General features: G+C 41.7%; 3 protein-coding genes across 3 annotated transcripts in view; 1 reads left to right on the top strand and 2 right to left on the bottom strand.

The window, feature by feature from the left end:
* LOC104926570 (formin) overlaps positions 1–18,690 on the bottom strand; it is a 48,393-nt gene extending 29,703 nt beyond the window's left edge. Inside the window, exons 1-9 of the mRNA XM_019273191.2 lie at positions 16,395–18,690; positions 16,126–16,246; positions 14,422–14,483; positions 12,000–12,703; positions 9,513–9,654; positions 4,198–4,285; positions 1,066–1,127; positions 790–878; positions 1–39 (exon numbers count right to left, since the gene is read on the bottom strand). The exon at positions 1–39 is cut by the window's left edge and continues 91 nt beyond it. Of these exons, the coding sequence (XP_019128736.2) occupies positions 1–39; positions 790–878; positions 1,066–1,127; positions 4,198–4,285; positions 9,513–9,654; positions 12,000–12,703; positions 14,422–14,483; positions 16,126–16,246; positions 16,395–18,035 (2,948 nt within the window). The 5' untranslated portion in view covers positions 18,036–18,690. The remainder of the gene's footprint in view (positions 40–789; positions 879–1,065; positions 1,128–4,197; positions 4,286–9,512; positions 9,655–11,999; positions 12,704–14,421; positions 14,484–16,125; positions 16,247–16,394) is intronic.
* Positions 18,691–26,430: 7,740 nt separating this feature from the next.
* On the bottom strand, positions 26,431–29,849 carry LOC113744603 (formin-1-like). Its single transcript, XM_027275072.1, has 3 exons — positions 29,741–29,849; positions 27,177–28,860; positions 26,431–26,495 (listed from the first exon to the last, which is right to left on the bottom strand). The coding sequence occupies exons 2-3, from the start codon at positions 28,774–28,776 to the stop codon at positions 26,431–26,433; spliced, it is 1,665 nt and encodes a 554-aa protein (XP_027130873.1). The 5' UTR covers positions 28,777–28,860; positions 29,741–29,849.
* Positions 29,850–31,480: 1,631 nt separating this feature from the next.
* On the top strand, positions 31,481–139,842 carry LOC104937379 (ryanodine receptor 3). The gene is made up of 108 exons (XM_027274894.1): positions 31,481–31,523; positions 31,613–31,933; positions 56,356–56,475; positions 61,587–61,691; positions 62,367–62,387; positions 66,028–66,042; positions 66,558–66,632; positions 66,775–66,853; positions 67,377–67,489; positions 68,615–68,714; positions 69,110–69,203; positions 70,071–70,145; positions 70,658–70,814; positions 71,442–71,606; positions 72,062–72,183; positions 73,034–73,214; positions 74,123–74,258; positions 75,637–75,732; positions 76,069–76,187; positions 78,046–78,179; positions 79,329–79,570; positions 79,867–80,059; positions 82,936–83,152; positions 83,233–83,337; positions 83,570–83,572; positions 85,162–85,265; positions 86,351–86,434; positions 86,654–86,813; positions 88,501–88,648; positions 88,918–89,120; positions 89,323–89,497; positions 89,824–90,032; positions 90,122–90,321; positions 90,559–90,625; positions 90,712–90,872; positions 90,987–91,152; positions 91,802–91,888; positions 92,446–92,672; positions 93,337–94,144; positions 94,539–94,739; positions 96,213–96,315; positions 96,832–96,963; positions 101,773–102,046; positions 102,202–102,316; positions 102,906–103,038; positions 103,693–103,796; positions 103,891–104,026; positions 104,277–104,463; positions 104,625–104,733; positions 104,816–104,936; positions 105,458–105,627; positions 107,086–107,306; positions 107,582–107,672; positions 108,406–108,546; positions 109,057–109,220; positions 109,365–109,443; positions 110,270–110,359; positions 110,458–110,604; positions 111,665–111,727; positions 111,882–111,957; positions 112,246–112,369; positions 113,721–113,836; positions 113,930–113,997; positions 114,588–114,709; positions 114,882–114,931; positions 115,666–115,726; positions 116,606–116,844; positions 117,768–117,849; positions 117,941–118,071; positions 118,323–118,646; positions 119,430–119,670; positions 119,773–119,860; positions 119,968–120,060; positions 120,508–120,522; positions 121,365–121,535; positions 121,625–121,684; positions 121,774–121,908; positions 122,308–122,420; positions 123,155–123,254; positions 125,099–125,208; positions 125,521–125,572; positions 125,658–125,714; positions 125,804–125,903; positions 125,986–126,065; positions 126,151–126,227; positions 127,234–127,307; positions 128,358–128,375; positions 129,034–129,114; positions 129,230–129,318; positions 129,406–129,534; positions 129,623–129,727; positions 130,790–130,871; positions 131,078–132,393; positions 132,546–132,604; positions 132,794–132,968; positions 133,074–133,172; positions 133,258–133,452; positions 133,724–133,854; positions 133,943–133,985; positions 134,094–134,221; positions 134,327–134,387; positions 134,491–134,637; positions 135,872–136,006; positions 136,102–136,258; positions 136,517–136,581; positions 137,150–137,250; positions 138,323–138,374; positions 138,739–139,842. Exons 2-108 carry the CDS (start codon positions 31,886–31,888, stop codon positions 138,832–138,834), a joined length of 14,718 nt encoding a protein of 4,905 aa, XP_027130695.1. The 5' UTR covers positions 31,481–31,523; positions 31,613–31,885; the 3' UTR covers positions 138,835–139,842.
* Positions 139,843–144,179: the final 4,337 nt, after the last annotated feature.

Genomic DNA, 144,179 nt, shown 5'->3' with positions numbered 1-144,179 from the left:
CCTTCGAAGTTAGGAATCTGGGAGAGCTCATAGAGAAACCTGGAAAACAAAAGGGGAGGTGGAACGGGGGGGGAGGAGGTGGAGGTAAGAGAGAATGGGGTGTGATGTGTTATGACAGAATTAAACAAAATGTCTAACAGGAAGAACTATTTCGGGGGCCTTGGCAGGCCGTGCTTTCCCCATGCAGGCCGGCTCAGTCAATGTTGCTGTTCACAGGCAGGCAGCTGATAGTCATGAGCGGTGCTGCTCGGCTGGGTTTGAAAGGTCCACGGGGTCGGGTGGAGGAAAAGCAGCGAGCGGCGCACAGGGATTGATCAAAGGTAGCTCTGGCCTGATGCAGGACGACTTATGTAAACAGTGCCGTGTCAGAGGGGAGCAGAGCGGTAACATCCTGTGTGATTAGGCTTTGCTGATGGAGGGAGACACTGAGTAGGGATGACCCGGGCAGCTGTAGTGACAGCTCTGGTCAAACATGGAAATAGGAAGGCCGAGCCGAGCGGCACCGCTGGGTCCGGGCCTCATTAACTGGCCCAGACTACTTAACCCTGACAGGAACTGCCAAACTACTGAAGCAATGTCTATTAATGCATATTAATAACACACGAGGCTGTAGAAGACTAACTGAATTTTTTTTTAGGGACGGACAAATGACGTTGGACATGTTTATGGTACATCTTCAGTGACCTACAAGTCCAAATAAACTAATAAATAATTAATACTGAAATAATGTCATGTCATACACAAACCCATGTCATTCAATAAAGCTAAAATAATGGATTAATGTCTTACTGTTCAGGTTTGTCGAGTAATTTGACTTCATCTTCTTTAGACGTCTCATAATGTCTCATTATCCTGTCCATCTCATCACTGCTGGCCCTCTGTAAAAGATACACACATGCACAGAAAGGGTGAATAGGTTACTGCAGTCGCTGCAGTGCAAGCTGCAACTTGTAGCAATAAAAACAATAGGGTTTTCTCGATTCTCTTTAAAGCTGTCAGAAGATTTTACAGGCTTATGTTTCTCCATTTTTTATTACCTTAGACAGACCGCTCCTTCATACTTACATTTTCATATAAAGCCTCAATGGTCTCCAAATCCACCACAGAGTTGTCCACAGTAAGAACAGCTGGAACAGTAAAGATATTCATTGTAAGAAGCCAGTGTTATAAATGGATAAGATTGAGGCCAAAGCATGCTGCCTTTTAAGTGCTGCCATTGCATGACGAACAAACTTTTTTTTTTTTTTCTGACAACAGACGTAAACTTACTCGATAGCCCTGTAATTCCGATAAACTTTGGTTAACAGAACATTATATTTGTGGTACACTATATGTAAGACATACTATATATTGTGGTAGAATGAAAAACTTATGTTAAAACAGAGAAATATTTGACCAAAACCACTTGCATCTACACCGCACCAACAACCAAAACATTCAGTTCATTCAATTACCATGTAGTTGAATTATACACCTAATTTAGAATATCAGCTTGAGGTGGTGAAGCTGCAAGTGTGGCCAGGCTGTTGGGGCAGATATATGTGTGGCAGACTAGGTCTGAGACCACAGACTTCCTCTCCTCTGAAGAAAGCAGACTGTAGGATGAAGCCCCTCACTTCAGCTCGAAAGTCTGAAACTGCTCTGAGCTCACAGCTTTTGGAGCGAGGCAGGAGAAGGTGAGCTGGCAGAAATCATGACACCATTCCTCGACCTTCTTCACCTGGCTGGCTGCATGTTTGTTTAACCCGACTCATGCGGTGAAAAATAAAGCGAGCAGGGAAGGCAGGATGCAGAGGACGGCACGAAAGGAGAAAGTGACTCCTGTTCTGTGTCTGAGAGGTGTCACAGGTTTATGACTTGGCGAAGGAGGAGGGAAAGAGGGCACGTTGGGAGGCATGGCTCCAGCGCTGCTAGGTGATCAGTTGACAGTTGTCTGGTTGGTGTCAGCCGAGGAGTGCCGCACGACACTTACTGCTCCCAAATCAGTCAATCAATGCAACAAAAGACCAAGCACACTTTAGGATTTTAAGCCCAAGAGGAAAAAAAGATACAGCCACAACTACACAGTAAACTTAGTCAGTGTCAGCCACAGTGTAACCAAGTGACAAATATGTGATGACTGCAAGTGTTAAAATGTTTTATAATAGTAGAGTATGATATTATGCCTGTTACACAGCAAATCCTAGCCACCGTAAACATTACCGGTCATACCAGAACAAGTCAGACTCTGAGAACGGATGTATCTTATTGCTTATGAATTAAACGTTTTATTTATAAGAGGAACAATGTTGTTATGTCATGTTTAAAAGTATAGCCCTGCTTTAATAATTCTCTTAATTTTGTTAATTTTATAATACAAATTCACAAATTTTATTTTTCTTACATTTCATATATTAACATTAAGAAAAAGATTCAGTTTCAGAAAAACATATTTATAGCAATGCAAAAAAGTACTGTACTGTTGTGTGCTGTGCTCGCACAGTAAATGTAATAATCTTAACAACACCCTGGTCTTTTCAATCACACACCGCTTCCAGCTAACAAGGTAATACTTTGCATTCTGGTTCCCAGCTGTTCCTGTTGCAGAGAAGCTGTCAATGTGGTCCCAATGTCTGGATCAGAGAGAACGCTGGAGGTCCATTTCCTACATCTTATTAGAGTGGATTATTCAGTCCCTCAGCCATGCAGCCGTCAATCACACACCAAAGGGGGGCCTGCTCCAGTGTGCACAGAAGCACTCTGATCCGAGGGGAGCCGGATATCTCTCCACACCGGCAGATCAAAGCCTGCCCTGCCAACCGCCTCACACCCTCTCCTTCCACTTTTCACTCATCGGCTTTGGTGTGGAAGGGCAATGTGTGGTGTGTGAACATGTGTATGTATGTTTGTGTGCGTGTGGTGAGGTGGTGTGTGGGGGAGAGCCTCCCTTTGCCCTTGAACCATGGTGGCCCTTGAGGTCCCCCAGTCACTCCGGCGGGTGCAGTTGACCCCTCTCTCCTTTAACCGGAGTGCTACCTTCTCTCCTCTCCTCCCTCTCTCTCCCTCCCTCCCTCCCTAGTAGCTCTAATTACATTACATGTCCCATGTCCTTTTAATTTGGCAACAAAGGGGAGGCAAGCAGGCGAGGCCAGGGACCGGAGCCCTTAGAAGTGCTTATTAAGGCGCTGTCCTTCATTGTCAGATTCAAATTGTTAATTTCACATACACCTCCCATTAAAGCACAAGGAAGCAGCCTCACGCTGGGTGTGAGCAGGCCTTTTTAACCAAACCACCTCTGCAAACTGACACTGGAACAGAGGCAAGGATTGAAGAAAAAGGGGGGAGAAAAAAAAAAAATCTAAACAAAATGGGCGTCCTGGTGCTCTGTGCTGTTTGGCTTGTGTTTGAGGTGGTTTTATGTGGTAGCGCAGTGTCTGCTAACTGTGGAAGGTGGTTTTGTACATGCTTAGGTCATTAGTGGGGTGTCAGTCCCATTAGGCTTGTGGAAACCGTCACTGGCTACAATAAACAGATCTGCTGGCCGCATGCTCAGACTAGTAGGCGGCAGGCACTCTCCGCCACAGTCCCAGGACAGGACCAATTCCTGGCCCATCTACGCCTGTCCCCAACACACATATTATGTGTTTACACACACATACAGCCACTTCAACACACACAAACACACCCGCCTGCATTTTTCCATAACCAAACATGTAATCAATTCACGCAGCTCTTAAATCGAAGGAGATGGCTATTTGATTTTAACCAGTGCACGAGGGTTTTCAAGCAGCCTGACAGAAAAACTGAAAGGTTGCTTTCATCACAGTGTTGCCGTCTTCACATTTTTGACAAATCGAGGCATTTTCTTTCCCACCATAGTAACTGGAAAAATCATCCGCGTTCCACTTGGAACACAAATGAATCCAACATAAAAAAAAGAAAAAAAAAAAGAAGTGTCTCTGGTTACAAATTAGTAGCTGTCAAGAGGTTGGAAATTATTCTGTGCTGCAGGGCTCGCTATCTCATCTCTAAAAATAACTCCATCTGCATTTCATCAGGAGTCATCCTCAATTTATAGTTAAATGGGAGTGTAAATTCAGTTTATTACTGTTAAATCTAAATAAGCGTCCCTTCCTTGAAAGAGGTTTAAATGATATCGGAGTGTGTGTGAGCTTTCCAGACATGTTGAATGGGCTGACATTAGAAAATAATTGTCACCTTGCTGAATGTCCTTCATCTCCAGATGCAGGCTTGATATGAGTATGCCAACTGCTTGTGAACGCTTCCCATCCAGCAGCTTGATAATCTGGAAGAACAGAAATGAATTCATAAGGTTAATATGAAAGAAATTAGAGCAAAAACCACTGTTTGCATTATGGCTTAAACAGGCTTTTCTCACATCATTTACAAAGTTTTGGGTTTCCAGTTTCAATGAATATTACTATTACAAATCGTTCTAACATGGCTCCATATCTACAACAAACTGAGGAACAGATGGTGAATAAAAAGCTAATTTCTGCAATGAGAGGCTGGGTAAAAATCACTCCTGTGGCAGCAGATGATAGATGATGAGCGAGGCAGAACGCCAGAAGCCCCAGTAAGTCTAGGTAGCCTGGGACTCATCTGGATGGTCCCAAATGACCAGACTAATCAACACACATTGTCATAAGCAATCATGACGCAAACGACTGGGAAACGCGTGGACCGCAGAACACATATTCGAGACAGACTTTGTCAAGTTGCGTCAACGAGGGGAGCAAAGTCAAACAGAGAGGCACCTCCTCCAGTTTACCGAAGAACATGTGTGAGATATAATCAAAAAATATCAAGTCGCAGTGAAAGTACAAAGGCAAAAGTGGCACCATAAAAGGACAGTCTAGAAGAGCAAAGCTAAGAGAAGCAGGGCTTTTTTATAACAAACTATAAATTCACAGGATTTTTATTTGTGCCTACACATGGTCACAATTACTTATGACTGAATTAGCCGTAAAGCCAGAGAGAGTTTTGGCAAGGTAAAGCCCCGCTCTAAAAGTTAATGTGTCAGGCTTCTTCATTAGGTATTATGGCGTTGTCGGCTACTGGGCTGTCCAGTGGGAGCTGCAGAGCAGAAGCCTTAGAAGTGGGTATTGCATTACAGGGCGTTAGTGGGTGCCATGCTGCTTCCAGCTCTATTACCTGGATCACTGGGGATCTCCCAGTCTAAGGACTTGAGACGGCTGAGTACCAGGCTTTCCCAACACCTCTAATTAACCACTTTGGACGGGCCACACTAAAAGCAGCCCAGGAACCCTTCCCCGCTCACTGTGGCTGCAGAACTCGCCAATTAGCCTAAACAGTTACGTTAATGGGAAAAGACAACTGATGCTGGATGCTTGGTTTCAGACACGCAAACAGCTTGGCTAAGCGGATGGAGCCGCGTGATGCTGATGCTGAGACAGGTAGGTATGAATAGCTAACGGCTCCCTCCTGTGGCTTTCTTTTGAAACTGCCGTGGACGCCTGAAGAACACAGGCGGGTCAAAAACGAAAAGAGAAGAAGAAGAAAGAAGAGAGAAGAAGAAGCAAGCAGCCTATAAAAATAAACAAAATGATGGGAGTGTTTGAGCTGAAGCAGGTGGCTGATGTTAGGTGCGGTGGGCAGGGTGATGCAGGTTCAGAGCTGAGCGGATAGTTTACACAGCCACGGCTGAGCAGCCAGCCTGCTCCGAGGTGACTGTCTGTCTGACTATCTGTCTGGAATCACCCAGGCAGATGTTACAATAACAACTGGATCAAGACTTCCCATCAATAACCACCTACAATACACTCAACAACCCCAGTCTCACCCAGCAGTGTTAGTCTTACACCCACTCTCCCACGTCATAGCCAGAGCTTCAAATATGCTTTTAATAAACGCACGATGGTTGCTCATAAGTTATTCTCCTAAACCAGTTAAAGCTGCTGTTTGTTTAAGGAGATCCACTATGTATAAACTTGATACTTGTTTTGATTTATGTGGCTAGCCATTTTTGTGTTTACTGATGTGCATATTTGCACACGTACAAACTCAACAGCACATGTGCCTCTATTGATTTCTTCATCTTCATCCATCTCTCCCTCCCCTTCTAATCCCTCAAATCAAGAATGCCCATCCTTCTCCACTCCCCCACTCCTATAGGTGCCCTGTCTCCATCGCCTCCTCTAGCCAGTGGAGTGGAGCCACATGCCTGCAATTATACCCCTGGTCCAGTCGGGTCCGGTCTGCTCTGGTCTGCTCGGGTGGGAGAGCACTCTTCCATGTCATCTCCTCTGCTTTGATATGCTAATCAGCAGAGAAAGAAGGGCTTGAGAGTAAACAAGAGCTTTGATTTTTCTATGGCACACATGATAAAGATTAACTCACTCATGTAGGCATCGGCTGCATCCCCCGAGTTTCAACTTTTGGCGTGTGGAGTTGTTGGAAAAAACGGGGAAGTGGCTCATATGCATAATGTACACACACATTCCATTCCCTCCCACTCATCTCCTCTCGCCGCACAGAGCCCCCCGGGGGCTGTGGTGTTAGCATGATCTGGCAACACTTTCTGAGCAAGTGCATAATGACTCGTGAGGACGTGCCGTCATCACACACGTGCGATCAAGCGCGCAGACGTGCACGCACACACACACACACACACGGAAGCAAACAAACAACAGTGGACTCAGAGAAGGAGACAGGTAGTCTGCACGAGTGTCCACAGGTATTGTTAGTCACGCAGAGGGAAGGGAAATCACTGTCAGAGCAAGGAAGCCATGCCAAGGCAATCCCAGACTCTAGCCTGGGCTAAAATGTGAAGAGATATTTATCAAGACTCTACTTACAGTGAAGTGTATAAGAGGCTCTCAAGTGATTATTTACATAGATGCTTAGAGTTGAATATCTAATCTTAAATGAATCTGATCTTATTTTAGATTATTTGATTTATTTTTCTATTGCCTTTTTTTGGTAGTAGCAGCTCAGTGGCAGACATGTGTAGGGGGGAGAAAGGGGGGATGACATGCAGCAAAGGCCCACAGGTTGGAATCAAACCAAGACTGCATTAACTGAGCCTTGTACATGAGGCAGACACTCTATCAGGTATGTGCACCCCATTTGAATCTCCATTAACACTAGAAATTGACTAGATGATTACTCAACGTGTGACATAACTTTTTGGTTTTGGACTGTTGGCAACAAAACTAGATTTTAACTACTTTTCAAGGTCACCATGGGCTCTGGGAACTTGTGATGGAAAGTCTTTTGCTATTTGCTGACATTCTATGGAGCAAATGATAAATTGATTCGCTGAGAAAATAACCTGCAGATTAGATCGACAGTGAAAATAATTGTTAGCTGCAGCAGTTAACCAGCAGCTGGAAAAGTCTCTTAGTGGAATAATACAATAAGAATAATATAGTAGCACAGTGACAGAAAGATGCATGGAAAGAGACTTTTGCATGCCTCAAAAATGCAAAAAAGTAGCATGACACTTTGAAAAAGCATGCCAGGAAATGATAGCCTGACTGATTTTGATTTAGATTTTGAAGAATTACTTAAATTTGCTTTTATGGCCAAGATATACAGAGCAGGTTAGTTTGTAGTTGGAATATAAAGAGAAAAAATAAACGGGGGAACTGTTTTTAAATTACCTCAAACATCTCTTTGGCATTTGTATACTGAAACTATTTGGTACTTGTTTCTGCAATAGCATTGGCCAATATAGTGACCTGGCCAATTCATTAGTGAAAATAACATCTTACAAGAAAGCAGTAGCTGCAATTTGTAAACTAGAACTATTTTTTAATGAAAAAACCTGTACGATAAATAGATTTATTCTGAAATGTATGAACTGGAGTAAAAGTGAAGGAGTTTTACATCATCTTTCATTACAAAATTTCCATTTTAGCAGTTTTCTAAGCACTGCCAGGCATCTGCTTTGTGGCTTTCCCTACAAATATTCCCCATTTTCACCATCCAATTTGCCTTTATTGACTTTTTATCCCCTATTCAGTCCAACACTATGATCCATTCTTCCTCAGCTCAGTAGCACAGAGTCTTCATCCCCGCTCTGATCCCTTCTCTTCCTCTCCACAAAAAGATCCATTTCTCTTTCTTTTCCTTTCCTTTCTTTCTTTCCCCACCATTAACCAGCTGAACTTCTTGGAAGTCATCATCAGCTGGTGATTCAGATGATTTCTTGCTCAAATGATTTCTCTCTCTTTAACTCGGAGTATAAACTTTCAAGTGATAAAAAATGATTGCGTAAACAAGCTTTTATTTTGACGACCTTTCCAACCAGTTGGACTCCTAAGTGGGCTGAAAACAACCATGCCTTGGCATATTCACTTTCACTCTTTAATCGCAGAGTTGGACTCTGAATGATCTCGCTGGCTCTAAACACAGACCTTTATATTAAATACAAGTCTCCTGTATAATCACAGTACTGGGGACAAAACGTCTAAACAAAAAGATATCAAGCCCCAACCAGTGTATCATACATGTCCTTCCCTTAAATGCTGTAAAAAGCATCTTGGACATGGAGTTTTTTGATTGATATGAATTTTGTTTCAGCTGTGTTTCCATTAGTGGGGTCAAACCTTTTCCACGCTGATGTAAGCCCAGACAGTAGACAGTTGGCAGGATTTGTGTCTGGATGTGGCTGTCTGAGTTGGATCAAATGTTGGACAGTTTGCCGCTTTAAAGTGACCAGACTGAATGGAGAGATCTAAGGATGGCAATCAAGGACAGAAGACACACACACACACACACACACACACACACACACACACACACACACACACACACACACACAGTGGCCCTCTGGAGCAGAGTGGAGCCTTGACAAATTGATCAGAATAGGGCATGTGTATGGATTTAGAGGGGACAGTCTGGGGCAGTGGCCGATTTTTAACTGCTTGGACGCCACGGTGAGGACCACTAGGCAGCCAGGATGCTGACGTGGCGTTGGCTTTGGCAGAGGTGCAGAGTTGCAGGATTTGACAAGATATCAACAAGTGTGTCTTTGGTGGGTAGGGGGAACTGTAGATCAATCTGGCACAAAAGCATCTTTTTCCTTGAACTTGTTTCATCTATAAAAACTAAAAAACGTCTGCGCAGATGGAGAAAAACAACCTAATTCTTAACACCCACCTCCATTACAAACCAGCACAGTTAGCTTGGCTTACCCAGGAAAAACAAGGGAGTGAACTCATAAACTGATAGCCTGTGTTGGCCCTGGTGCAACACCTGGCAACTGCAGGCGGTAGTCTGGAGGGAGACCTGATGAGATTCACAATCCATTTCTTCATGCTTCACCTTTTGTTATTCCTTTCTTTGATTTATGATTGAACATGACAGCAGACAAAAAGCCCTTTTCAAACAAAGCTCGCTAAGGACCTAACAAATAACAATGCCCGCAGGTCTCTGCAGCAAGATCAGATAGAAAAATAAGCAGTGAAATACACAGTCGAAGAAAAACTAAGACGATGAGACGATATAAACCAAACTGGAGGAATGAGTACAGCAACTGAATTTACCTTCTTAGTTTTGGCTTTTTTCTCATAGGTGTCCGACAGGGGCTTCTTCTTTGGCTGTAACGTGGCCTTGGAGAAAAGATCCTCAAACTCATTGGTGTTGACGATGTTTGGCTCCTCCAGAGAACCCCACAGTGTGTTGTTGCTGGAAAAACAAAGTTAAGATTTTAAGTCTGTGACTTATTTCATGTTGTTGTAACTGTTGTTTAAATCTATGCATCAAAACTGAGGTTATAAAAAGGTGCTGCAGATTTGATCAAAGTTGTGATGACAGTGGCCCACAGGACAGGCCTAGAAACATCCAAGTTACTTTCCTTGAGCTAAACAAATAGTGTGTTCTATTTGTGGAAGCTTATTTGATGTTTATTCAATCTGCCCATTGTTTTTCTTTTTCCATTTCGCTGTCGGGCAAAAACTTTGCAGGAATGACTGCCAAGTTGACTGATCTTGACTTTAAAAAAAGCACTATTTATGAACGAGGTGATAAAAATAACAAAAGTTTCGATAAAAAAAAGACATTTCCAGCAAATGAGCAGAATATAGGGGGCAATGTTTTGTCTCAGAAGTTGCTGAGTAACATGGAAAATACAAACAGAGGCAGAAATAGGAACAAGAGGTGTCTAAAGTCAAGAGGATGTTCAGGATGTAAACACATCTTCTTTTCTGTTCACTAAAACTCAACACTTCTGTCTCTGCTTCGCCTCTCTAACGCTGTTGATCAAATGGACATTAACAGCAAAATAAAAAGTCTTACAAAACACATTTCACACATCACAGTTGTCCTCGCAGGTCCTAGTTTACTCATATTAAATCTCATCTGTGTGCTTATGAGCCTGGCAGGCTAACCTCCCCAGAGTAAAAAGGTGCATTTACAATGAGGAAAAAGAACCTGGACACAACACACTGACACAGACACCGGCAGGCTTATCGTGGCTTAAATATGAGAACAATCAACCGCAATGCCAGTGACTCAATTAGGGTCGAGTAAGTCCAATTGTTTCTGCATGCAGTTGGCTTCCTACTGCAGTGGTGAGAGTATTTATCTGGGGCAGCCAAGAGGTTTTCTGTTGAGGACATAATGATACTGTCCCAAAATCCTCCTCCTTTGATTTTGTGCTCCTCTCTCAAAGACTAAGGAAAATAAGTCCAATGAACAGCCTCAGACTCTGAACCCAAATGTGCAGGAATTTAGCTCGGAAAAGAAAATTACATCCAAACCCAGAGAAATATTTCCATGCAAGACAACTTTCTAATTGACTGGATTATGACTCTAATTGAATTCAAATCCCTTCTCAAGCTCTGTTCTCTGTTTCTTTATGCTCTTTGTCCCACGCACTGCCAACTGTACTTTGTGTTTGGGCTTACATTTAGACACCTGGCATCATTTCAAACCTTACACTGTTCCCCCTCATAACTCAGAACCTCACACCATTAACAGAGATCACACAGCTGATCCAGCTATAGTTAAACATCTGACCCATTTAATGCTCCTTAACGTGGCCCTTTACAGTTAAATTTATAGCTGACATGAAACTGCTGTAGTGTAGTCAGTCAGTCCTCCAGGGCTGGCCAGGACCAGAGAGAGTGAGTGCGAACCACAACTCAGCTTCCCCCATTAATCCAGCCATGGAAATACAAGGCCATAAAGCTGGAAGCCTGGCACTCCGAGGCAACAACCACAGCCACTGTAAATGGGCTGGATAATCCACTTACAATTACAGAGTATCTGGTGCAGCAACCATATCTATGGTATCTCTCTGAACAGGGGCATTCAGGGCAAGACCCCATTAGACCAGGGCCAACGAAACATAGCTGTTCATCAGCCCTGAGATAACACAACGTCACTCTGATGACCTTCTGCAGAATGCCAGAATTAAATAATAACTAATAAACTAATGACACTCAATGAAATGTTAACAAGTCATACTGGATTTAGAGAGACCGATACAGATATTTTGACATTTGGGAGTTAAAAAATGTTTTTCACATTTTTTGACCAAGATTCATGATGAGTGACATTTTATAGTTGAAAAATAAACTTGTCAGTGTCCCCTGGTGGGAAAACTATGTTGACACTGATTCTCCGTCTGGACTGACTGGTCTGACTTTTAGTCATTGATGAGAGCTTTGAAAAATAAAAGTCTGACAGACGGACACTGAGCTTGGCCTCTTACTGTTGGACTAGTAAGTGATATTAGCTGGCTGCTGTGTCTTGTGTTGATGCAAAGTTGTTGACTCTCTAGTTTTTGATCAAAAGAAATATAACCATGACAAATAAACCTTGCGCAGCTGTCCATATTTATGACTGGGAGCAAAAATACAGATTTCTCAATGATGTCACTTTAACTCAGTGTCACCGTAATAATAAAAAGAAGCCATTTTTTGTGTCTAATGATTTTGCGTTGCATAATTAACATGGTGGGTAGAATGTTATTCTTATCAACTGAGAATAAAAGAGTAAGAGTGAATTATAAGCAGTGTTCCACATACTTATTGTCCTGTATCTGTATCCTGGTCCAGTACAGAGGTTTCATGGGACAGGCCGGCTCAATGGCAGGTTTCCGTGGAGCTTTATCCACGATCTTGCTGAAACTGAAGCCCCCGAATGGAGGAGGAGGTGGTGGGCCACAGCCTGGAGGAGGAGGAGGAGGAGGTGGACCGGCTCCAGGTAGACCAGGGGGAGGAGGTGGAGGTGGTGGGGGTGGCGGACCACCACCACCAGGGAGTGGAGGCGGTGGTGGGGGTGGTGGAGGTGCTCCCATGTTGCCTGGCAAAGGGGGAGGAGGAGGAGGAGGAGGAGGGGGTGGTGGTCCTGAGAAGCCTGGTGGAGGAGGGGGAGGTGGTGGTGGTGGTGGTCCAGCAGATCCTGTGGCTGTTTCAGCTTTTCGATTTAGTCCGATAGAGTCCAAGTTGAGTTTTTTCGGCACGGTCTGGTTTGGGCTTTGAGAAAGTCCACTTCCCTCACCCTCAGGGCTCTTGATGAAGGTCTCCCTGTCTGTCTGGATACCCACAGTGCGGCAGGTCTTGGGGATCGGGTCATCTGCAGTGGACACAGCAACGTTGCAGACCTCACCCCGCTCCTGGCCTGTATTGTACGACCTGTCTCTTTGCATCTTGGCAATGACTCCTTCCAGTTGTGACACTGAGACGGCATTCTCACCTCGCAACTGGAAGATCTGGAGCTCGAAGTCAGACTGTAGAGGAACAGAAACTTCCGTCATTTTCAATCACATAATAAAATAAAACCATATTGGTGGTAGACAATGTGTTTCCTTGAATGAACTAACATTTAAGTGTCTATAATTCTTCCAGAAAGAAAGATTTACTTTATTTATCCCCAATGGAGAAATTCTCGGGAAGTACATGAACGTGATTTTTTGTTGAATAACAATGATATTAATTTTTTTCAGCTTTGTTTTTAACCTCATTCCAATTACACTCTTTCCCAATCTGAGTGTGACTTGTATAGTGAAAACCTGGTAACCAGTTTGCATTTGACATTTCAAAGAATAAAGAATAATCCAACCAAAGCGAAGTATTGATTTGATACAGAAAGGAAATTGTTTTGCAATAAATCTTACACATGTTCCTTGTTAACTCATGTCAGTTTAGAAATAGAATTAGGCACGTTCCCACCCTTTCATGTGGGCTGACTGTGGTGCATGATTCTCAGTGTCAGCATCAGTCCTTTAAAAGGTCGATGTCAAATTAAAGGCTTTAAGCAGACAGGCTGAGAAACCAATTCTGAGGTCGGACTTTTCAAGGAAACAGCCCATAAAGCAATTTATCAGTGGTAGAAATGATGTAACATGGCCATAACTATGTTCTTTTGGTTTTTCCAGGGGTATACAGTAAGTTTGACTCTTGATTAAGTTGGCAGACGAGAAGGAAACACTGCTCCTAACCTCTGATTTTGATGAATGAAACAGACACCTTTAAAATGAAGTTAGACTGAGCCGTCATGTTGGACGCAAAAGAGGTGTCCATCACAGAGTCTGTGTGTGGCACAGACAGTTGGAAATAATACATAAAATACCTGCAACTCTGATCTTTTGATCAACAAAGAGCAGTTTTAACTAAAACATGAACTAAACGTGTAAGATTTTGCCTCTATTTTGATCAATATATTTTATATCACTGAAATAAGAAATGTATTACAGATGAGCTTTGGGCTATTATTACATTTACTGACTACATGCTCACAATCTGGTCTAATTTAATTAATTTTGCTAAGAAAAAAAAAATTGTACTGAAAGCATGCAGCTAAATTCCACAAACAGTATCTGTCTACTATAAAGACACACTACAACTATACATGACATTATATAGAGATTTTAATTTGATTTGAGGTTTGTTTTCATTTTAACCCATCCTTACTGTTTCCCTGAGAATGTAAATGTACAAAATTAACTTTAAAATTGAAAAGAGACAAACGTTTAATGGACAGGTTGACTACCATTTCACAGTGAAAACACATTTTATACACAATACTGTGCACCTTCCAACCTGTGACATCTTAACGCTTCAGTAAATACTCCAGCAGCAGCTCAGCTGCTGCTCTTGAACATTTCATGCTTGCTTAGTGCCATCTTGTGTTCGGGAGAGTCAACTGCTATAACAAACCAACTATTGCACAAGTGCCTTCAACATTTCCTGTCCATGCATATCTCACACACATGACTTATTGTCACAAATGTAATGCTAAACTTTTTAAAGTTTATATTCATTATTTCTATGTAATCTTCTACACTAGAAGGTCTTTACTTAACTTTCTTTAAACCTCTTTGAATTGCCCATTTGTTGACAGGTACCATACAAATAAATTTGCCTTGACTACTCCACGCAGAGATGCCTGGGCTCATTTTTTGAACATTAATTTTAACACTTCTGCTAAAGTCATATGACAACTTACGTGCATCCTCTCAAGCTCTTCTTTGCACTCTCTCTTCAGCTGCAAGAGGGCAGCCTGGTGCTCTGAAAAGAGGCAAAACAAGAACACTTGAATAAAAACACAAACTAATTCTGCGATTAATTATTAAATATACATTTTTATAACAGTTTATAAGTCACAGCACATGTTGGTGTTTCTCTAAAGATTAGGAGAAAGGGTTGGGTTAGAGTTATGTTTTTTGTGAGCTACTGGTTGAAAGATTAAAATTGTTCAATCACTATCAAGCTAATCTGCGAGATGAGACATCCCAACAAGATGACAACTTCAGTTAGCGATTAACTCTTGGGCGGGTCACTTTGACTGTAAAGAGCCATATCTACAGCTCAACCAACCAGTTTTAAATGATCATGAAGTGAAAACCCAAACAAAATATTTCATAAGGTCAAAACACAAATCAGATATGCTGATCTGTTATATAAGATGAAAGCAGGGTAGTAGAAAAGGTCACCTACGATATAATTCACCTAATATCCAGAGTATTTGGAGACATGTCAAACTTGAGGCTACAGCAGAAATCATACAATAGGGACTAAATTTAACAATTAGAAAATATATTGATCTTCAGAATATTTTTATTGAACTGCAATATTATATCTTGGTGTCCTGCTCTACCAAGTGTACAATAAAACATCTAGTCTTCATAAAGCTGTTTGACACCTGCTTTAATTTCAGTTTATTTGATGAGTACATTTTTACATTTGTAAGTCATTATTCTGATTCATAATTAAATCAAAACCACATAAAGAATGATGACCCTGTTCAAGACTGATACGTTTCTATCTATAAAGCTACACGTCAGCAATTAGATCAATAAATCAATGATTAGAATGAGGATTAAAAATTAACTATTAATACTTAATAAACTGAGGACTGCTTAGTCATTATTTATGCCAGTTAATAAGTACTCTAATCACGGACCATACATGTGTTTTTTTGTTTTAACAAACGCATGAGATATAATTGTAGGCATGTGTACAGCTCAGGCTGGACTCTGCTTCTTACACGTCTTTATCTGTTCTCAGGGATGAAGTTGCACCACACAGAACATCCAACAGGTGTTGCTCTACTGTTGCTTTGCACCGTAAGCTTTTAGTCAATCGTTTCACTGTGCCCAGAACATGAAAGGAAAGCTTTTTACTTTGTAATACAATCAGCCAATGGACAATCAGTGTGTGCTTCTAACCTGTCTCTGTGTTATTACACCTTTAGAGTACAAGGTGGGCCAAACATGGCACACTGCCCGGAGTATACTTGATTCCATGAAATGTTTTTACTCCACTAACACCCACACATGCTATCCTGTGGTGCAGCCACACAAACAGCGGCATTAATGTGCAGACACAGCCTCACTGTGTTCTTAAATGGATTTAAAAAGGTGTCTTACGCCCTCCCGCTGACACTTAACTAGCTCTGCATTTCAGAGTTTTAGAGTAAAGTGTGAGTGTTCCAGAGTGTCACTTGTGGCTCTACTTTTATTTCAGTGTTTTAACCTTTAAAAGAGATTCATTCAAAAACACCGTGATATAAATATGATATCTTATCCACGAAGCCCATCAGCGTGAGGTGTGTCAGTGGAAGCTTGACTGGCGTGATACTGTCAGCATTCCTGGTCTTAGATGTAAATACAGACAACAGTGTCGAAAGCAACAACCCTGAGGTACTCACCTGCCTCGGTGTATTTGAGCCCCACCTTTTCTTCCTCATCTTTAGGCTTGGGTGGGGGCCACACAGCCTGCAGACGTCCTGGAGTCCGGTCCTCGCTGTCTGTAGGGGACGTGACCTCTGTCTGCGGGGAGAGAAAGACACACACAGGAACATCAGTGTGTACCCTGGAAATTCAAGGATTCAGCAACAGTCTGACTTCGTAATGTTGCCCTATTTTCATACAAAGCTAAACTCAGATGAAATAACGGTGTGGTGTTGTGATTTCGTACATTAGCCTCTGTGGGACTTTTGCCAGGGGATTTGGAGGCTCTCTCAAAAATAGACCTCAGATTTTCCTTTTCATTCTTGATTTTCTTTTTCACTGCCTCCAGGTCCACGTCTTCTGTTTTTTCCTTTTTGACAGTTTTAGGGCCAAAGAAGCTCCTAAAGGTTTCATAGGCAATGTCTGAGGTTTTCTTTTTTTCCGGCGAGGATGTGGGGGTTTCTGGGCCTGTAATTTTCTCTCCCTCAACCTCTTCTCCATTCTCAGACTCTTTTTTGCTGTTTGGATCAGCTTCCTGCCTGTCATCAGACTTTTGTTCGTCTAGGTTGAGCAGCTGACTGAGCTGTCCCATTACATTGCTTTTAGTTTCCGTAACAGGTTTAGGCTCTGCATGTTTTTTGACCGCAGTGGCTGTTTTCTGCTCAGGGCTCAAGAGCTTGGCTTTGTTTACTGACTTCTTTAGGCTGAGCAGGGCCAAGTCAGCATCCTTCTCTCTCTGCTTTATCTCTGACATCGTCTCCCTGTCTTCCCCCACAGCTCCTTTCTTCAACACCCGCAAACCACTGAAGAGAGCCGGCATCTGGAAGGAAGGGGGCGAAGACAGTGTCGTGCCTCTGGATGGGGATGAGGTCCATGAGGATGAAGCTGGAGGTGGTGTGCTTGTTTCCGGTGTCTTTGGACCAGTTGTGTGTGCATTAGGGCTGAAGGGAGGTTTCTCAGTCCCCTCTTCAGCCTCGGCACTTTCCTCATGGGTCTTCTCCTTTTTTGAGCTATTTAAGTCGTCTGCTTGCTTCAACACAGAGTCTGTAGCAGTGCTACGACCTGTACCCTCCAAAGCTAGATCTCCGGAAACGATGGAGGGAACAGGTTGAGAACAATCTATGCCAGTATACTCGTTACTCTCATCTGTTCCCACATTGTCACTACTATTCTCTGTAGCACCAGATGTTTCTACATCCACATACAACGTGGTGGTGGTGGTGGTGCTCTTCTTTGGACTGCAGTCATCTCCCTTTTTGGAAACTGAAGAGACTGGAACTGATCTGGAGTCAGTTCTGCTGACAAACCTGCCTGAATATAGAATATTTTCTATCAACGATCTATCTGTAAACTTGTGTGTTCTAAACACAGGCACTTCACAGGCTTGTGCCTTGCTGGCATCTTTTGGCTCATCTCCACCACCATGGTGCACTGTATTTTTGTCCTCCACAGGCTTCTTGGTCCCGGCAAGCCTCTCTGACAGAGTGGTGCTGCTGCGGGCCACCTCGTCATCCTCATTTTCTGTGTCACTACATATTTCAACCCTAGTGACCATGACCAAATCTGGATCAGCTGTTGTTGTTTCAACCTGGCGGCCATCCTCCTTGCAGGTTTCCAATGATTCAGCCTGTTGCCCTGCAGTACAGGAAGTAGTCACATCTTTCTCATGCATATCTTGTAACTTGTCCTCATTGTTAGTAGTTTGACCGCTTTCAGCAAGCGGACTCTTCCCATTTGACAACTCCTTGAAAGACGTCAACACAGCCGACTCCGCGTCCAAAGAGGCAGATCTATCCCGGCTGAAGAAAGTGTTAAAGTTAAAGACACTCAGGATGGAACTAGCAGGCTGCTTCCCTGGTCCTTCTGGATTATTACTTGCACTGTCCATTTTCGTTTAAAGTGTTTAAACTGAGAGCAAAGAGAGGCAAACCAAACCAGGCAGCAACTTGAGGAAAATGTCCAACGAAAATGTCAGAAAAGGTTCATCTCCCCCACCTCCAGTTATCCAAGCTGCTCCTACCGTTTTGCCGGGAACAAAAGGCCTTTGTATGGACAAATCTCCCCAGCTCCGCTTACCTCCTCCAGGAGAGCGCCAAATCTAACAATACTACCTGTATTCCTGTTTAGTTAGTGACACAGAAACAAGCTGCCTATAGTAGACTTTCATAACATCACATAAAGACTACTACTGACTGCATGTTGTCAGTAGTACAGTTCCATCTCTGTGCGAGCAAGATTCCCATGACGCTGCGAGTAAAGTCGAGTTGTTCAGTGGCTGGAAGCATGTCCTGCTGTAATCTCCCTGGGAGAACAGGAGAGCAGAGTTCACCTGCTTTTCACAGAAGCATTTCAAACTGTTCCGACAAGTCGAGCGGTGTTATCCATAAAGTCTAAAGTCATAGGGGTTATCCTTCTCTAAGTGCCGGTGTAAAGTCCATGGCTAAAACAGTCCCTCTAGTTTAGGTCTGTCTTTAACTTGTTTTTCAGTTAACAGGAAAACCCTGTGTGCTGTTGTGTGAGAAAAAAACCCTCAGGTTGGAAAAAAAAAATAAAAAAAATGTGCGTCTCACTGGTCTACCCAGTCTGGGGACGCCTCCCTTCAGGTTCCTCCCTTCCTGGGAGGGGATTTGCAGAGCTCGGCACCGCAGGTGTCTGATTACCTCTGCTCACTTCCGTAAAATGGCTGCAGAGGTAACAGAGCAAACACAGAGAGGGAGTCGCTCTGTGGTCAGGTGGACAGCAACAAGAGGTCCATTAACCCAGCACTGTGGTGGGTTAGAGAGACTAGAGACAGCTCTAGTTAACATGCTAAGATGGCAATATGAAAGCACAGCACTGAATTCAAGAAGGAAAATATCACTTACCTTATCCTTAAATCTCTCTGAGCACTGGTAGTTTTAATTTAACTTGTTTAAATAGTTTTAATTTAAACTGGAAGTTTAGTTTGTCTCCTTGTTTCCAAAAGAAAAAAAACACTTTAAAATCTTAGCAAGATAACGTTAAAGTTTCCAATCTATCAAAGTTTTTCATTAAACGGCACAGAGAAACAACTTCTCTGGTGTTTACTACTGACTTTTTTTTGGTATTTTGCTGGTTAGGCAAACACACAGCATTCCTCAAACTGTGGTTGCCCATAGCAACCAAAGGTCACACTTCCTTGAATGCATTCAGACGGGCCTGTTGGAGCACTGTCTGAGCTGGACCGCTCTCAGTTTTAAACACTAATCCCTGACCAGTGACTAGTTAGTTGTTTTTTTTTTATTAAGAAATCTTTTTAAAGGGCGGATAACTTTTTTCAAGGTTCAAAATCATGACGTTGAAAATGAAACTAATAAACCCAGCAAAATAACTGCTGAATTATAGGAATGATGTTATGAAAGTACATCTTAAACTAATATTTCTTTGTTGCTGTTGAACAATCTCAGTGAAAAAACATCCAAATATCTATATTTAACTGCATGCTCTAGGTTTAGTGATTTTTTCCCCCCTTATCTGAAAAAAAGTAAAAAAGAAGTAAGAAAGTGGGTTTCTGGAGCCAAGGAATTAAGTTATGTCAGAGCAGTGGTATTTCAAACACACAGTAATTTCCTCCCAGAGGTTGCACTAGAAAGAGGCACCACTGATAGACAAAACTGTGAGCTCAAAATAGGGGTGAAATTATTCATTTACAAGTTGCGGATCACGCAGACATTACAGATGTAAAGAAAAGTATCAGCTCACAGGATTGGATTCAATCATCATCACAGCTCTCCCTTTGTGTATTCAGCTGTTACAACACAATGTCAATAGAGACAATGACATATAACAGAGGTGTGTGTGTTTGTAATGACGGTGACAATGAAGTCAAGTATGTGAGATGGCTGTCACTTTCAGCACAATATAGAGTGTCTAATTCTGTACAGCATGGCCTTTGTATTTGTATGTTGACTGATTATGCTGGCAGTCAGTGTGAGCTGAGTTATTGTGTTGTGAGAAAACAATGTGTGGCTTGCACTGATACACTACCCACATTAAACCACACCTAGATAATCGGCCTCATCTGCCCAAGGAATGAATGCTCGACAGCATGATGGACAGACTTGGAGATGGAAACACCTTTTATATCATTCTAACAGATGATTAAGACGTGCAGTTGTGTACTACTTATTTGCATAACACCTGGAAACATTGTTTGCTGCAGGTTTACTGTAGAAGACACACACTGAACAGTAGGATTACATCTTGCCAGTCACATGCTCTGTGAAAAACAAAACATTCTGTGTTGCAACTTCTGTTTGACGACAGGAGAAGGAAATCACACTAATTAGTCCTAAAAGCCAACACCGCTGAAAATATGGGAAATATTTTCCTGTCTTTGCTCTGAACAAAAGAAGTTTGACTGAAGTCAGTTTTGGCTTAATACCCCAGTCTACAGATTAAAATCCATGACTGGTTAATCCACTTCTAAGAATCCATGATCAGGTGGTTAAATGCCCAAACAGTGAGAGAGAGAGAGAAATCCTACGAGGGTGGGAAAAAGTGTTTGTGCTGCTCATGTTTGACGGCACTCACCGTGCACTCCAGCTTGGGGCGGTAGGGTGTGTCACCGATGATGTCATCCTCGGGCGGTGTGATGCGTAGGAAGTCAAGGTGATCGGGGCGCTGAACGCGGGAAAGGGGCTCCTGAGGATCATCGCCATCCAGCATCCAAATATCATCCTGACGCAAGAGGGAATCCTCTACAAACAAACACACACACACACACACACACGACCACAGGATTACAAACACTCTGTGTGTTGCAAGGAGTAGCCTGGAAAAACAACACAACAGGTGTAATCATGTGTGACAGGGATGAGCAGCACTGGGTGAGGCAAGTTGTTTGTAACCTGCACATGTAATAAAAGTAGAAAGAACCTTTTAGTATCAAAGAGGCCGTGACAGAGACCCCTGTTTTGCTGCAGGCTTGAGGCCACGCAGCTATTTTTATCTGCCGGCCATGTTCTCATCATCAACACAGCGGAAAACCACAATGATCCAATGAGGGAAAACCAGCTGCAGAGCACCGGCCATTGATTTGCATTTAGGATGTGTTTACTGTAAAAGAGCTGCAGCATGGTGTTACTCAGCACTACCACTGTGCTACAATAACGTCAGTTTCAGGTGTGTGTGTGTGATTTGTACAAACCTGTGTGTTCAATTATCTAAAAAGGCCCTGAAGGAGGACATAGACTTTATTTCTACTGGGAAACACTGCCCTCTCCTGACCTGGCAGTGACACCGAGGGTGATGAGTGCTTAGAAAACAGCTAAAACAAGGTAAAAGTATGTTTCAAAATTCAATAAAAAATTCTCTCTGTGCTGTTTTTAACGCACTACGATTTGGAGTTGCATTTCAGAACACCTGACCTTTTATATATTTACAGCTCAGAGAGACTGCAGATATTGCAGACGCAGCCACAATCTGCAGAACCCTCCTCATGTACTATGCTCTGAACAAATCACATGGTATTACCTTCATGTACCAGGCTTGTGCTAAGTGACGAGGGGCACTCACTGTGTGCCTCCCCTGTGCATGGAAATATAGCTATATCTTGCCTTGATACATGCATTTACTGTCTCAAGAGAGTCAGTCATGCACATCGTACAAGTTAAGAAATATGGGGCAGGGACAGTGAGGTGAGAGAATGAGGAGGCAGAAAAGTAGGTGAGGAGAAAGGAGAGAACAGAGGGGGAAGGGTATAGATCTTGAAGCTCGGTGACCTCAATTTCCCCCGGCTGTAAGACAATACCTCGACCTGGGCAGAATTATGAGCTGAAAGCAGAGAAAATCGTATCACTTTTCCGTTCAATAAGCTGCTAAAATATCCCATCACCTCCCTTTGTAATGAGTATCCTTAAAGAGGGCATACAGTAGTACTGTATTGCTGTCCAGCAGCCCCTTCTAAGGACTTAGAAGTCCCCTTGTGTAACACCCCAGAGGCTGAATATCAGCCAAATGCTTTAAATTCAGTTATGTGAGCACCCCTCCACTCACACACACATACAAAACTAAGTGGGGGGGCTTGATTAATAAATGGAAGCACTGAAATTAAGCTTTAGTATTCCACCACAATCAGTCATTATGAGACAGCAGTCGTCCCCTCAGTTATCTGTGATTCAGACAGCAGCAAAAAAAAAAGAAGTAGGATTAGATTAATAACTTTTCATTATGATAATGCTGCGCTGCATGGTCCCACAGCAGGAACTGCTGACTGTAGGTTGGGCCAATTCCAAATGCAGAGTTAAGCCCAGTCAGGGCCAAGGAAAGAAACTACTGATCAGAAACAGACCTCTCCACAATTCCTGCTTCTAACTAAATGGCAAACAGCTCTTTGTTTGCTGTGTTCCTTCATGATGCCCATAAAGTATTTACTGGAAACAATCTTAAAAGGTATGCATGCCTATGCTTCCCTAGATAGATGGCCAATGGGTTACTTCATTAACTATGCATAAGGTGGCCCACACTGCCACCATCTGGACAGGAAGAGGAAAACACATGCCTTTCTAGCTGTGGTCAAACACACTGCAGTGAGGCTCTGATGTCAGAGCTGTACGCGAGAAATAAGACAGAGTGAAGAAACGCACAACACTGCAGTGTAATGCAGAGAAGCAACTTTGATGGTTGATTTATCACTACATGCCCACACACATACACACACACACACACACACACACACACACACACACACACACACACACACACACACACACACACAGTGAGCTTAAATTTACTGGCTCTGGGGAAAACTCTGCACTTATTGCCATTTAATCCGTCACTGCTGCTCTAAATGCAGAGACCGAATCACAGTGTCCATAACAGAGGGGACACGGGGCACAGATGGGATTGTGTTTTTTAGTCTGACAGCAGTAAACTAACCCAACACAACAGCAATTCATCAAATACTGTCAGAGTCTGTGCACTTTAGCAAAAGTCAATGTCCTTTAATAGAGACTTTCAGACATCTACGGTACATGTGCAGGTGTTTCCTGAGAGCAAACCTGCAGGTGCTGAATGACGGCACAGTAATTTGACAGTGAAAATCACAGTGTGTGAGTGAGAAGCTGTCAGACAGCGTGGGTGCTATAGTAAGCATTATCGTTTTTAATAAAGTATCTGTCTTTGGGTCAAAGCCCATCTGATGTCTGATCCTGACAGGTGGGTATTGTCAGCGGTGATGGATTAAACCACCTGTCACTCTGTCGACTGGTCATCACTCATCCTGTGGTTAGAGAAAGCTTTGTGGAGGCTGTGCTGAACACAAAGAAGCAGTGAAATGAAACCACAGTTATTCTCCTGAAAGCACACACTGTCTCATTTTGTTCAGAAGCTGCAGTTAGCAAATCCGATCATTTGCTTGCCATTAATAGCAGCAGGCCAGAAAAAGGCAGAAATATCTATTTATGTATAAATACAGAGCTTCCATAAATGAACAACAGTCTGAGACCTCCCATGCAACTGTCTCTAATTCTTATCACAGATGCAATAGCCCAATGTGCCCTATTTTATCCACTAAAAATCTATAACCTCATCATTCAAAGTAAAAGAACTGGGCCATGTGGCATGTTAAGTGCATCTGCAGCCTCCACCCTGCCCCCTCCATCACTTTTAGCCAGGAAGGAGGATCACAGACTTTAATATAAATCATGGAAACTGCAGGATTTGTAAATCACCCGGTTTCTTTTGCGGCTGTCACGGCCGTTTCTCCACGCAGGCTTGTTGGCTGTGCATGGCTGTCAGGCTGGCTGATTGACTGACTTGACTGGTTTGAATGTAAGGAGTAGCTACAAGTGGACACTCAGAGGAGAGTGGTGTGGTGCTCTGTGGGCCAGAGCAGTAATGTAGCATGACATGATGCTCAGAGAGTCATCATTACTAATTTGAAATGCAGCACTGGAGGCTGATGGGTACATACAGAACAGGGGAAGAGGGAAGAGTGTGTTCATTGGGCCTGGCAGGCCATTGACTGGTAGACAGGAAATTTGGTTAAGTCCGCTTCAATCCACCAGTGAGTGTATGATAAAAACAGTGGGAGACTGAGGAGAAAGCTGCTCATACTAAAACACATGAGATGGAACACATTTAACATTTGTCAGGGCGGTAGTGTAGCAGTCATTTATTAAAGAAAAGAAGTTACAGGTTATACGAGAAGGTCTTTTGTGCCCTGTTTGTCTGTAAGTAGTATGCAGCTCAGAGCGACAGCGTGAGACGGACTGAAACAGCCTGTTTTGGCAGAATCCACTTCATTATCTGAATAGAGCTGGTCCTTGTCCTCACTGGGTGGAACAATGTTGCATGGCTGGACACTTTGTATTGAATGACAGCTAGCACGGAGAGCAGGGTGATACACTCCTGCTTTGCACTGATCAGTTTCATATGACCTTGCAGGAACGCATTGGGTAATCTGATTATGGTATTGCCTGCCATATGTTAGACAATAAAATGAGTAGGGAACTGAGGGAGGGGTTGGGTAAATAAAGTGAAAGAGCCCTCTCTTTCAGAGGGAGATACTGATGGCCTGAAAAGTCATTTTTTAGATTAATATTTTGGTCACAAGACAGTATAATGTGAAAAATGTCACTTTTAGTGAAGAACCCACAGACAGAACACTCGACAGACTGACTTTTAGCTTATTGTTTTTGTATTCTGGCGCATAACTTTATTGTTTTGGTTCATCTCACCACTCGCATCATCAAAAAACCCTAAATGTTGTTTCCACAGCCCTGAATTGGCCAAAAATGATTATTTAAATTATTATTGCAAATATAAAAGAACGTGCAACACAAATGCTAACATAAAGAGAAACAGACAAACATTATATCCTGTAGACATAGACAACAGATGAAGTATATGTGTATGTCTTCTGTTACACAGACTGCAGTGCCAGAGAATTAGCACATGAAGCAAACAAAAGAATGTTACATTCTCATCTGCATAATAATCAAACTCATTATTAAGCACGGAGCTTTAATAAGTGAGCACAGATTAAAGAGTCTGGATCATAATTAGTTCGACATTTGCAAACCATGAAGGGCCGGGCTTCATCCTGACCTACTTAGCACTTTTGGCTGAACCCTGTGATGTTCATTTATCTGTGTTAACATCTGATGTATAGTCAGTTATCAAGCGATATCATTGATCTGGTAAACAGCTGAGATGCAGCAAAATCGACAAAGAGGAATTAGATTAAAGGTTTAAGCCTTCACTGTGAAGGAAGCAACGAAAGTGCATCTTGCTCCATTAGAGTTTCATACAGACAGCTTATAGCTTACAGCTAGTATCACACAGTTACACTTAATGAGGACTTTATTTTTGTCCATGCTCATGCTCAAGAAATCAAAACAACAACACTGGATTTAATAAGAAAACAGGGTGGAGGTGGAGTACAATGCCAGACAATGTGGATTCTATGTGTACATGTGTAAATATTAATGGAGGCATCGGTGTGTGTGTGGTTTCCGTGCACGGCTTGATGAGAACACACAGGCACAGTGTCATTTGTGTGGGAATTGATCCAAATCATCTCCACATGAGTAAAGCCGGCAACAGTTAGTTCAGCTCCACACAGCTCAGCTCTCTTCTCCCTCTGGCTGTTACTAAGCTGAGCATTGCTGGATGTATTGGTTGAACTAGCGCTGCTCTGTGATGTAACAATTCAAACACTCTACGCTTTGCTTCCTTTAAAATGCAGCATAGTTCTTAAAGTGGGCAGTCTACACTGACATGAAAAATAGATCCAACCATGATCCACAGTGTATTAGTAAATTACATAATCAGTGCAAGGCCTTCTGTTTGCTTTAGCAGATTAAGGCAAAGATTGTGTTACACTAACCAAAAGGGATGATTGATCACGTTAAGAAGTAGCTAATGCAATAATAAGACAAAAACATCAGACCAACAGCAACAGCATCAATCACTTGGATTGTGCAGTTTGGAGTGATTCCAGTGAAGTGTAAGTGTAAACTTTAAAACAACACTGACACCGCTTCACTGAACAAAGAGCGAAAGGGCACAGAATGGCATGCTAAATAAAAACGGGTTAGAAAGGTGAGACTTGTGCCTGCAGAGTGGAACACAGTGAACAAAGTGACCAAAGGTCATTAATGAAAAATTACACTGACAAGCTCTGAGCTACAATGAGATATTATTACGACTTATGGCAAAGATTTTGTGAGTGTTAAAACCAGTTATTCTGTCATTGTAAACATACGTTATAATGATACGGATTATTAAAAGAGGAGAAGAGCTCTGCAAACAAGGAAATTCTAATCCTTTCTCCTGTACACCTTGTGCCCGCTGGGTCCCTGATCCTTTGTCAGTTTCCTGTGAACTGGATAGGATGTGGGTTTAGGGGAGGGATAGCAGATCTCTCAAAGTCTAAATTGGCAATGCTTCAGTTAACACTGTGCTCATGAGAACCCTGGTCAGGTTGAACCCTGTGTCAACTTTGAGCCTTTGATCTGGGACACTCCCACTAATCTCTGACTTCCCAGCAGCACTGAGAGAGTTAAAATGGATCATCAGCCAAACTATTCTCAGGCCCTGCTTGCCCCTTGTACAACTCTGTTGGGTAGTTTTTAATTTGTGGTCACACGTCTAAGCCAAGACAAGAACAAAGCACTCAAACACTAAAAGTACTAGCAGATACATTTTAGAAAACAATGCTTATTTATTGCTCTAGCTGGTTTATTAGATAACAGCCAGAGTGACAAAGTAAAATTCCCTAGGCGTAAAATGTTTGTCAGTTCCAATGTTGCAGAGTAATTGCTAGAGCATTTCAACAACAACCTCAGGCAAAAGGTCTTACACACACACACATAGGGAGATACACACTCACACAGTTGAATCACTCTCAAGGTATCTTTTTTTCCTTGTTCTGTTCTTTGAAAGCCAGCAACAGCACATCAAGGACATTTTCTGACAAACCTTTCATGCTACTGAGATGATAAAAGCAGATTGAACATGAATCAGTGTGTTCAAAGTAGGAGCAGTGTGGCTTCTAATAACTCACCTGTTGTTGTGGAGTTGCTGGATGAGTTCCACTTGGAGTTACTGGGCCGCCTGCTGAGGTTCAGATCCAGACGAGTGACAGTTCGCTTGTTGCCGTTCTTGTCAATGACTTCAGTAAAGATTTTGGACTCATCTGTGTTACTTGTGCTGTCCCGCTCATGGTCCACATCTTTATCTGAGAGGAGAACAATGCGGTGGTTGAGCAGTGGACTCGCCTGCTTGGAGGACAGAGGAGACAGGACTGGGGACATGCTCTGGAGACTGTTGGAGGCAGGGAAAGATGTGTTGAAGACCCCTGCCAGAGAAGGTGAAGTGGGGCTCTTTGTGTGGGATTTGGTTTGGGGGTATGGTTCAGTGACATGAGACAGGGGCAGGCGCAGCCCCTCAGAAAGCTTCTTGCTCGTCTTTTCTCCATTGACTTCCAGCAGGTGATCTCTGTTTGGCCCTCTCCACTTTCCATACTCCTGCTGGCAGCTGCTAGTTCCTGGATGTAGCATGGCTGGCCCTGCCTTGTCTGGGCTTGTATGGCTGACACGTTGCACTTTCCCTTCCACATCCTGCACTTTAGCCACCACCCTGACCCCTGTATTACTCTGTCTGGGTTCGTCATAGAGCTGCTGAGCAGACTTGACTGTTGATGCATCCTCAGATAATGTCACAGCCAAGGAATCAAATCTTTTAAGCGGTCGAAGGTTGCTGCCACTTTCTCGTCGGGTGAGACCCTCCATCAGGTTGCAAAAGGACGACTCATAACCCAGCTCACTGTCAAACTCTGATAAATCACTGCAGAAATCCATGTCAGGGTCAAATGTCCGAGTATCCTCCATAAATTCCCAATCCTCACGAACAATCTGGAAAGGTTCCTCCATAGGCAGGATGGGATTACTGACTGCACTGACGTAAGAGCCGGTGACTGGGCTGTCAGAGACATGGGCAGAAGGTGGGATACCTGGGAGATGTTCCACTACTGAGGCTGAAGATATGGACACATTGTTGTGATCAGGAAGCTCAGGAAGCTCAGTAGTCCAATTAGTAACTTTCTTCTTCATATTACGTTGCAGGAAATCCTCAGCACTGTCAAGCTTCTTACCTCCCAACTTCTTCAGCTTTTTGTTCTTGGATGTAGCTCTCTTATGTTCTAGAGGCACAGTGAGAGAACAGTTGTTGCTGCTGCTGAGAACCTGACCTCCAAGGTGAACTTCCTCACCCTCCATGTAATCCTGGAGTTTCCCATCCTGGTTACCCATCCTGACTTTGTTGGCGCAAACCCTACACAGCGATAAGAGATCCGCCAGCAACTGGTGGTGCTCCGCTGCCAGCCAGCAGAGCTCTGCAACAGCCTCCTTTGTTGCCTGCTGGGAGTTGAAGAGTCCGCCTGAGGAGTTGGAAGACTGGCCTCTTTGTTCGGACACTGCGAGATCCTCCTTTCCCCAGTCATGGTCATTACCGGCCCTTTCTGAATGAGGGGCGCGGCTCTTGTACTTGAAGCTCGGGGCCCGCCTCTTTGGGAAATACAGGCTGATGTTGCTTAGCTCACGGATGGGTGCATATAGGACCAACACAGTGTGTGTGCCCTCCATGATGGGTGCCATGTTAATCATTCTGAGTAAGTGGTCAGGCCAAGTGATTGAGGTTGAACTGCAGCATAGGATCTCTGGCTATTCATCACCAGGCCTGTTCAGAAACTGTCAGAGAGAAAGCAACACACAGCTATAAATTTTAAAGATCAATGTCCAATAACATGTTAGCCCTCGCAGTAACTTTAATGCACTCCTGGTGCTGTTTATATTCTAGTGAGAGTTCAAGCTTAAATTTTCAACATAGAATAGACATTTTCTCAGCAAAAGCACTGAGAAACTATATGGATGTTAATGCAGAGCTTACAATACAAACTCCTTTGGGCTCTCCATATTTCACTGCCAAACCCATTTCTTAATTAAAAACTAAATAAAATCCAACACTGCATAAATTAAACTAAACAGTGACACTAGTATGCACTTACCCTCCTAACACTGTCTTATCTTCGTCCTCCTCTTCGGCCTTGTTGTATAAGTGGATGAAACCTTTCTAAGCCGCATTTCATCAACATTTCACAAGCTGCCGCATAAAAGCTCAGAGTGTCACACAAGGTGACGACATACGCAGAAGAAGTCAAAGCTACCGCTGCCATTTGAGGTGTTTACAATCCAAACAGACACGTATTTTACATGTGCTTCAATGGATGCCCACAACATTTCGCCAACCTCTCTGGACTGTTTACATCATAACACGGTCCCGTGGGTTACTGTCACCTTGCAACAAGAACGCGTGTTAACAGTAAATGTTAGGATGGCATCATAAATTACACTCCCTGCGGGTTACTGCTGTTCACTACAACTCAAATCTATAAACATGCAGCTGAATTTATTATAAATTAAATTATAATGCATAAACTCCGCTTCAGCTTTATAACATCTTCGTTTTGCAGACATTTATTAAATTAGAAGCTGAAGAAAGTGCGTCCCTGTTAATTGCACCTGCAGCAGGTAAAAGCACAGGAGCAGTTTAAAAGATATAAATACTTACCCGATTCAGTGGCATGGCAAATATTTCTTCACATCTCTCTGTACTGCGGCCAGCCAACGCTCACCGCTGCTTCACTGGGACTCATTCACCGTGATTGACAGGATTTTAGTCCAATAGACAAACTCAGCGCCGGATCACTTCCCTTTGATTGGTTATATAGCATCAAATCCACATCCCACATTTTGAGCCAGTGCAGCTGCAGCTTGCAGGTAGGCCATGTGATGTGTTCAGTCTGTGTGCAGCGAGCAGAGAGGAAGCGAAGTGTGGCTGAAATTCATGTATCAGTCGGTGCAATGGTTCCAGTAATGCCAGGTTAACATTAGTATTTTGTTGTACACGCAGAAAGATGAGTGTATCTTACAGTACCTGCTCTTTGAAGGACGAGGTGGCGCCATTTCTTGGGAAACAGCGACACCTACTGGATGATATGTGCATCACTGTTGCACGACCAACTTGTTTCAATTCTAAACACACAATTCTGTATTCATCTCAGCCAGTCCAGTTATATTTGTGTTTCAGGGAGCATGAATCATGAATAATAATTTTATTGAATGTGTCCTTTACATTTCATGGCGATCACAATACAAAAACTGTATATCCATATATAAACTGTAAGACATCCATTTGATGGAGAGTTACGCATGGAAATTGGGGTTATATCAGGGAATAACAGAGCTTGGCATAAAGTTTAAGAAGTTATGACACACATGGTAAAGTTTGTGAACTTATGGGGAGATAAGAAGTGATAATGAGCCACTTATTTCACCTCAGGTGGCCCACATCCAGAAGACTCATGCTTTAACTCGTGTTTACTAATAAAATTTATATACCAGTGACACGCAACTAAAAAGGAAAAGAATATTCCAAATATTAATGTTATTATTAAATTCATTTAAATCTTTTTTTTTTTTTTTACATTTTAATGAATTTTATTTATTTGTATTAGATTTGTTTGTTTTATTATATAGTAAGGTTTGTGTTTTTGATTATAAAGGGGGGTGCCGTTTTATTGTTTGAAAAACTTTGTGTTACATTTTGTTTGTATGAAAAAAGCTAAAGAAATGAAGTCTTATTGATTGATTCATTGAGCAGAGAGCAGAAGGAAACATGCACCGCGAGGAGGACAGGTGTTAGGTCACAGCATCGACACTAGAGGGCGGCATCGCATCGTGATAAAAGTGCATACGGGTTCGTTAATTTAGTTGTACAGCTGGGTTGGCTTTATTATAATTAGGCTGGGGGGGTCAACTGTGATTCAGCTGTGGTGGGGAGCAGACTGATCACTGCTGTTTACAGTCCACAGAAAAAGCTAAAGGAATTTACGTTACGTTCATTAATATTTCATTAATCATTTGCTCATGTAAATAATTTAAACAGTTTAACACATGTGCATGTAATTAAATGCAGGCTGGGATATATTCTGTAGCTTCTACATCATAGCAAACACAAAGTGCAGCTCGGCCTGTAAAATAAGCTTTTATACAGTTTATAGTATATATAGTTTTATAAATAGTTTTCAGTGTACACCTGTTGTATACATTTTATAGATGCATATATATATATACAGTGTGGAGCTGTTATAGAGTTTACAGTTTTTAGTGTTATATAGAGTTTATATAGACTTCATAGTGTTCTGTAGAGGTCTGCTGTGCTGTGTGGTGCTGACCATGGTGCTGATCTGGACCAACACTGGAAAGAGCATGTACCATGAATCTCCTGCATACTGCACAATCACACTCTTCATCACACATTGGCATGTTTTCTGTGTATCCTCAGACATGAGGTGAGGTGTGAGAACAAAATGGTGATTAATCAGCCGCGTTTAACGCTCTTATGTTTGAATATTCGCGCTTTCGCCGTTGTATTCATAAGGTCTGCCGGTGACGTCGAAGATAAAGACCCCGCTGCTGTATCGCGGCTTCACGACTTGGCTTCTCCCTGTTTCACCGCCACACCGTCCCCAGTTGCTCCAGCCCACCGATGCTGACACACACTCCTCCTCCGGGCGGTGAGCACAGGGGCTTGAGTGACACATGCTGCGGTAGTCTCCTCCGCTGTATGGCCGTGGATTAGCTATATGCTAATATCGATAGGGGAGAGGAGCCAGCGGAGGCTTCCCGAGTCTGAACAGGCTCCTTTGCAGCCATGGCTGAAGGTGGAGAAGGAGAGGATGAAATCCAGTTCCTCAGGACTGTAAGTACATTTCCTGCCGCTTGGACTTGAAGCGCTGCTGAAATAATGTGTAGCTCTCTTTTTAATGGTACCTTGTGTGTGGGATCATGACAGGTCGATGTATATCACAGCTTGCCTCACAGATGTTATTTCATCCTTTGAGCCTTTGACAACCCTCCGCTCTTCTTGCACATCTTAGAGGCGGTGATAGTGATCCATTGTTTTGCGCATCGCTCACTGACAGCTATTGTCTTTTTCTGCAGTCTGTGTCTCAAGAAGTTGACAGCACATTTTTCTTCCCATGGCATGTCAAACTTACATATGCACCAAGTAACTTAAAAAAATGCAATGCATGCAATAAGACAGAGCGACAGTACAAACACTGTGATTTGACTTAATAGAATAATAAGAAAAAAGAAAGGCTCCTCGAGGATACATGGAGTTGTGAGCCAGTGTGCATGCTCTATAATATATTCAAACGTGCTCGCCTGGTGATGTAGGCTGCCAGTCCAGACAGTCACCCCAGGGTTCCTGTGCAGCAGCAATGGTCTATGCAAATTGAGTACAACAGTTTGTCATAAACACAGTATTGCTGCACCCGAGCCTGAGCAGTAATGCTGTCTTACTTGTTGGACATGAAACAAACGTAGACCGTAACGGTAGTGTATGCTCTTAAAATGATACTATGATTTAGACTGTAGACTATTTGCTCCTCTTGCTGCTCTACATTGAATATATATATATATCGCTTAGGGAAGGCTGAAAATGTGTGGCAGCGGTTGTACAGAGAGGAACACTTTCCACAGTTGACATAGATAGATGATGACATGATCTGCTCGTGTATGGTAAAATGCATTGAGAGGCAGATCATGTCTGAAAATACACGCTCGTCTAAGATAGATGAAGGAACAGAGCGCTGGAGGTCTTCCAGATAGACCCCGAGACAGTAGGAGGTGTTTGGTTGCACATATCTCTGGCACTGCTGCGTGTGGTTTCCCTTTATTAAACTGCTCACACTTTGAGGTAACCGGAGCAGGGATGGTCTTGTTTTTATGTAAATGATCATAACCGGGTCAGTTGAAATTTTTCATTCCTGTCTATTTTTTGAGGCTCGATTGACACGTTTCTAAAGACGTTGTCTTTTAGTGATCAGCCATCATATTTCACCCAACAAATAACAGTGTCAACATGTCAGCTTAGATCTAACAGTCCAGCTTCATAACAGTCCCCTTAGAGGCATAAACAACATACAGTAAATGGTTTATTGACAGAATTCAGCGTTTTTCTTGCACTGAAAGGCTCACCTATCCCCTGTGATCTTTAAAGTATCCACTCCTCATACTCTCACTTAGAAAAAGCTGATACCCCATCCCAACCTTTTAACCACAGCACATAGAGGTCACCACATCAGCATGCCTGCCACTCCAAAAAAAGGGCTGACATTTCAGCACTGTTTCTCTTCTTTTCTGGGCCTGAACTTAAATGCCATCAGAATTTTTAGAAACAGGCTTCATAAGAGTTCTGGATTGAATCTTTTTTGCTTACTTGACACTTCTAGTCCCATTTGTTGGATTCACAGGGAACACCCCCCTCCCTGACTGATGGAGACACCGACTAATAGAAAACTGCTGTTGCTTTAAAATAAAAAATAAAAAAGGGGAGGCTTAGCAGCTTGTTGCATCCCTTCACACAGGGAAGCAGCTGACAGGCTGGATGGTGTTGGGATGGGGACGCAGTGAGCAGGCTTGGTGTCCATGAGTGTAAAAGAGTGTGTGTGTCTGTGTGTGTGAGTGTGTGTGTGTTGAATGCAAATGCGGGAGCTGTAGCTGTGTGGTGCAGTCAGGCTGCACCAGACGTGCCACAGCAGAGCACAGTGCAGAAATTATTCATCAGTCCAAGCAAGGCACAGCAGAACTACTCAGTGTGGGGGAACAGAACAGATACACACACATGTATGTACATGCACATATGCATATATTTATCTAGAACATGAATAAAGTCAATCCTGCAGAAACAATTGCTCACATATGCGTTCTCGAACACAGCGCCTGACTCTAAACCGGCTTTGACATCAGTAGCACTACTGAAGGCAACAGACAATGTATGATGACGTGTAAAGGATATTGCAGGCATCCAAATGTTGCTTGTTATTGGAGTTTGAGGATCTTGATAAAGCAGTTCACAAACTGCCTTTTCTCTAACAATGCAAAGTAATTTCCCTGGAGTGGTAGCAGAAATTACCCCTGCCGGACTGCTGCCTATAAAGCCAACTCAGTGGGAGGAAAGGAAAGAAAGAGAGGGTAAGAGCGAGGATATCTCAGCAACGGTTAATTTGATTTTACAGGAAGAAGGACAGTGTTGATTGTGAGTCAGGAGATTCAGAGGAAAGCCCCCCCGCCCCAAACTGCTCTTTCATGTCAAAGTGGGCAACGGGCTGCACAGAAAGGTTAATAATGCTGAATATTTGACAGGAACTTTATTTGTCCTGTTTGGAAATTGGATACATCCTCAGATGCACCGGTTTTAACAGCACAGGCTTCATTATAAGCAGTACAGTGAATAAAATATTAGCTTATGGTTACATAGCTGAGGCAGCTCATTATGTAAGAGCAGTTTTCTAAATGAATTGCCTACTGTGCGTTGTGTCATTAGAGGAGACAGAGAGTGGAGGAGGCAGAGGGAATCACAACAAACTTTTGTACTTGTTTCACTCTGCTTTCTTTTTTTTCTTTTGTCTTAATTTGTACCACCAACCTGACTGAAAACTACTTATTAGTAAAAACATGTTACAGCATGCGGTGTGGCCATGCACGCACACAGCTTCTCTGTTGTTAGGATCCCTGCTAGGCGTATATCAAATTCTGGCGATCTATTAGCAGTTGGAGTGGGAGTAGTGACTTTGAAAAGGCCAGACTGTGGCTTTGACTAATGCACTGTGGCAGCGCTTGGCTTGTTTATGTGAAGGCAAGGGTCTCACTTTGCATCCAGGCGATGGCTGTTAACGCCGCAACACAGATATAATGCAAAAAGCCATACCAGAGACAGAGAAATCAACCACATTAAAGTGTTTTCTTGGCTATAAGCGATGTGCCCGTGACATCAGTGCCACATCCAGTCTCTGTGAACTCTCTGCTGGGTTCTTCCTTTGCTGTTGCTGCTCCTTTTTGCTCTGCGTTGCTCTTTTCTTCTTTCCCTTTCGTCATTTTCCGTCTCCCTTTTTTTCCTTTTTTTTAATCTCACATCTCCCTTTTGCTCTTCTCTACTCCACTGCGATATCCTCTGGCTTTGCGTGTTATTAACAGGTGTGTCTGTATGCTCTGCTGTATGTTTTCTGGATGCAGTATGAAATGGTGACGTGAGACAGCCTCTGAACTGCTACCCGCTGGTCTAGAAGCAACTGAAGGTGCCCTTGATCTGAGTATTCTTACTATGAAACATATAGACGCATCTTTAGTTCACTTTAGCAGAGACTGTGAAGACCAAAATGTCCAGGTTATCGCTGCTGTTTTATCACACGCCTTCCTACATCTAAGTTAATGGGCTGCTTGTTTGTGCATGATCTTAGCGCCACAAGTATGCCTGACATACTTCATATCTGGCTCACACGCTCTGTGTATAATTATTAGAGATTACCATGAAATTATTGCCACTGATGGGAATTTAGTCCAGCACATCATCGCATTCTACTTGACACTAAGGAGGGGAGTTTTAATGCTATTATGATGAGGTCTGCTGTCATTTCATGCTTGAATTAAGAGAAGTAATAGCTCAGTTTCATTAGCGACCGAAAGGCATTTTGAGCATAATGGTGGAAGATTTGAACGCAGAGATTCACTCCGAGATAGCTTTGTGATTTCCTGAAAGCTAGAAAAATCCTTTGTTTCAGGCAAATTGTCACTGGGAATATTGACTCATCTTTTGTTTTTTTGGCATATGTTTTTACCAGCTGTTAGTGGGTGGTTGTTGACATGAAGAAAACTTGCAAATGCTCGACTTTCCTTATTGCTATATGATTTATTTATTTCTAAAATACTGCCTTGGGAAATGTGTGAAATAAAATTGATTGACTGCGGTTCTTTTCCTGGACGAGTTGCATTTAAACTACACAAAGTGCAAAGTTGTGCCACGTATAAGGCATGGAAATGCTGTTTTTCTGCACTGCATACATACAGTACATACATATTCAACCCCCATCCCTGCTGTAGTATTGATTTCCCTCGTATGTCCCTTTAGCATTGCCTCATTCACAGTTCTCCACTTTCAAAAACTCAACTTGCAGAAAAGTAAGTTGGTGTAAGGTTTAATGTGGAAGCGTCGTGCAGCAGAAGGCTGTTTCCCTGTGTTGCTTGATGAAGATGGACAGTTAAGATAGGCCTGTGATGTAGAGGGAATTAAGCGAGTAGTCCTGCCCAGAGACAACCCAGTGTAAAGCCGCTGTAATGAGCTATTGATCGTGCCACCAAATGAAGAAATTTCCACAGTAATGTCAGTGGCATGCGGTAAGCGGGCCTGATTGATCTGGTGTTTCCGAGCATGAATATTTAATAAGGCAGTATAGGATGCTTCCTCCTAAAGAAGACCCTGTTGTTATTTTCTCTTTGGTTGTTGACTTCTAACATGCCCAAAATTATAAGGCTTAAGCTCTCACAGAAATGTAATACTGCAACAAGTTATTATTTTAATTATTCATAAGTCTGTTATTTTTCAATTAATTGACTGCTTTTAAATGACTAACGAACAAACCAGTATTTAAAGGCATTCAGTGAAACAATGATGCGAAACAAAAGCAGCAAATCCTCATGCAGGAAAGGATGAAATGTTATGTATTTTAACTTGAAAACGGATGTCAACATTTACCAGATAATGTAAATTGTCATTGAATATATAAGTTGAATAGATTTCTTTGACAAAAAGACAATTTCTGTAGGCAAGTGTGTACATATCATGTAAAAATACACACACAAAGCCAGCATCTAAATTAATATTTAATTATTGGAAGATACTGAAGGACCTGTATCCTTCCTTTCTCACATACACATGAACACCTCTGCTGTGCAAATCATCAGTGATAGTCCGTGTAAGGAGTTTAGTTTTTTGTAGTTTGAACCTGAATGAAAACAATAACCAGATTTACTGAAGTGAATTATATTAAATGGTTCATGTCTGTCTGCGTGTAATCAGAAGTAAAAACTTAAAACACAACGTATTTGAGTTGTAATTTCAAAAAAAATTTAAACAACAATAACTTTAACTTCCACACCTCATCAACTCATGAAAGTTTAAAGCCAAAGCCAAATTTGAATGATTAAAAATATCAATACGTTTATGAAATTGGGTGTCAAAATCGGGTAAAAATGAGCATTTTCAGTTCTCAGAGACTAATTAATCTCCATCTCTCTGCTAGGGGTGCAGGGGTATGCTCAGGGTGGCCTCAGCGTGTCATCGAGCCACCCTTTAGGACTGCCCAAAAAATCCTGGACTGAAAAACAGTTTAAACCTCTAACTCCACATTTCAGTAACATATTGTTCAAAGTCTTTTCTCATGTTTTCAGCAACTATTTTCCAACATATTTAATGTGTTTTGAAAGAAATCTCAGAATTGCCTTTACATGGACTAATATCATGTCAGCATTTGCATAGAGAAAGGGTTCTTGTAATGATACCTGTTCAAATGCATTGTGTTTCTTCATTCAAATAAATAAATACCTATTTGATTCCCTCATTGTTGTCTTCGTGTATAACAAGTTAATTATTATTCACACCGGGGACAAAGTAGCTATTGTACGTAGACCAGTTCTTCCCTGGCGCAGTTTACTTTATTCAGAGACAAACTGATTTTTCTCCCTTATCTTTACAAATAGCACTGATGTCGATGAGTCATAGCCCTTTTGGTTTCCCGTAACTTCTTTTGTGCTTCATCCACCTCCTGATGTCCACGGCCGGTTGCTTTGGACCAACAACAATGCAGTGCAATTAATCCTGCAAGCTTCACTGACAGCATACAGAAAACATGGAAACATAAGATGGTTGCACACCATTTCTGTTGCTTTCAACCAGCGCTGCTCATCTCATTGTTAGATTAGAAAGCTGTTTTTGGTATGGGTAGTAGTAGTAGTAGTCTGTGTAATATCTCACTGCCCACTTTCATGTCTGAAACCTATGTTGAGCACAATATCTACACATTTACTTAGAAGATCCTGTCTTAGCCAGTTAGTATTATGTATCCTGCAGTACACTAACACTATTTCTCTGTGGTGCTATTTCATTTCACCTCTTGGCATCTTGTTTAATTCCAAACCAAAAAACACCATAAGGCTAAGTGAACACTTGCCACGTTGGCTCCACCACCACCAGCCACTGTTAGTGGTTGGTAGCTTCTGCCTCCTCCATAGCTAGCAGGGCCATCTCTCGTCTCTGCTTCTCTTTGCCATCGCTTCTTCTTGGCAGTTCATGTTGGCTCACACATACAAGGCTGTGTTTCTGAATCTGTGGCTATCCATTAGTCATTGGTTGTAGTAAATCTGTGCCCTCCACAAATTTTTACTGGTGTGTGTGGTTGCTTTCTCACCTTTTAAAGCAATCTTTTCTTTTCCGAATTGCTTTGTCTCAAAGGAGTTGAGTTTCAGGTACATTCATAAAACCTAGCATTGCATTGGCTGTTGTTTTAGTTAGTTGGTTTACCTGAGTGATGTCACATCTTTTGATCAAAATATAGTATACCTTTATACCCTTTGTGATCCACGCCTTTGTGACCACTCGGCTTGATTACTGCAATGCACTTTATTTGGGGGTTAGTGGGTCGTTAGTTAGTCGTCTTCAGCTGGTACAAAATGCTGCTGCACGTCTTTTAACTGGCACAAGCAAATTTGAGCACATTTCACCGATTTTAGCTTCACTCCACTGGCTGCCTGTCCATTTAAGATTCATTTTAAAGTTCTTTTATTTGCTTTTAAGGCCTTGAATGGCCTTGCCCCACCCTACGTCTCTGAGCTGCTGCACCCCTACATGCCTAGCTGTTCTCTCAGGTCAGCTGACCAGCTGCTCCTGACTGTCCCTAAAGCCAGACTTAAGCTCAGAGGGGATCGAGCATTTGCCGTTGCAGCCCCGAAGCTATGGAACGAATTGCCGCTGCACGTGAGACAGGCCTCTTCTGTCTCATTTTAAAACCCTGGTTGATTTTATGTGCATACATGCATTTTGTTATTTACGTATTTATTTTTGTCTGTTTTTATCCATTTTATCTAGTGCCTTTTATTCATTTTATTTTTATTGTTTTCTATCTTCCTATTATCTACTTGATGTTTTGTTGTGTTTCTATATTGTTATTCATTGTGTTCTATCGTATTGTGCAGCACTTTGGAAACCCTGTGTTTGCTAAAATCGTGCTATATAAATAAAGTGGATTGGATTACCCTTTCAGTAGACCACATGTTTGAGGTTTGATTCTGTGAGTGAGTCTACAGCTTTTTACAGTCTACAATCTACTGTTTTTTTTTGCTGCACTGCATCAATTATGTCTTCCTCCAGGAAGTCATTGTTTGCTGCCATTTTACCCAAAACAAACCAAAGAATCACCTCTGATATTATAATTAACTGCAAGGATGGCACCAAATGCAGCCAAGAAGAAACGTCTGGCTCTTTTAAAACTTTCTGCCAGATAAAACAGATTCAAATCTGAATCCTTGACCAAAGAGTATACAGCTTTCAGACTCAGGTAGTAGAGTGGATGTCTGGTCATGGAACAGCTACAAGGTGGGCTTAACAAAGAGGAAGCACCCCATGTATTAGGTCACTTCCTGAGAATAATACTCTTTTTAAGTAACAGTGAATGCTGTGTAAGTGAGACGTTTTAGGATTTCTACCTGTGCAACAGACAGCCCTGTTACCACAGAAACAAGATCAGTGTTTCTAACATTTTACCATGGATAGAAATCATTAAAACTCTCACTACTTTGGCTGTGCTTGTGAATCATTCTCCTCCTACATAAAGCAGCTTTGGTATCTGCCGTAATTATGTCCAATGTTCTGTCTCCCCACTGTGCTCCTAATAGGCTATTTAGAGGAGTGTTTACTGCTGCAATCTGCTGCTTTTGAGCTGCACTTTATAGGAGAAAGTTGAGTGTCTTTCTCTGAGTTTTTAAGCAAACCTTCACAGTCTTCTGAAAATCTAACGCTGAATTGTTATGCTGCCGGCAAGGAAGTCCCAATGCCACCAGTGCATGTTACTGAAGAATCTTATTGACTTGACAGAGGGTGTGTAATTGAGTAATTTGCAGGATCTTCACACATAGATGCATCCGGCGCTACAGCAATTGCTATGTCGAGAAAATCCAGTGATGTTCCCCCTCTAGGCAAGTGCCAAAGTCTCGGCCTTTTCATCTGATATTGACAATGGTGGCGTTTCCCAGCTCATAAAAGATTCATACCTTTTTAACAACCTCTGCGTCGCATCACACCAGCGCAGACAAGGAGGTATCACCCTCTTTATTGGACCTTGTTGCTGCAGTCAACAATGTGTGTTATGAAGGAATGCACTATGCTGCCTTGCCAACGAGCAGAGTTGGAGATCCATGGGGGGTTGCACATTCACCAAGGACTGTTGATACTCATAACAACACACACATGCATGCCAATACATATTCAACTAACCTTACTTAGTTAGGGTACATATTTGCACCTTTCGAGAGCATTCTCTGCTAACATGGCATCATAATGTAGCTCTTTTTGTAGTTTCTACTTTTTTCAGGGACTCTGCAGCGCTTCTGTGGAGAGCTTTTATATCTCCGTCTGTGTCTAGCCCTGCAGGTGAGAGAGCATATAGAGATACTGGAGCATTTTTTTTATCCCTCCACTGGGCTGAGTGTCTCTGCAGCATTGCTCAGTTTTTCTCAGCCTCCGGTAGCACTCCCTCCCAACTTAGTGTTTCTGGAGCAGTATAGCTGACGAGCTGACACTTCAAAAGTACCTCACAGAGTTCTTAATGGCTTCTTCCTGAAACGTATGACAAATCAGAGTGCTTCAGGTTGATATTTGATGCAGTAAAAATTGCCCTACAAGAGGTTGTGTTCAGACTCTGAGCTTGGAAGAGGTGAGATGTCTGTTTTTCACCTTTATTCTTTTTATGGCATGTTGCTCAGGGTGATATGTCCCTAAATTTGTCACCAAGTCAAACTATTTCAGCAATTGCTCAGCGCTTACATCTGCCTTCTCTTCTCTTCTGTGTGATCCTCTCCTCTGAGTCTCAGCTGTGCTTTAGCTTTGACACTGGAACCCTTCACTGGGGCATCATCACCAGTACTTGAACAAATAGAGTTTGACACAGCGGTGTCTCAGCTGCAGTTCAATCTGGGATCTCTTCTGAGCTGTAGGCCCAGTGAAGCTACACTCGCGAGCATGTGAAAGAACGCTCTGAAGAATTTTAGTCAGGTCAGGTCTTAAAGGACAATGGATATTTTTATCCCTGAGAAGCTGACACTGCGATCACTGTTATTGCATATATAAGGAATAAGTGTAATGCTGCAGGTTTCTGCAGAACAGAGTGAAAGAGCATTTATTTCTCCAATTTGTGAACATATAATTGAGTTAGAATAGAAATCTTTCTTGGCAAAAGCCAAGTGTTAGGGGGCAATATTCCTTTTAGAGGTTTTTAAGTGTGGTACGCATGATAAGTGGATTACATCTCCATTTCCCACCATGGCCTAAATATGAACATCCTTGGACTTGATGAGTGTGTTTAAAGGAATAATTTTACATTGTGCATATTTGCATGTGTGCTTGAGTTAGATAAAAGGATCAGATCTAGTCTCACGCAAAGTTTCATGTACATATGCTACATGTAAATGTTATTGAAGAATCTTATTGAGCACATGTACACATAGCGTAGCTAAGCAGCTGGCTTGGTTGTGTTCAGAGGTAAAATAAATCCTCCTGCCAACATCTTTACTAAATAACATGTTATATCTCATTTGCAGAGATTTCAGTAACTTACAGTTGCGAACCTAGTAATACTTCAAGCACATAACACCCTTTAAATTCATAAACTATGATTCTTGCTTTGGATTTTGTGTGGATTGGCAGCTTGCATTCGGACAGAGTTGTCAGGCCTGGACTCAAGGAGGACTCGGATGCAGAGATTTCACCAATAGGATGGGACTTTATTTTAGGAATAATCCACACTGAGCGACACAAAAAGACTATGAAAATTACTCTAAAGAAACTATTCTAGAATAAACTCTACAAAACCAAAAACCACTCCGAAGAGGGAAAAACGTAAAAGCAAAGAGGAAAAAAGGTAACAAAAAAATCACTCCACAGGGTAGGACAAAAAGCTAACCGCTATCTAACTGAACAGAAATCAATCACCTAATTCTATGAAATTTACAACTAAAAATCACTCACGTGGAGGCAAAACAACAACACTTGTTACGTGGCAAGGGAAGGAAGATCAAGGTCTGTGGAAATGACGGGCTGGGGTGAACGAAAGGACGAAACACTCTGGCACAAGGCAAAGGGAGACGCAGACAATATATACACAGGGTAATGGGAAATAGGTGGAAACGATCAGGGCGGGGAAGACAATCAGACCGGTGACACATGAGGAAGGGCAAGTGACCCGAAACGAGAGGAGAGTTATCTTTCAAAATAAAACAGGAAATGACAAGACAGGACAAAAACCCAACTTGACCTCGCCGCGTGACAAGAGTCAGGCTAATTATTTCCTCCTTCTTTGAGAAATATGCTTATCGAGAGTTAATCTAGCAGCTTAGCATAAACACTTGAAATGGCAGCTCCTAGCCTGGCTCTTTCCAACAACAAAAAAATCCATTAATCATTGAATCTAGCTAAATCTAGCTGAATCTAGCTGACATGTAGTTTGTTTAATGTGTACAAAAAGTGTGTGGTGTCCTGCAAGATGCCTTGTCTCCTGGAAATCAGCGGCCAAGAAATAACTTTGCTAATAGCCCCAACTGCTAGTTGTCATTTTAAAAATGTTTTTGCATGTCAAACATGGCTAGCTGTTTCCCCTGTTTCCAATGTATGCTGAACTCCAGCTTCAAATTTAATGAACAGACATGAGAGTGGTATTGATCATCTCTCAGCATGAAGTGAATAGGCATATTTTGAAAATGTCAAACTATTTCTTAAAACACTGACATTACAGATATCGGACTTCTGTAGTTTGATATACAGTAAATGACACGACACCCTTTCCCTGTCGGGTAGGCATGGGCTGTGACATTGTTGAAATACCTGCGGTCACTGCTCCCTTTGCTATTCTAGTTCACATACCCCTACTTTCTTGACCCACAAGTAAAGTGTAATTTCAAACTCCACGTGACTACAGTCTTTTTTCTAGGGCCACACAGTTGGAGAGTCAAAATTCATGCTTTGCTTCCTGGATGTAGGATGGTTACAAATGCACCTGTTAGTGCTGCTCTCCCTTTGGACCTCCAACAAGGCTCTTCCTCTAAAAATACAACACATTGCTTGTCAAAAAGTAGAAACAGCCTATTTTCCCTTTTCTGTGTTCTGCCACAAAAAGTCTCAATTCCCCCGGTAGATATGGCTACTTTGAGAAGAGGAAGCAGAGAGAGAGAAAGAGAGAGATAGTTGTTCCTTTTGTTCCCCGGTGCAAGCCCTAGCCATAGTGCTGTCACATATTGCCCTGGAGCATCCCCAGTGCCATCATGTAGTCAGGGGAAAAATGCAATACAACCCCAATATTCTTTCATAGTCTCTCAAAGCACTTAAAGCAATATGGCTTAGAAATTGGAATTTCTATGATTTAGTGACCTCAATTTCAGAGTGCAATACCACTGTTGTAATTATGTACAGCTATACATGTGTGTTTGCTATGATTGCATTAAAACTAGCAAGTCCACAACTAACAGCCAAACATCAGACAAGTGCAACAACCCTGGTCACATTGCCCATTACTCACTCAGCTCCAGTTCTGGCACGACATCGACTCTGCTCCTTGTGAGTGTTTGGCAAAAAAACTGAGCTAACATAACCTAACAGCAACTATAGTTCACAGTTTACATTATGGTCCATCAGGATTTTCTCCATAAAATATAATCCAGTTTCACTAAAATCAGTGAACTATTTGGTGGCGTGTGACATACTTGTTGCGGGTGATCGTAGCCGCAGAGTGGAAATTAGTGATGTGTCGGTCGCGAACGAGCCGGTTCAAAGAGCCGGCTCTTTTAAGTGAACGATGGGAGCCGGCTCCGTCCGTCCGCGAGCCGTTCTTTTTTCCTTTTTAACTGACAAGGAGGGAGACACGCTGAAGGAGAGAGAGGAGTGTGGTGCAAAAATATATTATTTTTTACACTATACCAAAAACATTTTGGTTTTATTTGTCCAGATGTCAGTGGTCGGCAATAACAAAGCGCATTTACTTTAATGCTGTTATTTAATTTCTCTTTTTTCTCTTCAGTACTGTGTGTGTGTGTGTGTTTATGTAAATATAAAAAAATAAAATGTCAATAGCTGGCCTTTTTTTAAATTTCTATGCTTAGGTTTTTATAGGCGTTTCTATCTGCTTTGTGTAGCAGAGTGGTTCTTCAAGCAAGTTAGTGCATTCATTGGGTGGTTTCAGGGAGTTACAAGGGATTTTACAACTGTAAATGCAGTTGGCTAGAGCAAATTATTGAAATTCAAGTAATATATGCGTTCAAATACAAATCACAAGTAAAAACAGCGCTAAATTTATGCGTTCAAATACAAATCACAAGTAAAAACAGCGCTAAATTTGTCTGAATTATAAAAGGTATAAGTTGTAAAATGAAGAGCCACTCGGGAGCCGAAAGAGCCGGCTCTTCTTGGTGAGCTGAGCCAAATGATCCGGCTCACTAAAAAGAGCCGGAATTCCCATCACTAGTGGGAATGACTGAGGCACCATTCGACTGATTACATGTCAGTGTCGTGTCAAAATGATTTAAAGCATTCCAGGTTTGGGTTAACAGTATGGACAGTGGAAGCCTAAAGTAAGGAAGTGATGAAAATGCTTACTTAGTCTTTCACATTAAAGTCACGGGTGGGGAGGAGAAGCAGTGCTGCAAGGTGCAATGAAACACTTTACAGCTTCCCTCCTCTGCTCCCTCGGTACTGAAGCATGCAGACAGGCTTAATACCTCCAGACCTGGGGGTGGGGGTGTGTTTTGATCCGCCTGCAGAGCTCACTTAGTAACACTTGTTTTATAAACTTTCTCCTCATATGACCCGTAATGGTCCTTTTTTTTTTTTTTTTTTTGTCTTCGCTCTAATGTACTCACATTCTGCAAAGCTAACAGCAGCTAACAAACATTCTCTGTCATTCAAGATGTAGACATTTTTTTCCACCCTGAGCTATTTGGTACCCAGTGATCACCATACCTGTCCAATCTTTGAGATGGATTGCCTTGGTCCATATGGTGGCTGCTGTTCACAGCTGTATACTGTGAATATAAGGTGACTGGGTAATTTGATTGCCTACAGTGTTTAGACAGTCCAGGTTCTGAAGTGCAATATGCAGCAGATGACTGTTCCACACACAGAGAAACAACCTGAGAGGATCAAATATGGATGGGACTGTTGAACCACCACAGATTAGATTATCTTCTAGTCATGCTATTTTTCTGTTTTATTTATTCTTTGAACTGGGCATCACTTTTGAGTTTTCAGCCAATTATCTGCTAAAATAAAAATAAAAAGCTAAAATAGACAGATACAATATAGTAGTTTTATCTTTAACTATCATTGCTTTCCATTTTTATCCATTTCAGAGAAATTAAGATTAAAATCTGTTAATACTAAGAGCTTCTGTAGGTGCTGGTGTAAAGCAGTTGTACTGGTTCAGGAATTGTTGCTGGTCTGTGAATGTAACATCCATTCAAACATTGCAAATGGTACACAGTATATATAGCATATAAACTTGATGTACTTGACCTGATTTTGCAGATTTAAATCCTAGATGTAGAACACCTGAAAAAATGGGAAATGTGTTAAATGATTCTCCAAACGTCATGTTGTGTCCATGCCAGTGCAGTCTGCTGTGCAGCTGCATTCATTTTGTGCCAGCGACTGGCCACTGACACTGTTCAATAACAAGCTGTAAAGCTGTCATCCTCAGCACCCTTAGCAAAGGCTTTAAAGGAGGCTGGGATTTTAGCAGATGTTGATATTAATTTATGGTGTCACCCTGGCCCGGGCATTTTAATGATGTGTGTGAGTTCCTTGTGCTTTCTCTAGCTCTGTTTGCCTTTCGTTCTGTCTCTTTCTCTCTCTCTATCATTCTGTCTGTGCTCCGGGGGCAGCATGTTCAGCAGTGTGCCTCAAGATGAGCATTAGCACTCCCATTTATACAGCAACACTGAGTCATGAGAACAAAGCATCACTCCTCTAGTCCAACATTTTTTTTTCTTTCTCTTTCCATCTCTGCTGGTGTCACACCACAGTATGAGAGAGAACATTAAGTCCATGAATCACTCTGACAGTAAACCAGCAGATAGCATGTGTAATCTCCACTAGAATATTCTGGAACAAACATGTCTTATCATAGAGTTTCTTTTGATACTAGAGGACCATTATAAGAATAATTAATAATTATTGTATTGCAAGTAGCTTCAGTAAAATCATTGGTGTCAATATAGTGACCTTTATTTGGTCCTCATTAACAAATACTGTATAAATAGTAACTTTAGTAACTAGTAGACGTTTTCTAAGATTTTACTATTTAAAATGTAAGAAATGTCTAAGTAAAGACATAAGTATGTTTAAATTAGTTGCTATGAAACCTCTGTAGCGCCATTCCAATCAAAATCTTATCAACTATATAAACAGGAAGTCACTGAAGCGTCACAAACTCTAGTATAAAAGCCAAAAATGCATTTTCATTGCCATGCAATAGAATGGAGTTAACTTCAGGAATCACTTTGTTTTATTTATGTGTGTATCCATGAAGAAATATGTTTCAAAGTTAGCAGCACTCGTGCAGTTTAGTAAGAGTGGAAAATATCCAATCGTACTAAGCTAACTGGTGTTATTTTGTCATTCAGCAAAACGTTATTGGCAACAGTTGTTGTGTAATTTGAGGTATCTTGTGTTAGTTTCATGAAATGTGATTCAAATCAGTATTTTGCCAAGTGTGGGGAGTATAGTGTTTCATATTTTCTTTCACTCCAACCAAGTCATTAGTAAGCTGATGTCGGTCTTGACAGTTGGGTCAGTTAGCAGCAATGTGATGCACAAATCTTTATTTATTATTATTAGTATGATTATTATTATTATTATTATTATTATTATTATTATTATTTAGTAAACATCATAATGAAGCTAAGTTTGAATTTAGAAAAAGGTGGTGCAACGGGCTACAGAGGCTTAATCTTTATCTTAATCTTAGAGTGCAATTTGAACAGCTGTACGTGTTCATTTGCCATCGTAACTACTTATGATAAAAAAAACTAGCAAGTCAACAATTTTGTGAACACATTAGCTAGAAGAAACTTTCCTCCAGCACTCGCCTGGCTCTTGGCAGTCCAAAGCCAAATGGCAACACTCCCCGGGTGCTTCGAGCACCAAGTCCTGGGCAGTAACATTACGGCTAACTGAGTTAAGTAACATTTGCCAACAGCAGCTACAACTCACAGCTTTACTGTCCATCAGTAAACTCTGTAAATAATGTGTGACTCAGTGCCATAAGGCGTTACACACTTCTTTTGACCTGTGCAAGAACAGGCATACAGGGTGCAGAGTGTGAATGTCAGAGGCAACATTCTCTCTATGACATGTTGGTGCATCAGAATGATACTGAAGCTGTTATTTTAAGGTCATAATATTGCTTTAAGTCACCTTGAGTTCTCCCTTAGTAACAAACACAGTTTGACCAGCTCCTAAATCGTTTTGGATTCTGATGACTCAGAGGTGAATGATGTCTCTCTTTAAAGAAACATGAAACATTGCATCACGTTTAATACGTTTAATCTACAGCTAACATGACCAGAAGGCATTAACAGATGGTTCATGCTTTAATAGTGCGTCATTATAGACTGCAGTCCTCTGCTCTCCTGTTACTGCTGTGGAAAGCCTTCTAATAGGTCTGGGAAACACCTGGTCTTTTTCTGTACCTGTCCTATGTGAATGGGTGTGAGAGGAGAAAGGCAAGCCGGTAGAGAAAGCTTGTAGGGGGTTGCAACTACAGCCCAGCTGTATTTTGTTCTGCAGTACCGGACCAGCTGCATCAATCTGTCCAGAACAAAGTCTCCATGTGTGTGCAAGCCTCTGTTCAGTGTTGACTGGCAGCAGCAGGTCCCTGGTGATGATGGAGACTTATTACCCAGTACACTGTTGAACCGTGTCACACAGGGACAAAGGCAAGTGTAGGCAAGTGCTGTGGTCTGCTGTGTATGTGTGTGTGTGTGTGTATGCGTGTGTGGTGCATCAGCTTTTCTTCTAAGATATTTTCCATTACTGCTCTACATGCTTCTTTGCTTCCCTTTTTCTTTTCCTCTCGCCTGTGGCTCTATACGCTTCAACCTCTTCCCAGGGGAACGCTCAGTGGCACCATCCGATCAGTTTATCGTCGATTCACCAGATTCTTTGGCACGGGATCAAGCTGAAGGAGACAGAACAAATCTGAGCTCAAAGAGTGATGCAGAGAGCAGAAAGCTGCTGCAGCTGCAGGAGTGGAGTCTGGATTTTATTGCCACAAGTCTTTACTTTGATGGGGTATACTTAGCAATGGTAATTTCTTCTTAACGGGAGGTGTAATTGCCTTTTCTTTATGAACTCCTTTAGATATTTACACACCCTCGTGCACCAATGCATTTTTATGTACACAGACAATTGGTAGTTCGGGTTGATGCAATTTTTGCAGTTTAGCTTCACGTGCAAGTTTTTTAGACCGCAATTTAGGAGGGGAACTGGATATGTTGTTGTCATGGATGCACGGCTCTGTCAAGCGTTGAGGCATCCAAAACATCTGGAGAGAAATTAATGATGACACTGCTTGTCATGTTGTTGCTCTCCTATAGGAGTTATAAGACAGAACTCTCATAGTCCTCACTATGCAGGGTTTGTTATTTCTTATGCAACACTGATGCTTTAAACTTGATGTAGAGTACCTCGTGTGAGGCATGGTAATGCCATGAGAAAAGAGTGCTCGATGTAACATGGTGCAAGCCGTGGTAACGAAAGCCTTATGGGAGGCACTGGAGCAGCACATGAAATACTGGAGCAATTCAGTTGCCATCACACCCAGACTCACAGTGCTTAAAAACAGCAAACAGTCTGTTTTCCTGCAGTAAGATACTTCTGAGGTTCTTTTCCACTCTTGCTCCAGCTTTTTTTTTGTGTTTGTAAGACATTTTGTGACTCCAGCTTTTACAGTAGTGCCTCCAGGATACACTTGAGAATACATTACCAAAGCAGTGCAGTGCATGATAAGGTGGTAAGAGTCTGTTTCCATGAGCACAACACTGCACTGTCTGCTAAAATGTCTTCGGACCAAAGGCGTAGATATTCCAGACTTCATCATTTTGGTTTAGGTACTAATAAGAGGAAGTCTTCATTAGATTAACTCCAGAAACTCTGGTATTCTCATCATTGTGGAGGACTGGGATCAAAAACTACATATGCACATAAAAAACAGGAGGAGAGAAAAAGAGATGCTTTTTGATGCTTGCAAATTAAAGTGCACACTTGTAAGAACACTGATGCCAGGATTATTTTTTTCATGGGCCATAACAACCCATTACTTGCCTTTAAACTCTGTAATCACTCCTTACTATCATCAATAATGATAATTTATTTAGAAGTAGTACTGTCAGTGTATAAGTGTGGTCCATGCCTTCAACACTACAAGGTCAGGCCCGTTTACACTCCCAGGACTCTGTTGTTTTACAGGAGAAAGTGTCTTTTATCTCAGCCTGAATTCATATACAGTTCATAACAGTGATTGGCTCCTTGCAGTCTTGGTGAGAAGACATTTGATATGCCTTACCTGTCACTATGCAAAAATCTCCACCAATGTCATTATTCGCCCTGTGCATCGGAAGAACGTGATTGGTTGAAACCGAGAGTATAACGTAAGTTGTCATCATTGCCTGCTCATTGATATGCTCCAGCGTTACTCACACAAGTCTCAGAGGAGTTTTACGCTATTGTTGTGCGTGCACACACACACACACTCTCACACACACACACACATATATATATGCACATACAGTGGAGATGACAAATGCACAGATTTACATAGAACAAAGGAATAACAGTGGGAGAGTGGGAGTATTACGATAGAGTGAAATTCAATCTCAAGGTGCCCTTGGAGATTCAACTCACTTCTCACTTTAAGGACAGAAGAATTAAATATTGTTTTTTTTTTTGTAATCCACTGAGAGCTGAAGCCCTGCTGGCACAGTTGGGTTAGCCGTTTTTTTTCCGTTATCTTCTGTACTTTAATGCAATCTCACTGAAGATTTTTTTTAGCCAGTCTGAAACTACTGAATGTTCACAGGATGAATTGTAATGATTTAGTCGATCCCCTCACATTTCATTTCAGCGCCACCAGCAGGTTTTTGTAGTGAAATGTCACTCTAACTATTCTATACTGTAGATTGCTATGAAATGTGGTCCACACATTCATGTTCCCCACAGGATGACTTGTAATCATTTTAGTAATCCCCTTAATTTTCTTCTGGTGCCTTTTTTATGTCAAAGTTTGAATTTGTCCAATATTCAATTTATGACCAAATACCTGCCAAAGTAATGACAGTCCTATCAGCCACATCTGTGCTATAAAGTATCACAGAGTTCATAGAGTTGCTACTGTAGCATGAAATTGTCTTGTTCTAACAAGCTTTCTGAAAATGTGACATGTATCTACCAATGTAATAGTTGGTACAATGTGTAAGATTTATTGGCAAGTAGTGGTGAGATTACAGATTACAGATTGCAATCAATTCAGCCATCCCCCACTTACCGCTCCCATTCCAAGTACGTAGTAGGAAGAAGCCTGTTGAGGCTCGTTCTTTTTGATACATATATTCAGAAATTGTATTTAGTTAGATATTCTGTTAAACTATAGGTCATAGCAAATGTCATTGTTACTTGTTCTGCATTGTGTTGGTGTACTTGTTGACTTTAGCTAGCTGTTCTGCTATCTATCTATTGCTTCTTCATATTTACGCTTCTTTGATGCAAAGATTCACGCTCCCATGGCTTTTCTTGTGCTAAATAATGCGATCCTCCATTTTCTAGATTTAACTTCTCAAACTTCTAACAAAGCACATTTCAGTTAAATAGAACCAGCAAACACCTCTTCTTTTCCTAATACACGGTCTTTAAAACGCTTTGACTATTCTGCGTTACTGTAACAAACATGGCAGCACAAGATGGCGGACTCCGTGTAAGAGGACCCACTCCATATAAAAGACTAATTTTAAGATTAAAAAAATAATATATATAACGATTTGTTTTTTAAGGTGTTTATGTATTACTGAAAACCTAGTGATTCCATTTCTGCCAATAGATTACCTTAAAAGTTACACACCGAATGATTCCATTTCTGCCAATAGATTACCTTAAAAGTTACACACCGAACTATTAAGCAATGAGTAGCATTCACATGTAATTAATCTTTGTTTTGAAAAGTGTACTTGATTTGGCCCTTTATTCTCATTGTTAAAGTAAAGCTGGAGATCTTTAACCTGTGATGGTCTTGAACTTGTGGAAAACTGTTTCTGTTGTACTATCCTTAGAAAAAATTATTAAACGTACTGTTGAGCAAGGTCATGCTGAAGGGCTGTATTTTTGCTAATACAAAAGTCAATGTGACTATTTGAATTAGATTTTCTTACCTTCCTTTCTTTTTGGCTCTTTGTACAGCACTTTGATTTTGCTTGACCTTTCTAATAGTTGCTATAAAAACCTTTGCGTACAGTCAGCCAAATGTAGCAGAATCTCCTCAGGTCTGATGTATTCTGCAGATTTTGTAATCTGACCCATCCCAAGTTGAGGAGGGCATCTTCTTTTCCTTCAGTCTGGCTGACATCGCTTAGTGCTTGACTTTATGAATGATTGATAGGAGTGAGCGCCTCCTGCTCGGGAGCAGTCAGGTGCGATAGAAGATGAGTGAGTAAGAGGGGCTGATGACGGAGGGAGACGGAGGCAACGTCAGAAACTTAACTGTAACTGCGTGGGGGTGAGAGACAGGGGAAAGGTCTAGTTGTGGGCTGGACGCAGACAGAGACATGAGAGTTAGCCAGTTTGTTTAAAGAGATGCAGTGTGTGTGTGTGTGTGTGTGTGTGTGTGTGTGTGTGTGTGCGCGCGCCTCCCTATGTGTGTGTGGATCTTGGCACTCAGACAGGCAGGATCAATACTGTCCTTATAGGGTCCAAATCAACCCTGTGCTTGCTCCCTCAATAGGGAGACTGATTGCATGTTTCAACCCAGCCAAGTGTTGATTTACCATAGAAGGCTATTCATTTCAGTCTGGATTTGAGTTGAATAACATTTTCATATTGATCCAAGACTGTTAGCATTATCCAAAGTCTTTCCCATAACAGTCCCATGAATGGCACAATCAATTCCAGCAGTCATTATTATTATCTTAATTATATCTGCCTCCTACTGTACAAATAGTATACTATCTATCTATCTATCTATCTATCTATCTATCTATCTATCTATCTATCTATCTATCTATCTATCTATCTATCTATCTATCTATCTATCTATCTATACATATGCCGCACTGTATATTATAATGAAGGCCTGTATTTATCGATGTGAGCGATGTGCCTAAAGATAATATTAAATATTGAAAATGACTTTTACTTTTTTATTTAAACAGCTGTGTGGTGATTCATCCTGCGTCTTGATATACAGTCAATTGTTGTTACGACATGACAAATTGAATTTGGCCATGTGATAACAGGTTGTCATTTAGCTGGCAAAATTTGCCTGTTGTGGTTTTTTAGATGTCACATCAGCTGTTGCACTCTCCTCACATGATTTCTGGCTTCATGCCTGCTCAACCGCATGCTGCTTGAGATAGTGATGAAATAAACTGTTGTTCCTTTTTACTGTTAAGATCTTCTTACACACAATTGTGGTTTATCTGACTTTGTAAAACCTAACCACCTCTGCATTTCCCCCCCATATTTTGGAATAAATTCCTCCAAAATCTCCATCAGTTTGTGTTTCCTGTTATCTCAACCCAAATATTAGCCCTAATGCTACTTTTATGTCATATGGAATAAATGGTAGAAGGGAGTAAAAATGATGATCATAATAATGTAGTGGACGTCAAGCAGGACCACAGCAGCAGGCTTGACCAATCGCTCATCTAGGTGTAGTCATGATCCATCATCCATCATCCTACAATGCTACATAACTTCTAAGCTCTAGCCCCATTAGGGGAGAGGTACAGGACACCTAAAAGGTACTGAAAGGTAAACAGACTTTAAAGTAACATTGTGTTGAAATCAGTGATTCAAATACATTTAAATAAGATCAGTTGTACATGTGTATTTGTTATAATTATATTACTTATGATAAGAAACTAGCAAATTGAACTTTTCTACCAGCCAAACATCAAACAGGTTTCACAATGTTACTTTAAAGTGTTTAAAGTAAGAAATATGTGTTCTGAGTTTGTCAGACCAAAGAAGGAAGTGTTATTAACCACCCAGCCAAATTTGAATGATTAAAAATATCGACAAGTTTATGAAATTAGGTGTCAAAATCAGGTAAAAATGAGCAGCATTCTCAGCTCCAGGACTGTGAGGGAGCGTCTGCTGAAAGTGACTAAAACATGTTGGATGAGTTCAGAAAATGACATGACTAACTTTGAAACACTCTAAGCGAAATTAATTTATCTCTGTCTCTCTGCTCGGGGTGCAGGGGTATGCTCAAGGTGACCTCAGTGTGTCATCGAGCCACCCTTTAGGACCACGCAAAAAATCCTGGACTAAAAAACTGGTGGAAAACTGTTTTAACCTCTGACTCCACTTTTCAGTAATATATCTTTTCACAATAATATAAGTCTTTCCACATGTTTAACTATAACTATTAATATGATATGGTACTAGGGATCGGCGATATGGACTAAAAGATTTATCCCGATAATTTCTGGAATTTATCACAGTAACGATAAAAATGACGATAAATAAACACCAATTCAGCCTAATCTATCAAGACTATAAATCTATCACCAAAATAATAATAAAGGCTAGGGGGAGCTGGTGGTGTGCTGCTGTGGGCGTTTCTATACCTGCTGAATGTAACCGCTGTGAAACAATCAGGAAATTACTTTTTATTTCTCTGATTGATAACAGCTTTATCGAGGTTGACACTCTCTCTCTGTTATTGTTCTCTCTCTCTCTCTCTCTCTAATCATCGGACAGAAATCAAATTAAACTTCTTCGTGTCACTATAGTTTGCGGCGTAAATTGCGAGTCAGACTCAGATTAAGAAGCTGGTACATGAAATAAACAAAGTGAGAACACACACGTAGGTAGAAGATCAGAGTTCAGTCCGTGAATCCACCTGGATAGTCTCTGCTTCACGGGCATTTCAGGCTGTCTGTGGAGGTATGACTGATCTGAGCGTCTGATTGGCAGCCAGAGTGTGAGGAAAGAGCTCCTCGCTGCCCGGCGTATCTGCTCGTCATCCTTGGGAATTTATCGTTTTTATCGCGGGATGACAAATTCGTACCGTGGGGAATATTTCTGTCGATATATCGTAAACGACGATATATCGGACATTCCTATATGGTACACCCTTTACGTCACAACAAATAGCTATGGTTTTCTTCATAAACAAATACTCACACTGTGCTTAGCTTTAAAATCTCTTAGGAACACGTCAGCATCCACTGGAAAATAGTGTGTCATGTGTGTTTTGAGAGCCCCGGGGCTCGTCATATTGATCGTCACGCAATGCAACACAAATGTTAAAAAAAGCTGTATACACACATGCTCTCAGAGAGACACGCACATGACATCTTTAGTCCCTCGTGCACCACGCTGCACTGTAATATAGAGCTTTACTGTTACTATTACTACTGCTGCACTCTGCTCTCAGCACAATCCCCCTTACATTAAATAATGCAGCCAGCCATTGTGCAGAAGCCCCTCCCCCCGCTTTCCCAGTCCCATAACAGCCCATATCAGCAGATTTCCGCTCACTCTGCTATCGTGAAGAGTAACTATGTCCAGTTCAGCGTTTACGGGGCCAACACTATAAACACAATCGGCCCATTAACACAACAGTGGCATCAGATGTTTGCTTTCAGCTGTAGTTCTCCCAAAAGAATGCATATTGAGGGAACTACACCTGCCTTTGCTGATGTATGTAATTGCTACAGTACAACTGATACATGTTCACAAAGACAGAAAGTAAAGGCTTAATATCTGCATGGCTCATCTGAATTAAAGGTTTTAATCTTTAATGGCTCTTCTTTATGCCTTTTTTGTATATAAATACAGTGTTGAATGTGTATTCTATAATGTAGTCATTTCATCAATTATTCCTCGGCTGATGGATGTTTGTGTAACTAATGCTGATATTGTATTTAAATAGCTTGTCCAATAGTCACTTACTGTAATTCTCAAATGCAAATATCAGCATATAACATTCAAAATTAATACAAAATGTGTTTATATAATCCTTTTTTCTGTGTTAGAATCTCTGTATTTAGGTTTACCGTGCAAAGAGTGCTGGTTCAACAAGATATTGAGCTCAATATATCCAGAAATATAACAAATAAAAGCATACATGCTCAAATATAATGCACAGATTAGTACGTATGTAATTATTAATGCAGTATCAAAGCCATGCAGTGCCTCTCTTTTACATACATAAATGCATTAATTTACTCCATTAGCCCATTAATGTCTTTTTAATCACGTAACTAAGCAAACAGCCTATAGGAGACTCAAAGGGATGAGCGTGCATTGCTCTGTTTGATCGTCATATTTATAGGGCAAAATCCCCCAATTAGCTGAGAAAAAATGATAACTTGTGAAGAAGGGGAAATTATGGAAATGGAAGTTAGTTATTAGAATGAACTCTGTGTGGTGGATGCTACTTGAATATTAAAAATGTACAGTGTGTGTGCAAAGAAATTCCCAAGTGTGTTGCTCAAGGGTAATTCAGAAAAGACACGAGAAATTCAATGTCAAACTATACAAAATGCAATACAATAAAAATGATTCAAGTCATTGTTTTGTATGAGATACACAAACCACTGTTTCCATCGCCCGTCCTTCCTCTCAACACTGTGGCAGTGAATGACCAGAGATTAAACACTTTCAAGGCCGACGGAGTGATGCGAGAGTCTCCCTTGATCGGTGGACTGCGATGGGCATGCATGTGAATGGGCGAATTTGGGTTCTCTGGGGACACGGCGCACGGCGTCTACACTCGCACACACAGACTGAAGTCCGTTTTGTCTTGACAGGATGATGAAGTGGTGCTCCAGTGCGTGGCCTGCATCCAGAAGGAGAATCGCAAATTCTGCCTGGCTGCTGAGGGGCTGGGCAATCGGCTGTGTTACCTGGAGCCCACATCTGAGGCAAAGGTAGGCACAGTAACTCCACTGTTGCAAGGTCTGATCCTCCATGATCTGAAAACAATTAAGGGGAACACAGGGATGCATGTGTTGGTGTGGTTATGTTTGCTCAGAGTCATCTATGTCTGTTTTCTCTGCAGTGATCAACTACATGTTCATATGCAGAAACTAATATTTTCAGCAAATGTCACATTAAAGCAGTATTCAGGAAAGAGTGGGTTTACCTAGGCAAAAGCTCCATGGAAACCAGACATCCATTTAGTTCATCCGTCTTTAGGTCCAGCAAAGATTCAGCGAAACCAAGCGGCGATGTCTAGAGAGGCAGCACAGCGTGCCATCAAAGCCGGAACAACAGCTCCTTGATGAGCTTTTCTTCCAAGGGTTCAGGGATAACGGCACATCTCTGTGGGCCCGTCGTCAGATGATAATTCCCTGAAATTACGCCCCTGGACGTGTTTGATGGATTGTTTCATAAACAGTGCTGTCGTTGGCTTTAATTGCCTACAGCTTTATTGTAGCTGAGCAGCACGATTGTAGCTGCTGACGCATTTGTTGGGTGTGTGTGACTAAGTGCGAAGTTTTAATTACGACGGTTGAGATAAATTTAATTGTTTGCCTTTGTAATCAGCTGGTTTCTACCTAAATGCATTTTTGTGTTATGAAAATTCTTAAAATTATGACGCACATCCTCATCGTTTTGGCTGTTGGAGAGAATCGTAACAATCCCGAGATACTCTCACCTTTCGCTGGCCTCTGTCGCTTTGCTGCTTATCTCACATTAAAGTTTTCCTAAAGCAAAGCCTGTTGACAGCAGACCTAATGGATCTTTTCCACATTGATTATCTTTTAATCTTGATCCATTAGTATTGTTTGAGATTAATTTTGCTCACACCAATCATCATCATACATAATCATACAGTGTGTAAGAGATACAAGATGGACAATCCGAGGAGGGTGAAAGAAGAATAAATGAAAGATCCACATACTCGTGGGATTCAATATCTTCTCTCCTTTCAACACCCAATCACCACCAACAGCTCTCACAAAGAGCATGTGTGTGTATGTTTGGGGGGTTATTGTGCGCAGAGGAAGACGAGGCATTCACCCCATATTGGATGGTAATTATACCTGACAAGTGTGATGGATGTTCTTCCTATCTTGCACTTTGTCTTCATTGCCTGCCATTTTTATAAAAAAAAGCCATCACCCCACCTTTGGGATCAACGACTCAGAGGTGAAAAAACCCCAAGATGCCAATTTAGAAGTGGACCTGGACGACTGAATAGGATGCCTCCTTTCTTTGGTGAACTGGTCTAGTAATGGGGCACAGAACCAGGATGACGGGATGTGGTTGATTTAAAGTGTGCACAGTTTAAATGGCAACATCAATCAGCCTGTGAGAAGCTGGTTGATTGTGATATACGACCAGCAGCTCCTGCCTGTTGGCGACTCAAGACAGGACACACAGGAGGGTAGATGCCCACATACTATACTGGAAGAGATGCTGTGTCTTTGTTGTGTGTACGGCATTTGAATAAAGAAAACTAGCAGTGGCAAATTGATATTTCGTTTGTTTTAGTTCCTTTCTTTACCCCGTAAGTAACAGCTGCCCCAATTAAGATGAAAAGGAATGGCAGACCAAGAGGTCACCACCTCAAGGCAATCAGGTTTAACCCTATTTGACCCTCTCTCTGGAGACAGAAATGAAGACCTTGCCCACCGTCTAGCTATGCTGTTTTTCTCTCATTACACTATTGGTCATAAACCAAACGTCAGGGCATGGCCGGGCTGCTGTAAAGCTGTCTCCTTGCTCTGCCTTGTGAGAGGACATCCTGACAGGGCTGGACACTCATCATCCCCCCCCTCGGCTCTTCTAGACCTTCATTTCACTGCCTGCCTAGCTCACTCACGGCAATCCTCTCCCCACCAACTGTTACAGTCCTGCGCCTGGAGAGAGCAAAGGTCGGCTGTTAGTCATCCATAGAGATGAGGGTGGGGCTGGTTTGCTTCCTACCAAACCTTTTATTATGATTTCTCTGCAGTGACACTGCTAAAAAGAAGGCTGCCAAGTGCAGATGCCTGCATGTTGAAAATACATTATATTGTATACAGATTGAAGATACTAATCTCATATCTGTATGTTGAATATGGAGGTGAACATGAAGGAGCTTAGTATAAAGTTTGGAAATGGAAAAACAACAAGCCTGGTTCTGTGCAAAGGTTAAAACAAATCTGCTAAAACGTGTTTAACATGTTAGATCTTATTTGCGTAATCCGTATGAAAAGCGAAATATAAGTTGTGATTTTATGAGACGTTATGCACCAGACTATTTGAGTCTCAGTGAGGTTGTCAGTCAAACAGCATAAATAATGTTGTAGTAGGGATGTAACGATGCATCGTGACACGATTAAAATCGGTACAAATGCGTGACGACTCGCACCGGTTGACAGAAAAAATTAATCGCAATTCTTCGCGAATGCAAGAGAAGTAGGATATGTTCTTTTTCTTCTTTTTTAAAATTAGAAATAGGTTACGTTATCTTAAAAAAAGTCACTGTTTGGTGATTCATTTGTTCAACGTCAGACGTCAAGTCACGTGACTTACGTTACTACGTAGGTACGGAGCAAAGAACGAGTGAAGACATGGCGACGGTAGAAAATGGCTTTAAAATAAGGATGCACCGAGCAGTTTTAAATCACCTGTGTGGCGGCATTTTGAATTCCCTATATACACAAATACAACCGTCAGAAATGGACAGACAAAACCAAAACAGCATGTAAATATTGCAAGAGACTGCTGAAGTATAGTGGCAACACAAGGAACATGCAGCAGCATATTAGTCACCAGCGAAAACTGCACATTACAGCAGTTAACACCAGTGTACTTGTGAGATTGTTTCACAAACTGTTTGAGAGTTCTGTAAGGAAAGTGCCTAAAGATTTTTTCCTACAAATAAAAAGAACATTTTATTTGGTCATAATTATTATAATCATTTTGATTTAAAAAATCGTGAAAAAATTGTATCATGAACAAAAAATCGTGAACCGAATCGAGTCGTGAGTTGAGTGTATCGTTACATCCCTACATGTTAGTGATCGTGTTAGGGGTTATTCTTTGTTACCTTTGGATCGAGACTGTTTTCCTAGCCTTTGTGCTAAGATAAGCTAACTGTCTCCTGGATGTAGCTCATATTTAAACCTATAAAACATAAATATAAAGCTAACTATTTATGCCCCTAGAAGATACCGAGAAACATCAGCTTGTTTCTGGAAATCTGATGATTTTAATTGACAGATATGAGAGAGGCACTGAGTATCTTCTCATCAAACTCTCAGCAAGAAGGCAAATAAATGTATTCCCTAAAACTATTCCTTTGATTGCATTTATGGAAATGTTGATTGTTTTCTGCATGTCTGGACAATAATAGCATAAGCGAGACATTTAGGATGAGAATAAATTCACACCATCTTTCAAAATAAAACAAATTATTCAAGTAAATGTCTAAATTAAGCGTTTGTTGAGAGTGTCTGTAGTCTGCAGCCGGCAAGTAAGACTATCTGCAAACACTATTGTTGGCTTCCAACACACTGTGTTGCGATAAATCAAGTCATCTCTGTTTGTTTCCACTGAAGCACTTCCACAGTCCCGCCTGCAGCACCTATACTTAGATTCCACGATTAGATTGCTGTGGCTGTGCACAGTAGTGGTCATTTTAGTCCTCAGTGTAAATCCATTGTTACTTCACCCTGAAACTGGGTTGTGTGAAGTTTGCAAATGAGGTTAGATTTACCTGTGTGAGTGAACCAGTTTGGGAGGAGTCGAGATACTCAGTAAGGAGGCCAGGAAGGGTGTTTAGGTTGGTATCATTTATCTTGTGGCCATACCCCTGCTTCCCTCATTCTGTCAGTGAATCGCCTCCATCCTCTTCTGTCCTGTCCAGTGCTGCCCTGGTTTGGGATGCGACTTTTCTTCATTTCTTCATTTACATAGTTGACGCTTCTATCCAAAGGGATTTAGTATCTTGCCCAAGGACACTTCGACTGGAAATACAGATGATCGAACCACCGATCATCTGTATTGTGGACCACCCACTCTACCTCCTGAGCCACAGCCGCCCCACTTGGCATCTATAGATGCTTCTTCATTTTCCTAATATCGCTCTGTCCAAGACCAGGCTTATCTGAGTGCAGACTGACCTGAGAGCACTTAATCTGTTTCTAAAGTACCTTTTAATGAATATCGCCCACTTGATTAAGACGAACTTGGTTCGAGAGCGGTAAAAATGCAGCGGTCAGCACAGACTTTATGAGTGGACATCTAATCAGATCATCCCAGTAGATTCAGGGGGCAGCCTTCATTTTTCTGGCTATATGTGGATATTTTGCTTATGTAGCAAAAAGCTCTTTGCATACTAAATCAGAATCAGTATTGATGGGAGACAGGTGGCTGTGGTAATGATTTTATGGTGACCAAGAGGGAAGTAACAAGCATCACATACTGCATTTACTGTGCACCCCCATCAGGTTGGGCTACATGCTACAGCAGTGACATCCCTTTGAAACGGATGCTTCAATGTTTTTGGGTCAAATAACAGAGGGACATGTAAACTCAGCATTTTAGCATCTTGGTTTTCTTGCACCTACTCTCATGCCTCCCATCAGCATTATTTCCAAAGGCAACAGGTAGCTGTTTTCGGCTCTGTTAAACCCACTGTATGCTTCCTGACTGGCTCCAGTCAACAGGCAGGCCATGTTAGCAATTACCTGCTGAACACAATGGAGCATTTAGCACCTAAAAAGCCAGATATTTCCCTCAGGGGGAGTTGGTGGAGACCAAAAACAGAGTTAAAAGAGAGTGAATATTCAGCGTGGACACAAACACAACTCTAAATGATAATGTTGTTCTATATCTCATCTATGTTTAAATAAGTAAGTGTTTGCTGACAATTTTACTACTGTATGCTGGCTTAAGACGTGATAATTGTTTCATGTAATATGTGTTTGCAGCTTATTTTTACTGAACCCAAAGAGCCGAACCTCAAAAGAAGTGTAAAAGTAAAGTAAATAGAAGTGGCTGCTTTGTGAGAGTTTATTTTTAACCCACTCCTCTCTTGTTGCAGTATGTTCCTCCAGACCTGTGCATCTGCACCTTTGTGCTGGAACAGTCTCTGTCAGTACGGGCCCTACAGGAGATGTTGGCTAAGAGTGGACAGAACAGTGAAGGGGTAAGTGATGGTACACACACACACACACACACACACACACACACACACACACATACACACACTGATCAGTCTGACAATCCATACGTTCTTCATAAGCCATCCCCAAGTCGTGTACTGTATGTCCATTTCTGTTAGACGGTCAAACAAGCAGGTTGTAAAACAGGTTATTGTAATGAATGCAGTCAGCAAGTTGAATAGTCTTAACATATTCAGTCACTTTAAAGAGATTAATGGCCAAAATAGTCCCATTACAGTGGCTTGAAGACCCCAACTGCAGAGAGGTCCGGGCCTCTATAAATATTAACGAAGACACCTCGGCTTTACTGCAGCTTTTCCTCAAGTGCCGCATGCACTTTTGCCCATTTGATTAACACCAAGCCTTGAAGGGAAACAGCTTAATTTGCTTACATATTTTTCTTTATAAAAAAATAAAAATAAGCATCCTACAAGCAAAGAGAGCAGCAGGCAGTAAATTCAGTTTTTTTTCAAGAACTTCCAATAAAATAAAAGTGAAGAGGAGTTTCTGGTGGAGGGAATATGTGCACCTGTTTTCATTGTTTTAGTTGTCTTCTTGCAAGTGTTTTTGCCTCTCTTTCTCATTGCTGTGACAGATGTGTAATTCTCCCATCTTTATCTTCTATTTTCTGTGTATATTCTCCATCTTCCTCATGATAGACACGCGGCCCGGATCGATTGGTATGTTCACCACTCATACCATTCCCCTCTCATCCCTAATGCATGATGTAGTACATCTCAATACACTGTTCTCTTACTCACCCCCACATTGGCGTCCCATAGTATGGTTGGTCTACTATAATACATCACCACTTAACATTTGTCTTTACATTAGAAATCTTTAAAAATCATGGTTTATGCAAACACCAGAGCCCATGCTTTGCCGTAACTAATGATCCTATGGATTTGTTGCGTACACTGGGTGAGGAGATTGTGCCTGACCTCCCACCAAGCTGACAGAGATAAATAGAGTTTCGTATAGACTTCTCAATAACATTCCCTGCAACCACCGGTTCTCACACAACTCATTTTCCACCGCTGGAGAACTAGAGCGGCGCCAGTGCTGGATTAACGTCAGATTAACATTAGTCTTGTCCTCGGGACATTTGGATGGATGTTCATTGCAGTATCATTTGTTTTATGCAAACCCTACCACATAGGATAAGCTCTAATTCGCCACAGTATCTTATTTTATTCAGAGATGAAATGCCATGAGATGATGCAAACAGCTGGGACCAAGATTTCTGCAACAAATGACTGAAAATGATCATGAGTGATTTAGTCAAAAAAAGCCACTTCAACGTTTGATGCCACATGGCCAGTGATGGTGAGAATTTCCATAAACCCTCAGTTGTTAAGTCTCATATTCATTGACTGGGCTTCTGAGATAAGGCCACAGTGGACTGTCTGTGCAGCAGAGGGACAGAAATCAAAATCATTGATTCTAGTGCTGCTGCGTGGAGTCTAGGATGTAGCTGGCAGGGAATTATGAGCAACAGCAAAGAGAAAGGGGGCTCAAAATATTAAACTAAACTAAATAAAAGCTCAAATGGACATATTTAACTTCTGGTCAAGCCTCATCCTTTTTGTTTCAGCTCCCTTTTAAATCCTTAACATAATACCTAAAGTCCAACTGAAATGAAACTGCAGGTTTATTTTCTCCTTTGGGAAAATATCAGTAACCAAAAGGGGAGAAATGTATAAAATATGTTTTCAGGTTTCATAATGTGTCTCCTACTCTTGTATTCATTTGTTGGAATACAGTTAGTTCTCCTTCCATGTAGATGGAGAACTTATTTCCATAGAACTGAATTTAACCACTTCATTTTGCACCACGTTTGCATAAAGCAGTAATGTCGACTTTCCATCATAAGCAGATGGTCACACTGACTAACAACTAGACAGCAGCCTGCTACATAAGAGCCACAGACTTTGAGCAACAAACACATTACCTTTATTGCTAACGTCTCCTTCTTATCTAACTTACAAACATGAACACACGTCTTGTCCTGTGCTATAGCTTCTTGAAAGAGCCACCAAACAAATATACACCAGGGAAATGTGCACCGATAACATCAGTTTGCAGACTAGATAGCTAATTGGCTGCTTGGCTGTAGCACATTAAACAGCATGTAAATGTACCTTCAAAGCCACTTTGGCCCATTTAGCTACTGCTAAATACACTGTCTACCTATGGCTTGTTAGCTGTTTTGTTTTGTTTTGTTCCCAGACCGGGGCTGAAGAAAAGAAAATTAGTTTTTTATAAAAAAAATTTTAAAATTCACTTATGTAAATCAAATTTTTGACCTCAAAATTACAATTTAGGGATGGTTAATAATGACAAAATTATTAACCATCCCTAAAGGTGATGTCAGTTGGACTTTTGATATTGTTGGGCTTCATAATTTCTATACGACTAGTTGGAAGATTTACTCATCCCACCGTGCTTAAAATCTAGGGTAGGTAATGTTGGATAAGCGAGCAAGAGACAGCTAGATTTTGAAAGTATCCAGTGGAAATGAATCTCACCCCCACCCTTCAGGTCTTCCTACAAAGCCACTCCCACAAAATACATTCTCATGCACGGGCAGCAATTGATTTATTGATTGCTTCCAGGATGTAAAGAGAATTTCAACAAATATATGTGAAACGTCTTCTGAAATACCTTACCTACCCTAGCCCTAACCTTTCACGCCTTTTGTGCCTTTGTAGCAAACAGCCCGGAGGCTTTTAGATGGCTTGTATTGGCCATTTTTACTGTGTTACTTTCAGTGTTTCCTCTCTACTCACATTCATCTGTTTTCGATATTGTCTACCTATTCATCATTCTTCGCCTGAGCTGAAACGCCACTGGAGGAAGCACCATTAAAGGGGAAATGGAGGTTGAATATGTCTCGGCTGAGGCTCTGAGATCAATATGTCTTTGAACAGATGGGCTTATCAATAGACGGTGGCTGGAGCAAATCGGTAGTGCAGGCTGTTTTAGCCGGAAGGCACTGAAGAAGAGGACCTGCAAAGACAACACACTTGCAGCTAGTGTAAATGCCAACCCCTCATTTAGCTCAGCATTCACTAGCGACCACTCCAATGAATTTGTCGTAATTCATCCAAAAGCTGACCTGTTTGATTTGGGGGGTTGCTGGTCAAAAGGGCATATGATAATATAAGTCTATCAAAGAACGGAGCTGAAGGGCATATGATAATATAAGTCTATCAAAGAACGGAGCTGCCCTGATCTGCCATGTTTGTGTTTCCCTTTCTCTGCTATGACTCCCTTTTTTTTTTTTTTTTAGCTTGGTTTTAAAACTCCCCCTTCTTCTATGCAGAGAAACCACAATACTGCCACACACACACACACACACATATGTAATCTGCTGCAGGGCTCACACACACCAGGAGGCTGCGTCCTGTTGAATGTCACGCCTTTAAATTGATATGTGGATGTCACTTGTGGTCAACAGCTGGACAGAAGATAGTGTGCACAGCTTGTTTCTTCTCTTATACCTCTTTGATCCAATAATCTTTACCTCTATGGTTCAGTGAGCTGAGGGTAATAAAGTTTTACTCATTTCAGTTGCTGAAGGTGTAGTGAAATTTTGCTGCAATGTGCCTCCACGTGTAGAGGATTCTTTCTCTTACTGATAGGAGGCACAATTTTTCTCACTCTGCTCTATCTGTATAACACAAAGCCCAGCCGTGGGTTAAGGAAGAAAGACTTTATTGGTTGTGGTGATTGCAGCTGGATGTGCCCCGCCGCATTAAACTCAGCACCACAGCCAGCGTATAGCAGTAGCCAGAAGCACAGAAGAATCCTGGAAGCCAGTGCTGCAGTCTGTACGACACAACTGCATCAAATCACAGGCCGGCTATTGTCCCTGTAGCCGATCGAGGGGGGTGGGTAGAGGGAGAAAGAGAAAAAGGACGGACAATGAAACAGAACCAAATAGAGCCTGTGCATGGTAGGATGTATTTCCACGAAACACCACTGCCATGATTCACGCATCTCACAGATAATTATAAGACTTATTTAGCTTTAGAAGATTTGGAAGTCTTGCAGTGGTTGTAGTTTCAGTTTAATGTGATGTTTTTATGGTTAAACTTTTTGGTTTTGGCATTGTTTCAGAAATCATTTTTTGGATCTTGTGCCAGTGGCATTGCTTTGTAAAATGCCAAAAAAATGACTTTCTGACAATCGCATGTGTCTCCAGGACTTTAATTATTTGTACGAAAGATTAAATGAGGCGGAGGCAGGCAGAAACGTTCAGGAGAACAATAGTCCTTTCTGAATAATGACTCTCTTTCTTACCTTAATGCTTCCTAGAGGCTCATAAGGAAGGTGAGTAACATTGGAGTTGCTTGCCGAAGAAAACCAGCAAAACCTCTTTGCATCTCTACCAGTAGAGATATCACATGTCCCCCCCTTTGCATCTTAACCCAACCCCATAAGCAGTGGAGTCAATCCCTGCTAATGATGACATTGCACCGGAGACTGACAATAGTTGTGCATCCTTCCCACATTCCTGTAGTCGGAGTGCTGGAAAGATGACCCCGTATCCTGTTCGCTCATGGATACAGGAGCCAGAAACACCATCTCCTGTGGCAAGTCAGATTGCATGTCTTCATTGGCGAGATGGGGTGGCAAACCCTACCCAGGAGATGTGTGCCCCAAGCTTGAGGTCATCACCAGTGGCGCAAAGGTCCTCGCTGAGGTCAACATTCAGTGCCAGAGGTCGGGTGTAGATTAACGCAGTCGGAGGGAGACCACTGGGGCTGTTCTGTCAGCCTGAGCTCGACATGTAACTATGCACTTGTGTGTATGTGTGTGTGTGTGTTTGTGAATTATCTCTACAGGCAGCGCAGAGCGGCGGACACAAGACTCTTCTGTACGGACACGCCATCCTCCTGCGGCATTCCTTTAGCTCTATGGTAAGAGATGGCACACATTGGCATCAATGTCACCATCATAAGAACAACAAATTCAAACCTGAACCTAAACGTCATAAGCAGTTTAAGTATACGACACATAAACAGCAGCACGTGAACAAGGTCCTGTGTGTGTTGCCCACAGTACCTGGCCTGTTTGAAGACATCAAGGTCACAGACAGATAAGCTGTCTTTTGATGTCGGTCTGCAGGAGGATTCAACAGGTAAAACAACACCTTTAGCTCAGTTTGCTTTCATTCATCTCTTTTTTTCCGCTTTCTTTCTTGCTGGCTCCGGCTCTCTTTGTCCATCTGTTTTTGTCCTCTTGTCTGTCTCTCTCTGTGCTGCCTTCAAGCTCCTTCTCTCGTTATCTCTCTCCCCGTACCTTGTTGTTCATGAATGTGTGTGTTTTTTTTTTTTTCAGCATCTCAGTTAATATTCCCCATGGAGAACTGTAGACATAGTGCTGATTACATCTCTGCTGCACATTCGATAGTCTTGTTGTGGTATCCTGATACCTGGACTTCCTAGTTACATTATTATTCATTTAATATCATGCAGTAGATGAGCAGTCACCTCCATATGACTTAAAGAGATTGTTGCCATGGTGCATCCACGTGTCCAAATTCTCATTTCTGCCTCCTCTCGCTTTATTGCTTTATTAGTAATTACAGACAACATCGTGGCATTGTGTTCCCTATAGGAGTTTGTTTGAATTAGTGTGTGTATGTGTGTGTATCACTGTAGGTGAGGCCTGTTGGTGGACGATTCATCCCGCCTCCAAACAGAGATCCGAAGGAGAGAAAGTCCGGATTGGTGATGACCTCATCCTCGTCAGCTTGTCCTCAGAGCGATACCTTGTAAGCTTATTGAAAGATATTTGTCTCTTGAAGCTGTAGCTAGTGTGTGTATGCGCGTGTGCGCGTAATTGAGAGGTCCTCACGTAGAAAAACGTCAACTCTACTGCTTCCCCCGATGTGACAAAATTTCAGATTATCCCAATCCAGTTACCACATGCTGCAATCTTCCCGTGACCTTCTCTCCTGCAGGAGGCTTAATGTTTAAACCAGCAGCTTTTTCCTCCTGGATAAGTGCGAGACTGCTAACAGCTACGTTAAGCAACATTTGATTTGCACTGGAAACGTCTGCTTTGGTGGATTATGACGTCTTTAGACTGCTGCCAGTGCCATTTCAGATGAGCCTCTGTTGTTATCATCCTTGTCACATCCCCACATCCCCCCCACACCATTAATAATGATTATGATCCTGTTGCACTTCTGAGCTGACCTTTTCAGCAAAAGGCTTCTTTTAGTGTTAAACCCCCTTTGCCCTCTAAGCTTTGCATCATAGCATTGCGCTATGTTAACTCTGGCAAATATGTCCTCTGTGATATATGAAGTTGGTGACAGCAGCCAGGCGGTTTTTAAACCCCCGCGGTGGCAGGGGCACAGCCAGATGACCACTATCGCCTTACGGTCACCAATGTCAATCTGGTAGCCTGCCCCCGCTGTCGCTCACAGTGGTATGTGGGGACAGCACCCAAGGGCTGCAGAGGGACTCTTGGGAGGGAGAATGTTCAGGACACAGCTGCCACAAAATTTGTTTTTGGAGTCTGACACAAAAGCTGTGGAAAACACACCCATGTCCAATCCCGTACACACACACACACACAGCAATACAGCCCCCCAGACACTATAAATCCTCAAACTCTCAAGGCTCTCAAATCTGTCTGTCAGTTTATAAGCTAGAGTTTTTTCTCTGAATCAGTGATTGCAGAGCGTTTCAAAGTTTAGCAGAACTCTGCTGAGAAGTCAGCATTTCACGTTAAAGAAATGCTGTCAGAAATCCAAGCCACATCTGTTTGCTATCTGTACAAATAAAAATGTTTTTTACAATCTTATTGTTTAAAAGCCTCTGTACAGTGACTGGTCTGGGTGTAAACAGATCAGTAAATGCTGCATGTCATCTTTCCGTCTTCCCTGCAGCACTTATCCATCTCCAATGGTAACATCCAGGTGGATGCTTCTTTCATGCAAACCCTGTGGAACGTCCATCCCATCTGCTCCGGTAGCAACATAGAAGAAGGTAGACATCACACACAAACACACACACACAATACACGAGTATTTTCTTTAGGTTTACAAATTCTTTGATTCAATAGCAAAAGAAAAAACATATAAATTGAACATAAGACATAACATAACAATTATCTGATTATTTCCTGTCTAAAAGTGTAGACTTTTCTTTGTCCGTGACCACCGTTACCTGCTTTAATGGACTCAGAATAGCCACAGTCTGTGTTAAACTTAATGACATTTTTTTTCCATTTTGTTGTTTGAGAACAAAACCCCTAAAGTGTTCTCTAAATGTATAACCCACTTGTGTGATCTAGATAGCATCCACAGTGGAAGCAAAGGTAGCAGGAAATTAAATGTCTGGAGTCACCATATCTAAATCTCACGTCCTTCCTCCTCCGATAGGCTACCTGTTGGGCGGTCATGTGATGAGGCTGTTCCACGGACACGACGAGGTTGTGGCCATCCCGGGATCAGACCAGAGTGAAGAGCAGCAGAGGTGCGAAACACAGTGAGAGATGAACAAACTAGATTACACTGCAGCATCAGGGGTCACGCTTTAGTGATGGCGAAGCAGTTATTCGGCTAACTGACCTGTGAGTTACCCACGGTTCCTCTGCCCCCACTTTGCTTCTTAAAAATGACTCTGACCAGCATGACACCTGGCTCTCCGGGGAGCCAAAATGGCTGCTGTGTTATTTTTATCTACAGTATAGCTGCTTGGTACCAACATAGATAAGGTAGGCCACAGAAAAATGGCACACTGGGCTTGAAGTGGGTCAAAACAGCGGGCAAAGCCCATTCACACTCCGCCAGGTGCCAGGAGATGTGTCTTCCTCCTGGGCACAAGCACACATACACACATGGTGTCTATTTTTAGAACAGAGCATGGCAAATATGGGGGCAGGATTAGATATTAATTTCCAGCTTTGGTTTTTCTCCTTCTGTTGTCCTTGAAATCCAACAGACAGATCAAGCTTTTTAGAGGTCCTACATTTTTCTGGGGCAAATCAAACACACTTCAAGCTGTCACCGGGGGGTGATGAGCGATTTCTTTTATCTTTGGACCCAGTCACCCATATCGCTGATAGACAGTGTAGCTGTGGGTTATCAGGGCGCACATGTCTCTGTTTGAAGGATGTGATGCTGTAGTCAGCAGAGTAAATACAGACCATGCTTCAGTGTGTGTGTGTTTATGTGTCTTAGTCGAACATCCTCCCGGTGAATATCAGTGTGAGAAATGAGAGTAAAGAGGTGGTGTTCTCCTAAGCCAGGATGAATGACCTTGACAGAATCAGTGGTGGCTAGACATTTAAAGCATCCAGCAGACAGACCGCCCACTCATGCTTCTCTGGCATCCCCCTAGGATAGTCAACTATGAGACGGGTAAAGCCGGTGCCAAGGCCAGGTCCTTGTGGAGGCTGGAGCCCCTCCGAATCAGGTGGGTTGAGTTTCACGTGATCTGTTATCTATCCCTTTCTTCCTGTTTCTCACTACCTCTTCTATTTCTTCTTCTATTCTACTCTTTTTTTTCCTCCTCCCCATTTGTCCTTTCCTCCTGTGATTTAATGTTGCACTGTGGCCTCTCCTGTCTGTCTCTCCCTCTTTCCCTCCCCCCATCTCTCTTTCATCCTGGCTATTTTACAGCCTCACAGGGATGCAGCCTTTCCTTTTTTCATTTCACGTCCTGTTTCAAACGTGATGTTTGTCACATCTGCCATGTTTTGTTTTTTTTTGACCCTGGATCGTTTTGAATTTTCTGAACAGAAACAAAATACATAATTAGAAAAATGTTTTCAGCCATTATTCTACCACATGGTACGTTAGATAATTAACAGCTGGCAGCAATGTTTACATCAACTAATTAGCGGATATGAAGCTTACAGGGCAACTTTTTCTCCTTGTATGTTTGCATGTGTGCTTCATTTTAATGTGTGGGTGTGACCTCGACAGCTGGAGTGGGAGCCACATCCGCTGGGGTCAGCCTTTCCGACTGAGGCACCTGACCACCGGTCACTACCTGGCCCTGACTGAGGACAGGGGGTTGGTGCTGCAAGATCGGGAGAGATCTGACACCATCGCCACTGCCTTCTGCTTCAGAGCCTCTAAGGTTAGGATAATCACACGTACAGAGATACAAGGACACAAGATGTATGTACTTACATGTCCGCTGTTCCTCAAGGTGACCTGTGTCACGTGGGCTCAACCGCACACTTCCTCATTAAACGTCGCTTGAAATGAGTTACAAAGGGTCAACTCTAAGCCATTACAAATGAACCGCCCACGCCTCTCACCATTTTTTCAAGGACAATGAAAATTAAAAGAATTATTGGACCAGTGAAGGCTACACCATGGAGGTTAATTTAGCTGAACTTGCAGACTCTGAACCAACCATTGAGCTTTACTCTGTATAATGGAGTTTCTAGATATGGCCAGTGATTGTAAGCCAATTAGTGACCCTTCCAGTGTAGATTCAAAGCACATATAATGGAATACATTTAAAGTCATTCATCACTGAAGTCCTCGTGTTGATTTTGGGTTGCTGATCCTAATAGCAAAACAAATACAATCATTTCACTGAGACATAAACAGCAGATGCATTTGGTTGGTGGTTTATTTAAGAACAAATCTGCATGGTGTATGTCTGAATGTGCACACTTTATAACTGCTCAAGCATGCACTTGTGCTTCACCCTGACAGCTTTTGACGTGTTTATTTTACTCCTTCCCATGTGCAGGAGAAGCTGGAGCAGAGCCCCAAGCGGGACATCGAGGGCATGGGGGTTGCAGAGATTAAATACGGGGACTCGCTCTGCTTCATCATGCACGTGGCCACGGGACTCTGGCTCTCCTACCAGGCACCTGATGTCAAATCTGCCCGTCTGGGTCCCCTCAAGAGACGAGTGAGCGGAGACAAACACAAGCACACGCCGTCCTGTCTTCAGATGCAAAGCACATACGAAAACAAACCAAATTAATAAATAAATGAGATTCCTCAGAGCGGATAATTATTTTGAGGCTAATGAGTTGATTGTGTTAAGATGATTGTCTGTTAGTTCGGATCTCTGCCTCGACTAAATATAAACCTTGTCCCTTGGCTACTGTGGCAGAAGTGATAGAGGTGTGTGCGCAATAATGTGCGTGACAATGTGTCCTCCATGTAAACACAGCCAGATAGCCTGTAGTGTCAGCACCTGTGTTCCAGACATTGTGGCTCAGTACTGGCTGAGGACAGCTGGACACTTTCTCTACATTAAATAGCTTCCTCTTCCGTTTTTTTTGGTCCTTTCCCTCCCTCTTTTCCCCTGTATCATCTCATGGCAATGTCTCATACTCTCTCTCTTTCTTCCCTCTCAAGGCATGTCTACATTCTGAAGGTCACATGGATGACGGGTTGACCCTGCAGCGCTGTCAACACGAGGAGTCCCGCGCAGCACGAATCATCCGCAACACCACATTGCTCTTTAACCGATTCATCAGGTATGCCAAACGTTGTGGCACAATGCTGCTATTCCTTGCTAATGCACACTGTGACGTGATTGCAATAATTGCCCAATTAGGGCCAAATTACAGTCCACATTTGTCTTGAGCCACTTTATTAGGGTAATCATCTAAATGTCCTGTCACTGATGATGGTAGAGTATAATTAATAGATATAATAAAACCAAACAGAATTGCACCATGTCACCAAATCACAGATGAAGCCTAAAATTCTAACTTCTCAAAGACTCTTACATGGTCCACACAAATCGTGATGTAACACCAGTCCAAATTGTGAATGTACCCAGGAGAGTTAAGCTCCGGGCCTGTGAGTTTTGACTGAGTGGAGTGACAAAGCACCAGACAGCTCACTCAGTGGTCCAGTCATGCGTTTCCAAATGGCAAACATCGGCAGCGGCGTCACAGCTACGCACGGGCAGCTGTGAAAAAGGAAGCTGTGGAGCACGTAAATGGATGCTTCCAGTAGCCTTATTTGTTATCAAACGGCTCGCTGTCCCCTGGGATGGGCTCGCGGGCACTCATGGCGGGAACATGTGAGAGTCTGTCAAGTTCTCCCCTAGCGATTGTGACACATACATCTCCCCCACACCCCTCCCACTCTTACGACAGGAGCTATTTATAGCCAGCCAGCGGAAATCAGCATTTCAGCATGGATGAACCTGTGGGCTAAACATTGTGTTAGTCATCACAGCCTCTCCTCCAGTCTGCTCAGCCTCCCAGTTAGAGTGTTTCCAGTGTTTGCATTTGTGATGATTGGGAGTATTTTGAAAGCTATACATGATCACAAATGTCTGACTGAGTTTTTGTGTCTTTTCTGTCCTCCTCCCAGAGACCTGGATTGTCTTGGTGTTAAGAATAGGGCACTGGTCTCGTTGCCTGTTGAGGAGGTGCTCCAAACTCTCAATGACCTCATCGCCTATTTCCAGCTCCCTGATGTGGAGCTGGAGCACGAAGAGAGGCAGATCAAGCTGCGCTCACTGAAGAACCGGCAGAACTTATTCAAACAGGAAGTGAGTTTCACCATGAACGAACACGTAGCAAACCATGAAATATCAATTAATAAGACCAGGAGCTGTTTCAAAGTGCCAGAAAATATTAAAGACCTCGCCCCATCAGAGTGTGATTGTGATTGAGGCAATCTTAGTAAGTGACCGCACATACAAGTGAGCCGAGAGAACGGCAAAGTTGCGAAAGACAAAGTGCGTGAATGGCTAAAGCAATTGATTCTTCGTGCTGCGTTTGAACGCTATCATGTATTTGGAGGCACTGCATTTGAAGGCGTCAGCAGTTTTTGGTGTTATAAGTTTTCCCGAGGCTGGCACAAGTGCACTGAAGCTTTCCACTAAGCCTCTAGGATCTAAATTGCTTTCATCAATTACAAAATGTCAGCTGCCTTACAGAGGGGGGGCTCTGATGTCAACTATCTAAACTCCCCCTTAACTCGAACAGGCTACAACTATCCTCAAACTAACATACAGTTTGAATTGGCTAAATGAAATACATTTTTGGTGCATATCTCAGCAATTTATCTCTCATCTTATTTACTTTCCTATGATAATACACCAGAATAGCACCATCACTGCCCCCACCCCTAATATATTACACCAAGATGGTCAATTTGTCACTGTAGAGAGCTGATTCGTGATTTTTCCTGCATTATAAATCATCTCCAATTTCCATTTTGTCTTCTCCCGCCCTCCACTTAGCATATCTGATCACTATAGATATTTCTCTATAGTATAAATCACCATGACACAGTCATCAAATGGGACAGGAGAGAGCCATAAGGCTTAGGAAAGGCTAAGTGAATAATAAGAGTCCACAAAATTAAGTTGTCGTACTAATGAGAGCTTGTTTGGTCTTGTTTAACGATGCATGTATTTCACGTTCATGTGTTGCGTGTCTGTGCATTTTTCAGGGAATGCTGACTCTGGTATCCAACTGTATTGATCGTTTGAACGTCTACAACAGCGCGGCACATTTCGGAGAGTGTGCCGGGTCAGAGGCCGGAGCAGCCTGGAAAGATATTCTCAACCTGCTGTACGAGTTGCTGGGTAAGAAGCTGGTCTACCACACACACACACACACACACGTATATGTACAAACGCACACACTTAAACCAAGATGCTACTGTAATCAATCACAGAGACAAGAATCATTGTTTGAAGATGAAGTAACTGCTAGTGTGGTGGTACAGTAGTGATGAGGAACTGTGCTGACTGGGTATTTAACCAGCCATTTACACACTGAGGTTGCCAGAATTTAGACATCCTAACATGCACACACCATAAATGCTCTGTTTACCAACACTCACACATATACACACATTGTTGGGAAAAGACTTAGTGGCATGTGGCCCACTGCATACAAAATAGCTTTCCACTTTATGTGATGTTGTTCCAGGGCATCAGCCCAACAGGATCAGTCATCACACACCCCCACACACATATTCACGCTCATAATTTTGGGTGTCCCCTGTTGGCCAGATGGCTTTTTATCCATTGAATGTCAATTCTCATCAGTATGCTGTTTTCTTTACTTGTTCTTGCTGTGCTTTTTGTGTTCCCATAGAGCAATGTCATCAGCCCCGCCCTTGCAAAATCACTTTAACCTCTTGCACTGCAAACATATGCTCTGTCAGATATAGACGTATCTCGCTAAAAAAAACGAGATGGGTGGGGTAAAATAGTTTTGTTTTTTTCGTTGTTGCTCTCCCTCTCTGTCTGAAAACCCTGCTGTCTTCTCCTGTATCTTATGAATACAGCGTTTGGCTTGAACATTTCCTTCACCTGCTGTGACATAAAAGATGCCTTTTTGAGCTGAAAATCGCGAGTAGGCATGATTTTCTTCCAGTTATGGTTTTGATATGTTACATTCTTAAGACGAGAATGTGGATAGCTCATATGAGAAGTGTATCTTTCACCCTGCCACACCGAAGCCCCTCTGCCCTCCAAGTGTGTCCTTCACACTCTTATTTACACTGACTTCACCTCCCGTCTTATATTAGTGTTCCAGCCACGTTTCTCCCTTCCCCCGTTTCTTCCTCCACACACCTGCTACGGTGCAGCACTAAGTGGATTTGGGATGCCTCCCTCCTTTCTTCCTTGTCTGTCTGCATTGGGTGACCCTGTCCTTTTTCTTTTTTTTTTTTTCTTGCTGGGACGTATGTCTTTTCTCTCCTTGTGTTATTCCCTCCCTCTGTCTTAGGCTTCATCCAAATAAATATGTATAAGGGTGTCAAAGCAGATCCTCTCTCATTACTTGGCACTGGATTTGCATCTAAGGTGTTCACCTTTTGGTGACATTGTTTTTGCTGTTTGCATATGGGGATCCCTCACACCGCTATGTCTTCTTTCCTATAAAATGTATAGGGAATAAATATACAGTAATACATATAACTTAAGTCATCTACACCTTTCTTGTGCCTTGCAGCTGCGTTAATTAGAGGGAACAGAAACAACTGCACACAGTTTTCCAACAACCTGGACTGGCTGGTTAGTAAGCTGGAGAGACTGGAGTCTTCATCAGGTATGCTTGTTATCATTCTCACACTTGCTGAGCCTCCAGTGATACAGTCTTGTGAGATAACTTGCATTTTCTCTGTCAAAGAGACATCACAAAACGATCCAGTTCCTTTGATGGTAATTCAACACTGCTCAGTAGAGACACGACGAGTCTTAAAATCTGTAGAAAGATGACTCTATACATACCTCTACCTTTTTAAGTATATGGTAAAGAATGTATGAGGAGCACTGAGTGTTCCCTGTTGATCTATGGAAACTGGATGTCTCATTGACGAGTGTCCTCTGGTGTGTCTTTTTCTTCTACGGGTATTAACTAATTGATGAAATTGCGGCTCTGCAGGCATCCTGGAAGTTCTCCACTGCATTTTAATTGAGAGCCCCGAGGCCCTCAACATCATCCAGAGAGGACACATCAAATCTATCATATCGCTGCTCTACAAGCATGGACGCAACCACAAGGTGAGTGTGCTATCCCTAATGTGATGTAACATAATGACACATCTGGGCTCTGCATTTTTGTGTATAATGTGGTTGAGATATAAGAATGTTGAAGTGGTAGATAAAGGTCTTGAGGAATAGAAACCAATTACTTGTTTGTTTGTTTGTTTGTTTTATTTTTATTTTTTATAACATTATTGTTTTTATCCTTGCGATCTGCTCTGACTGTAAAGCACTTTGGGTCAACTTCTGTTGTTTTTAAATGTGCTATATAAATAAAATTGACTTGACTTGACTTGACTAAAATTACAATATAATGGGTCGAATTATAAAATTATAATGAAGTAATAAAACAATTATTTATATTCTGTAGATTAGATTAGATTAGATTCAACTTTGTTGTCATTACACAAAGTACAAGTAATGAGACCAGGTGCAAAAAGCATTGTTTAAAAGTGCAGCGTATATACATATGAGCAGAGATATATAAATAAAAGTGCAGATATAAATATGAATTATGTTATAAGATACTTACAGCTGTAGCAGCAGCAATTGCGGTAACGTAATTATAGTAACAATAATTATTAGTAATAGTTGGACGTTTTTGGCAGTGCGCTTATTTGCTTTCTTGCCTAGAGTTAGATGAGAAAATCTATAAAATACATACGTGTGTAAGGTAAGTATGGAGCAGAAATGCAGAGCCAATTAGCCTAGTTTAGCATAGAGACTAGAAAAAAGGGGGAACGGCTACCCTGGCTCTCTTCAAAGGTAACAAAATCTACCAGCACCTACGTATATCTTTGCTCACACCAGTAACTTTCTTCCCAACTGCTCCTGACCAATAAATAATCCACCACCAACCCTCGCCTTGGATAGCAAATTGTTGTTTATACACTTTGGGTTTTGTATGGATTAAACAAATGAGATATAATGTGATCATTAGTGAGCTTCAGAGGTGCTAATTGGATTGAATTTTGTCAGGCTAGCTGTTTCCCCTGTTTTTATACTTCATGCTAAGCTATGCTAATCAGCCACTGGCTCCAGACATGAGAATGGCATCAATCTTCTCATGGAACTTTTGGCACGAGAACCAGAACTTTTAACTTTTAAGTTGCATTCTGAAATAACACCAGTATCTTGGATGTTGTCATGAACTTTTAGTCAAGCAACAAAGCACACAACCACTGAAAGTGCCTGTTTATCTTGCACGCAGTCATCTCCAGTTCTTTCCTCATTAGGCTCGCCAAAATGCTTCACTGGATGCACATTCATTTCCATAACAGTTCCCTTTGGGCCTCTTTGTCACCTCTTCTTCTCTTTAGCTACTAATTCATTGTGCTTACCTTCTACCAGCATACAAACTTACATTTTTTTTGACAGAAGGCTCCTGGGGATTTGGTTGCAATGTGTCTCCATCATGAATCAATCAGTTTAACAGTGAAATTAGATCAGGAGCAGGCAGTCAGCTGGCCTTGGTCATAAATCAGCCTGAATGTATCATTTTGCAATGGTAGGAGGAGAAATGGGCCAATGATAAAGCTTAGTGTACCCTGGCCTGTCATCCTTGGATGAGTTTCCTGGGCCATTTAATTCAACAGCTTTGTTAAGCTAACATCAAAGGGATATTATTGGACATGTTTTTGCCCCCAATAAGCATCTCTGAGTAATTATGCAGTGGTTGCAAGGAAAGAGTCCCTAAAGCAGCAACCTGGACAGTGATTAGGGACAAAGATAATAAGTCATTTCTGGAAAGGTTTCATGTGCTGGGTTCATTAGGGGAAATGAGGTCAATGTGTAATCAGTTACTGGTGAACTGTTGTGCTCTTCCTCTTGATTTTTGTACTTGTTTCCCTTCCGATACCTCCCCTTTCTTTTTTAGATTCTCGATGTGCTCTGCTCGCTCTGTGTGTGCAATGGCGTAGCTGTGCGAACCAATCAGAACCTAATCTGTGATCACTTGCTGCCCAAGAGAGATCTGCTGCTGCAAACTCAGCTGGTCAATGATGTACAGAGGTTAGAAAACCATCCAAGCGCTACACCTCCTTTAGACATCATGCTTCTCATTGATCTAAATGTAAATTTGGTTAATAGTAACAAGTTAATTAAAGTCTTAGTCTATGATTAATGTACAGGTCTGGATTGCAAATCCATTGCTATTTTTCTGTGTGAGTACTTCTACTGTACTACTTACTACTGTAAAAGTACTTCTAACGTTCTTTGTAACTACGAGCTTGTAGTAGTCACTGTAGGATCACAAACTGTAACATATAATTTCAAAATATAACTCTTATTATATGAAGTATATAATACATATTTTGTAAATGTAGGTATCATCTTGTTTTATGTGTATATGCATAAATGGTAAAAGTTTCAGGGTTCCTGCAGTTGAATGGAAAATATGTGATTAACCTAGTTAAATTTTATTTTGTCATTTAGTTGCTAGTTTGTAATTTGAGGTATGAAGTGTTACTTTTGTGAAATCTTCCAAGTTTATATCATTATTAACCAGCATTTTCAGGTCCGATGTGTCTCCCATATTACATACTTTACTCCTCAGTCTAAACGGATCATATATCTGCAAGCTAATGTTAGCTTTTTCAGTGGTTCGGTTAGCTACGCAACTGTTATGTTATATAATATTTAGTAACAACTAGGAATGAGCAAATATATACAATTATCTGTATCTATTCAATCAGCTAAATTATCTGTACCCATAAATGTACTCGGAATGGGCGGGGCATATAAAACGACTTGTCCAGTATGGACTATATAGACTTAATAACATACCATGTGTGCCCAGCCATCCGGTGATGGTTTGGACAGTGAAATTGTGCTTGACCTTTAAATCACATATTACCATTTTACTTTTACCCTTTGTACAATGAAAAGAAACATTCTGTTGAGGTCATTTTAAATCAAATCACAAACATTTCTTTGGCTCATTTTCTTGACACTATGAAAAGATTTGCTTTTCTCTGCCTTGTTTTAAATTATCAACACCTTTGAGGAACTCCCTGAACCAAATATATTAGAAGCTAATTGAATTATCTTGTCCCAAAGCCAGACTTTTTCATTAGTTTTAAGAAAAAAAAAAAACATATTACAACTATCTCACTTCCTCTGAGTGATAATTAATGGTTTCATGTTTCACTTCATTCCCAGTATGAGACCGAACATCTTCCTCGGGGTGAGCGAGGGCTCAGCACAGTACAAGAAGTGGTATTATGAGTTAATGATTGACCAGGTGGACCACTTTGTGACCAGCGAGCCCTCACACCTGAGGGTGGGCTGGGCCAACTCTAAAGGCTACGCTCCCTACCCGGGAGGCGGAGAGGGTTGGGGAGGAAATGGAGTCGGGGATGACCTCTACTCGTTTGGTTTTGATGGACTCCACCTCTGGTCAGGTCAGTGGGACGAAGAAATTTCTGTGTTTGTGCGTAACTCACCTCATATCATAATCAGTTAATGTATTAAAGATGAGTGGTAACCCTGGGCTACAGCCAGGTTGTGTCTAGACAGAACCAGTACCCTGCAGGGACGATCTCCTTGCCCAGAGTGTGTGTAACTGTGTGCATTCGTGTGTACAGATATGTGTGTTCAATCCTGTGTGTGTGTGTGAGAGATAGACGTGATCTGTGCCAGCATCACTCACTGGGTCATATTTCACATAACTGTGTGTGTGTGTGTGTGTGCCGAACAGGTCGTATCCCACGAGCGGTTGCATCCATGAACCAGCACATCCTGACCTCAGAGGATGTGGTGAGCTGTTGTCTGGACCTGGGTGCTCCCAGCATTTCTTTCAGGATCAACGGACAGCCTGTTCAGGGCATGTTTGAAAATTTCAACACAGACGGGCTCTTCTTCCCTGTTGTCAGCTTCTCTGCAGGGGTTAAGTGAGTGTTTATTTGTTTTCTCTTGTGTGTTGTCTGAGTCGAACAGACTCCCTGAACTTCCTGGATGATGAATGAGCTATGCAGAAACGCAGATCAGATGAGACAGACAAGCTCAAGCCAGAATAGAAATATGCAGCGTACATATACTGTGTATACCGCACACCTACACTCACACAAACACTGTCTGCATGAAATCCATCTAATCCACCTTCTCATCCTGGTCCAAATTCATTAATCCTCAAGGCCCTGAGATTGTACACAGGTAAAATTGGCTGGCTTCATATTTTGCTCTGTAACCATGGTGACCACAGATAGCGTGATTGACACGACTTTGAAATGGAATTTCAAGCTCCAGCAGTTTTTCCATGATTCCATGATTGACTCTTGACATTGTGGAGCAAAGCAGCATTTTGCAGTACCAGCTTTTTACTCTTTGAAGCCCAGAGACGGTTGACACCGAGAGACTACTCTGATTTTATTTGGCCCTGTAAAGCTGTGAATTCAATCCTTATTGCCTGATGAAAACGAATTCTCGTAATGTAATAGCATACCTGACGGTTTTTGAGCAGTGCAGAGGGAATTGAGAGTTGCATGTGATTCAGCAACTTGTGTTTCATAAAAGAGTCAGGGTCCAAAGATGCTGGATGTCCTGTTAATTCATCTTCTGTGGCTATTTAGATTTTGTTTCATCACTGAGAAATGATGCTTTGAGCTAAATGCTAACGTGGCGGACGCTAAGGCTGTGTGCTCAAACAAGCCATTTGTAATGGCACCTACCTGTCAATCAAAGCGGCCATGCTGTTAATTATGCATAACTTTAAACCTAAAACTTTAAATATAATTTGAACGAGTGAGTTAAAAAAAATTCACACTCAGTTGTCCTCAACAGCGAAATTAGCTACAGAGACCAGAACAGTTTTTTGTACCAGGCTGTACACATGTTTATTTCTGCTGTGAAGTTGGGCATTTTAATATAGGGTCTCTTATGGAGATGAACTTGTTTTGTATCCAGCCTCAAATGGCCAGTTGAGGAACTGCAGCTCTTGGCATTTCTGCATTGGCTTCACGTCATAGCCACGGATGTTCCCGCTTGGTGTTAACTAGATATAATGTTTCATTGTTCACCGTCTTTGGTATACAGTTGTCCCTCGTTTATCGCGGGGGATACGTTCCCGCAATAGACGAAATCCGCAAAGTAATCAGCTTTATTTTTTACAATTATTATACATGTTTTAAGGCCGTAAAACCCCTGACCGCACACTTTTATACACTTTTTTTTCCCATTAACATTTTCTCACATTTCTCTCTTATTTAAACACTCTCAAAGTGTAAACTTTCGCAGATTTAACAAAAATAAGTACAATACTTTTTCTGCGATGGTTAGCATCTTCCTCTGCCTTTCGGGTGCGACCACAGGTGCCTTTTCCCTTGCAGTTCGTTTCATCGACATTATGGGTTTTTTGGGGTAGAAAAATTGCAAACATACAGCACTTCAGAGTCACACTGCTAGCGACTGAACATTTATGTAAATCTGGCGAGCCGAACGCATTTTGTACAGTACTCGCTTAGCTAATCAGGACGCAGAACACAATGCGCGTTCATACTGTACAATACGCTGTAAAAAAAAGCATGCAAAATTACATTTAAAAAATCCGCGAAACAGCGAGACCGAGAAAGGTGAACTGCGTTATAGTGAGGGACAACTGTATTAGCACACTTATAATAACATGATAGCATTAACACAAAATACAGCTGAGGCTTCTTTGAATGTCATTAGTTTTGCAGGTGTTTCCTTTGCTAGCAGTTAAGACATTTCAATAGAAAAAACAAAAACCTCATGGTGGCGCTTGAGGAAAAGTCAGGGGATCATCTGTGATACTAACTTAGCTAAAACGTAAAGCAAAATGACGGTTGTTTACCATTTTTCTGTCTCTGATATCATTTCATACCACATTTAATAGCTTTTTTTAGTACAAATGACTTGAAGATTAGAAAAACTCCATGACAACAGTGTCTAAGCTCTCTCCAAACAGAGGTTTTTCAGTTTTCAAACTGTAGTAGTAACCACAGGTTTCAGAGGTGGGAGTTGGTGCTCAAGTGTCAACCTGCCCTTCTTTTCTTCTTAATTTAGTTCAGCAAACCCCCTGCAGTCACTGACACTGCTAACTTCACTGCTGGCTCTGGGAGTGTGTAGAAAACCATCTTCCTCAGTACAACAATACAGATGATGTCGCTAGATTCCAAATCAGAAAGCTATTATAATTATTTTATGCTATCATAACATCTAAAAATCCATAAACCACAATCTAACTATCGAGTCAAATGACTGTCAGCTTGTGTTTCATCATCTATTGATGATTCGCAGATTAAACGTCCAGCATTTCGTCTGTTAAGTGCCAACTTCTAACCACTCTTGTGTGTGGGTTATGACACCTCGGTGCTCTCCACGAATTTAAACGCGCCAAAAAAATGACCGCTTCACATCTTTCACTCCTCAATAATTGAGGGCTGCAGTCAGAATGAGCTTAGTTGCGTCATAACTACTACTTGAATGGCTATTTTTGGACGTCCTCAGGAGAGCCTCTTCACAGTGATGGCCTAAGACGTTTTTTTTTCCAGTCTCAGAGCTCAACGTGCCCCTGTTGGGGCAGAGCCTGGAACAGATTGAAGAGGGGAAAAATTTAGCTGCATGGTTGTTGTTTTTTTTCCACTGGCTGCTTCGTTCATTAATAGTTGTCTGATTATCACTTATGATTAAAAATAGAGTTTATATTTCACACTTTTCCCCCTTGTTAATTAACTATTTTTTCTCCTGCTATTTTGTGTGTAGAATAATAGAATAAACACACAGGTGACCAACTTTTCTATCTCTTTAGGGTACGTTTCCTGTTGGGCGGCCGACATGGTGACTTTAAATTCCTGCCTCCATCGAGTTACGCTCCGTGTTATGAAGCCCTGCTGCCAAAGGAGAAGATGAAGGTGGAGCAGGTGAAAGAGTACAAGAGGGATGTAGATGGAGTCCGAGATCTGTTGGGAACAGCACACTTCTTGTCGCAGGCCTCCTTCATCCCCACACCTGTTGAAACTAGCCAGGTAAACTAACAGGAGGAGAGTACAGTGTTGATTCCTGAAACCTGAGACTGACTTTTTTTTTTTCATGTCTGTTTCCTCAGATTGTTATGCCACCTCATTTGGAGAAGGTTCGAGACAAGCTGGCTGAGAACATCCATGAACTATGGGGCATGAATAAAATTGAGCTAGGCTGGTCGTACGGCAAGGTGAGGAATACGGTTATTAACAAAATCCTCACTCTGGATCCAGAGATAAAAAGCATAATCCATACATTGTATCATGTTTGTGAAGAAATCACAGTTACACATTTTCTTAACGAGTTTGAGTTAAAGACCAGCTTGAATTGCATTAGTTGTTAGCAGTATTAGAACTGAATCATCAAAAGCCTGTACGTCATCTTGCTTTCTCTTTTATAATTTGCGGTTCACACCAAAAAAGAGGGTAAGTGGAAAGAAACACTCATTTTCCATGTTTGATGCTTTTCATACCATTCATTTAGACGCTTCACTTCAGTCTGTTTGTAGGTAGCCGAGTCATTGTGTCCGTGTCTTATAGTATAAGTCATGAAATACAAAGTATTGTTTCTCCAAAGGGCAGAACAGGTTGTTTTGGCAATTTCAGCGTAGCAATAAACCAAAATGGGAAAGCTTGTATTTGAATTGTCTGCATTTAGTTTCTGATCTTGTAAAAGTCAGTTAAATGACTCTTTAAAAACAGAATCTGTCATCCAAATGTAACCCAATGGTTGCTTCTTTGACGCAGTTGGACATTTTGGGAAAAATGCTTGTCTGTTTTCATGCTGAGTTAAACCAGAAGACCAATATCTTGGCTTGGCCTAGCTTAGTTTAGCTTATTGTAATAACTTGAAGCATTGCCTTAGCTGTACAGGGACAGTCGACAGTGCTTGCACAGGTTTAACAGACAAATTTCTCAACTAGAAGATGGCTAAGTGTATTTCCCAGATTCTCCAATTATTCCTTCAAAATGTGATGAAAAGTACAGTGTATGTTATATTTATATGTCACTATACCAGCAATATATATGGACCAAAACATTCATAGTCTGTCCTTTTTGTCCACAAAGGACTGAGTGTGGTTTATTGTACGTAAATAAAGAATAACGCCAAAGTGACCTGATTTGCCCTTAAATGAAACAGATGACAACACAAACAACAATATGCAACACAGCTCTTATGTCTATAATACAAACATGCATATCAGATCATATTATTATTTTTTCTTATTTAAGCTCAGCTCAGGAGGTCAGCAGCTCTAACAACGTGGCAAATAGTGGTAACATGTTGAGAGATAGCCACTGTGCACATAGTATTAGATGTGGTTCCACTGCAGCTCATTAGTAGTTCATTGTGATTAATTACAGCAGCAGTCACATTAGATGCGGTACATCAGAGGGAATAGGCAAAGTATCGTTATTATTATTTAGCTCCTTTTTTATTTATTCATCGTTTGTTCCACAACTGTAACTGTAACCTGTAAGAGACGAGACTTCCCGTAGAGTTCTTGTACTATTTACAAAAGAGCTGGCTGGTGTTCATTGGACCACACACACACACACACACACACACAGCTGCATATCTGTACACAGCCCTGCATGTTTTCTTGGTAAACATCCGCCATTGCCATGCCGCCTCCTCAGAGCAGCATTGCCAAAGGGATTATTTGGCATAAGGTGCAGCCTCGAGAGAGGCCTTTCACCTCTCACTTGGTATTCCAGTCGCACACCTTTGTATCTACCTCAAGAAAACATGCTCCTGTGTTCCTCCTTCATAACATGTTCACTAGAGTAGACTGTCGTATCACTGCAACCAGTAGCAGCCTGTATTTAAACCACATCCCCCCTCTCCTTGTTGATTCACAACGCCACTGACTTATAAGGCAGTGTATTTCATATGCATATATTATATTTTATATAAACTTGGTGTACATACATATTGAGTTACTGCAGACCAAAGTTGCAGACAACAAAGGAAGGTTGAAATATTGTTTCTGTGCCTGTTCTGTCTCTCATAGATTAGGGATGATAATAAGCGGCAGCATCCGTGCCTGGTGGATTTCTCCAAGCTGCCAGAAACCGAAAAGAACTACAATCTGCAGATGTCAACTGAAACTCTGAAGTACGTTGCGCAGTATGGATTGATTTTCGTCGCGGTACTTTGGTTTTTGAAGAAGAAAGAGTGCCGGGTAACGGAGTCAAAAAGAGGAACAGAAAGATTCATTACAAGCAAAAAGTTTTTTGCGTTTGTTTTGAAGTGTGTTAATGAGCATTAACTATGAAGATTACATGCACGTGAACGGAGGTATAAACCCTAGTTAAGACTAGTTTGGTCAGCCAATCTGATAGTACAGTCTAAATACTAACATGTACATGTGGATTACAGTGTATTTGATGCTTGGTCATGCATCAGACTCTGTATAACTGCATTTAACAGCGGGACAAACAAACAAACAATACTGTGCACTGAATGCGTAACCAAATACAAGATCATTGTTATAATTTTGCCTCTAAAAACCAATTTACCCATTGCTGTATTTATATTTTGTTTCCACAGAAACCTATACCTTCCATGAAAGCCCCAATTTGAGTCTAATGTATAGCAGCTATCATGTCAATGTCTAAAAAATGATATGTCATCACCTAGAGTCTAAACGTTTAGACTCTAGGTGATGACAGGAGGAGAAATTTCCATTTCCTGTGTTGCACAGCCAAACAAGTCTTCCTGGTCTGTTTCCACTCATCAGCACTCTGCACAACACTCGTTTCTGCCCATAAAGGTCCCAGTGAGACTTATTACAAGTGCTTTACATAAATGCTATTTAAACGATATAGGAGAACATCGGCTTTATTGTGATTAATCTTTATCTGTGGCAGTGGCAGACACATCTAGGTGACACTGATGGGTTCCTGAGTGACATCAAACTCATTTTTCCTGTCACTTTGTCCTATCACAAGGTGTGAAGAAAATTTGTCAAAAGCTCTTCACACCCAGTGCATTCCTTTGGGTATTCTTTGGCCTTTTTTTTTCTCCTGACAGATTAGGACATGCACAATTTAACCCATCACTGCTCCACCTGAACACTCCCAACCCTACTATTGCTACTGCTACTGAGTCTACATGGGCTATTAAGATTTGGATTAAACATAATCCGCAGACAAGCTTTGTTCATTCACTCATTTTGTGTTGTGTTTTTTTTCTCACAGGACTCTGCTGGCGTTGGGCTGTCGTGTAGTTCAGGTCAATCCAAATGCTGAGAGTTCCCTCAAAAAAATAAAACTCCCTAAGAAGTAAGTGAGCATGCTCATATGTTGGGCCTTTCTATAGGAGAAGCATAATGAAATTATAAATCAAAATGTGTGTAAGCCCAGTCTATCATCATCAGAAAATGTGTTACTGTATGTACTGCCTCAAAGATTTATATCAGGCTATAAATGTGGGTAAACTAGTCCTCGTGGATTTACTCTTTATTACTTCCATATCTGAGGGATAATGTGTTTTTCCTACAGCTATATGATGTCCAATAGTTATAAGCCATCTCCTCTGGACCTGTCTGACATCAAACTGACTCCAGGTCAGGAGTTGCTGGTGGACAAACTAGCAGAGAATGCACACAATGTGTGGGCCAAGGACCGCATCAAACAGGGATGGACCTATGGCATACAGCAGGTATGCTGGATGTATTCATGTATGGTTTGCTGGGACCAAAACAAATGTTTATTTTGGTGGGGGAAAAAATCTCACAAGAATAATACTGTATTATTTATGTGCTCAGATTCTTCTTCATGGTTCATTTATTCACCTCCCATACAGTCTATACCCTATAGGTGCGCAAGTCAGACGGTTTGTTTGGCCTGACATTTCACAGCTATATGTCAGCATCCAGCCAGATGTTCTGCAGTAAAAGGGCAGCGAGGCGTAGAACATATTGTGAAGAACACACTCGTCTTATCTCATCTGTTGAATGAAGAAGTGCAAGAACTGCACACACTGACTGCTTGCTTTTTGGTGATCTGGATTTTGGTTCTGGTTTTAGATAAATCACACTCTCCTGAAATCACAAATTCTCCACTGCTATCCCATGAAAACTATGTAATTCAGTGCAATATAATGCAAAATATTGCTACATTAAGTGAGTGAAGGTTCATTCAGTGTGTCCTATTTTGTTAATAGTGTGGAAAGAATCACCTATTGATTCAGAGTAAGCAGCAAATATACAATTTAGAAGACACTTCATGTGTTTTTCCATTTGACTGTTTTGCCATTCTGACCAGTATAAGCAGCTATGTTTTACGCATTGTACACATGCATCTGTATTTGACCTTTTAAAGTCCATATAAAGGCAAATCTGAGATTTCTTTCAAAATACATTAAATATGTTGGAAAACAGTTGCTGAAAACGTGAAATGACTTTGAATGATATATTACTGAAATGTGGAGTTAAAGATTAAATCCAGGATTTTGTGGGCGGTCCTAAAGGGTGGCTCGATGACACGCTGAGGCCACCCTAAACATAGACCTCGAGCCTCTAGCAGAGAGGTAGAGATTATTTCATCTCACTCAGTGTGTTTCAAAGATAGTCATGTAATTTTCTGAACTCATCTGACATGTTTCAGTTGCTTCAAAATTGACTGCTCCCATGAGTGGGTGTGGCTTCAGTACATTCAGCAGACACGCCCCCACAGTCCTGGACCTGAGAATACTGCTCATTTTTACCTGATTTTGACACCTAATTTCATAAACTTTTCAATATTTTTAATCATTAAAATTTGGCTTGGTGGTTAATAACACTTTCTCCTTTGGACTGACAAACTCAGAACACAAATGTATTCTTACTTTAAACAGACTTTAACTGAACTTACCTGTGAGACTTTACCTTGATGAAACACTGGAAAGCAGATATTTGTCCATATTCTCTGCACAGTTTGTACATTAAAGGTTGTTTTGATAACATGAGGTCAGGTAACTGACTAGCACTTGTCCCAAGGTTTTCATTTAAGCCTTTTAGTGATATCAGGGAAAGCTCCTATGAGAGACCAAACAAACAAGCCTGTGATCTTTATAACTAGCACAACAAATCAGCTTAAGTGGTATTAATATGATACTTCCATGGTTGCTCCTCGGCCCCCCGGTGGGAATACTACTATGGGAAATGACACAGGAAGTGATGGGCAGCAGTAACCCAATGGCAATAAATGGCCAATTAACGTCTCAATTACAGAGGCTGACAGCACAGTTGTAACAAACACAACAGTTGGCTCCCTTAAGCCGATCTACAATTGCTGAGATAGGTGGGAATGTGCTTGCTGCAAATGAGTGCATAAAATTTTCCCTGACTTGCCTCTTCACCCTGCAGGATCTGAAGAGTAAGCGCAACCCTCGCCTGGTTCCCTATGTTCTGCTGGACGAGCGCACCAAGAAGTCGAACAGGGACAGCCTGAGGGAGGCTATCCGCACTCTGATTGGCTACGGATACAACATTGAACCTTCAGACCAAGAAGGCGGTGAGTTTGACTCGTACAAGCATTCAAATGATACAGTAGGCGATTGTAACAAAGAATGGGAGCAAATGTTATGACAAGTGTGACATAATTTTACAGTCCAGATAAAAGATTTTTCCTCCCACAAGCTTTCAGTTTACGGTGAAGAAGAATAAGGGTGTGAAATGTGCAAACTGGTGTCCAATTAATGGTTCCATTATTCATTTGTTGGAGGGGATTTTGGATGGTACAATCTACAAGCTGACACTGCATCTGTCCCTTCCACCCAGTAGGACAAGTGGTGGAGCGGCTCAGCATCGACAAGGTCCGCTTCTTTAGAGTAGAGAGGACGTACGCGGTAAAGACCGGCAAGTGGTACTTTGAATTTGAGGCTGTGACGGGAGGAGACATGAGAGTGGGGTGGGCCAGACCTGGATGTAAGCCAGATGTGGAACTTGGCACAGATGAACTCGCTTTCGTCTTTGATGGATACAGGGTGAGCTGTCAACCAGCCGTAAATCAAAGTATTCATTTGCATTGTGTGCTGTGATTCATGTTGATTATTCCACAGATAAAGATCTATCCAAGATCTATTTTAACTTGTTTGTAATATTGTTAAGTGTCATTATTTTGTAATTTATTGTCGCATACATGCTGTAATCTTCCCCTGAGTGTTTCACTGTATGCTTGCACTGTAGGGTCACTGTCTGAACATGGGCAGCCGTTTATTTGGGCGGTGCTGGCACGCTGGGGATGTGGTGGGCTGTATGATCAACATGGAGGACAAGTCCATGATCTTCACCCTCAATGGAGAGATCCTCATCACCACCAAGGGCTCCGAACTCTGCTTCACTGACTTTGAAACTGAGGATGGTAAGAAAGCGTGCGGTAACATAGCCAGTTGTAGAAGGTCATGGAGTGTTAGACTGATAAGGTGATTGTAGAAAGTGTTGCTGGTCATTGTTTCACATGCAGACCAAAGAGCATTAACTGAGAATGACCACTCTAGGGTTATAAGTGAAAAATAAGTGGCTTCCTGTAACGAAATCACCCTTATTTAATGTGACGCTTCTAAATTGCCTTTTTGAAAAAGCTGGATTGATTTCCTCCTGCTGTGTGTGTTCTTAGAGGCTTTTAAATCTCTCCTCACTCTGCTTCTCTTCCTTCTTCCTCCTCTTTGCCCTATGGCTGTCCTTCAGGGTTTATTCCAGTCTGTAGTCTCGGCCTGTCTCAGGTGGGTCGCATGAATCTGGGGAAAGACGCTAGCACGTTCAAGTACTACACCATGTGTGGCCTTCAGGAAGGATTTGAACCCTTTGCTGTCAACATGAACAGAGAGGTCACCATGTGGTTTAGCAAGCGCCTGCCTACTTTCATCAACGTGCCGAAAGACCACAACCACATCGCAGTAAGAACAAAAGCAGCTGGTTCAGTTGTCTGTATACAAAAACAGAATTTGTGATTGTATGAATGTAAAGACTTTCTTCTTATTTTCAGGTAACCAGGATTGATGGCACCATCGACAGCCCCCCATGTCTAAAAGTCACCCACAAGACATTTGGCACCCAGAACAGTAACGCTGACATGGTGTTTTGTCGTCTCAGCATGCCTGTAGAGTTCCACTCCATCTTCAAATCCAGTCCCGTTGTAGACATGAATGGAGTCCACGAGGAAGACACCCTTAAAGTCAAACACAGGTACTCATTTCCTCAGAATCATGAATTTACACCATAGTGCAAGAAGCTCTTTTAAATGCATTATAGTTGCCACGTTTTTTAACCGCCGATCTACTTTTAGATTATTGTGTCAAAACATTTGAAGTAATGCGGTTAAAGATGTTTGGCTCATCAGACGTCTAAGCTTTAAGCATACTCAGAACTATCCGTCAACTGGTCTGTGCTTGATTATCACCTGTGGAATGTGGTTTCTGATAGATATCCATTGAGATCTGTGAGGCACAGTGATGAAAGTAGACGAGTGGACTACAGCAGCATCACTACGGTACTGAGTCATTTCTTTTTGGATAGAGTACCATTTGGTTGCAACACCTGCAGTGTTGGCTAAGTCTTACTCTTATGTCATTTCAGTACTACCACTCGGTAAGGGTCTTCGCTGGTCAGGACCCTGCCGGTGTGTGGGTTGGATGGGTTACCCCCGACTACCACTACTATAGCAACAACTTCAACCTCAGTAAAAACCGAACAGTCACCGTAACCCTGGGAGACGAGCGAGGGCGAGTTCATGAGAGGTGATTTTTAGGCAAACTCCTTTTGCAGCCGTTTTCCTGTGTTTGAACATGGCCAATTGGTTTATAACACACTATAATGTAGTTTCAAGCTGATTTTATTCATGTCTACTACAGTGTGAGGAGGAGTAACTGCTACATGGTGTGGGGTGGTGATGTGACCAATGCTGCTCACGCCTCGAGTCGCAGCAATGTGGACCTGGAGATTGGCTGTGTAATAGACTTGGCCACCGGCCTGCTGACATTCACCGTCAATGGCAAGGAGATATCCACATCCTATCAGGTACTCGGCACATGTTGCCCTCCTTCACTTTGAGAATCTACAATTAAGCGCTCTATTATTATCATTGGACAACCTGAAGGAATGATGATGCAGTGAAAAAAACATGTTCTGTATAAATATTTAATTTGTTTTGGGCTGTTTTCAAACTTTGTAAGGACTTGCAGAACATTCAAGGTTACTTGTTGAGCTTGCTTGTGATTTTAGCTGTTCACCATTCATTAATGCATCTATCCACCTGTAAGTCATTACCTGTCTAACTGTCCATCCCCTCTTCTTTCCATCAGTCTGCACTTTATTGTGTTGACCTTGAGAGTAACTCGTCTTCCCTCTTTGCATATTTTCCTGACAGAGTACTGACGTCTGTATTTGCCTAAATCTTACAGAACCTTTCAAAGGGTATAATCTTCTTATGTTCTTCCTCACTGAAACTCTCTGAGGGCGCTGAGTCATCCCTCCAGCCCGACACTCTTGAACGATCATGCGCACACACACACACACACACACACATGCACACATTAAGAAGTGGAGTTTCACGAAGCATCATTAAGCTGCTTCCCGCAAGTCATACTCTCCTGGTGCTACTCCGGCTTTTCATGTGTACTTCCTGTTTGGACCTGTTATTAACTTGCTGCTCTTTTCTCTGCTGCAGGTGGAACCAAACACCAAGCTTTTTCCTGCTGTGTTTGTGCGACCCACCAGCCCTAACCTCTTCCAGTTTGAGCTGGCTAAAATAAAGGTACATGTGTTATTGCAACAACCTAGTAGCATGCATGACTGCTGCGATATAACCGTGCACAAGAAAGAAACTTGAATATTCCAAACACACACACACAGTGTTGGTATTTTAACCTTAGTCTACCTCACAATATGTTTAGAGATGCAGACCACACACAGGATTATGCAGCAAAACGCCCTCCAGCTTGGTCTGCTAGCCTAATATTTTACCAAAGCACCAAAGTTACTGAGAGCTTCAACGACAAGTATTTGTGTCAGATGTTTGGAGGAGAAAAAAAAAAAGAGAAGCTTGTGTGACTAAGCAGAAACGGGGTAGCACTGAAACAACAGACATGATTAATAACTCACAAACAGACTGTGACTGTCCTCTCTCACAGTGTCATTTGTTCATGCAGTTCAAAATGACTTTCCGTTTCAGAGCAGGAAGTCGTGTGTCTTTTTTTTTACTGTAGCAAAAAGCAAAAGGTGACAACTAAGTGTACAAACTCTTTTAACAGCTTCTTTGGCATTGAAAAAATTGTTCCTCACTCTGTCCATGTTGATGTTTGCCCTCTCCAGAACGCCATGCCTCTGTCTTCAGCCATCTTTAAGAGTGAACATAAGAACCCGGTGCCCCAGTGTCCACCCCGTCTAGATGTGCAGACCATCAGTGCTGTGCTGTGGAGCCGCATGCCCAACACCTTCCTCAAGGTGGAAACAGCCAGGGTCAATGAGCGACACGGCTGGGTGGTCCAGTGTGTGGAGCCTCTGCAGATGTTGGCTGTACATATACCTGAGGAGAACAGGTACAGTACATGGCTGAGTATGTTTACATGATCTTTCAGTGGGTTATAGTTAGTGAGATTGATACCACTCACAAAACATCAAGCCATTAGTTTAGTTTAGTATAAAGACAGCTCTCTGTAAAACCATAACTACGAATTAAACTGACAATATGCCTGTTAAATGTTGGTCTTCAGAGATGCAGGTATATTTTCTAACTTTGAAGCGAGTAAGGCTAGCTGTTTCCCTCTGTTTCCAGTCATTATGCTAAGCTAAGCTAATTGGTTCCTGGCTCTAGCTTTATATTAAGTGCACATTCAGGAGAGTGGCATCGATCTCCTCGTCTAACTCTTAGCATGAAGCGTATTTCCCAAGATCTTTAGGAAATCAATGTAGTCACTGAAAAATGCGGCTGAGTTTTCTGGAAAATAAACAAAGGTTACAGTTATTACTCACCAAAACAAATGCTGTATATCCTTCAGTCCTAACAAATGTGCTGAATGCATTTCCTTCCCCATAAAACATTTGCAAAGCTGTATTTTAAGTCCTACATAGAAAAACGGCTTCATAGCACTATTAGATGTGAAATTCTCCACAGGGGACCTTTAACAACACTTGTTTTATTATTCTGTGTGGTAAATAACACTTGTCAGGTCTCTAAATATACTATTTTGCTTCTTTTTAAAGGTGTGTCGACATCATGGAGCTGTCTGAGCAGAAGGACATGAGGAAGTTCCACTACCACACCCTGAAGCTCTACTGTGCCCTCTGCGCTCTGGGCAACACCCGCGTGGCCCATGCCCTCTGCAGCCACCTGGACCAGTCACAGCTCTTATACACCATCGACAATCAGTACCTGTCAGGCATGTTACGCGAGGGCTTCTACAATGTCCTGATCAGCACCCACCTGGAGACAGCAAAAGAGGCGCGACTCATGATGAAAGATGAGTTCATCATCCCCGTCACGGCCGAGACACGTTCCATCCGCCTCTTCTCTGATGCTTCCAAAAAGCACCTCCCACCAGGGGTGGGGCTTAGTACCTCACTTAAACCCCGCCTCAACTTTGCTCCGCCCTGTTTCATCAGCACCAAACGGGAACAGCATCTTTATAGTCCCCAAATCCCACTGGACGCACTGAAGGAGAAATCTATCTCAATGTTGACAGAGGCTGTTCAGGGTGGCGGGCACCACATCCGTGATCCCGTTGGAGGAGGTGTCGAGTACCAGTTTGTGCCAATCTTGAAACTCATTAGCACCTTGCTGACTATGGGCGTGCTAGGTAGTGAGGACGTTCATCAGATCTTGCTGCTCATTGACCCAAATGTTTTCAGAGAGACACGTGAGGATGGAGCCACTGGGGCCACAGACAAAGAAGGACTCACGGGAACGGAGGAGAAAGCAGTGGAAGCTGGAGAGGAGGAGGCAGCCAAAGAGGCTAAGCAGCCATTGAAAGGACTGCTGGAGAAGAGGCTCCCTGAGCCCGTCAAGCGACAGGTAATAATGAGCACATGTGAAGGGATGTAGCTTCATCTTATATGTGTGTAAACCACTAAAAGTAAGTCACCAAAATATGTAAAATCAATGAACATTTTCATCTACAAGTGCCAATACGCTCCTAAAGACTAACACAGCTGTGCTCTCAATCACATGCTTCATAACCGCTGTACTGTTATAGAGCCATTCAGAAGTCAGTCAGACATGAAATGGCTCTGTCTTGTATTGAACAAATGTTCTCTCGGGTAAAAACGTGTCTTTAATAAGTGGGATTATGTGAAGCCACGAGGCGGTTTTGTATGTATCCCTAACAGACTTGCTTGTAACAGATGTGTCTAAACATACAACAGTGATGCAACAGTATTTGACGTTTGTTTCTTCCCCCATCCCCCAGATGTGCGAGCTGCTTCACTATTTCTGCGACTGCGAGCTCAAGCACCGCATTGAGGCCATCGTGTCCTTCTCTGACAACTTTGTCTCCAAGCTGCAGTTCAACCAGAAGTTCCGCTACAACGAGCTGATGCTGGCCCTCAACATGTCTGCTGCCGTTACTGCAAAGAAGACCAAAGAGTTCAGATCGCCACCTCAAGAACAGGTGAGATGACGCCATGGAAACACTGAAGTCATTAATATGTACTGACATGTAGTTTCAGATCACCACTTAATCAAACTCAATGGATACCTTAGGTATGGGCATTACATTTTTAACATTGCACCACATCAGTAATTAGGCAACCTTTAGCTACGTTTTCATGATATATATAAATGATAAATGATTTTTCAGAGCAGCCGTTTTTGACATGCTATAGTAGGTAAACACAGGTATTATTTTACTTTTTAAACCAAGCAAAATGATATTAGTATACCTTCACAGGTGCTTGTGCTTATCCTGGCTGACTTGACTGCTGCTGAAGGTGGACAGATCTATGCACAAATCTCCAGTTTACAAATAAAGCGAACTGGAGAGTGAGGAAGACCCTCTCACACACTCCTGAGAAGTGCTCTAATCCTCCAAAACAAGTGAAATCACCTGTTTTTTAAAATCTATTATTGACAAAGTCATGCTGGTTTGGCAGCTGTTGGAATGAAGGACCTGTGGTAGGAGCTGTTCAAGACGAGATGAGAGGAGTTGTTCACAGTGGAAGTCAGCACACAAACATAATAATAAGCCTGTATTGTTTCACATAATGTTGATATTACTTCATATACATATTATATTGTATGTGACATGTGATATTGGTGGTGGTAGGGCTGCACAGGGGGGCATGTCGTGAAAAAAAAATCCCCATGAAGTGAGGCTGTGGATTAAAAAACTTTTCACCTAGTGCAGCGGGGACATCTTACTTACGCTGGCGGTTTCACAACAATTCACACCTCTATTCATGTGATTCCGACACCTCTCACATGTCTGCCATGTGGCCTTAGTGATGCTAATGTGACATATAGGTGCAAATCAGCAGCAGAGGGTAAAAGCCAGGAACTGTGCATCTGTTAGATATGATTAATCTTACAGTAATGTACACATGAATCTATAAAATCTAACCACAAAGAAAGCCTGTGGTGCATGTAATTGGATAATTCAGGGAGAGATGTTACATAACTTCTGTAATTTTCCTTCATACATGGTTAATTTCTCTCCCCACCCTCGGATTCTCTTTTTCGTTTTTGTATCGTTGAATTTGCTCACACTGGTTCCATTTTTCAGAGTGAATGAGAGCTGGTCCTTGCTCTAAATGTTTCTGAGAGCACTCTCTCTTTGTGTGTTTTGAAACAAAGCCTCAAGGCAAATTCATCCTTCTTGTCTGTGGTGTCATTCCTCCAGTGAGAGTACACACATACGCACACATACAATATCCCTTCAGGGTCACAGCTGGAGAGAGAGTTCAGCGCTTCACAGCTACTTTAATGACTTGTCACGATGTCCTTCGGTCTGTGAGTGCAGAGGGGGGATTAGCCACTTATGCAGTTTTTTTTCTCCCCTCTGTGAATCATTCAATGAGATGTTCAAGATTGAAGAATTATCAGGCATTGTTTATGCATGTTGTCTTTCATGTTTTCCATATTTTAGATCAACATGCTGCTGACCTTCAGTATGGGCGAGGACTGTCCGTGTCCGACAGACATCCAGGAGGAACTGTATGATTTCCACAACCAGCTGCAGCTCCACTGTGGTAAGATGCAGATCATTATGCAGCTTATACTGCTTCGATCAATTGTAGAATTTATTTCCAAAGGCCGCATGGTTTGAAAGTTCAAATGAGGCAAAAAAGAGTCAAATATTAAAAATTCCATGCGCCGCCATTGTGTCAACATAAGCTGAATTGTTCCAGTACATCCTCTCACGACTCCTTTCTTTTCCTCTCTGTGTCTCTCGGCAGAGAAGTCACAGTTCAGTGCCTCTAACATTGCTCTGACAACTTGATGTTTTGATAAATAATTGAATTGCCCAACCCTCTGTGGTACAACCAACCTAATGGCAGTTTCAGCCGAGCACCGACCTGTCATGGCAACGACTTGAACTTGCAAAGAAATAGGAGATTCTGTACATCCCTTTCCATGCATAATACACATAACATGAGCGCTAACCCCCACAGGAAGCCACACACACACACACACACACACACAGAGTTATTGCTTTAATAAGCTTTGCTCTCTATGTATATACTGCTTGTGTTTGTGTCATGCAGGAATCCCTATGGAGGTAGACGAAGACGAGCAAGCTACATCGATCAAAGGTCGCCTGCTAATGCTGGTGAACAAGATCAAAGGCCAGTCTCACAAAGCAGAGGAGCCCACAGAGAAGGAGCAAGCAGCGCCATGTGAGGAAGTCACTGTTATTTTATAATATTACTTAAAAACATTTGCCCTGCTGTAATGTACCTGCTAAATCCGCTATATCTGAGTCTGGATGATAAACTCATTTCTGATTAGCTGGAGGATGTGATTTAAAGCTTTTTCTTGCACGCACTGGTTCACATTTAATTTTGGATCTATATTCATATTCTAGAAAGCGCTGATTCAATCATGTCCTTGTAGCCATAGTAACATAATGAAACAGTGGCAAGATCAGTGAACAGTTTAAGCTTTGGGAAAGTTGTTTATATTCTTCTTCTACAACATCTGTTACTTTCTCTCTCACATGTATATTCATTTACTCCACGTCTACATGCTGCCTGTTTGTGGTCTGTTTCACCTATTTTTGTACAAGCTCTCCGTCTGTGCGCCTCGCTTAGACGGAGGGGAGAGCTAAACAGCAAGAGCTCCTGAATTGCAGCTCTAGCACCCTCAGCTTCGCCTCTGTTTGTCTGCTGGTGTTATGTGGACTGAGTCACCGGGTGGCAGTCATTTCCATTTCAATTTCTTTTCAATTTCATTATGGTAATACGGAGAAGAGGCTCCGGAGTAAAGAGCATCTTCCGCCCGCCGCTCCGGGAGAGGAGAGAGGAAAGATGAGAGAAAACACATCGGTGATGAAACCAAATCCTTCACCTGATTAAACCTTTGGTCGCTCACGTACACATGTGCAATCATGAGCACACACACACACACACACACACACACACACAGAGGAACAAACATTTCAATCATGGCACCCAATAATCGGGGTGCCGCAACAATATAACTGCAGAACAAGTTCTAGTTTTCTTATCAAAAGTCTCCGTGTAAGGGACCACCAATCAAATCACTGATTGCAAATTATTACTTAACTTTATTCTGTTGGCCCTCAGTGTGGAAAACACTGTGTGAGCTTTATTTATTAGCAAATGTCTACTAATAACGGCAGCAATTTTTCTCTTACGTCTGACCTTTATTCAGAATGATCCTGTTCTGGTGATAAAACATGACACGTGGGTCTGCCTTTAATTGCCGAGATATGAGCTAACTAATGTGAAGAAGGGTATTTTATTACTTCTGTAATCTGGCCATCGCCATAACATCACCGTCTATTCTTGAAAGCAATGCTGGCAACAAGAAGTGGCCAAATTGCACGTGGATAAATTTGGGCTGAACTATGTGTTGCCTACTGCAGATGCTGAAAGGCAATCTCTCCACTGGGATTTGCTGTGACCCTGAAGCGGAGAATATAGGACCACCACATTGATCTCCAGGGTACAAGGGAGGATGAAAATAGAGGAGTGTGTGTTTTTCCTTTAAAAGAGTGCTTTAGGTGGTGGTGGTGGTGGTTTGCGCAGGGTGTTGTGTGAGGAATGATTGATTAGAAGACATGTTTGTGGTGGCAGCTGCTGTTCAGGAGCGTCACATCTGCTTCTGTAACAGCTGGAGGTGTCAGAAAGCGAGGGAGGGGAGAGGAATTATTGAAAATCTCTCCAGGAAAATTCTCTTATCTGCGTGCAGTGTTTTTCTTTGAATTGTCTTGTGATCATGCAGTACACAATATGATTGCAGTAAGTGTTAAAGCTTAGTTTGGAGGCCATGTTTGTCTTTTTCTAGTCTGGATGTTTTATTTCTTCCTGTAATTGACTTTTGCTTGGTAAATTAGGATGCAGCTGGCTATAATATTACTCTTCAACAAGATGTACAACAAGAGGCCACAGATAAACCAGCTGTGCTATGAGCTGAGTGCTAACAGCCGATGGGAAGCATGAAGACAAATTTAACCTAAACCTTTGCTTATTATTTAATGCATGTTTAGTCACGATGATATATACAGCAAGTCATGACTTTGTCTTTGGGAAAAAAAGATTGGTATCTGTAGTCCTATAGCCATAGTTCAAGATACACCTGCAGATTTTAGAGTGGCCTTTTATTGTGATCAGCCCAAGCTGTTGTGCTGTATCACCATCTTGATATTTCACGCCTGTCAGGTGGATTATCTTGGCAAAGAAGAAGTGCTCACACAGATTTGAACAAATTTGGAAAACAAAATCTGAGGCAAATAAAGATCCAACCTTTAACTTGAACCCATGAAAAATGGGATGAAAACAAAAGTGTATTTAGTTTTCATAGATAGATAGATAGATAGTACATGTGAGAAGTGTATGTGACAGTTGGTATATATTTTGAAGCCCAAAATAAAATCTTATACAAGAAGAGGATATGCCAGGAGGCAGGAGGATGGTAAGAGTGAAGCTGACATGATACTGTATATCCTGTACTGTTACTCAAGCTGTAACTTCTCCTCCCGTCACATCACCTTGCTCAGAGAGACGGTGAAGATACAAAAGGCGCCGTCGCCATTATTTTATGGGAATGAAGTAAAAGGAGCACAGAAGCCGTTTTCCTCCTCCCTGATGAATGGTTCATCCACCAGAAGCATTTAATGCTCAGACGTGATGACTTGCCCGGAAGAAATGTGTGTGTGTGAGAGAGCAAAGGAAATGTGTGTGAACTCTCGCACCATAAAAAACGCCGGCTTCCATCAGTGTAACAGTAGACCGGTCAGATTTGTTGGTTGGGGTGTAGTGAAGGGAAAGTGCGGGAGGGGTGTATTCAAGAACAACACAGACAGAGAGAGAGGAACGCACATGTGTGTGTGTGTGTGTGTGTGTGTGTGTGTGTGTGACAGTGTGACAGAATGAGAGTCAGGTGTTGTGAAGCATCTTGGCTGAGGGGAAGAAATGTCGCTTCTCATTTTGGAGCAAGCTGGTGCTTCTGCCCTTTCTCTGACACCCACGCAACTCTCGGCAGCAGGATCGGTTACCGCTGACTGTGATATTCAGCTGGCTCCCCACCCATCACACAAAAAAACACACACACACACACCCACACACACTTACATTGATTGACAGCCTGGTGTCAAATAGTCTTTGGAAAACCAGCAGATTCAATCAACCATACAGGCTCAGGGGTCTTAAAAACACAATCACCTAATTGCAATACTTTTAAGGAAATCAATTGCGTATAAATGGCTCCATCTTTTATGGTTCTGAGTTGTTTAATTGAGGTCTTTCTCTTCTTTGTGTATCCATACCCCAAGAACGGATTCACAAATATGTGCACACCCTCACCCACACACCCTATTGATCCAGTTTTAATGAAGCCTTAAGGGTAAACCACATACGAGCCGTCCAAACAAAATGTCTCCGTTTAACCACAGAAGCAAAATATTGGACTGTACAGAACTATTAATACCTTGTCCACTTCCCCTCCCTTGTTTGTTACATAACAGGGCTTCCTCTCTGCTGTGCCAAATATGTGCCTTTTCATGAATGAGCTCACAAACCGTGTTTTCCTTTCCCATTGTAAAGAGGAAAATAACTCTGACATTGTTGAAACACAGCTGATTACCTCTCCTTTAGAAACTGGGGCTGATACATACATGCAGACTCAAGCCACGCGGAAGACTTGTAAGGGCTCTCTGTCTTTTCTTGTCTTGGTCTTATTTGCATCACTGAGCCAATTTGAGAATGCAGCCTTTGAATTTTTTGTGTGCTAAAATGGCAGCACCCAGTCAAGTGTAGGCCCTTTCAACATTAGTCTAATAGAGGTTTGTGCTGTGGGTGTGTGTGTGTGTGTCTCATAAGTAGGTTTGCTTTACCTTGGTGTGACCTCAGTTAATGTAAGAAAGGTTACAGTATATTTTCCTCTTAAAGTCAGTGGTATCCCAGAAGGATTACAAGACAGTGCAGCAAGCACTTCACTGCTGAATCTAACTGTTGACAATGAGAAAAGCCTGCATTGTTTTAAAGAATACTCCCATTCATAATTCTGTAACCACACACAGCTCTTTATCACAATCTCCATTACTGTAATTCAGAATTCACAGTAATAATGCAGTTTTGAAGATTTCTTAAAGGAGCATACGTAACTATGCAACATTAAGCTGCGCTAATCAATATTTTGATTTTAACAACTGATCAAATTACTGTACGCAATGTGAAAGAGCTCATTTGTATTGATGGACCCAAAGAGAATTATTCTCCAATTCTGCCGTTCCTCTCAGCTCTACTGAGCATCTTTCAGCACTTCTTCACTGTTTTGATTTACTCTCTATGAACTGTAGCAGCTAGGAGGAGGAAGAGTTGGTGGAAACCCAAACAGAGCTAAAAGATCTACAACTTAAAGGTTGTGTCTGCTGAATGTTTTTACTATTAACTAACATATTCACAACTTTATACCGTTGTCTTGTTCTGCTGCCACCAAGATAAATGTAGCTGTTTTACTCTTATTCAATTCAGTTTTATTTATGTAGTGCCAATTCATAACAAAAATTATCACAACACTTTCCATAGAGCTGGTCTGGACCGTACTCTTTATAATATTATTTACAGTGACCATTCTAACCATGAACACACACCTCACGACGGTGGCAAGGAAAAACTGGCAACAGGCAAAAACCTGACTCCGTGAACCGCAAGCTCATCTGCCAAGACCAGTTGTTGAGGTGTTATCATGTTAAAGGGCTAGTCCACTTATTTTACAGTCAGGACAACTCATCTTCTGCTATATTGTTTTTAACCATTACCTTTTTTTTTCCGTCTCTGACTTTGTGAAATTGCAGTAAATCACTGGAGTGCCCCTCTAGCATCTTTGCAAAGGCTTTTTATAACATTGAGATGTACTATATCAGATCCTAGACACATTTCCTTGAAATAAATCTGTTTTAATTCAGAAGTTCCTTTTATAAAAGAAAATTATCACTCATCTTTACCCAACTTGCTTTCCAGCGAATCTGAAGGAACTGATCTCTCAGACAATGGTCAGCTGGGCCCAGGAGTGTCACATCCAGGACCCAGAGCTGGTCCGCAAGATGTTCAGCCTACTGAGGAGGCAGTATGACAGCATTGGGGAGCTGCTCAGGGCCATGAGAAAGACTTACACCATCAGTGCAGCCTCGGTCCAGGACACCATCAACCTCCTGGCCTCCCTCGGTCAGATTAGATCTCTGCTGTCTGTTCGTATGGGGAAAGAGGAGGAGAAGCTCATGATTGATGGACTTGGGTAAGTTGTGGGTGCCTCGGAGGAGCTTTACCTGTTATCTTAGATACAAATGATCATGTTTCTGGTCTTGCTATTCTTAGTTTCATGCTGGTTTGACACTATGCACTGTGTTTTAATGATTGTTAAGCATCCATCATGCCTTTTTTCCTCTCCAGGGACATCATGAACAACAAAGTGTTCTACCAGCACCCCAACCTAATGAGAATACTGGGCATGCATGAGACTGTCATGGAGGTCATGGTCAATGTGCTCGGAGGAGACAAGTCCCAGGTTTAACAACTTCTACCTCTATACTTATCTCTGCTTATACAGGATGTTAAAGAGGCACCCACACAGTTTACCAGAAATGAAGAAAGCTTGTGTTTTCGTCCAGTTCTGCTTGTTATCATTTGTGCGTGTGAAACATGGTTGGAGGATGAGCACACTTTAATGAAGAAGTGGTCCCAGTAGGTGGTCTTTCACCCCCTTCATCAGCATCAGAGCCCGTGAGGGAGGGCAGAAAGGGCAGAGTGAAGCTGGCTCCTTGTCTGGCTGGCTGTGTGAAGGTGTCAGGCCTTTTAGATGTTAATTAGGAATGAAGACATGCGGGTGACTTTATAGTAACAAGCCTGGAGAGAGTCATTACAATAAACTCAGCACCCCAGAATAAAGCGCTAACCACTCTAAAACCACTTTGGTGTTTTATTTTGAGACGTGACAATTTGTGAGCAATGTCTCAACGTGAAGATAGTCTACTATAGACCGGTGTCTGCAAAATATTTGTGTACTTGTGCTTGTGATTTTACTACAACTGTTTTGTTTTAAGTTCCAACCACGAAAGATGTTTGACCCTACTTAGTCTGTATGTGCCATTTCACAGGAAATTGCCTTCCCCAAGATGGTGGCCAGCTGCTGCCGCTTCCTGTGCTACTTCTGCCGGATCAGCCGTCAGAACCAGAAAGCCATGTTCGACCACCTCAGCTACCTGCTGGAGAATAGCAGCGTGGGCCTGGGTGTGTACACCTCTCTATGTGTCTGTTACGTTGCAATTAGCCAAATGACTACTACTGTAACATTATTTACTTGATGAAGACATCATTCAACCAAAATGTACAGACTGTAGGAAAGACTGCCAGCATTCTCATTATAATGGGTGATCACCTTTTTGCCATCGAAGGACTTGTTCTGCTCTGAGCTCACATACTCGCCTCTTAGACGACGTGTGTTTAATTATAAGTCTGAGCGCTGAGAATCTATTGACTCATCTCTCATTCTGTTTGAAGATGGCGGTGCCACAGTCTTCGAGAGCACCCCACTGGGACGAGAGAGTGTAACCCCTCATGAATGCAAAGACACACACATAGACACACATAAAAATCACAGAATATTTAATGAAATTATAGAATACATTTTTTTACTATACAAGCTGTAACCACAGTATTATAGATGATTTCTTTGTATTCAAACTGCTACATAAACCTTGTGGTAGTATCCAGTGGTGGAGGAAACTTCCCTTTAACTCTACTGATCCAGATTAGCTGATAGTGGAGGGAGCAGAAACATCGCCCCCTGCTGTCTATTCATTTGTACATTGTTATGTACACTTATTGAAATGTGAACACAGTCAAAGGCTTCTAAAATACAACAGAGTTTGCTTTGTATTGTAGCTTCACCAGCTATGAGGGGCTCCACACCTCTAGATGTGGCTGCTTCCTCTGTGATGGACAACAACGGCCTTGCTCTGGCACTGGAAGAACCGGACCTGGACAAGGTGAGACCATAGTGTGTAATTTAGGTGATGTAAAGACAACGTCACATGATTAGTGCTGGATATGTATTGATCTTGTGATGTGATGTGCTCGTAGGTGGTCACCTATCTAGCGGGATGTGGTCTTCAGAGTTGTCCAATGCTCCTGGCTAAAGGTTATCCAGACATCGGCTGGAACCCCATCGAGGGGGAGCGTTATCTTTCCTTCTTGCGGTTTGCTGTCTTCGTTAACGGTATGACTGAAGTTACCATCCAGTGTCTCTTTCTTTCAGTCTCCCACTCTGTATTTATATTCATTCTTCTATTTTCTCGTCTAAAATACTAGAAAATGTAAGATGTAAAATGTAAGACTTCAGGCAAAGCCTTCCTCGAGATGTGCTTGAGGCTTAGAGATAATACTGTGTATGTTCTGCGTTTTCTTGCTGACATTAATTATGATTTTCTTTCTGTTTATACTCATAAGAAATTATATTTGTCGTCCAGGTGAGAGCGTGGAGGAGAACTCCAGCGTTGTGGTCAAGCTACTCATCCGTCGTCCAGAGTGTTTTGGACCTGCCCTGAGGGGAGAGGGAGGGAATGGCCTGCTAGCTGCCATGAAAGAAGCCATCAAGATCTCTGAGACACCGGCTTTGGACTTGCCGGGCTCTGTGCACGGAGTCAGCTCTGACGTGTAAGCCATAAAGATCAAGCAAAGCTTATCAAATCAATGCTGAGGACTTACTCTTAAGATTAGCTGTTTATCCCTCATGCCTTTTCGTCTTTGCTCTGATGCCCTTTAAAAATGTCCCTCCTGTTTATATTTTTCTCAACCTTCACTTTTCCCACTGTTAGGTCTGCTGATGGTGACGATGAGGAGGAGGTGGTACATATGGGCAATGCCATCATGTCCTTCTACTCTGCACTCATTGACCTGTTGGGACGTTGTGCCCCAGAGATGCATGTATGCTTGAAATATATTGTGGATTTATGTGTTGTTTTTCTCGGTTAGCTTTCCCCTGTTCTCACTTCCTTTTTGTCTTCAGCTCATCAACAAAGGTAAAGGTGAAGCCCTGCGTATCCGTGCCATCCTGCGCTCTCTCGTGCCCACTGAAGACATTGTGGGAATTATTAGCATACCACTCAAAATGCCCATCACCAACAAAGGTACTGGTCAGCTTTAACCTTCCATTTGCATGCTACTACAAGATGCCCAAATACTGTGAAAGTGCGATGCTTATGAAAGTCTGCGCATTCAGTGCAAGGCAGAAGGTTATTGATTTCATTTCACCGCTCATGCCTTTTTAATCAGCACAACGCTTTACTGCACACTCCCATAGCTCCGAGTAAGCCAGATCATTTCTATAGCGAGCTGTCTTGCTGTATTGATTGATCTGCATAAGCATGGCAAGACTCGCCTCTTAAATTTGCGGCCGAGAGTACTGCCACACAGGCTCTGTCAGCAGGCCAAGAGTGAAGACAGCGAGCCGTGTCTCGCACCAGAAAACTCTCATTCGCATGCTGCTGCATACCGCTGCATGCTGCCTAATGAATACACATGAATCCCCTAATCAAAAAAGACTTGCCATTATGTACTGTACGCTGTTCTCTGGATATTTCACCGCTTCACACCTATGCGATTTATTCTACGTGTTGTGCCTTCCTTTTCTTGTCTCAATCTCTCTCAGATGGGTCGGTGACAGAGCCGGATATGTCAGCCAGCTTCTGTCCGGATCACAAAGCCCCCATGGTGCTGTTTTTGGACAGGGTGTATGGTATTGAGGATCAGAGCTTTTTGCTGCATCTGCTCGAAGTGGGCTTCCTTCCTGACCTGAGGGCTGCTACCTCTCTGGATACGGTAGGTAAAGCTGTCAACAATACAGGAGAGAAGTAACGAATGGCCAGCCTCTGTTACATCATCAAAGATTTTAGGATCATTAATTAATGTAATTGTTCTTTATTCGTATTATAAACTAAAAGTTTATGGTAGAAGTAGATGAAATTGTTGCAACAAAGACCTGGCTCAGCACTAAACTCTCAGATCCATAGGGAGCAGTATTTTGGCTAAAGGGAATCTGTCATCACATGACATGTTTAAAAAGTTTATTTAAAGCATAGCAATACACAAGGGACACATTTTTAGCACCTGGTCTGCAATGAAGTCAGCTGTTTCATGAGCTAGAGTCCCTGTGTGTGTGTGTGTGTGTCTGTGTGTGTGTGTGTGTGTGCAGTGCAGTATTTAATTTGAGTTAAGCTCTGATTTAGAGTTAGACCGCAAGGAGAGCCCATATAGAAGGCTTGGAAATCTGTATATCTATCAGTGTCTGCCCCGGTCAACAGTGTTAATATGGCAGATGCTAAGAATATCACTCAACCTCCGGCTATTAGCTCTGACATCAGGCGAAACACAGTGCTGTTCAGTCTGACAGATGCTCATGCTAATTTAATCTGCGCAGCATAAGTGACTGTCTGATATCTGGGAACTTTTGTAGTGTTGTCTGTGGTTGTAATAGTACTTGCACTTTGCCAACATATTGTTAATTCTAACAGTACTCTTTGATCAAACATTCATTTTAAATTAAGACTATGAAACTTACGATGACTAGAGGACACTGTGAACACAAGTGGCAATTGTGGGATAAGTGTAAATGCTGAAACATTAGCCGTATGACTAACTGCAATGTTCATGCAAAGTTTGCCACGACTAGTCATACCCACTGAAAGTATAAAGAATTGACAGTGTATGCACGACGTCCCCTGTATGTTTCTGAAGAGCCGTTTTGAAGCTTAAAATCTCTGGCCTTTCCACTTCCCAGCTATTCTAAAAATCAGCAAAGACGTGGATCAGGTGGCCCTGAGACAGGCCGAATGACACCTGGGTGATTATACACCATACATATATATACATACATATATATATGATTTAAAAATCAGACTCAGTACAGTTGTCATGAACAGGGAAATTAGCTATAGAGACTAAAACTATTTTTAGTACCAGGCTGTAAACATGTTTATTTCTGCTGTGGAGTTGGACATTTTAACATAGGGGCTTATGGAGATTGACTCGTTCTGCAGCCAACCTCAAGTGTACGTTTGAGGAATTGCAGCTTTTGGCACATCCGCATTGTCTTTGCTTCACAGCCATGGAGGTTGCCACTTGGTCATATCAGACCAACATAAAACTTTATTTTTCTCAGCGGGACGATATGTTATGTTGTTATGCACTTCTTTCTGAAGTTGCATATTCTGAATTTAAATGTTTTTTAATGCTACCACCGTCACACGTTGTATGACCTGTGACCCTTTCTTTCTACAGGAGGGTCTGTGTACCACAGAGACAGCCCTGGCCATGAACCGCTACATCGGCTCAGCCTTGCTACCTCTCCTCACCCGCTGCTCCCCTCTCTTTGCTGGCACTGAGCACTACGCGACCCTCATCGACTCCACTCTGCACACAATCTACCGGCTATCCAAGGGCCGTTCGCTCACCAAAGCCCAGAGAGATGCTATAGAGGAGTGCCTGCTGGCTGTCTGCAAGTGAGGAACATATGAAACTATTAGTAGAGATACATTTTATCTAGTTTGTGGGCCTTTTTTTCACTAGTGATAATACACTGAACAATCTCATCAGGCAGGGATAGAAAGTTCAACAGTACATTTTATCTGCTTTCGAACAAAACTCTATTATAGCTCAGGTTTCCCTAAATATCCTTTAAATCAGTGAGACAAAAGTGGTTAGAGTCTGAAGATGTTCTGGTTAAAGGCAGCCCGGGGCAACAGCACTCTTATCTCTCTCTAACCTTGTTCTGCAGGCACCTTCGTCCCTCCATGCTGCAGCAGCTCCTGCGCCGCCTTGTCTTTGATGTGCCCTTGCTGACTGATTACTGCAAGATGCCTCTGAGGGTGGGCAACGGTTTTCTTCACTTCCCCCACCTCTTTTTAAATGCCGTTCCTGTATCTTGCCTTTATCTCATGTTGACTCTTTCTCTGCTTGCCTGCCTCAGTTTTAATTGTTTCCTGTCTTTCGTTTTCTTTGCTTTTATTTTCTGCATAATTTCACTTTTGTTTTTTGGCGATCGTCGCTACTTGTTAACGCTTCACTCCCCTAATTTATTACATTACGTTCCACCAACTCTGTTGCAGGTGTACCTTTAATCTGCTGGTGTTCTCAGTCACACACACACACACACTCAAAAGTGCGCATTTCTAACACACCCGTGGTGTTAATCACCTGGTGTAACAGAGGTGGGCAGCTACAGTGGGGAAAACAATGAAGGGGGATGAAGTATTGGACTGTGTGATTACAGGCTTGCTGGCTCCACTGCACCCCTCTATCCGCCTGGCCACACGAGAGAAATACTGGAGATGTAATAGATTGTGACTGGTCTGTGAAATGGCGGACACACTTGTTCTATACTTTCATGTACACGTTTTGATTTCATTTGTGTTGAGCGTGGGAGAACTGATTTTCCTTTGTGCTGCTCTTTGCTGTACATGCATGGCCCACTGCCAGTGTGTTGCGAGTGTGTGTGCAGGCTGCATGCTTGCTGCCTGCCAATTAACTACCCTGTTGACTAAATTCTGTAGATTTATTACTCTGTTTTGTCTTACTTTGCCCTATGTGTGTGTCCTCCAGCTGCTAACCAACCACTATGAACAGAACTGGAAGTATTACTGCCTCCCGTCGGGCTGGGGAAGCTACGGCACAGCATCTGAGGATGAACTATTGCTCACCAAGAAAATCTTCTGGGGAGTATTTGATTCTCTTTCCCAGAGGGTGAGGGGTCACTCATGCATCGCACAAAATGTTTTTCTCATCAGGGTCCTTTACAATTTCACAGTGACTTCATAATTTCCACCTAATTTAGCCTTGATTAACATGTATGTATGCGAGGGACTCACTGGCACAAATATCTTGAGGTCTGTTCGTGATGCGGATGGCTGGACTCAGCACATCTCTCTAAATGCACACTCATGAAAGGAGGGTGTGCAAAGGGCCGGCCTGAAAACATCAATATCTCGACAGCCGTCATTGATCCAGAGCAACTAGCATGCTGGTTCTTCAGCTTTTAGAATAATTCTTCATTAATGTCTCTTCCGCTGGCCCATGCACTTACCCACTTAGACTGGAGAGGCCGTATATGGCTTTATTTAAGTCCCACCTTAAATGAACAACTAAGCGAATTACTTGTATATGTTGAACACACTTTGCACAGCTTTACTTAAAGAGGATTTTAAGAGCTAAGTTTTGCATTTACACTGTAGCTTTCTTTCTCTCGCCATGCAGAAATATGACCCAGAGCTATTTAAGATGGCCATGCCTTGCCTCAGTGCCATAGCTGGAGCTTTGCCCCCAGACTACGTGGACGCTTCCATTAGTACCACCGTGGAAAAGCCTGTTTCTGTCGACGCTCAAGGCAACTTCGACCCCAAACCCATCAATACTGCTAAGTAAGTAAGCCATGTTCAAGCCACACGTCAGTAAGAAATATAGTATCAGCCTGATTTATTAAGTCATACCAGTAATGACATGTAAAGTATATGACTACACATGACTGTACATACACAAGCTAACTGTCATTTCCCCCCCCCCAGCATTGCTCTTCCAGAGAAGCTCGAGCACTTTGCCAACAAATACGCAGAGCATTCCCATGAGAAATGGTCAGCAGAGAAGGTAAGGCCAAAGATAAGAGCTTTTGCCTGGAAAAATGGGGATTAAATTGCACATTTGACTTCAAGCAAGTCACGAGTAAAAAAAAAACGGGAAAAAAAAACAGATCAAATTTACTCCTTAATAAGTGAAGACAACTTATACCCTTTTTGTACAAGACATCCATGTTGTCCGACCAGTCCAGTTTATTGTTGAGGTGAACACCCAGGTATTTGTATGCTCCGACCATCTCGATATCCAATCTCTGGATGTTCACTAATGTGGTCTGAGGCGTCAATCACCATCTCTTTCATCTTACTGGATCACACCAGGCGACAAAGTCTGTGATGACCCCATTGTGTACTTTTGCGCATTTTGTTCTGATACAAAAGGAGAGAGCACTGTACTATACTGTAGTTTGTTGGTAAGGTAGTTAATAGTCCATGCAGCCAGGTGAGATAAAGCTTGAAGAAACACTGCACAAAATCAGCAGGGAAGCATTTCAACCATTTCATTCAAATCAGTACTTTTTTCCAATATCACAGCATTGCTTTCTCTTTGTTATTATTGAAAGGGATACTGTGGGCATGCTGACAATAATTGTGCTAGTCTCTGTGTAGAAGGCCCCTGCTCACTTTTGTGCCAAGTGCTTAGCCTGCATTGTTGTATCTGTCAAAAAATGTAACAGAAGCTGAGGACAGCAAGAACTGAAGGTACCATGACCTCCTAATGTGTTACGCATACTTAATCTCTTACGCGGTCTTCCAAATAATAAATCAAGCTTTAAGAGATTCTGGAGGCAATGAAGACTGCTTTCACCCCTGTACACCCCTCTGTGCTTGTGCCTTAGGTGCTGCTGGGATGGAAATATGGAGACTCTGTGGATGAGAAAGGCAAGATTCACCCTCAGCTCAGGACCTACAAAGCCTTGACAGAGAAGGTACAAAATGTGGCGTTTGTGAACAATGAAGAGATAAGGTAAAGATTAAGGCTCCTGGATTTTAGACCTTGTTCCCTATTTCTGTCTCTGTGCTTCAGGAAAAAGAGATTTACAGATGGCCAATTAGAGAGTCCCTGAAGAGTATGCTGGCCATGGGCTGGAACATTGACAGGACCAAGGATGGAGAAAGCATGTCTCAACAGAGGGAGAGTGAGAAAATGCGAAAAATCTCTCAGGCTTCACAGGTACAGTGCAAAGAATATGACAGAGACAAACAGCAAAATCAGATGTGCTTGTCATGCCATTTGCTGAACATTAAGGTATGCTATGAGTAGAATGGTCGTGTTTTTTCTAGAAAATTGGCTTTCTCTGTATAATGATGAAATAATCCAATATTTATGATACATGAATATAAAATCTAATTCTTTCATGAGACATTTATTTAGCTAATCTCTTAAACAAGGAGCTTTATACGGCATTAAAATGAGCAAATAATCCAGATGAATATTTTTCATACAATTAAATTGTCAATGTTTAGCTTGTTTATTCAAATTTGCAATTATACTTCGACTGCTTGGCATTCAGTGGATATTGTCTAGCATTAGCAAACTAAGTTAACTAGTTCATCTCTTTTTCCTTGAAAAAAATAAACAGTTTTCTCATTACTTTAAGCTGTTTCAACTGTTTGTCTTTTAAACTAACAATTTTAACTACTTATTTACTGTACATTTAGCTATCTTTACCTATTTTAACCCTTTATTCCTTACTCTTTGCTATCTACTTTTACATTTTTAACCATTGGCATTACTTCTAGCTAATATATAGGAAACAATTTAAGCTTCTCGTCTTGTTAACTTGTTTTCTTGCACTCTCAGTTGCAGCCTAATGGTGTTTTGTGTTACTGGTTATTGTAAATACAGTTAAGATCAGCATCACACTGATGATCACCTACAGTATGTGGCTGTTTATTTTGCTCCTTAACACAAACATGTCAATATATATATATTTTTTAACTTATTATAATTTCTATACATCTACAGATGAGTTTCAAAATGATCTAGGCTTACATACACTATCAGTTTGTATTTTCAGGACAGTACCACTTTTCAGCATTACTATATGTATGTAAACATTCAGCTCACAGTTATTTACCGTGAACACAAAGCTGATTTTGTTGTTAATCTCTGTGCATAACAGACTGAATGCCTAAATACACAGACTAATCCATTAACAAATGCTATTAAAGCAGAAACTTTGTTATCAAAGTGTCTCACTGTAAATCTGCATCTTTTTGTTACTCTCCAGGCAAATGGCTTCAATCCAAGCCCGATAGACACAAGCAATGTGGTTCTGTCCAGAGAATTGCAGGTGAGCGCCCTCACGTTTTTCTTTTTAACATCAAACGATCTCTCAGTCTGAATACAAGATGAAAGGCAATACTTCCTGAATATGAATGAGCAACGTGGGCTGGACATGCTCCTCACTGAGATGTACTGTTTGTACTGTTTGTCTTTGGTCCAAGGGGATGGTGGAGGTGGTGGCTGAAAATTACCATAACATCTGGGCCAAGAAGAAAAAGAGTGACCTTGGAAGCAGAGGTGATTTGCTAACAAAGTCAATCATATCAACGCTTATTACATAGACATACTTGCAACACAAAGAGCAAGATACATTATGTTTATGTATAGTGGATGTGAAGTGCCTCTCGGTGTGGTGTTTATATGTGCCTGTGAGCATATGCATGTGTCTGCCTCGCCGCTCTTGACTAAATTGGTTCAGCTGAGTGGTGCATCCAATTCATGTCACCATCTGCCTTCAGACAGACACACAGTAGAGAGCCGTGGCTGATCAAGTCTTAGTTAACGCTGGGTTGACTGTGGTTTCAGGTGGGGGAACACACCCTCTGTTGGTGCCCTATGACACACTGACAGCGAAGGAGAAGGCCCGCGATCGAGAGAAGGCCCAGGATCTTTTTCGCTTCCTGCAGATCAACGGCTACAGCATCACAAGGTCAACTATTTCAGGATGTCGGTCATGTATTATCATGCTGATTTCTTGCAGAAACTTCTCAGTCAATGTTTTTTCTTTATTTTTTGTATTATTTTCTACATTGTAGATTAACATTAAGGACATCAAAACTATGAAATAACAAATGTGGAATTGTGTAGTAAACAAAAAATTGTCTTGAGGTCGACCTGCAATGGTTTTCCAGTATTGAAGGAGTTCCCAGAGGTGCTGAGCACTTGTTGGCTGCTTTGCCTTCACTCTGCAGTCCAACTCATCCCAACCCAACTCAGCTGGGTTTAGATCAAGTGATTGTGGAGGCCAGGTCATCTGACGCAGCACTCCATCACGCTCCTTTATGGTCAGATATCTCTTACATAGCCTGGAGGTGTGTTTTAGGCCATTCTCATGTTAAAAAACAAATGATGGTCCCACTAAGTGCAAACCAGATGGGATGACATGTCGCTGCAGAACGCTGTGGTAGCCATGCTAGTTAGGTATGCTTTGAATTTTGAATCACACCTCCTCTTCCATGCTTCATGGTGGGAACCACACATGTAGATACCATCATCTCATATTGGTCTTCCACTAGTCTAATGTGCATTCCTTGTGTTTCTTAGCCCAAGCAGTTCTCGTCTTTTTGTTGCTCTCCCTCAGTTTTGGCTTCTTTGCAGCAGTCCGACCATGAAGGCCTGATTCACGCAGTCTCCTCTGAACAGTTAATCTTGAGATGTTCCTACTATTTGTATTTTTGTGGTCTCTAATGAGATGTCCAATTAATTTGTGGTTTCTGAAGCTGGTAACTGTAATGAAATTATCCTCTGCAGCAGAGGTAACTCTTGGTCTTTCTTTCCTGGCCCAGAGCCAGAGCCAGTTTCATCATAGTGTTGATGGTTTTCGTGACTGCACTTGAGAGTACATTCAGAGTTCTTGAAAGCTTCCAGATTGACTGACCTAAGACTGACGATGGGCTGTTGTTCCTCTCATAATATATAGAATGGTAGTCGAATAGAGCTGTTCACTGTATTGAACTGTATACTACACTACCTCTAGACAATTAAGAACCCACACCTGGACATTGAAGAGCTTTCCAGGTGATGACCTCATGAATATGAAGAATATTAAGAGTAAAGGTGTCTACTTTTAATCTAATCTAATCTAAAATGTAAAACATATTCTGGATTGCTTAACTCTTCTTTGTTTACTACATAATCCCATATGTGTTCTTTCATGGTTTTAATGTCTTCATTGTTAATCCTCAATGTAGAAAATAAAGAAAAACAATTGAATGAGAATAAGACCGATGCTGTATATTAATAAAGTGTTGACTTTTGGCTAATAATTTACTGTCTTGCAGAGGTTTGAAGGACTTAGAGCAGGATTCATCTTCCATGGAGAAGAGGTTTGCTTACAAGTTCCTCAAGAAGCTGCTCAAGTATGTTGACTCAGCTCAGGAGTTCATCGCTCACCTGGGTATGGTAACATGACACAGGATATGACTACAACAGACTTAAATTAGTCTTGTAACCTATTATTAAGTATGTATTTTTGATGCTCTCCATTCAGAGGCCATGGCTGCCAGTGGCAAAACAGACAGGTCTCCTCATGAACAAGAAATCAAGTTTTTTGCCAAAGTAAGGACATGATGTAAAGAAGGATGTGCATATAACTCAGGGTCCAGTGTGTAAGATTTAGGAGGCTCTATTTACAGTATATAGGGAAAAAAATGGAAAATATGGATAATATATACCGTACACAATTATAATTTCCATCCAACTACCCATCCATTTTCTTCTGTTTACCAGGGGACAGGTCACGGTAGCAGCAGGTTTAGAAGCTCATTTTGGTTGCCTGCATTCGAAATTGTGATTTCATTAGTGCTAAAAATACAAATCATTATGTTTTTGTTACCTTAGAATTTTATATCTACATGCCGCGGATCCTCTTTCACAGAGTCCACTCCTGTATGTTGATCCATGATGTTTCTACAGTAGCCCATGACAGACAAACTAAGCACTGACACCAGATAGGGCTTTTTTTTCTTTCTTTTTTTTAGTTTGGCGACCACTGTACTTTCTCCTTCACGATATAAGGAGAGGGTGAGGTGAGCGGGTTGCAGTCAGCAACTACACCACTAGATGCCACTAAATCCTACACACTGGATTTTTAAATAAAATTTCCATGAACCATATCTGATCTTGTCATTATCGACGTCCTCCCCCAGGTTCTTCTTCCTCTCATCGACCAGTACTTCAAAAACCATTCTCTCTACTTCCTCTCGTCACCCAATAAGAACCTGAGCAGCAGCGGTTACGCCTCCAACAAGGAGAAGGAGATGGTCACCAGGTACAAAATGAAAACAGTTGAATTTATAGCAATATAGCATGAAAATAACTCTTTACCGGCCTGTACAGAATGATCTTAAACTCTTTGAATCTCAATTACTAATCTTCTCTCCAAGAATTTACTCATTGTAATTGTCTGATTTCCTTCCTGTGTCTATCCATCACATCTCCAGCCTGTTTTGTAAACTGGCAGCTCTTGTCAGACATAGGATTTCTCTCTTTGGTAAGCTGATTATTACTGACTGGTCAGCTGTGTGTGTGTGTGTCTGTGTGTGTGTGCGTGAGCTTGTCATTTTATTATGCCTTAAGTTGGTCTCTTTTAGGTTCTTATAAACTGAAGTGTCTTCTCTTCAGGACTTTATTAACAGTGGCCTAAAACTATAGTGAACATTTTAGGTAAAATACAGTATTTGAATTGTTTATCTGTAAAACTGCACTAATAAGCTATGTGTTAAACAAACAAAGATATATCATGTCAATTAGAGAGCTTCAGAGATGCTGATAGGCTGATTTTATTTCCTTTGTTAAGACGCAGGCTAGTCGTTTCGCCTGTTTCCAGTCTTTATGCTAAACTAAGCAAACCAGCTGCTGACTGTAGCAGAGTTTGGGAGTCCCCAAAAATAATGAACAGTTTCTTTAAACAATAGCAACTTATGCACCTGTGTCCAAAAATATGATTGATTATTTAGATTTTGAGGCTTTGATATTTAAATCAGTCAACTAAACCACTGAATTCATTACTTTAACCTTCATGCCCTTAGCCACATTGGATATCCCACATCCAACCGTGGTTGTGAAGTAGATATTGATCCAATAACCTAACTGAGCCTGTAACCTAACTATTTGACTGGAGGCTGTTGGGTGTGGTATGCACCCAGACATGAACTCATTGCTGCTATTAGAAATTCAGTTTATGACAGTGTGTATGCTATTAAGCGCTTTTATGTTGTCTTGTAGGGAGTGATTCCACCACCATTGTCAGCTGTCTGCATATCCTGGCACACACACTGGACACCAGGTGAGTACAAATTTGGCAGCAATCAAGACTCACAAGAAAACCTGGTACCTTTTAAGTTTTCTCCTTGAAAAGGAGGATATGAAATAATGTTTCCGTAAGCCCTCGGCTGGTATGATAATTGTTTGAGAAACCAATTACATTTTCACTGCGCAAAGCGATGACGTAGAATCTAACCTCTGTCGGACCCTCAAGAGGAGCATATTTGTCATGAACATTTTCTTTTTAACAGTTATTACTCCGGTGTCTCATGGGAGCCACTGACATTAACAAAGAGCGTCCTCTGGCATTTAAATAAACAAAACAAATTTCATACATGTTGCCCAAGGCCTATAGTGTTCTTTAGACACAACGCACTTTGTTTGTTAATGCAGCTCACACATAATGAAGTCAAAGTGGCAATGTATTAATGTGTCTTCTTTGTGCTAAAGAGCTACAGCCGATGCCCACAGACTCTGTCTTTCATTTCTCCTTCCTACTGGGACACATCAAGGCTTAACAATGGGTAATTCATTTAGCAATGTTATGAACTGTGAAAAGCTGAAAATGGACAGACTAATCATATTAATGCATTGTGCTATTTCAGCTCCAACATTGGCAAACTCACCTCAGATTTAAATATCCACCTAATTCATGAAATAAATCATTGATGTTTCACTCTAAGGGTCGTCAGGTCGATGCTCACGTCTCACATTTAATTTGACTAAAACCTTCACAGACTGTGAGAGTGAAGTAATTGCATACATGAGTGTGCCCCACTGTGGGTAAACAGTGCTGTCCTTTGCATACCAAAGGGTAGTCCAGTGGTTTACTATAGCTCTGCCCTTGCAAATCTCCTCATTCGGTTTCACTCGTTTATCATGCTCCCTTTCGCTCCAACAGGACGGTGATGAAGTCGGGCTCAGAGATGGTGAGGGTGGGGCTGAGGACCTTCTTTGAGAACGCAGCAGAGGACCTGGAGAAGACGCTCGAGAACCTGAAGCTGGGAAAATTCACTCACTCTCGCTCCCAGATGAAAGGGGTGTCACAGAACATCAACTACACGACTGTGGCTCTGCTCCCCATATTAACCGCTCTGTTTGAACACATCACTCAACACCACTTTGGAGTCGACCTGCTTTGTGAGTCTTGACAGCAAAGGAATGATCAAACATGTCGTGTGAGAGGCGGCTAAAAACACGGGAGTCAAGTCTAAATGTCAAGTTTATTGTAAGACAGTGATTACATGCTTCTTATGGCCTGACACCATGGAGCATATCTATCACATACTTATGCAAATGTGCAGTAAAGTTCTGTGCTGTAAATTATAATTATGCTGTACATTAGCATGATACCGAGGGACTTTTACATAATGCTATACATCACAGTAGAGCCTGTAACTGTGTAATAGAAAGAAATGGATGAACATTTTCAATTTTCAACATGATTATCATAAGGGTACATTCAGACACAATCAAGCACTGCAACAGGGTTAGGAGGGGCTACTGGGGGTGTGCCAATTAACTGGCTTTCTCAATGTTGCTTGCTCACTCTCATTCACTGTCTATGTCTCTTGACCACTGCTTTCTCTCTCTTTGTCAAACCATTGGACATAAAGCAAATGAAACTTCTTTGTGTCGCTATATGGCAGTAAAGCAAGCCAGACACAGATTTAGAGGACTGGGTACATGAACTGAACAAAGCCAGAACACAGGTAGAGTGTCAGAGTTCATGAATCCACCTGGATAGTCTCAGTTTCAAAGACATTTCAGGCTGAGGAGGAGGGTTTGCCTGGTCTGAGCAACTGATTGGCCACTGCAGCGTGATGTCAGGCTTCCATTTTTCCAAAAGATGGAGCTCAACTTCTCTGCAGTAGGTTGCTGTGTTTTGTGATACCCCTGCAGCCTGCACTGCCACAGTCAAAACTCACTACACCAACTCAAATGAATGGAAAACCCTGCTTTTTTGCGGCAGCGCCAGATTCTGTCTAAATACGGACTTAGTGAAATGTCTCTATCAGACATTTGCTCTGTGAGACAGTTCTAATTTCCTTTTTTTCTTCCAGTGGATGATGTCCAAGTGTCTTGCTATCGAATCCTGACCAGTCTCTATGCACTGGGTACTGGGAAAAACATCTATGTAGAAAGGTATCTCAGCTTCAACATGGTGTTAATTGTTGTTAATTATATAAAACCTCAGTGAGGAAACTCACTCTTTTTTCCACTGCGTGTCCCTCAGACAGCTCCCGGCTCTCGGTCAGTGTCTGGCCACCCTGGCTGGAGCCATGCCTGTCGCCTTCCTGGAGCCGCTGCTCAACACGTACAACCCCTGCTCCGTCTTCAATACCAAGAGTGCAAGAGAGCGAGCCAGTGAGTCATGTGTAATTGTTCTAAAATAAAAGAATTACCAGTGAAGGTCTCAAATCAAAGAGTTTAATATTATGGATAAATAACGTCTCTGGCTTTTCATTCAGATCATTTTTATACATTCTACAATATGAGAAAAGCTTTTAATCATACGTTTTGTACATAAGTGGTATACATGTGTAAAATGTCAGCACAAATTTGACAATGCAAACATTTTTGTAATCACATTTATATCCCCTCTGTGGTGTTTTTAGTCCTTGGCATACCAGACTCAGTTGAGGAGATGTGTCCAGGGATGCCGCGGCTGGACGGTCTAACGAAGGATATCAATGACATGGCTGAGTCTGGAGCACGGTACACAGAGATGCCTCATGTTATCGAGGTGGTGCTGCCCATGCTGTGCAACTATCTGTCCTACTGGTGGGAGAGAGGGCCTGAGAACCAGCCAGCCAGCGGGGGCAGCGTCTGCTGCACCACCGTCACCTCAGAGCACCTCAGCCTCATTCTTGGCAATATCCTAAAGATCCTCAATAACAACCTGGGCATCGATGAGGCCTCCTGGATGAAGAGGATTGCAGGTGGGAATGGATTTCTATAGCAGCTCATGATAATGAGGAACTTTCTTTGTAGTTTTACATCAATGCAGGACCCTGCCTAATTTCTTTACTGTATCTAGAAGATATTATGTTTGTGTTTTTCATAATGACAGTGTTTAGAAAATAGTGATGCTCCCATTAGTTTACGTGCATTTAATTGTTAAATGCGACTGGCAGTGTTGTAGTTAAGACCAGCTAAGACCAAGACAAGACCGAGACTTTGAGAGGTCGATACCAAGTCAAGACCAAGACCAGAGAGTATTTAGCCTGCTTAGGTAACTAACATGCATATCTCTTTGGGTAAGGCATGCGTCTCACTTTCTCAGTGAGCATATTGCAGGATTTACAGACTGCTGTGTGTTTACTTTTGGACACTGTTGCAGAACCTATTTGACGTGTAGGAAGTCACTTTCTAGGAGTGTGTGTGAAAGAGGGCAGTGACGGCTAACAGCTGTTAACAGTGACAGTGATTTAAAATTTGAAATGAGTCAACTTATTGCTGTCGTTTAAGCAGAACGTTTTACCTAGTTCATATTCATTTCTTTTTTTAATTACCTGCTTCATAAAATACTGAGTTGTAATTTGTTGGCTTGTGATCTTGTGGTTAAACCTTGACATGACCTCTCTTTAGTTTTCTATGATGCAGGTGTTTGCTCTATAACTACAGACTGGAACTTTATAAAGTGTTACTATACTGACTTTTTAATATACCTGCTCATTTGAAATAAAAGTGACATTTTGTCTCTCTTCACTATCGCTGTTCAGTGTATGTACAACCCATCATCAGCAAGGCCCGTGCAGACCTGCTAAAAAGCCACTTCCTGCCTACGCTGGAGAAGCTGAAGAAGAAGACGGTGAAGGTGGTGTCTGAGGAAGAGCTGTTGAAGGCAGACAGCAAGGGAGACACCCAAGAGGCCGAACTTCTCATACTGGACGAGTTTGCTGTACTCTGCAGGGACCTGTACGCCTTTTACCCAATGCTTATCCGCTATGTGGACAACAACAGGTGAGCTTGCTGGGTAGTGGAGTTGTTTTTAAGGAGCATTTAGGAGGAGGTGTATTCTGTTTCACTGCAGAGAGATCTGAGATTTTTTTTTTTTTACTGAAGGTCCAGGTGGCTAAAAGAACCAGACGCTGACTCCAACGAGCTCTTCAGAATGGTCGCTGAGATATTTATCCTCTGGTGCAAATCACATGTGAGTCCTCTCATCTATATACATGTCCATCTACAAAAACCAAGCAGCCCGTTCTGAATAAGAGCAGTGATAAAGCAAAGCTGCCTTTCCTTTTTTTTTGTCTCTAGAACTTCAAAAGAGAAGAGCAGAACTTTGTGGTCCAGAATGAAATCAATAACCTCTCCTTCTTGACTGGAGATAATAAAACCAAGATGTCTAAGGTAGGTCTGTCAACTCCTCCTCATTCTGGCTGCAGATTAAATCCTTTTTAGTCACGTGTAATGGCAGCTTGACCAATCAAACATGTGTGCATCTTTTGTATGAGAAAGCTGAAAGAGCCGGATCACAACTGACTTTGACTCCTGACTGTGTGTGTGTGTGTGTGCGTGTAGGTATTTATGCATGATTTTTACGATGGATGACAACAACTAACATTCATCCCTCAGTTGACAAATATTCCTCCATACCTCCAGCCCTTGTCAACATTACAGGGGTTGGAACATTTGATTTCTTGTCTGCCTGGTTTAGCTGTTTAAAGGCAAACAAATGGTTTTTCATTGCAGCACACTTCCACGTGAGGACTGTGTGCCACCATTAACTGCCCTCTCCTCATTTTCTTCTATCTGCCTTTCTCTTTCTGTCTCTCTCTCTCTCTCTGTCTCAAACAGTCCTTTAAGGAAAAGGTAGAGTGATGCAGTGCATGAGCTGTTTACCTGCCAGCTTATTGGCTTATGTGCTCCAGTCGCCATGCAGAAAAAGCCAATAGTTTGTGCCGCCGTGCTATATAGTCTGTAGTGTAGTTATACAGTATATCATGTCACCTGATTATTTGTGGTTTCCATTCATCACCATGTGTGACGTGTTAACTTTGGTCATTCCTCAATCCCTTAAGGGTGGAACAGTCTCATCTAGAGTAATGAAGCTCAGCCCTTCTGTAGCAAATCATGTGATCACGTGCCACTTGTGTGTTTGCAGTTGATGGATTGTGGTGCTATGGTGTGTAGACAATAGTTACCCCGAGCTATTTATATTATGTTGTGGTCTATGTGTGATACGTGTGTGTGTTTGTGTACGTGTATGTGTATTAATATGGAAATGAGTGTTTTCACTGAGCCAGATAAGTCAGTTTGGCTCAAAAGTACGAGTTCTCCCCTCACTGGTAACATCTTGCTGTTCTAACGGAGGCAGTCGGCTAAGTTCGACTTTTCAGCTGAGGTGTGAAACTTTCTTAATGCTTCAGTGGCACACATTCTGTCTGGTGACAGATTTTGCCAGGGCTGAAAAAAAATAAATGCCTCAGGCTTTTTGTTCAAATGCAGTGTGAGTGCTCCCACTGTGAAGAAAACTCCAATGAAATCCTGTTAAGGTATTTAAATGTCGAAAGGAAGTGTTTCAGAGCAAAAAAAATGGAGAAGTAGTATGTATTAGCTTCAAAGAGCAGCTTATTAAGCTTAGCTTACACTTTAAAAAAAAAAAATTCACCTCACTTTGTGTTGTCTGAAGTTAATATCTGGATTTTTTTCAGTCTGGAGGACAAGACCAGGAGAGGAGACACAAAAAAAGACGCGGTGAGTTCTACTCCATCCAGACCTCGCTGATTGTGGCAGCTCTGAAGAAGATGCTGCCGATTGGCCTCAACATGTGTACCCCAGGAGACCAGGAGCTCATCTCTCTAGCCAAGACCCGCTACCTCCTGGTGAGAGCATGCAGATAAAGTATCCTTACACGTCTTTGAAACAGCTGCATGGCACAGTAATGAAGCTGAATTTCGCTGTTGTTTAATAGAGAGACACCGACGAAGAAGTCAAAGATCACATTCGGCAGAATCTGCATCTTCGAGAAAAGGTGAGCATGTCGAAATCTTTACCGACTGTGAGTGGTTACTAGCTTTCAAAGACTACATATGTTGTATTGAATTTGTAACGCACACTCAGTCAGAGGACCCTGCAGTGAGGTGGCAGCTAAACCTGTACAAGGACATAGCGATGAGAACCGAGGGGCCTCCAGATCCTGACAGGGTGGTGGACCGTATCCAGAGGATCTCTGCTGCTGTCTTTAATCTGGAGCAGGTGGGAACGAAACATTTCTACATATCTAAAAATATTGTGTGGTTTTATTAGACTTCAGATATGATAAGGACAGGTGATTTATTTGTGTTTGGTTGGTTCAGCCACAAAAAAAACAAAAAAACATTGAATCAACTGTGTGTTACGCCCTGTGCTCTTTAGTGATGAAACACAAACCGCAGTGATCCTTGACTTGCACTCGGCCGCTGAAACTGTTTCTGACTTCATAGCTGGAGTGACGACGAGTCAATGAAATACAAAATAAATACTAGCGCTGAGGGAAAAAAAACCTTGTGAAAATGCCAGTTTTCAGTTAACAGAGATGGTATATCTCTGTCTGGTAGAATATGTGTTGATCAATTAGATTCCATTTTTAACGCTGACTTCTTCTGCTCTCGTTAGGTGGAGCAGCCACTGAGATCCAAGAAATGTGTGTGGCAGAAGTTGCTTTCCAAGCAAAGGAAGCGAGCAGTCGTCGCCTGCTTCCGCATGGCTCCACTTTATAATCTGCCAAGGTATGACTGAACGCATTACACCTACAGCCGCTACATCTTTGTTGTGCTGTGTTTAGTCTAAAATCACACTGAAGAGCCGTATATAGTAGCAGAGAGCTCCCTATGGTTCAACTAGCAGATGGAAAATTGTGTTGTAACATCACCTGTATGTTTACACCACCACACTTTCTTCTCCTTCTTCTTCTTCTTCTTCTTCTTCTGTTTGACTCATTTCTCTCTTCCTGGGTTCTGACCCTGCATTAATGCACGGGCTCCCTCCCTGCGTTTGTAGGACAAATGTCTGGCCCGCAGCTGTTATCAAGGAGTAGAAAAAAGGGACACTAGCAATTTCATGCCCCGCTGCTCTGTAACTCAATCATAGGAAGTCAGGCGGAGAGCTACAGTAGGGAGGAAAACAATTATGAGGCCCAACCTGGGGGTGGCCATCTTCAATATGTGCTCAGACGATGCCGCCCGCCTGCATGACAGCATGACTCATTTATTCAGAGTTGTTGACAGTGAAATATGACACAGCATAGTTAATAATTATTAGACAGTATTTATAATGTGGGCACAATTGATTTTTTTTGTTGGGGGTAATAGATTTGTGTTTGAGGGGTTGGATGTGAAGCTTCTGGATAATGTCTGCTCCCCCTGAGTTTCACGTATTCAGATGTCATCTTTTCTCTTTTGTCTCTTTATTCAGCTTTTGTTCTCTCCTCAATGACATACTCTATTGTACCTCATCCCCTCAGGCACACAAATAATAATTACTTCCTGAATGCCTACCGGCATATTTGGCTGGAGATAATGCATGAGAACACAGACCATGACAGTCTGCTCTCCATGCTGACGGTAACGTAGCGCTGACCCAATGTTGCTTATGTATGACCTTGCATACCTTTCTTTAACTACCCCTTGATCTCCTCCAGGCACGGTTTATGCTGCAAATGAAACTCCCATTCAGATATTCCCGCTGGTTTTTCCACTGGTCCACATCTGTACAGTAATGCAGCAAGCCGAATCCAGTCCAACATTTTGGAAACTATTCACTGTTTTCTTGCAGAGAGTTAGATGAGAAGTGTCTGGCTGTGGCTTTATATTTAGGCTACAGACATGAGATTTGTGTTAATCGTATGATCTGACTCTCTACAAGAAGGCAAATCATTTTCTTACATGTTAAATATTTCTTTAACCGTTGTGGATGTGTACATGGGGACATCTTGGCTGTAATTGCAATTTCCGCCTGCTGATGAGCATTTAGGACTAGATTTAAAAAAAGATAAACAAATAAAGAATTGTGACTTGGCAGAGAGCATGTACGTCACAGCTCTTTATAAACAACATTTCCTCTCACGTGACCAGTTGGGATGTGCCAGTACCCTAAACTAACCAGTATTAACCTCTCCTAAAGGGACTTCTCCCCTCCTTTGCTCTGCTCCTATCTAACCCAGGCTAATTTCCTCTTACCCTTCCTTAGGCATCGCTCTATTAACCTCTTCCTCCTGGCCTATCAGAGAATATGGATAGAAACAGAGGAGTACTCTTTTGAGGAGAAGCTAGTGCAGGATCTTGCAGTAAGTACTTATGTCGTCCCTTAGAGCCGTCTTGTTGGTACTCATGTGCTTCAGGGAGCTGAGCGTCGCCCCTACAGCACCACTTTCCTTTACTTGTGTCATCGTTAAAAGTGCTACCAATCCCACCACGTTCCACCGGGTCGCACTCAGTCATCCACACAGTGATTTTCAAGTCGACGTCCTTTTTTTTTTAGCAAGCATGACATCAGAGCGAGCTGATGTCAGAGCGAGCTGACCACTGATTCAACCTCTGTGTCCCATCCAACATTCGGTAAGAGGGCATCCTTCCGCGATGCTTCGACTTACCGGTGAAATTTTTTGAAAGTTGTGGTGTCTTTCTTAAATTTCAACAATCATGCACTGAGTATGTAGAGAAAGCAGAAAAGATAGAGCATGAAGCTGCTTTCCTACAGTTTTACAACTTCAAAAATATTTCACACTTTGTAGCCCATGACAACCAGCAGTATAATATGCATATCTTGATTAAAATGCTTGAAGGATCCATGAAGTAGAATAAATTAAGTTTCCTCGTCTGGAATAAGTGAATATCATGAAGGCACGCTGGAACTCAACACAAAATACTATGCCAGTGGGTGTGTTTTTTCACTCTTTTTCAATCATGAACTGAAGATAAAATTTGAATTAATACAACTTTTTAAAATCTAATCTTCTGTTGCCCTTTTAACAGTCAAATCTGTTCCACATTATTTAAAATTAAAGCCACAGGCCGCCACAGATAAGGTTCAGGGTTTGACAGAAGTGGTTCCAATGTGTCTGCGAGCATGACCAGTTTATCATAGGAAGTCTATGATAAAGTTCAAACTGGGCTCATGGAGAGTCATGCTTAACTCCACAATCTCCACTGCTGAACATCATCCGCTGTGTGTGTGTGCTACTCATTGAGTCCATGCTCGTGCTTGTGGTTTACTTGTCCGCATGCTGTCAGTGTATCCGATCACTGTTTTGTTTTTTCCTGGTACAACCTGATTTATTTAAGGTAAGTGGTGTGTAGTTAACTGTAATTGTAACTACCATTCATACAAAGTGTTACAGTTCAGATTTCTAGTTGATATTGAGACTACATGCCCAAGCTCCAGGATTTACTTGTATGGGTTTGTCCAGAAAACACAGCCCAAAGTGGAGGAAGAGGAAGAGGAGGAGGTCAGAAAGCAGCCTGATCCTCTTCACCAGCTCATTCTGCATTTTAGCCACAACGCTCTAACTGAGTGCAGGTAAATACACACTCACACCTGGCCACCTGGCACCAAAACGCTTTACTCCTTCTGTACTGCATAATAGTTTTGGCCCCCCTCTCTCTCAGCTAATAAAGAGCTGCATTAAGCTAAATCGGCATATATTTTATACTACTAGGCGAGAAGCACAAGCAGCTTTTGTGCATTTGTCCGCAGTCTTGCTGCTTACTGTACACGCATTGCTCTAAACATAACCACTGAAACTCGCTTATTGTTATTTAAAGATGAGATGTGATTGTTAGGTAGACAACATTTTTAACCACCAGATATTTATCTTCCTTTTTTTGTTAGTTCTTTGGAAGAGGATCCCTTGTATATTGCATATGCAGACATGATGGCAAAGGTACTTCATTCACTAAAATGCTTTCACTGAAATGTCTGCAGCTCAGCAAAATCTCGCAGGTTTGACATTCTGCTTTCTCTTTCAGAGCTGCGCCGAAGGTGAAGAAGAGGAAGACGAGGAAGGGAAAGAGAAAACGTTTGAGGTGCTATCGATTTCTCAGCACCGCTGTTTCACTTTTTGTTTTTTAATTATTTTCAGAAGTGGTGCTTACTGTATTGTCATTTCACACAGGAAAAAGAAATGGAGAAGCAAAAGATGCTGTACCAGCAAGCCCGACTACATGACCGAGGAGCTGCGGAGATGGTGCTTCAGATGGTCAGTGCCAGCAAAGGTAGGAAAAGACACATTCACATTTGTCTAACCTCTTATAACTGCCACCTCTAGTATACTGAATGTTGATTTGCCGTCATCAGGTCGACTTGGTGCTATGGTGACTTTCACCCTCAAACTGGGAATCTCCATCCTCAATGGGGGAAACATACTGGTCCAGCAGGTATGCATCAATAAGCAGTGGCATACAGAATTGATATAGTTAACAGCATCAGCCAACTATTAATTGTGTTTTTATGTCGATGCAGAAAATGCTGGACTACCTGAAGGAAAAAAGAGACGTTGGCTTTTTCAAAAGTTTGTCTGGACTGATGATGTCTTGCAGGTAATGAAGCTATTCGTTATGACACACAGAACATGTGATTTCCTTTTTGTTTTATTTCTCAACTGCAAAAAGGTACAGAGTGTCGGCATCGTTAAACTCTCGCTCTCAGCAAGTACAGTAGTAGAAACTACGATAGGTTCTGGGCTGTTGTATTGAAACTTGACTAATTATACACAGAAATGTCAGTTTAATGTATAACGGGAAGCCTCCCTTTGCAAACCGGGGCTGTTGACTTTGGTTGCATTATGGAAAGTGTGGGATCCAGCATTTCTGGACCTATATTAGAGACTAAACGTGAAGATACTGCAGACCATTTTCTGACCATTACATGTCAAACTGTCTCTTGTGAAGTCCCCCAGTCTAATGGAAGTGCATTGCTAAAATGCTGGAGTTTAAAGGTTTGGACTCTTGCTGGCCAGAAGGAGGCACGTTTGATGTGAATGTGTGTAAAGCTATGGAGCTTCGAATTAAAGACTACAAACCAAAAGACAAAAGTAAGAAATGACAACAGAAACGAGAAAAAGAATTAGGGATAGTTAAACTGTTTCATGATGAAGGAAACCAATACCGGAAAAAGCTGAGGGAGAGTCGCGTCGTCAAACAATCAAACACAAAAGATAAAACCTATGATAAATCGAAGCATGTGACCAAAGAGACAGGGATTTATCCCATAATTTCCGGAGCAGTTGATATCTCTGGAACAGTCGAAATAAATGATGCCCCAGAGGCCAGCCGTATGCCCATTCCCAAATCCTGCAGCACCCTCAAGAAGAATGTAAACTTCAGAAAATCACAAGTGCTCGATTGTTATGCCGAGAGAAAACAGCCATGCAAAGAAGGAGGAGAGTCCTACTGGCTGGATTTAGGTCGGGTAGATCCAGGGAGAGAAATGGAGCGAACTAGGATTCAGGAATTAGAGGAAGAGATAGACATACAGGTAATAGGAAATACAGGTACACAATATACACAAGTATCATCATTAGACTTTGTCTTTTATCTTCTGCAGTGTCCTGGATTTGAATGCTTTTGAAAGGCAAAATAAAGCTGAAGGTCTGGGGATGGTAACTGAAGAAGGATCAAGTAAGTGAGGATAGTAAACGTGGTAAACAAACCAAAACAACAGAACAATATGAGTGACTGAATTGTCCTCTCATAAGAGCCTTTTAACCACGTGGATGTAAAGAGCAAAACACAGTATATCTGTGACCTTAATGTGGTACTGAATAAACTTACAAGTCAATATCTGCACCATAGTTGGATTTTATGTTTTTTATCATTGTAGAAACTAAGAGTTATAGAAGTTATAGTTGTTAAATGCTGATCTGCTGCAGATCTGAGAGTATTTTGTCAATAAAAAGACAATGCAACAGAGGTTATAGAATTTATTTGTGCAGCAGATTGACCTTTTTTCTTCCAGTTGTCCACATGTGGCCCAAACCACAGCGCAAGCTACTCGTGAGATTGCTGAGAAACCATGAAGAAATCTTTATGTGACATGATGTGTCTCATTCAGGCGTTATTGTCCTTTCGTCAGGCTACTAGACAAATGACGCAGCATTTAGCTTGACGAAACGTCTGCTCTTTAGTTTGTTGTTGTTGTACAAACCCATCTCCACGTCATGTCTGTCTCTCTCGTGTGTCATGTTCTACGTCATCATCATGCAGGTAAACCTGTGCTACTGTATGTCTAAGTCCTGTCTTGGCCTTGTCTGCCACTTAAAAGCACTCAGTCACAACTACATCCACATGAAAATCCACATTTCTCTATTTGATCTGATGGGTAGCATACAGTATATAAATATGTTTTTGTCATGCGCATTTTCACCTCATATGCTCAGGCATAAGTGATGGTAACTGTTAGTCTGGTACTCTGTCTAAACTGTAGTCTAAACACCTGCCTAGTGTGCAGACTGTACTCTTTAAGACTTTGTTTAACTGTAGCCGCAATGTCAATGTCAATGTCGCAAATCAATGTGAGTATGTAAAGATATTTCTATAGCGCTATCATTCTCTCCTGTTCCTACTTCTGATTGAATCTCAATGTCTTCTCCTTTGCTTATGTCTGCTTTTTGTTTTGTTTGTTTGTTTGTTGTTTTCCTCTGATCATGTTTTTTATCTCATCGGTCGCAGTCAACGTGAGTGAGCGGGGTAAATACATGGTTTAGATTCTACTCATTCTATGCAATGCTGACATCTTGATTGCTCTCTGTTCAACTACTTCCTCCCTCTCCTCATTCCCCTCCAATCTTTCTCTCCCCCATTCCTCCTCCTCCCTTGCCCTGAATGCAATACAACCACCTTTTTTTCTACCTTGGACTGAAGGAACGCATGCATGCTCTTATGACATCTGGATAGATTGTGCAGTACAGGGTCAGATGCCCCAAACTGACTCAAATCTCTCCACTTTTTTTTGTACTTCTTTTATAAGAAGTCAGTGCTTGTCATTTGTGTGGGACCTTTTATGTTTATTAATTTTAAAATACTAACCGGCATATAATAAGAAATAAATCTCCCAAAGCTTTGATTGTAAGAAACAACAAAGCTTTGCTGGTGTTAAACAATAAAGCTCAGTTTTATTCCTATTATAAACCCTGTTTTAATTTATAAAATGATGCACTATACCTTGTCTGTGTGTTCTGAATCCCATATATAGTGCACATAATTTAACGCTGTCTGACAACTAGACAGCAGCTTTATGAGAAAGTGAAAGCTATGCAAGCCCCGATGCCTGTACTGACATTAAAATGATGGGTCTCTGGCCTTCTTATCATCGAAAGGGACAGTTAATCTCATTTCCTGTCCTCAGGTTCCAAGGTACTGCAGGATGATGAGTTCACTAAGGATCTCTTTAGGTTTCTGCAGCTTCTCTGTGAGGGCCACAACAATGGTATGCGGATACATTTCCATGAACCATAATTAAAGAAGATGCACGTGTCTTGGCAACAGTTTTAGAGTAGGCTGGGCGATGTGAATGTACTGTCTTATTTTACCATCTGTTTTAGATTTTCAGAACTTCCTGAGGACTCAGACAGGGAACACAACCACAGTCAACATCATCATTAGTACTGTAGACTACCTGCTAAGACTCCAGGTATGATATTATTACAGACAGATATAAAACAATGTAATAAATGAATCTATTCACTCTCTTTAATGTGCTAAATTGTTCTCCTATCAGGAATCCATCAGTGATTTCTACTGGTACTACTCTGGTAAAGATATTATAGATGAGGCAGGTCAGAGGAACTTCTCCAGAGCATTGGCAGTGGCCAAACAGGTCTTCAACTCTTTAACTGAGTATATACAGGTATCGTATCACACCACACTGCACCACAACAAGGACTAATTAAAATCCTGAACTTAAGACTGATTGATGCTTGTGTGATTATCTCCAGGGTCCATGCATTGGAAACCAGCAGAGCCTGGCTCACAGCAGGCTGTGGGATGCAGTTGTGGGCTTCTTGCATGTTTTTGCCAACATGCAGATGAAGTTATCCCAGGTACGTACTTTTGTCTGCAACAAAGTTATGGAGTTTGTACTGTACTTAAGTACAGTTTTGAGGTACTTGTGCTTATGTATTTTTATTTTATGCTACTTTATACTTTGATTCCACTATACAGAGGGAAATCCTGTCATTTTTCAACCTACTTCATGTATTTGACAGCTGCAGAATGAGTTTTCAAATAAAGATTTTACACAAAAAACATATATTGTAGCCAGGGTGGTTAAGACATTTACATTGTACATACAACAAGATTATTATAATTATTTGGCTCTCAGACATCAATAAGTTCTGCTTATACATAAACACATCAGTGATAATAACACATATAATATAATATATATAGACATATATAATAATTAACTCTCTGAAAGAGACCATGATGATTTATTTATTTTAATACATACGTACATTTAGCTGACAAAACTGAAGTAAAATTAGAAATATTTCATCCACCACATTTGTCTTTGTCAGCCTGGGGCTACTTCATAATATCTGTAGCCACTAGAGGTCTCTCCAGGCTCAGGGATAACCTCGGGCCACTGCAGTGCAATTACATATGTCATTCCACTCAGCTATATGATGTATGACTCCATCTATAATATATATCCTTTATGCCCAATAAGCCAGAAATGGGAAGAAATCCAACCATCTAACCTCATCTCGTGGTCATCAGGAAAAAGGCTTGGTCTGACAGTAGAAGCCAGAATGAAGGGGAGCACAGGTGGAGGGTGGTTTGAATTTAGCTCATCAAAGCATGCCACAGATTTATGGCATACAGAATACAGGCTCCATAGAGACCCTAAATGAGTCAGACTGACCTAGCCATCTGTTTTGAGACAGAGAAATAACATTAACCCTGGTGCTGATGGATGGATGTTACCTAGAAAGCCCTTCTGGGCTTGAGCAGGGCCATTCTGGGTCCCCACAATCTGCTGTGGCCTTGATCTCTCAGGGATATTAGACATGACTGTACCCTCACAGGGAGGCCGTCAGTAGTCTGTGTGATATAGTGTGTAGAGTGTCACAAGGTTTCCCTTTTTTGTCTTCTCCTAACAGGACTCCAGTCAGATTGAATTATTGAAGGAGCTGCTGGACCTGCAGAAGGACATGATCGTCATGATGCTCTCTCTTCTTGAAGGTTCACTTTTTGATGACTCACTGACCCTGTATGAGCTGCGCCAGCAGCATTAGTTTGCAAGGATATTGTCTCTTTTATGACTTTCATTAAACAGATTTGTTTGCAATCAAATATTTCCCAAAGCGCTTTGCTTAATCTGCATCAAGAGCTTGTTATTGTGTCTACTGACAAACTTTTCCTTGGTCTCTCCCTCCATTGCGTCACAGGTAATGTTGTCAATGGTACTATTGGCAAACAGATGGTGGACACTTTGGTGGAATCTTCTAGCAACGTGGAGATGATCCTAAAATTCTTCGACATGTTCCTCAAGTTGAAGGACCTGACTACCTCAGACAGCTTCAAGGAGTATGACCCAGAGAGCAAAGGGGTCATCTCAAAGAAAGATTTCCAGAAGTCCATGGAGAACCAGAAACAGTATTCCCAGTCTGAAATTGAGTTTCTTCTCTCCTGCGCTGAGGCTGATGAGAACGACATGTTCAACTACGAGCAGTTTGTGGAGAGATTTCACGAACCCGCCAAGGACATTGGCTTCAATGTAGCTGTGTTGTTGACCAATCTCTCTGAGCATATGCCTCACGATGCTCGCCTCTCAACGTTCCTTGACCTGGCTGAAAGCGTCCTCAGCTATTTTGAGCCCTATTTAGGTCGTATTGAGATCATGGGTGGAGCCAAGCGCATCGAAAGAGTCTACTTTGAGATCAGTGAGTCAAGTCGTACCCAGTGGGAAAAGCCTCAGGTGAAAGAGTCGAAGCGGCAGTTTATCTTCGATGTTGTCAACGAAGGTGGAGAGAGTGAGAAGATGGAACTGTTTGTCAATTTCTGCGAGGACACCATCTTTGAGATGCAGCTAGCCTCTCAAATTTCAGAGCCAGACCCAGTGGAGCGTCCAGAGGAAGATGAGGACGACAACCAGAGTGTGGTGGAAAACCAGGAAGAGGAAGAGGAAGAGGAGAACATGATGTTGGAGTCTTCCTCTGCTTTTACAATTGCCTGCATCTCCATGAGAAAAAGCCTCTGCCACTTCCGTCAAATGCTCACTCTCAAGAGCATGAGGCGGCAGTACAGAAAATTCAGGAAGATGAGTGTCAGGGAGATGGTGCGAGGCTTCTTCTCTTTTTTCTGGATGATCATCACTGGCCTTTTACACTTTGTCTACAGCCTGATTTGGGGTTTCTTCCATATCTTGTGGACCACTATGTTCGGGGGCGGCTTTGTAGAAGGGGCTAAGAACATGAAGGTGACAGACATTTTGGGAAACATGCCAGACCCCACCCAGTTCGGGATCCATGGAGATGTGTTAGAGATGGAGAAGATGGAGGCGAATGAAGCGTCAGCGTTGGCGGAGATGGGTCAGATGGCTCAGGGAGATGCAGCAGAGGCAGACCTGATGGCTGAGCTGCTGAACATCCAGCCCAAGAAGGAGGGAAAGCATGGTGCTGAGCCAGGTTTGGGTGATGTGTCCGAGGTGGTGGTGGGGGATGCTCCTTCCATTGCCAGTGCTGTCAAGCAGAAAAAGGCACAGGTCAGTATTCATGTTAAATCCAATACAATACGGAGACTTCTATCTGTCCTAATGTTTTGACTAAGAGACGCTAGAGACTCTACAGCATTAGTATTCTACTACTTACTAGAATAAACTGTTAAAGTGACGTCAAAACAATGTATTTGTTGTAGTTGGCTGCAAAGAAGAGAGCTTCAAATGGAGACTACAAGTCTGATTCAGAGAAAGGAGAGTGAGTGATCTTGATTTGTTCATCATTCATCCTCAGTGTAATTGCTATTGATATAGATATTCTCCTGATTGCAAGGAGTGTATCTGCATGTCTTTTTTTGATCATCAGTCAAACGTCCTTCACAAAGGGGCTTTAATTGTGAAGACAGCGTGTATCTGTCTGTCACTAACAGAACAACTATTGTTGCAGTTCGGAAGATGGTGAAAAGAAGGACCACGACAAGGCCAAAGATGAAGCCCCTCCAGAATCTTCAGTGGAGGAGAAGAAAGCCCCGAAGAAAAGGATCGGCCAGAAGAAAGAACCACCAGAGGCCTTCATGGCCAGCTTCTTTGCTGGCTTGGAAATCTACCAGACCAAGATGCTGGTAAGATATTTCTGTCCAAAAAAAGGATAGGATAGGATCACAACTATCAGCATAAGCATGTTAAAATAGCATAAATCAGCTTGTAATATATGCTTATTTTCACAGAATTACCTGGCCAGAAACTTCTACAACCTCCGCTTCCTGGCACTTTTTGTTGCCTTTGCTATCAACTTTATTCTGCTCTTCTACAAAGTAAGGTTGAAAGTAAGGCATCGCAATATATATGTAGCATATAAGGATTCAACATTGTTGGTATTCCTTGAAAAAAATAACCTCAAATGTCTTTCAGGTGACCGGTGATTACTCAGACGATGAAGACCCCTGGAATGGTCGAGGTAGATCTGGGGAGGAGGAAGATGAGGGTGCGCTTGAGTACTTCGTCCTGCAGGAAAGCACTGGTTACATGGCGCCGACGCTTCGCTGTCTGGCTATACTGCACACTATCATATCTTTCCTGTGTGTAGTGGGATACTACTACCTGAAGGTACAGTAACACCAAAAGACAAGAAAACACACATGTTTTTATTTGTTTGGGTGTTTTTGGCTATTAAAGAAGACTTTTAATATATTATTTTAGTATTTCTGTGCAAAAATAGGGACAATAAATATTTGATATATTTTTGGTACATGCTTTTTGGTACTTCGTTTTAATTTTTTCAGTACACTTAGCATATTAACATTCAATCTCCGTATCTAACTGTACGTTACTTCCTTTATTGCACTAATGATGCAGCCAAATTTCCTTTGTGTCCAAGGTGCCCCTGGTAGTGTTCAAACGCGAGAAGGAGATAGCAAGAAAGTTGGAGTTTGCCGGCCTTTACATCACCGAACAGCCGTCTGATGATGACATCAAAGGACAGTGGGACAGACTAGTCATCAATACTCCGTGAGTCAGCTACAGTTATTTAACTCTGATTTATAATCTTTTATCAACAAAGGTTTAACACTCTTGTTGTTTTGCTTTTTTTTCCCAGTTCCTTCCCCAACAACTACTGGGATAAATTTGTCAAACGTAAAGTAAGTGGTTTGTATGTAATTTTTATGTCATCTTTTACCCACACAAGCAAAATTTTGATGATATTTACTTGCATGTTATTTGTTCTTTGCTTTGCCTCTGTTTGTTAGGTGATCAAAAAGTACGGAGACCTGTATGGAGCAGAGAGGATAGCAGAACTGCTGGGGCTAGATAAGAGTGCGTTGGATTTCAACCCTACAGAGGAAACTGTTGCTAAGGAGGCTTCACTGGTGTCATGGTGAGAGAGATTAGATGGATAAAGACAGGCTAGAGCTAGTTGAAGCAAAACTAGAGGTCAAATAGAAAATCTGAGCCCCTCATATCAACCTTTCTGTTTTTCCAGGTTGAGCTCAATCGATACAAAGTACCACGTCTGGAAACTGGGAGTGGTGTTTACAGATAATGTAAGTTTGAATACAGTTTGCTCTGCTGGTGAAGGGGCTGATTGATGATATTATGACTGGACAGATGGTTTCTGATCAACTTCTCATTTTGTTTCTTTACTAGTCATTCCTGTATCTTGTGTGGTACACCACCATGTCCATCCTGGGCCACTACAACAACTTTTTCTTTGCCGCTCATCTGCTGGACATCGCCATGGGGTTCAAAACCCTACGCACCATCCTCTCCTCTGTCACACATAACGGCAAACAGGTAAGGACAAGGAGGATGCAGATCTTCTTTCATGCAGCAGGGGTCACTCCAGAATTAGCGGTTGCGGTTGCTTGTAACCTCCTCCTGTTTATTCCCTTATGTGCAACCACAAGCCAGTATTATTGTAGTTTTCATTCTCCTGGACCACTGATGGCATCTTGGGTAACACGGATGTCCAGCCTGTTGTCAGCTCTGCCAAACTCTGTCAAAAGAATGTCTTCACTATAGTTTTTACCAGATTATATAATAAGGGCTTTGAACTTTGAACAGAATTCTTTAAGAAAAACAGTGCCTTGATATCCTACTATCCTTTTATCATTTAGTTTTGGATCCTAGCAAACTGTACACTGTTCACACATTCACCAAACACAGAGCAACACCTGGTCACATGACTAATCTTACTCACCTTTAACTCTGACGTAGTCTGTCATCTCCTGGGAGAAATATCTGTTTCTTGACACTTTTTGTACATGGTTGTCTTTCATCACCTTCTGTGCAACATGTTGCAATCGATAATGGTTGTTGGAGTGATGCCTGGTTTAGTCAGAACATGTCATCTAGTAGACATTGTATGTGTTGTGTCAATTCTTGTATCTTTATATTCGCACCCCTCCCTCTTGAGATAAATGGGAAAATAAATGCTAAAGGAACGGCTGCAAGAGAAAGAAGGGAGGATGCATACATGAGAATTTAGATGCACACGGTATCCCTTGACATTTGAGGTAAAATGGCTCAACTGCCTTTATTTCAGTGTCTGTCAGATCTGACCAAACCAGAGGCACAAATCAAAATGTAATGTCAGCTCAGTCTCCGAGGGTGGAAAAAAAACACAGAAATGGTGAGGCCGCAAGGAATCGCTGAACACCTCCCACACTCAGCTGCCTATGGGCAGATCGGTCACATTGTCAATCCAAATGCATTTTACTGCTGCTTCCACTGTTGTTGCTGTTTAGGTTCACAGGTAAATCAGTGCATCTGAATGGAGCTTCACGTCATTATTGGTTAATACGCCGAACACACCTCTCTTTTTCCACTCATTTGAACTTTTCCCTTCTTGCCACCTGCTCTTTTCCCTCCGCCGCCGGCAATCCCGTCGTCTCCCTCGTGAGGGTTTCACAGCTTTTTATAGAGAATGAGCGGAAGCTGGCAGCTTCGCACCCGCCGCGTCGAGTACGTAAATAGACAGGAAGTTTGTAATGACATTTTACTGACTGCTGCCTGTGTTTCTCTTAAGCTGGTGTTGACAGTGGGCCTGCTGGCAGTCGTGGTCTATCTCTACACTGTGGTGGCCTTCAACTTCTTCAGGAAGTTCTACAATAAGAGTGAAGATGATGATGAGCCAGATATGAAGTGTGATGACATGATGACTGTAAGTATCAGTCACATGTATTTTTTTAAATTTAACACACCCAGACATCAACACTGTGACTTAAAGAGGTCTGCACTATCCCTGTGTTGGCACAGTGTTACCTATTCCACATGTACGTTGGGGTGAGAGCAGGAGGCGGCATCGGGGATGAGATCGAGGACCCAGCTGGTGACCCCTATGAGCTCTACCGTATCCTTTTTGACATCACCTTCTTCTTCTTTGTCATCGTCATCCTCCTGGCCATCATCCAGGGTGAGCTCCTTCTAAGATTACTTCAATAAACATTACTGTTACTGAGTATTTGAATTGATCTGATCTCTAAAGTAATCTCCCTGTTTTATCGCCTCAATAAATGACCACAAATGTAAAGACACTGATATTCTCCACAGATTTTAAAATACTCTCCATCGTCGTAGTGTATCCATATTGCACTCTGGCCTTCATTTTTAGTATTGATTACACAGATACAGTGTATATGATATGCTCACATCAATTCCTTTGTGGTAACAGGTTTGATCATTGATGCCTTTGGAGAGCTGAGAGACCAGCAGGAACAAGTCAAAGAGGACATGGAGGTGAGAGTAGATTTAATTCTCACCTGTAGTTATGGAGCGCGTGGAGCGCTGAAGGCGGACAGGAGGAGAGGGTCAGAAGGTGTTAGGAAAATACAATCATATTACTTTTATTTCACTAAAAACCATCATCCGGCATGCACACATTTTTCTTGAATCATTCTAATATCATCCTCAGGTTGGTATATTTTACAGAGAGTAGTAGAGTTGGTCTTTAAGAGATTGTAATGACAGGGGCAAATAAATATTTAGTTATATATATGAATATATGAGTGAATTAAGTTTTTAAAAGGTAGAGAAAATCATGACGTTCCTGGGAAAACCAAAACAAATGGGTGAGTTGCAAGTGTGCTGCTCGCACTGAGGCCAGATAACCCAGATTATAAAGGTTAGTTTCTCAGAGAGCCAGGAAAATGGCACAAACCATGTAAACTGATCTTTATGTGTAAAAACAATGCAAAATGTCCTCTTTGTTGTCATATATTTTGTTATTATATATTATATAACATGAAGCACAGAAAGAAAATGAAGGAGAGCATGTGCTCTAATAATCTTTCTTCTTTATCCTCAGACGAAATGCTTCATTTGTGGCATCGGTAACGACTACTTTGACACAACACCTCACGGTTTTGAGACTCACACCTTACAAGAGCACAATTTGGCCAACTACCTGTAAGTATCCCACTTTTTATATGTTGTGTACATTTAATCACACATGTATCAATCATTATTGTCATCTTTCACCAGCATGTGTTGCCTCTTCTCTGTAATTTAACCACACGATTGATGGCTGTAGCACATTACCACAGCATCAGGGCCAAAGTCACTAATAGCCCCAGTGATCCAGAACACTAGATCCCTTCAGGTATTCTTTCCATCTGTCTCTGTGTTTCCCCAGCACTCCCTGCTTATCCTGTGTTTCTGTATAATGCCTGTGACAATAGAAAGTCGCAGTCCATTTGCGCTCACAGTCATCAGGCTGGAGGATACGAGAGCGACCTCATTATGTTGCTTCATTACTATTTAATGCCATGAACTTTATTGGAAAATAGGTTTGCGATAGCATGCTCTCATACAGTATTCATCATGATTTGGCAAGCTGCGATGCCCACAGAGATACTGCGGCCCATTGCCATTTACACTTGATTTGGGAAACAACAGGTGATTCGGTGATGTAGATGGGGTGGTGTTACTTTGTTTTACACTTGCGTCAGAAATTGTCTCCTAGTAACACAGAATGTGACATTTCCTGTTAACACAGTGTTGTAGGAATGAAATGTGCCTCAGCAAAGCCCCTTTTTTCTGCTTTCTGTTCTGTGTTTTAACTCTGATCACAGAGAGTCAGACTCATTTTTATTGGCCAGGTATGTGCACATATATAAGGAATTTGACTCTCAATGTACAAACACAGATATAGACATAAATACAGCTAAAAACAAGCTTGACAGGTATGTAGATTTATATATATATATACAAACATCAATAACATTTGTAGACAGAATAAGACAATAGTATAGAGTGCAAAGGATGCTAAAATAAATATGGTTTATGTAGCAGGTTACTATGTACTGTATGAACAGCATGTACTGTAGATTGTGTATGAGTGATGCTATTTACATGTTTAATAACGACAGAATATACCATTTACAGGTACAGCGGGCGTTTGATTCACAGTGATTGTTCCTGTCACTGAGAGTCTGTGTTTTTCATCTGACATTTTCTCTCATTGGCCTTTTTTCTAAAGGTTTTTCCTGATGTACCTCATCAACAAGGATGAGACCGAGCACACTGGCCAGGTACAACATAACTCTAAACACCTAAAGGCCTTTCTCAAAAACAATTATTTTTACTGTCACTGTCAAGATACTGTGTGCCCGTGCCAGGGCTGAATGATGTAAGATAAATATTTAATATATGGCTGTTAACTTGTGACCATTTTCTTTTAATTTAACTACAAACACACATATTTAGTTTAGTTAGTATTAAATAAGATCAAACATCATCGCACATCTTGTGCAAATCAAATATTGCAATAGCTTTATATCAATATTTACTAATTTAGCTCACATTTATTATATAAGAAATGTATGCATGTACATATTTATTAATGTCCAAAGGGTGAATTAACACTTTGATGTCTATTTATGTGTCTGACTCCAGGAATCTTATGTGTGGAAGATGTACCAGGAGCGCTGCTGGGATTTCTTCCCAGCTGGCGATTGCTTCCGCAAACAGTACGAAGATCAGCTTGGATAGAGCAAATGCATCCTCTTTACCTCTATCCATGTTAAGTAGGCAGCTGGAACATGTAGTCCTACGCACAGCTGCTAGACTACAACACCACAACACAGTCACCCCACCAATGTTTCAGACTGGCCTGAGGAGCAAGAGAGAGACAAGACAAACCTACTTTTTTTATCCCAAAAAAGAGAAACCTCTCCTAACCACGTCACCCACCTTCGGTACAGTGCCAGTCTTTGAGGAAATGACCCGTAACTTGCCCGGATATTTAGTTTTCTTTTTAAGTTTTTGGATTTTTCTTTTTTTTTTTTTTTGACAGCGTGTTGCCTTTTACTCCACATAACCCCAAATCATTGCACAATTTTTTGTTTTTGGTCTTTTTGAGAAACACTGGGTTGTGTGGGGTTATGGGACAATGTGTCAGTCATATTATGCACAAGAACCCAACTTCAATATTTTGAGAATGTTGAACTTGAGACTTAATGCCAAAAGAAAAATGGAGGAGTACAGTAGATTTACATAGTGCGCAAAAATGTGATATGAGAAGAGATTTTTCGTTCAGATGTTGTAACCTTGCATATTGAGATGAAGTTTTAGAATGAAGTGGCGAGAGGGTTTATTATATAGGATAAAAGAAATGCCTAAATTTTTTCATGAAGTGCCTTACAGTACTGTATCTACATTACAATGAAGCTATGCAAAACTTTTGTTTTTTCTTTATTGTATGTAAGTACAGTAATTTTCCTGGAGCAGTAACAAGTAGCTGTCCCAGATTGTAGATTGTGGCTGGACTTTTTCATTTGAACATGGAAGAACAGCGTTGGTTAGATTCGACTGATTTTTCTTCGCTGAATGCAGCCTAACTGCAAATGTTCAAGGTACAAAGTGTAAAAATGACACGTCAGAATTTAATGAACACCTTCAAAACAAGAACAAAAATTTAATTGCTATTGTATGGCCATTTGTATGTAGTAGCTTTGCTGATCTGTGCATTTCTTTTGATGGGAAAAATAAAGAAATCAATGCAACAAAATCACGATTTTGTTATTCTTTAATATCTTTGGACTTTGATATTTTAAATACACCCACAAAATGCATTTCAAATTTAAAAACTGCAGCCTGTACATATCAGCGTCATAAGAGGAAGTTATTTTAAGTCTGAACGCTCTGAAACATTGAGTCACTTCAATCCTAAAATCAACACGATGCTGTCTCTGCGGCTAATCCAAAATCTTTTCAAAATAAGATACCTACTGTGTGCAAACAGCCCTTGGCTTTAGTTCTGAGTTGATTTGACTCAACCCGAACTTCAAGCTGTATCATAACTGTGACCATCCAGGAGCAGCCTTTAATTTACAGTGTGGCAAAAAGCAATGGCTGAGTAAATGCGCACTCCTGATTGGTCAGAGAAGTAGGACGTGGCCTCAGCGGGCTGCATGATGGGAGTTTTAGCCCTATTACCCATGGTGCAAACTGTCAGCTCACATCATGTCACCACACCTTGGGCACCACACAGTGCTGCAGCCTGCTGCTGAGAGCAGCTCTGTCTCCTCAACTTACGCATGTAACAGCTTTTAACATGTTGACTGCTTTTTATGGTTCCATCACACTCAGAGAATGATTTAAAACATTTAAAAGTTTGTATAATTCTTCAAATCAATTAGTAGCAAGTGCAAGATTAAAAAGAAACATCCATACTAATTGTTCTAAAAAAGCAGTGGCAGTTTAGTTAATGTTGTTTTGAGTGCAATATAAAACAAAGGCAATATAAGAGGAAACTCATTTTAAAGTTTCAGATATTAGATTCTATGCTCCAACAAGCAAAAGGGGCTCCAATATTATTTAGCGAATTATGCGGCTGTTATGACAACGGGAGGAAACAATAATGTGCAAACTCACTGATATGATCATTCTCGATAATTTGACATAATGAAAGCTGCGGGGAGCCATTCTCGACATGAAATGGCAACAATTAAGCCATCAAATAACTGGAGACACATTATACCTAATGCTAGTTTTTAATTTTTAAGCCTGGTGGTGGTGAAACGAGGTTTCATTTTCCTCTCAAATGGCTTGTTGAGGAAGATTTATGCACATGCTTCATCAAGTTTCATCAGATATTAGAAATACTGGACTTTCCATGCTTTGTAGTATCATTTCAGCATTCAGTTCAACAAACAACCCTGAAATATGTTCATATAATACACAAATAGCTTACACATAATCTGGTTTTGTGCTGTGCATCCTGTGTAGGCGCAATATAAAGAGATTTTGTCCTCAGTTCAAATGTTACCATAAAACAAGCTATAAATACATTCTTCACTATACAAATACAAGAAAATTTACAACATCCCAATGTCTCTATCGTTAAAGAACTAAGTCAACATTTTGGGAAATACGTCTGTTCACTTTCTTGCAGAGAGTTAACTTTAAATGAGAAAATTGATACCACTCTCATAATTGTCTGCTAAAAATGAAGCCGATTCACCTCATGCTCCCTCAGATGGAAACTGCTCTAATTACCTGAAAGTAATAGTTCAAAAATATTCAAATTGGAGAAGGCTCCAAGTTCTCTCATCATAAAATTCATTTGTATAATTTTCTGGTTTTGACTGACATGCTTACACTTGATATATGATATATGTTTAAAGTATACCAAATACTCTTCCTGACATGTTTTTTGTGTTTCTTTAGCATTTTCTGTTTTTTTTTCCTAGGATGTCTTGAGTATTTTTATTTCCTGCCTTTGTTGTGTTTTCCCGCCACTTTTGATTATCTGTTCCACCCTCATTAGTTTTCACCTGTGTCCTGTTGTCCTGTCTTGTATTTAGTTAGTTAGTTGGTGTTACTTGTCAGGTCGTCTGTGTTCATTCTTCAGCTCTGTGTAATTTCCTGTGTCATTAATTTCAGTTCATTATCTGTTCTGTTTGGACTTGTGACTTTTCTTGCTTTGTTTTTTGCCTGAACTCTTAGCTGCATTTTGTTATCTTGAATATGCCAACCTGTTCCTTCAGTCATTAAAGTTTGTATTAAACCTTTTTGTTTACTGTACCCACCCGTCTTCATTTGTGTGCACTCCTTGAACCAAACTGTGACCTACATCAATTAAGTTCTGTGTGTCTGTGTGTGTACCACAAGACTGAAGGAGGAGATTTCAAAATTACATTAACAAAAAAAAATAAGACTACGACAGGAACATTAATCCTGTTCGGTTGTGTTCTCTCCAGTCCTGCTTCTGTGGGTAATAATAAGTGTCCATTTCTCTTAGTATTTAATCTTCCTTCGACACTGATTATATAAAAATATCCATCCATCTATCCATTTTCCGCCCATAAACGCTTATGCTTATCAGGTTGTCTCTATCAGGGGGCTGGAGCTGATCTTGCATTAGGCGAGAGGTGAGGTACATTTAACTGAGAGAGACTGTTTCATTTCTTACTCATAACTTCACACAGGCTAAAGTTGCTCCATCTGCAGTGCAACTGTTTATTATTAATGGGAACCAATAAACTAAACCAGACTGCTTTACAGTACCTCTATAAAGCAGTGGCTAACTTACCCGTACTGCCATCATTGGTCCTGTGCCACAAAAGTACTCTAATGGTTGAATTCTCTTCTACCATGTCTTGTGGTCAGTCTTGTCTTATAAGTATCTCTCCAACTCTGCCATTGCATGTGATCTCTTTTTTTCCAAAATATATTTATTGGTTTTTATTAGTATTACAGAACAATTACACTACTGCAACACTTCACAAACAGAACCAACAACAATCACTCACGCACACACACACACACAAACTTGCACAATATTAATGTATAGATTTGCCAAATCAAAGCAAGAGAGAAAAAACAAAACAAAATAAAATAAAATGTAATAAAGGTCCCCCTTAAAAAACATTTAAATATACACACAGAAGAAAAGCAAATAAATAAATAAATTTACATTCCAGATTCTACAATGCTCATATATGGTTCCCAGAGATGCACAAACTCTTTCTGTTTTCCTTTAGTAATATATGTTAGTCTTTTGCATGTGATCTCTTATCACTTGATGTAGATGATGAACTATAAAGACCTTTCCTCTATGTTTCCTGGCACTCTTAAGTCTTAACTGGGTAAATAACCCATTTACTACCTGCATTCATCTGTACACTACTATGAATAATAAAATGATTGGGAAGGATTGCTGTTCCTTTGTACAGTCTCAACACTTTTTGCGAGAAGCTGGACACAAACACAGGGGGGAAATAAATCATCTTGACGATGAATGTTTTATTTCTGTTGAGTCCAACATTTTTCATTTCATTCCACAGCATTTTCAAGGTTGTTTACTGACCCTGCCTTGAGTCCGATAAGGTGTCACTAAAGGGTCTGTGGATGGCCTCATGACCTTTGAAACCCTGCCTAACTACTGGAGGACTGAGAGAAGTTAGACACATTCTCATAAAATGCTGCCTTCCGATGTGGTTGTGTTTACCGTGTTCATAAGAAAAGTCAATACGAACTGCGGATGTTCTCTCACCAAGAGAGCAAATGAACGTGTTTGCTAAACTGGCAAACTCTTCTGTCCTCTCACAAAAAGCAAAAAACTTGAATATAGCAGTTAAGAAATTTACGGGATAAAGACAATAAACTCCCCCGAGAAAAACTGATGTGTCAAAATGTCTTTACACAGTTGCCCCATTATTTTACCTGTTTGTAAAAGAAACGGGACAAGGTGAGGAGAGGGGGTCATTTAGCGGACAGCTTGTTGCTGACAGCTCTTCACGCAGACTCTAGGGGTTTGATCACCAACATACAGCCATGATAAAACAGGACACATGGTTAGAGACTTAAGGTAGAGCGACACAACCCAGGGGACATTTTACACTTAATTCTGTCCTCTTGGGGTGGGAGACCCTACAGCTCTTTTGATTTGATATGATTCATGAAGTAACATATTTGACTTTTGTTATTTTTTGGTAAATCTCTGCGGATTAAAATGACTCATAGATTCAATTTGGAGTGCTAATTTGGAGATATTGGCCCCTGTCTGTGTTACATTCAGCATCCAATATTTTTTTGTGTAATGTTCCAATGAATGCCAAATGATTTTCTTTCTGTTATGCCTGATCTCTCTATGATTCCTGCAAATAACCTATTGCTGATGTAATGCAGTTGAAAGTCATATCCGGCCTGTCATCCTGGACCCCGCATGGTGCACGCCGCTGTGGAGTGACAGATATGGCGGGAGGAGAAAAAAAAAAGAGAGCAGCTTGACTCACTCTCTGCGCCGTCACCTGCAGCTGGCAACCCGTGGAGAAACCTCCAACTGGTGACAAGTCACCGCATATGGTCGCATTGATGCATCCTGTTAGTGT

The sequence above is a fragment of the Larimichthys crocea genome, chromosome XXIV, assembly GCF_000972845.2.
Source record: "Larimichthys crocea isolate SSNF chromosome XXIV, L_crocea_2.0, whole genome shotgun sequence".
Taxonomy (NCBI): domain Eukaryota; kingdom Metazoa; phylum Chordata; class Actinopteri; family Sciaenidae; genus Larimichthys; species Larimichthys crocea.
Note: the sequence above shows the minus strand (reverse complement) of the source record. Positions and strands in the feature narration are given on the sequence as shown.

Bases quoted from the DNA above. Each gene is read 5' to 3' on its own strand.
- LOC104937379 (XM_027274894.1), top strand. From the start codon at position 31,886: ATGGCTGAAGGTGGAGAAGGAGAGGATGAAATCCAGTTCCTCAGGACT. The intron at 105,628-107,085 runs GTAGGTAAAGCT...TTCTTTCTACAG, and splicing joins CTGCTACCTCTCTGGATACG to GAGGGTCTGTGTACCACAGA. The intron at 129,535-129,622 runs GTATCGTATCAC...GATTATCTCCAG, and splicing joins CTTTAACTGAGTATATACAG to GGTCCATGCATTGGAAACCA.
- LOC113744603 (XM_027275072.1), bottom strand. From the start codon at position 28,776: ATGATTAACATGGCACCCATCATGGAGGGCACACACACTGTGTTGGTC. The intron at 26,496-27,176 runs GTGAGTTATTAG...CATCCTATCCAG, and splicing joins CAGCAACTCCACAACAACAG to TTCACAGGAAACTGACAAAG.